Source organism: Sceloporus occidentalis, unplaced genomic scaffold, assembly GCF_023333645.1.
Source record: "Sceloporus occidentalis isolate IW3139 unplaced genomic scaffold, rSceOcc1.0.p SCAF_22, whole genome shotgun sequence".
In the NCBI taxonomy this organism is placed as follows: domain Eukaryota; kingdom Metazoa; phylum Chordata; class Lepidosauria; order Squamata; family Phrynosomatidae; genus Sceloporus; species Sceloporus occidentalis.
In genome coordinates this window covers 7,344,215-7,464,936 of record NW_028317002.1, presented here as the reverse complement: position 1 = coordinate 7,464,936, position 120,722 = coordinate 7,344,215, and the positions used below count along the sequence as shown (strand labels likewise).

The 120,722-nt window shown below is 41.3% G+C and overlaps 2 protein-coding genes across 2 annotated transcripts; both read right to left on the bottom strand.

The window, feature by feature from the left end:
* Positions 1–6,011: 6,011 nt before the first annotated feature.
* Positions 6,012–23,594, bottom strand: LOC149300955 (BTB/POZ domain-containing protein KCTD7-like). Its single transcript, XM_089484680.1, has 4 exons — positions 23,445–23,594; positions 20,604–20,773; positions 9,915–10,093; positions 6,012–6,388 (listed from the first exon to the last, which is right to left on the bottom strand). Exons 1-4 carry the CDS (start codon positions 23,592–23,594, stop codon positions 6,012–6,014), a joined length of 876 nt encoding a protein of 291 aa, XP_089340806.1.
* Positions 23,595–41,172: 17,578 nt separating this feature from the next.
* LOC149300954 (protein-tyrosine sulfotransferase 1) lies at positions 41,173–63,834 on the bottom strand. The gene is made up of 4 exons (XM_089484490.1): positions 62,996–63,834; positions 53,104–53,302; positions 41,821–41,871; positions 41,173–41,223 (listed from the first exon to the last, which is right to left on the bottom strand). Exons 1-4 carry the CDS (start codon positions 63,832–63,834, stop codon positions 41,173–41,175), a joined length of 1,140 nt encoding a protein of 379 aa, XP_089340616.1.
* Positions 63,835–120,722: the final 56,888 nt, after the last annotated feature.

Genomic DNA, 120,722 nt, shown 5'->3' with positions numbered 1-120,722 from the left:
AGGGAAAACAGAGATAACCATAGAACAGATCACGGTTTGACATACATACACTTATGCATCCACCGACGGAATCACTTGTTTTACTTTAAGTAATGTAACCATATTTATATGAAAATCTTTTACGTAATGCAAGTACTCCATATCCTTGGAAATACTTACACAAAATAATGTCTGGTGCTCTCCCTGGTGGCAGAAGTAGAAAATGCAGAAATTTAGAGCGACCTAAAGCATCTGTTACTAAATATAACAAATAACATATGTTTTCAGCTAATAAAGATATGCTTAAATACCTAAAATAGAAACACAGTAAAAGCGACTTCTGTCGCCAAGACTATATCTTAATAGTGGTATGCTTTTATAGTTACTCAAGCTGTTTAGATTTAGTTGAGGTTTTCAGGTTACCTTTATATGATACACATTAAGGTTTGAGGATAGAGACAACCAAGTAATTGAGAAATGCCTATATTCTACGTTTTCTTCAACCCTACACCAGGGAAAAAGGGGTAGAAGCCCAGAGCTCAATGGCCACCAAGAGATCACAAGCAGGTTGGCCAAGTGACTAGTGTTTTATTTTATTTTTTTGTGGTCAACCCAATTGTCAATTGTCAATCTAGTGGCCTTGTGCATTTGTTTTCGTACAAATGTTATTTTTAATGAAACTTGCCTATTTTGTGTGTTTGTACGAATCAACAAAAACAAGGGCCATCTGCAACAAAACTGACGAAAACAAACTCGTTCATCCATTCATCGCCACCTATAACAGCTGTCACTACAAGACATTTTGGCGCCGTTACAAGCCGTTTTGGCACTAAATGAGGTAAAGTGGGAGGGACTGATAGATAGAAGTAGATAAAAAAAGGGGGGGTGACTCATTGATGGTAATGTCTGTGATTGATGGGTCAAACAACCTGTGGAAGCTTTTCCTTAATTTTTGTTCACTCTGGCTAATCAGCAATTACTAGGGGAAGTGTGCTGACACCATTTTAACTTGTCAGTAGCAGCAGTTACAGACGGATGGGACTTGGAGTGTGAGACAGTGAGAATTAGAGATTAATGCTCATTGCGCACCTACCATATTGCAAATTAATAGTTTGTTTTAATGCAGAAAATGTAGTGTTGTGAGGTGTATTGGAAAAGCTGTAGTGACTACTGTAGTGTATTACACGGAGTACAGCAGACATTTTCCCCTATTCCTGAGTAGAGTTGGTTGATTAACACAGTTGGCCATTTATGCTACTAGCCAAACCTTTTTCTTTTATCATCTATTATTCTTCATTGATAAATAAATATTGGTGACAATATAATATGTATAATATATAATATTGAGGAAATCCAGTCCTGCTCCATGGGGCTGCATGTGCCTATCATCTGCCAGCGTCTGCATGCCCAGGCCCAGTGCCGTATTGCTGCTGCACCTCTTTGACCGTCCTTACTCTATGGGAATCTTTTTTTTACATTTCTATAGTAAAAGGTGAGTCCAGAAGGTGTCAGGGACCTCCTACTTTGGGAACGCCCCCCCAATTGTCATTGCCAATAAAAAAGTGCCCCTGAATTTCATTCCGATCAGAACAGCCAGGAAACGAAATTCGTTGGCCGAAAATGAACATGACAAAAACCAATTTTGGACATCCACATGTTTATTATCTAGGCTAAAATCATTGCAACAAATAAAGAAGAATTCCCAAATGTGATGTAATGGAATACATTCTTTAAAGACAAAAAAAACCCCTGCATTTGCTTGATGACAAGCAAATACTGAAAAAATATATGTAGCACGCGGACATACAGTGAATTTGTCAAATGTTCCATCAGCTTTTAAGATAATCCTACCCAAGACAAGGTTCGTAAAATAGATTAAACATTAAACAGCCTGGGCCCTCATCAACATTTTTTGCCATGGAATAAATTATAGTCTGATATTTTTTTCTTATTCTACAACATGGTTTGAGAGGGGGCTTGTTTGGATTGACCGCATCCTGAAATAACCTCAAAAATCCTGTATAAGCATGAGTAGAGGTGAGTATAATCAGGCCATGTTGTCTAATCTGTTTCACAAACTAGTACACTCTGTTCACCCTTTAGGCTGGAGAAGAGGAACGTACATTTTTTTCTGTTAGTAATCCAATCTACAGGACTGCACAGCTAAATCATTTGTGATTACGAGAATAGATTCCAAAACAATTTCAAGGCTTGAGGGACACTGAATGATTATTACTCATTGTTCTCCAGAGTTTACAGGTAATTGCTACCTGAACAACAAGCATCCATTTTCCAGATTGTTAACACAAGCACTGCCTGGCCTTTTGTTCAATTTGATAAATATGTTTTCAATATCAAACACTCAGCAATGTTAAAGCGGGGCATTTAGCATAAGTATATGGCCAACTGAGTTCTTCCAGTGTAACCATGGTTTCTCTGGCAGATAAAGTAGATCCAGGGTTTATACTGCGCTGTGGGTAAAAACAGAATTATTCTACAGCAGGACTTTACAGCAGGACTTTAGTGGCACTTATGTTTCACCTGCTGGACACATAAACCTGTTCTGAACAGAGTCAATTAACGTGTAAAGCAGTCAACACCACACCGATTTCTCGTGTTCATGCCTTTTTGGCATGACAAATCCTGCATGCTGTGTTTTGAGGCTGGCTTCTTCATGTACAGCACATTTGTTGATCTCTGTTCTAGAACTGAATAGATTCCCAGGCTTGGTTTATCATTATTTTATAATAATCTGTTATTTGATACATGGCTATTGGTGGTTATATTTGTTCAGGATAGAAAAAATAAAAGTTTTTGAACAAAATAAGTTAAGTTTTGCTATTCATAAACTATATTATACCTCTCATTTTATGTTGCCTGCATTGTTATCTACTGTTACATGATCAGTTAATTTATCATTAAGATACCATAAATCTACATATATATATATATATATATATATTGTAGGGAACAGTTCACATGTGGGGCGGCAATGACAGTATTCACACAGGCAGCAGGTTTCAAAAGTTCAAGAGGGTGTGATTTAGGCACAGAGCACCTTGCAAACAAAACAAACTCTAAGCCTGTCCGGCTCTAACTAAACATCAGGATACCTCACTATCCCACTACAGGCCTAAGGTCTGGCACCAAGCAAAATAACAAGTTGTCCATAGGAAAAGGTTCATACCTGGTGGGCTACGGCGCTGGCTGTAGCTACTCCTTCACTCAGTCTCTCCTACACCCTACAAACCTAACATCCCTCTCTTTTAAGGCTTCCTCCCCAGTAATAAGCATAGGAAGCCTCACCTGAGGGCCCCTGGGAGTAAGGAAAACCCGTAGTGGACTAGGGGTGTGGACTGGAGCTCTCCCACTTCCAACCTGTCCTCCAGTCCAAGAAATCCAGCCCATGTAACTTTAAACAAAAGAGCCCTAGCCGACTACGCTCTGCTAAAGCAGCATGTATGCTCCTGGATTTCTGCTACCGTGCCTGGCTGAGAAAACCAGGTGAGATATACACCCCATCCACCACTTTCCCATACACTTTACCACAATATATATATATATATATATATATATATATTGTGACAGTGTAAACCCCAGGGAGATGCTTAGTGTGGCATTTGGGTACAGGTGCTATCCAGATCGTAAATTTGGGCCCCTGGGGTGGAGCAATTGGAGAGCACGGTGGGCCAATGCTCAGTTTCCCCATTTTGTGGAAATGCCATGCCGGGCAAGAAGTCCGCAGGATCCGGTCCGGGATTCCTATGGGGCCGGCGTCAGGCACAGGTGCTGGGCATTAAAAACCCCTGGAGCCTGAAACTCAGAGAGACTGTTGGGGGAAGAGGAAGTTCCCTGTGCTCCCAGGGCAAGGAGAGGCCCTGAACAAGACCATCCCTGAGCCAAGTGAGGCAATACCTGCCTGGACATTTGCGTGTTGTCTGGGGGAGGTTTTCCAGACCCTGGCGTAGCTGGGTCTGGCTGGGAGGTTGAGTTAGTGGGTAATTAGGCTGGTCAGTCGGGACCAGCATAGTTCAGTTAGAGAGGGCTCCAATTGGGAGCTAGGTTTTCTTTTTATGATTTGGGTTTTGGGGTTTCAGCAATTAAAAATAAAGATCTGTTTTGTTACAAGCTGGTGTTTCCGAGACTGACTGCCCTAGAGGACTGTGCTTAGGACCCCTAAAAGTGACATGTATGGCCCTCCTGCTACAGGGTTTGTCACAATATATATATTGACAGTAATGAACAAGGTAACACATGTCATCCATAGGAATGCTTTTGGACATCCTGTAGAAATATACAGTTAAGTATAAGTTTTTTATCCAGTTTTTGTTGTGATGGTTCAACACTAATGGTCAGTAACGAGTGCACAGTGACCAGCATACATTGGTGACCTCCCACTGGTAGAAATCCTACTGATTACAGACAAAATGTGAAGAAAAAAATAGTAAGTCTGGATATCACTCCACCGAATGTATCAGTTTGTCTTAGTCTGTCAACTCTTGTCTTGTCATATCCCTTGAATTTATGTATTGTATTAAGCGCTGCGTAAACTGTTGGCGCTATATAAATAAAAGATAATAATAATATAATCTTTCCCATAACAAACAACTATTTTACATTCTTTAGTTGTTCCTTCAAATTCTCACAAAAATAATCAAGTTCTGTAAAAATAAAATAAAGGTTTACATTTATAAAATGTATTAGAGAGACAGACAATGAAAGTAGGACAAATTAACTAAAAAATATACTTATGAAAGTAAAAACATGGTTATAATGTGAGGCTTAATAGTGCTGTATGCTTAGGTATCTATTCTGGTCTCAAGTTGTATAGCAATATCATATTTGTGGGAAATTTTACATTAAAATAGCTTTCCAAAGAAAGTTAATAAAACATATATTTTTTATACAAATTAGAGTACATCATACTGAAATATAATTGTACTTCAACTCAGACCTTTAAAGCAAAAGCCTACTATTGTGTATCTGTGCTAGAATGGACTTTTGTTTTTGCCCAAAATGGATTTAATTGAGAATAAAATCTTGTAATGACCTCAAAATGTATTCAGAATTCCGGTAGTTTATTAGTTGTACAGGAATGAGAATGCAGTCATTTGGGAAGTCAAGGATTTACCATCTGAAAAGCATGTCCAACTTTTTCTATGTTGTATGAAGTCTTCTTCCATCTCATCATTATGTGTCGGTAGACTTCTGCTTCATACTGGAGCTTACAATTATCCACCTACCTCTCCACTGCCTATGATTGGCGTGCTAGACAGCAGACAGTTGGTTCCAATCAATGCAACTTTCAAAATTTCAGTAACAATAAATTGTTAAATTACATGACAATACAATTCATTTGCAAAGCAAAAACATCTAATGAAATTGGCTCTTACTTATCTGTTACAAGCTGTAGGTTTTTGAAGAAAAATGTTCCTCCTGTTAATTGACATAAACTATCCAAATGACAGGTTATCTGGTTCCTTACATATAATTAAATATATTTACATTTTGAACTGACAACCTGTCTTTTAATTCTAACAAAAAAAAATATTTAGTTTTTTATTTACATTTTTTTTACAATACCAACAAAAGATTTTAAATTATTCTATTCAGTTTCACATTCTAGAAGCTAGACAGACACGAGTAAAGATGGATAGCTAGCCAATCCAGAATGTCAAAGAATTCAATTTGTGATGTGTATTATGTATTAATACAACGTGTTAATGACCTTCCATGTATTAAAGCTTTTTCCAGTGATCCAGAAGTACTATTTAGGACCAAGTAATTTAAAAGTGCTTATCAATTGACAAAGGTGCCTTGGTGTCTTACAATTTCACCATTATCTCCACTTGTAAGATTGTGTCAATCTCCACACAGTTTTCGTCATCATTGCCGCCATCGACCATTGTAAGACTTATTTCAAGCATATATCGCATAGCTTCATTCTCTTCTTATGATCTAATTTGACAGGCTGTGCATCTGAAGGGAACTATAAATATTTGACCCATGATAAAGTGATGTGTTCCTAATGTTCACCACCATGTGATCTTAAATTCATAGATGGGGCGTTTGCAATAATAATGATTAACAAGATGCTTGTCACAAACTCCGATGCATTGATGTTCAACGGTGATACCCCTCTCAGACAGATCACTAACTATACAGTGAAGAAGGTCATAGACATCAGCCACAGCTTCCCAAGGTCCAAAAGACACATCTACGTCACAATAGTGCTCAAAATGCTTTGTTTCACTCTCACTCCTCTCGAAACGCAGTGTGTTAAATTGAGGACACTCATATGGGGTGATGGGCATTTCCTCTTTGAATACACAGATCTTCAGTTTTGCAAAGCGGGCCTTCCTCTGGATAGCTCTGAGTTTTCCTATTTCAACAATGCGCTCCAAGTGATCTTAACAGAGGAGAAGACAATTTTAAGAACAGTGTAAAAAATAAATAAAGGGAAAGTTTCATCAACATATATGTATTTCTATATTATGTATGTATATTATGCATATGAACTGTACAGTATCAGAGAAACTGTGAGTAGTTATCTACAGTCCCAAATTCCGATCTCCCCATACAACAGCTGTATTGTTCCCTGCCCTTCTATTATAATGTGTTCATAATACTTTGCTATGCTAACTGTTCCAAAACAACCTCACAATAATTTGTAAGCTTAAAGCAAAACATTCTGGAATCAAAACATTCTGGAATTACTTATTGACACTGGCTTCACTGTATCATTGAATAGTTGTTAAGTGTTTCCCACCCCGACCAGTGGAACTTGTCAGCAATGTTCATAGCTACAGAAATAAAACTTGCTGCTGAGCTCCCACACAATGGTAGCCACCTAAGGTAGAATTAGTATAAGGTCAATCTGTACTCTACTGTGTATGTGTAAGGGTGATGAGGATCCAGCCACAGTCTGTCTGGCATCCAGGAGCACGGTGCAAAACCCCTGTGGTGATTGAAAAAAAAACCAGAATCTAAAGCTAGGGTACAAAACAGACAGGTAAGAGATGAAGTCAAATAATGATCCAGGCAGACAGCTGAGGTTCAGGAACAGGTAAAACTAAGACAAAGGGAGAGTAGTCCAATAGGCACGCAGGTAAAAATGTGCTGAGAATCTCTGAGTAGGAATAACAGCTAAGAACTGTCCGGGAGAGCTCATGTGTTTTATAGGTTTTCCAGGTGACTGATTATTCTTGAGAGGATTGGCTATATTGATTGGATATAACCGGAAGGTGAAACTACAACTACATGCAGAAGAGCTGCCACAGGGGAACCTGATCTTGTCAGCTCCCAGATGTTATGTAAGACTAGACCTGGATGGACCAAGCAGATAAGTAAGCCTAACAATAAGCAACAACAGGAGCCGGTGCGCACCTCACTTCTGAGTTATAAGAAAACAGCTTTGAATTTGTGCTATATGCTAAACATGGAAGCTTTGAAGAGCACTAGTAAATAAATTATTCTGGTTTGGAAAGCCCTTCAATCTCTGGAGTCCTGCATTAAGTAGGGTTTTAAATATTTAAAAACAAAATGATTATTCACTCAGGAAGAAGAGGTCAATTGGAAGCTATGTGTATTATGGAATAGCAAGTTTTAGAAGCACACTAACATACATAGCGTCAAAACACAAATGAAAGGAAATGAGTGCCAAAATTTAAGAAGTGTCCAGCTAAAGCTACATAAAGTGCTGTAAGGAACAGAGTAGAGGGACTTCATTGGGATTGGGGTCTCGCGGGTCCTGTCAAAAAACTTGCGGGTGCGGGCGGTATTCTGTGTGTTGCGGGTGGGTCACACAATATACCTGCGGGTCCCTGTAATCCCGCGAACACACAAAGCTGCCGTCTTTTTTTGTTTTTTTTCATATTGAATTTCAGAGGCAGTCCTAGCCTCACTTTTATATTCAGCCTTGTTTTCATAGAGGCCGGAGAGCACTGAGCTGAGGACAGGTTGATCTTAGACACCCAGCCCGAGTGGAATACACACATTGCGGGAGCTAATGGTCAGAAGTTCAGCGGGATTTAGAAAACAGTCCCGCTCAGGGCTCTAGTACAGAGTATCAAGACAACTAAATGAAATGCTTACTGAAAATGCCAATGAAACATATACACATACTGCATTCTAGTGATTCAGGTAAATCATTTTAATCTATTAATTGCTGTCTGCGCCGGTGATCTGATTGAGGGATGTTTATATGCTAAAATAGACAGCGGAGTGTTATGAAGAAGCACCACATTCGGAATGAAGAGAGGAGGGCGATCGGATACCATCTGCAAGGTGGGACGGACCTGAAGCAACTTTGTTTAATTTGATCATACAAGGTTTTCTCAAACCTGCTTTAACTGCCCGTAGAGCTCATAACATGTGTGATTAAAATAAAAGAGCAACAATAACCAATGGTAAATTCAGTCAGGATTAAGATTTTATGACAACATCAACATCAACAACATGTTAGAATCAGGTTTTATCAATCTGAACTGAAAATCTGCTTCCAACACCATTGTTATTTAGACAGATTCTGCAGGTGTTTGCAATTTGTTATCTAGACAGTGATCATCTTACAGCTAAATTGGGGTTGTGCCTACCCAACTTTCTAGATAGATAAGGAATGTAAGGTGAGTCTAGGTATCTAAGGAGGGCCACATTTTTTAAATGTTCTATTTGTTAAAGTACGTAAATGGTTTGGGAATATTTTTGGTTCAGAGACCTGTTTTTATGAAAGAATAGATTCAGGCACAAGCTTTATTTAAAGCTATCTTTAAAATAAAATATGAAAAGTTACATTCTGACAGTCGGTTATCAGCAGAATTTTATTAAATAACATTTTCTTTTAGTTTAACAGAAAGTTGTGTTGACACCAAGGGCTTGCAGAGCCAAAAGCTACAGGAGGAACACATATTTCAAGCTAGTCAAAGGGGATAGATACAATAGCAGTTTTATCTAGAGAACCAAGAGCCTTTTGGCTGACCCTGCCAAAACCAAATAAACTGGATACATCTGTATAACCTTTCTGGATTACACCTACAGAATATCACGCTTTAGTTGAGAGGTATAGTTAGAAGTGGAACGGGGGCATAGTTAGACGTAGGGCTGGGGCAATCTTATCTTATCTATCCAGCCACCCCACAATATGTTAGCACGCTGCTAAATATGTTAGAAGGTGGTAATGTGGAAGCTGAAAAGCACAAACCTCATTCAATTTTAAAGTTCAGAGAACAGTCGGGGAGATCCTCTGATCTCCCTAACCAGCCCATGATACCCGCTGCCCACAAAAGGACAATGGGGCTACTAGGCATCACAGTGCCTAAATATCAGGAATAATCAACTCAAAAGCAGTTAGGGTATTTTTTTTTTTTCTTTTTACCAATACACCACATACACACTGCTGACACGCACCGGAAGTTCACTTGAGAGCTTGCTGGGCTCCCCCATTGCTCCACCAGCTGGCTGACTGCAATTATTGATAGACATGGAGGAGGTGAGGGAGAAAAAAATGAAGGGGAGGAAAATTAAATATAAATGAAATATACAAAAAATTGAAATAAAAAAAATATATAATATGGGGTATGACTGTAATCAGGAGATGTTAAACATAAATTGGGTCATTGTTTAGCCGTGGCACCTACAGTATAAAATAAACTTTAAGCAAGATTGCAAAAATTTGATTTTTTTTTAATCCCTAATAATTTTTATATTTTATGCATTTCTATTATTTTAAAAGAAAGACCTATTTCTTCTTTATTATGTTGTGTGGGTTCATGGAAAAGAGGAATCATGGTTTAACAAACATATGGTAAAAATGACAAAAAATATCTTGGTCGTTTAGTTATGAAAAAATAAATATATATTGTTACTCAATATTAAAGATTGGTCTTCCTGGCTTGTCTTTGTGATGCTCTATGGTTTTACTGTAATGCAACTCTTACCTTTGTAATATGGCATTAGGTCCAGGAATGCCTGTCTCACTTTTTCCCCCATGAGTGGCTGTAGTTTATCTAGGCTGTCTAGCAGGGGGCCAATGGAATAGTACTGAGCTTCCTTGTACACTAATTTTACACGCTCATGTGGTGGGAGCTCACCACAGCGTAGAAAGTTCAGGATATCTCTAGAAAAAAAGAGAAAAAAAAGTATAACTATGAAAGTTTAACAGCTGGAAATTTATAATAAATGATACAAGAATATTTAGCAAAATAGAGCAGCGAATATATTGTCCTCATTTATTAAGTATTCATTTGTATAACATTTTTGCTTTCTGCAATTTTTGTATTTTTACATGAAGGAAGATATGAGTTGTATTGGTCTGTGACAATTTTTAAGCAGTCACTGCAATAAACCCAATATTCAGATTTCAATACCAGCGTGTGTGTTCTTTGTTGAACCCAACAAAGGTTTGTTGAATCAGACCCCAAGAAAGATATGGAGAATACAGTCATCCCATAAAACTTGAGATACATTAAGTCTGCATTATCTTCCAATTTACTGGGCAGGGATAGGCAGAGTGTCCGTACAAGGACAACAGTGTCCGTGGCAAGGGTTGTGAACATCATTACACTGTCCACCACAGATCCCAATTAATGTCCACCACAACTAATGTTGGTGCCTACCCCCAGTAGGGTACCTAGCGGGGGGTGGGCGGTCCGCTCGTCAGGGGGGTGCCACGGGCTAGGGTGACCACATGTCCCGGATCCCCGGCAGCCTCGTCAATTTTTTTTATTTTTTTTTACACGGAGGAGAGAGGGGCGCTGAGCGGTTGCTATGCGCCCCTCTCTCTCCTCCGTGTAAAAAAAAAAAAAAGTAACGAGGCTGCCAGGGATCCAGCAGTGAAGCAGCGAAGCGGCAGAGCAGAAAGCAGCGGCATAGCAGGAAGACGGAGGCGTCGTGCTCCCACCGCAGGACTTCTGAATGGTAAGTCCAAAACCTTTAACTACAAAGGGGGAGAGGGTAGATAGTGGGGAGGGAGGGAGAGGGGGGTAGATAGTGGGGAGGGAGGGAGGGAGGGAGGGAGGGAGAGGGGGATAGATAGTGGGGAGGGAGGGAGGGAGGGGGTAGATATTGAGGAGGGAGGGGGTAGATAGTGAGGGGGAGGGGATAGATAGTGAGAAGGGAGGGAGAAGGGGGTTAGATAGTGAGAAGGGGTAGAAAAGGGGGAAATGTAGATGGTGAGAATGAGTGAGAGAATGAATGAATGTGTGGATGAATTGTCTGAATGAGGGAGATAATTAATGAGTTTGTGAGAATGCATTAATGAATGTGTAAATTTGTGTGAATGAGAGAGAATAAATGATTGCGTGAATTAATTATGTGAATGAAAGTGTGAATTAGTGAGTGACTGTTAAAGTGTTTGTGTGTATGATAGATGTATAATTGATGTAGAGCATCACACAGGTTGTAGCAATGTATAATTGATGTAGAGCAAGATGTTTTTAGCCTTGGGGACCAAGATGACACAGGCAGGGTGTTTATGGGACAAAGATGGCACAGGCTGGGCTTTTTGGGGACACAGTTGACTCATGCTGGGCTGTTTGGGGACAAAGATGGAAAATACTATGTGTGTAATCTGGGTGCTGGTCAGGTTCTATGTGGGCAGTGTGGACCCCAGAGCTGGCTTTGGGTTGTACAACCTATGATCTATGCCTGTAGTTTTATCTCTTGCTATGTTTCCATACATTATTATTGTATACCTGCAAAGATGGGATTTGTATGTCTGATTCTATGCCTCCAGTGCTGAGTTCACATGTGAACAATAATAATAACAATATTTATATATATATATATATATATATATATATATATTGTAGGGGACAGCTCACGCATGGGGCGGCAATGACAGTTTCACACAGGTTTCCAACGTAAAAGCGTGTTTATTTAGATGTTGTAATCACAGAGCACCTTGTAAACAAAACAAACTATAAGCCTGTCCGGCTCTAACTAAACAGCAGGATACCTCTCTAGCAGCCTAAGGTCTGACGCAAAGCAAAGTAACCAGTTTTGTATGGGGTAAAGCTTCATACCTGGTGGGCTGCAGCGCTGGCTGTAGCTGCTCCTTCATTCAGTGTCTCCCTCCCTCTGAAAACCTAACAGCCCTTTCTTTTAAGGCCTCCTCCCCAGTAACGAGCTTAGGAAGCCTCACCTGAGAGCACCTGGGTTTGCTACCAGGCCTGGCTGAGGTAACCAGGTGAGACATATATCCCATCAACCACTCTCCCATACACTTTACCACATATCCCCCCCGTCGACTCCAGACCAGAGGTCCGGACAGCGTCAGCAACCATACAGTACACCCTGGACAACGCATCCGCATTCCTATGTAACTTCCCTGGTCTATGCTCCACTGTAAATCTAAAATTTTGCAAGGAGAGAAACCATCTGGTCACTCTTGCATTCCTCTCCTTATTCTGTTTCATCCATGCCAGAGGAGCATGGTCAGTCACCAACACGAATTCCCTGCCCAGGAGATAATATCTCAGGGACTCCAACGCCCACTTGATGGCGAGACACTCCCTTTCCACTATGGCATAATTTTCCTCGGCTGGGGTCAGTTTCCTACTCAAGTACAGCACTGGGTGTTCTTCCCCATTAACCACTTGTGACAAAACTGCCCCCAAACCTCTAGCAGATGCGTCCGTCTGAACCAGAAATGGTTTCCTAAAATCAGGGGAAGCGAGCACTGGCTGGTCACACAGGGCAGACTTCAGACACTGAAAAGCCCTTTCTGCCTCGGGGTTCCACTTTACCATCACTGACTTACCACCCTTTGTTAAGTCTGTCAATGGTGTGGCCATGGAGGCAAAATTGGGCACGAACCGACGGTAGTACCCGGTTATGCCAAGGAAAGCCCTCACTTGTTTCTTTGTTACTGGCCTAGGCCAGTTCTGTATCGCCTCAATCTTATTGATCTGGGGTTTAACCAGCCCCCTACCAATGATATAACCCAGGTATCTTGCTTCCTCCAGACCCACTGCACATTTTTCAGGGTTTATGGTTAGGCCTGCATCACTAATGGAGTCTAACACGCCCTGTACCTTCCCGAGGTGACTTTTCCAGTCAGACGAAAAAATTACCACATCGTCCAGGTAAGCAGCGGCATAATCACGATGTGGTCTCAAAATCAGATCCATCAGCCTCTGAAAGGTAGCAGGGGCCCCATGTAACCCAAATGGCATCACAACATACTGGAACAGGCCCTCTGGAGTGGAAAAGGCAGTCTTCTCTTTAGCCTCCTCAGTTAACGGTATCTGCCAATAGCCCTTTGTAAGGTCAAGTGTTGTAATGTACCTTGCCTTCCCAAGCCTCTCAACCAGTTCATCCACTCGGGGCATGGGGTACGCATCAAACTTTGAGACCTCATTTAATCTCCTGAAGTCATTACAGAACCTCCACGTCCCGTTGGGCTTTGGGATTAGCACTATGGGGCTTGACCATTCACTAGTAGATTCCTCAATAACACCTAATTCACGCATGCACCTGACCTCCGTGGATACCGCCTCTCTACGGGCTTCTGGTATCCTGTATGGCTTCAGGTTCACTTTACTGTGAGGCTCAGTTTTGATATGGTGTTTTATGAGGTGGGTACGGCCAGGTTGGTCCGAAAACATGCGTCTGTTTTCCTGCAGGAACTCCCTCACCTCCTGCTTCTGGGGCACTGACAGTGCCTCTGCTATTGTTACTGGGGGAACTGGTTGCCCCACTTCTTTGACCCCTGCCTGGGTCGCCCCCAAAGACTCCCGCTCTTTCCACGGCTTGATCAGGTTTACGTGGTAAACCTGGAAGGGTTTTCTCCTGCCCGGTTGATGGACCTTGTAGTTCACCTCACTCATCTTCTCTACAACCTCATAGGGACCCTGCCACTTGGCTAAAAACTTACTTTCGACGGTGGGCACTAAAACCAGGACCCTGTCCCCAGGATTAAAGGCCCTCAACCTGGCAGATCTGTTATAAATTCTGCTCTGGGCCTCCTGCGCTCTTTGCATATGCGTTTTAACTATAGGCATCACCGTCGCTATTCGCTCCTGCATCTGAGCCACATGTTCAATAACACTCTTATATGGGGTGGCCTCGGTCTCCCAAGTTTCTTTGGCAATATCTAACAAACCCCGTGGATGTCGGCCATAGACTAACTCAAAGGGGGAAAACCCTGTAGACGCTTGGGGCACCTCCCGGATAGAGAACATGAGGTAGGGTAATAGACAGTCCCAATCCCGACCATCCCTTTCTATCACCTTTTTTAGCATATGCTTTAGGGTTTTGTTAAACCTCTCCACTAACCCGTCTGTTTGAGGGTGGTACACTGAGGTACGGAGGTGAGTGATTTTAAACAACTTACACAGGTCTTTCATGACCCGTGACATAAAGGGCGTACCCTGGTCAGTAAGAATTTCTTTAGGGATCCCCGTGCGAGAGAACATGTAAAACAACTCCCTAGCAATATTTTTGGAGGCCATGTTTCTTAAGGGTACCGCCTCTGGGTACCGGGTAGCATAATCCAAGACAACTAATATGTATTGGTGTCCCCTAGCTGATTTGACAATGGGCCCTACCAAATCCATGGCAACTCTCTCAAATGGTACTTCAATGATGGGAAGTGGCACCAAGGGGCTACGGAAGTGTGGTGTTGGGGCACTCTTCTGGCATGTGGGGCATGACTCACAATACCTTTTTACTTCTTCATATACCCCAGGCCAATAAAACCTTTGGAGGACCCTCTCGTGTTTTATTAGTCCCCAAGTGCCCCCCAAACACATGGTTATGGGCTATGTCCAGCACCAGGTGTCGGTATGGTTTTGGCACCAGAAGCTGTTCCACAATTTCCTTGTTAACTTTGGTGATCCGGTACACTAGATCCCCATTCATGGCAAGATGCGGAAATTTCTGGTCAGCTTCGGGTTCCTGTGGTACCCCATTTACTACCGTGACATTTGCCCGTGCAGTTCCCAGAGTGGGGTCTCTCACTTGCTCGGTCCCGAAGTTACCCCGAGACATTTCTAAATCTAAGACCTGTTGGCCGGGTAGGGAAGTTTCTTCTTCTTCCTCCCCAGCTAACACCTGCAAGGGGAAAGAATCTTCACTATACATTTCAGATGGGCCTAGATCCTTTTCATCATGCCCCTTACTGGTATCATTGTTCCCAATGGCCGTCTCACCTGACCCATTACTTACAGGGAGGGGTACAGACTCTGCCGGAGTTTGTTCCCCAGCTGCAGAAACGTTCCCCCTTCTCCACAGCTCCCAGAACAAGGGGAAATCGCGGCCTAATATAACCGCATGCATAAGTCTTTTTACAACTCCGACTTCGTAGGTCACAGTTCCAGATGGGGTCACCAACTTAATGGGGGCCACAGGGTAAGCTACAATATCCCCGTGGATGCATAGCACTCTTATGTGCTTGTTCGGCACGTAGTCCATAGTCACAAGGCCGGCCCGAACCAAAGTCACCAGGCTACCCGAGTCCAAAAGTGCCTTCACGGAGCAGTCACGTATCTTCACCATACAAAAATGCGGCTCAGTCTCTGATTCTGGAATGGCTGCACAAACAGGTTCTGCAAACAGGGACTGACGCCGACTAGCGTCACACACCATGGGCTCTGAGTTAAGAGGGCAATAGGCGGCTATGTGTCCCCACTCATGGCACCTCCAGCACTGGGGGGGTCCCTGGCTTCCTTAGTAGGGAGCCCTTTCTAGGATTGTGGGGTCCCAGGGGTTCAGGATCAGTCTTTTGCCCTTGCCCAAACTCTAGAGCCCTGCTCTCTCTCACATTTTTCCATACACCTCCAGCTGGAACTCTCTTACCCACAGCTGTCGCGGGTCTGACAGTCTTGGAAGGCGTTGGTGCCGCAGGGACCTCACGGAGGAAGTCCTCGGTTGCTATGAACCTTTCCACCATGTTGACCAGCTGCTCGGCAGTTCTGGGGTCTCCATGCCCAACCCACCGTTGTAGCTCCGCCGGGAGGGCGCGGAGGTAGTGGTCCACTACCACCTTTTCCACAATCTGGGCTGGTGTGGTGGATTCTGGTTCCAGCCACTTACGTACAAGATGAATAAGGTCATACATCTGGGACCTGGCAGGCTTGTCCACGGTGTATTTCCAACAGTGGACTCTCTTGGCCCGAACAGCGGGCGTAACACCCAGGCGAGCAAGGATCTCCATTTTTAGTTTTGTAAAGTCCCGGACATCCTGCTCCCCGAGGTCATAGTAGGCCTTTTGCGGTTCACCAGTCAGGAAGGGTGCAATCACTTCTGCCCACTCTGCAACTGGCAGTCTCTCTCTCTCCGCCACTCTCTCAAATACGGTGAGGTAGGCCTCAACGTCGTCGTCGGGTGTCATTTTTTGTAAGCCCCGCTGAACGGCCCTCCTCACGTTAACAGTCTCAAGGGGGCTTGCCTCCACTTGTTGGGGCTGAGCCACAACAGTCTCTCTGAGCGCAGCAATCTGCTCCATTAACAGGCGATTCGTTTCCTGTTGTTGGGCCATAGTCTGCTGTTGCGCATGTTGCTGGGCGTGAAAAGCCTCTGCATGAAACTTCCGTTGCTGTTCCAAGGCCTGCTCATGTCTCAGGTTGGCCTGTATCAGCTGCTTTATCACTTCCTCCATTGTGCCGGATGGGCCTTACAGTGCTGCAGCCTTCACTCAGGACATATGCTTCCGGCCCTTTACATGTCCACAAAATTCAGATGCTGTGTTTTGTCCCGCCGTTGTTCCTAGCACAACTGTGCCTGCATTCTCCACCAATTGTAGGGGACAGCTCACGCATGGGGCGGCAATGACAGTTTCACACAGGTTTCCAACGTAAAAGCGTGTTTATTTAGATGTTGTAATCACAGAGCACCTTGTAAACAAAACAAACTATAAGCCTGTCCGGCTCTAACTAAACAGCAGGATACCTCTCTAGCAGCCTAAGGTCTGACGCAAAGCAAAGTAACCAGTTTTGTATGGGGTAAAGCTTCATACCTGGTGGGCTGCAGCGCTGGCTGTAGCTGCTCCTTCATTCAGTGTCTCCCTCCCTCTGAAAACCTAACAGCCCTTTCTTTTAAGGCCTCCTCCCCAGTAACGAGCTTAGGAAGCCTCACCTGAGAGCACCTGGGTTTGCTACCAGGCCTGGCTGAGGTAACCAGGTGAGACATATATCCCATCAACCACTCTCCCATACACTTTACCACAATATATATATATATATATATATATATATATATATATATATGATTTCTGTTAGCAATCACACTCCTATTATGCCAAGTCAGCTAGTACATGCTGGAATCTGGGTATGACTGGGCATGATAGGAGTGTGATTGCTGTTAACAATTATATATATATATATATTAATATTATTATTGAATTTTTTTGTCCTATTTTGCTTTGTTACTTACTTTAAATAAAAGTGTGAGTTTTTTTATGGTGGGGGTCATATTTGGTTTCGGACAGGTAAATGCTGGATTTTCGGTTTCAGTCCAGAATTTTCGTTTTGGTGCATCCCTAAGCCAGACAATGAAGTGGTAGGCCTACACCACATCAATTTTTGGGTTAGTATATGGTGATAGGAGTTATGCTGTACTATTATCAGTGTCTGGCTCAATGTATAGTGATAGGGATTACGCTGTACCACCGTCAATGTCTGCCTCCGTATATAGTGTTAGGTGTTATGCTGTTCCCCCATCAATGTCGGCCTCAGTATATAGTGATAGGTGTTATGCTGTACCCCCATCAATGTCTGCCTCAGTATATAGTGATAGGTGTAATGCTGTACCACCGTCAATGTCTGCCTCAGTATATAATGATAACAGTAATGCTGTACCACCTTCAATGTCTGCGCCAGTATATAACGATAGAAGCTATGCAGTTTTAAAGTGTTTGTGTGTGTGGGGGGGTGCCACATACCCTTGTTACTGGGTGGCAGCAAGACATGAAAAGTAACCAAATTTAAAGACAAAAAGAACACACTTAATAGCACTTAAAACCTACGAAGGCATACTTTCAAGACATAAGGCTTTAGTACTATATTTTGGCCAAAAGACATCCCGAGAGTCTGGGGAGAGGCTTTATATACCTCACCCATTTACCAAGAAGCTCAGACAAAAAAAGGGAGGAAGGGACGTTTCTCCTCCAGTCTAAGTGTCAGTGCAAGAAAACCATTTGTGACCTTTAAAACGAGGTTGGCAGATGCTTTATTACTATTGATACACTTGGTGTGCTTGGATTTGGTAGACATACCGTATTTGCTCGATTATAAGACGACCCTGATTATAAGACGACCCCCCAAAATCTGAATATTAACTTAGGAAAAAAAGAAAAAGCCTGAATATAAGACGACCCTAAAGGAAAAAAGTTTTACCAGTAAATGTTAATTCATGTAAACTATTTTTTTTAATAAAAGCTATGATTGAGAAAAATATTTTTTTTGTTTTTATTTCTTGTATTTTCCAACCTGTCCCCCAGTTACGCACATCTGCCCCCAGGCTTGCCACTCCAATATGGCACTGTGGCCCATGATATGCCTTTTAACCCTCTATATGCCACTGTGCCCCATGGTATGCCTTTTGACCCCCTATGTGCCACTCTGCCTCCAGAAATGCCTTATACCCCTATATGCCACTCTGCCTCCAGAAATGCCTTATACCCCTATATCCCATTCTGGCATTTAGGGGGTTAAAATGCATATTATGGGGCAGAGTGGCATATAGGGAGGTATAAGGCATTTCAGGAGGCAGAGTGGCATTAAGGGAGTTAAAAGGCATTGTATAGAGCACTCTGCCTCCAGAAATGCCTTATACCCCTATATGCCACTCTGGCATTTAGGGGGTTAAAATGCATATTATGGGGCAGAGTGGCATATAGGTGTATAAGGCATTTCAGGAGGCAGAGTGCTCTATTAAATGCCCCCTTAACGCCACTCCAGAAATGCCCTATGCCCCCATTTAACACACACACACACACACACACACACACCCTATACCCCCATTTAACTAACACACACACTCTCCCCTCCCCTCCCCTCTCAGCCCTCTCTTACCGGTGCTTCCAGCCGGGGCAGCGGGTTGACGTCGCCTTCTGCTGCAGCCGGAAGGAGGTGGAGTTGGCAGCGGGGGTTTGTCTGCGTCCGTCGCGTATACTTTCCCCGGCTGTCAGAGATCAGAGTTCCCCGCACCGGTGCGGGGAACTCTGATCTCTGACAGTCGGGGAAGGTTTGCGCGACGGACGCAGACAACCCCCGCTGCTAGCCACACCTCCTTCCGGCTGCAGCGGACGTTGTCTACGCGAATCGCGTAGACGTCAACCCGCTGCCCCGGCAATACAGCAGGAAGCACCGGTAAGTGTGTGTGTATGATGGATGGGGGGGGGGGGTGAGACAGGAGGATCCAGGAGGATCCAGGTCCCCTGCAGCGGTGCGGGGGATCTGGATCTTAGTCTCCTAATCAGACTCTATTTGAGGTCTGATTAGAAGACGACCCCGATTAGAAGACGAGGGGTATTTTTCAGAGCATTTGCTCTGAAAAAAACCTCGTCTTATAATCGAGCAAATACGGTAATTCCTCTCTAGAAGTATTTAATTCAGTGGATTAATAATACAGAATATTAAAACACCAGTGCACCAAATCTAAAGAGATCTATATACTTTATATGGGAGATCTCAGATACAATCAATAATTCTCTAGTGTCTGGTCTTAGTATGTTGCCTTCAAAGGCCCCTGAGATTGAGGACTGCTTGCTACAAGCACTGGCAGGCCCATTTATTATTGTAAATATGCAGCCATTAATTAAAATACCCAGGGATCTAAGTGACGCGGGGATAATACAATCCACATTTATTTCAATAAAGGAGGGCATTAATTAAACTCGACTTTGGTTTATTTCTAACAGAAAATGGATATAGCCGCATTAGCCCTGGAGAAAATGCAGTGTTTAGTAGAAGCTGGTACCTTTTAGTGGGCCAATGCTGCCCATTTAGTGCATTAAACAAATCACACACAACACCCTAGAAAAAAGAGCAGATATTATTAAGAAAATTAATGCCTGTGTGCCAGATTAACACTACCTGCACATTCACTATACCAAGACATGATTGACACAAGGCTTTATAGATGATCCTATTTTAAACAACACTTCCTAATGTGGGTAGGTTTTAAATCTTAATCCTAACTAAACTCAAAATACAACATTACAGTATGCAACCAGATAAAAATGGGAACATGGAGACTTCAATTAATGCTGTAGGAACTATTAAACAGGTAGCTTTAAGAAAAAACCCCAGTGTCTTAGGGGTAAATACCAGATGTCAAGTCCACTGAAATAAAAATGAATGCTTTATGTCAATCAAAAGCTCTTAGTTAAGCAGGAGGTATTGAGAGGATATGCAATAATAATACATGCCGAGCACCGACATTCATTTCATAGTCACATACCTTTCAGCAACGTGATATATTTTATATTTAGTTGATAATATACTTCCATATACACTATATTGATAACTTTTATATACAGTATAATGAACAGATGCTTTACACAACAAGCAATTAAGTAGTTATATGACCAGATCCCCATGTGACATGTTGCGTTATGCACATCAGCTGTAAGATACAGGGGGAATTATTGACTATTGTCATTACTTATTAATCAGAGTATTTACCCAAAGTATGTTCCATCTCTATCAATGAAGTATCGCCCTTCAGCGTCTGTTGGGATGTAATGGCGTCCACTGAACATGGCAGACAACATGGTCTCCTCATACCTTAGAAGTGTGGAGAGCCTGGTCGTAAAAAACATCCCTCCCACATTAAGTGGTATAACTTCAGGCAACTGAGGAAACAAAAACAATGCATTTATTTCACCTCATCCAATGAGAATTATCTATAGATAGATAGCAGTGTTAGGAGAGGTCAACAGGACATATCTCCCACAAGTCAAGGAGCTGGGGGACAGGGAAACAGAGTACCCCATAATGCATTTGCCAGGGGGACAAAAATGATAATTTAAAGGTGAGACTCAGATATCACATATTCCTTATTTATATAAATATGATGGCTGGAGTGTGCCTTTGAAGGAAGCACCTGACCATACTTGCTGTACCTCTATGGATCATGCATCCTTCTGGAGTCTTTTAGGCCTCTGCATCTATATGGTGTATATAAAAAATGTGTGAAAATCCTAGAAATATCCTTTTCCATACATTGTGAGCAGCAATATTGGGAAACAAACCCACTTTTAGTGTACAGATGCCTTTTCTCTGGTACCAGTCATGTTACACATATGTGTAGGTGATAAAATGTGTAGAAATGACACACCTTTTGTTGAAGACAACAAAACCGTAAGAACGCTAGTTGTATGGCTACTGCATTGATCACATATACCTACAGTGGATATAAAAAGTCTACACACCCCTTTAGTGTGACCTATAACGTGAACAATTCGATTGCAAAACAAACTGAAATCTTCAGGGGGGACTTACAATTACCTCATTGCATAAGTGTGCACATCCACTTATAACTGGGGCAGTGGCTGTGTACAAAATTAACCAATCACATTCAAACTCGTTAAATAGAAGTCATTACACACCTGCCATCATTTAAAGTGATATTTGCTTAGTTGCATTGCAGAGCAAAAGCCATGATCCGCAGAGAGCTTCCAAAGCATCAGCGGGATCTCATTGGTTTTTTTCTTCAGCCGGGGCCTTAGTGAGGGTGGAGGGAATTATGAACAGTTTCAAATACCAGGCACTTTTGGCACAAAACCCTCAGGCATCCGTTAGGAAGATGAAGAGTCCACCTTTCAGCACGACCAAAAGCACACATCCAAATCCACAAAAGCATGGCTTCACCAGAAAAAGATTAACGTTTTGGAATGGCCCAGCCAGAGCCCGGACCTGAATCCAATTGAACATCTGTGGGGTGATCAGAAGAGGGCTGTGCACAGGAGATGTCCTCGCAATCTGACAGATTTGGAGCGCTTTTGCAAAGAAGAGTGGGCATATATTGCCATGTCAAGATGTGCCTTGCTAATAGACTCCTACCCATAAAGACTGATTGCTGTAATACAATTAAAAGGTGCTTCGACAAAGTATTAGTTTAAGGGTGTGCACACTTATGCAACCAGATAATTGAGAGGGTTTTTTCCCCCCACAAAGTATTTCAGCTTGTTTTGCAATTGAATTGTTCACGTTATAGGTCACATTAAAGGATGGAAAAAGTTCTGACATGATTTATCTTTGTCTCATTCTTTAACATCACAAGAACCTGGCATTTTAACAGGGGTGTGTGGACTTTTTATATCCACTGTAAGTGTGAGACATGTAGGATCTGTTTTGCACATTTACAGAAGAGTGTTTAATTGCTCAGCGGGGTACAGCGCCAACAAAAACGTTCTCGCTTCCAGGTCAGGCGCCCAGACAGTGGCCTAAAACATTACAATGTCTATGTGAATGGATTGTCAGCAGAGGTTAGTGGGTCTGCCTGGGATATTGCGTCTGGCTGTTATTCCACAAGCTCAGCTTCCTGGACACCATAAACTTTTCCTGTGGCTATGTTTATGGGTAAAGAGTGGGTGTTCTTTAAAATATTTTTTTAAATAAATAAATATATATACCGGTATGTTTTTCACATAATTTACCACTGAAAATAATTGCACAATAATCAAATCAAAGTATAATTTTACTAAGAAAAAAATGTATGGCAACGATGGCGTCATTACAATGACTAAAAGTGGAGGCATCACTCTGTGAAAGAAGTGAAGAATGATCTATGCATTGTGCCACCCAAACTGTTTGTCAATATGAACAGGGTGAATAGGATATGCTTTATATTAAGGCATTTCATGGAAATACCCTATTATAAATTGTGGCTTTTTAATCATACGGCACACTACTATTTAGATAAGCATGATGGACTTTCGACTGAAACGATAAATCCTAACTGATCTCCATTTGGATCACATGCGAAAGGTAGGCTGAAAGTGACGAGAGTTGTTTCCTACAAACAGAATTGTATAGGACCTGGGGTAAGGTTGTAGCACAATGAAAAAGAAGCCTTTGGAAATTAACTTTGGAAATATGGTGAATAACACCACTGGAAACCATCTAAGCCTCTGGAAATGACTTAAAAAGTTATTTTCAACATTTTCTTTCTAAAGTGTACATTATTTTTATATATTATTATTAATACTAATAATAAATTAAGTACATAATATTGCTTTTCTAATTGCCACTTTGCTAGTAGGCAGGTGTGTGGCAGCTACAAGTGGCACAACAGAGGTGCAGTGAATAAGTGGGTTCACTTATAGGATATATCATGGGCAGAGGAGCAGATGATGGGCAGAGGAGAACACCAATCCCTGTGTGCATCTGCTAACGCCACGGCCAATGTGTGGTGGAAGACACTTGTCATGCGGCTGATCGTTATCCGTTGTGCCCGTGCAGGAGGCATCTGTCCGATGAGTCACCCTGCCGGGCACTTGGTAAGCCTGGCACAGCCCTTACCTGCAGCGGGTGCAGCTTGTCGTGCAGGGTGAAGGAAGCAGTGCCCGAGGTGGGGGTGGCTGGCTCGATCAGCTCATCTTCAGCATCAGAGCTCGACATGGCATCGTATGCGGTCTCTCTGTTCTCAAACTGCCCCGAAACCACCACCATCCCTCTGAGCTTCGCTGCCGGGGGCTGCAAGTGTCAGGCCTAAGGGGTGGAGAGGGGAGGGGGACTGCACGGCGATCCGGTCACTGCTGGGTCACAGCCTCATGATGAGATTGTGTGTGTGTGTGTATTCCAGTGCAAGCAGTTCCAGGAAGAGGAGGGCTGTCTGCCTGCCTGCTTGCCTGCAAAGCAGCTTGTGCTTCTAAATGATATTATATGTAGATGTGGGCAGGCAGGTGACTAGTCTGTGCAGAATGTTATGTGCCACCCCAGAGGTGTCTTTATTCCAAGCCGTACTGATGTCACAGCAGTGACATATTCTATTATGTCCCCCATATATGTCATGTGGTGTCCAGTGTCCATTTATTTATCACATAATTCTTCATGCTGTGGATGTGTAGCCTGGAGCATCATGTCGCTTACAGAATGTCATATATAACCATTATTTTTTATTAGATACATGAATGAATTCTAAAGGCACCGTTTACATACATTTTATGGGTGTTCAGCAAATCTAACCTATTATCATTCATCATATTCATACCTGAGTCAAAGTTTGACCTGGAGTCTCAGAGTTTTTGCCCCAATTGTGAAGGGGCTGAAGATCAGCGTCACACAGTCTGCTTCCTATCCTATTCTACATTGCTGTAATCATGTATGACTCCCAACTGGTGCTATTGCTAACAGTATGTTACGGTTAATATTTCTGCTTGAATGCAGGTGACTCAAGTGTATTCTTAAATAACGGAAGGTCAAGGTTTGTATGAGGAAAATAAGAGACCCATTTGGTTACCACATTTGACGAGTCACTACATAGAATTTTCCAGTAAATATATAATAGTATATATTTCATATATAAAATATATATTAAGAGTCTCTGGGTTAGCTCACATAGAAGGTTAACAGGTATGATTTCATTATGTATGTATATTTTGTATCTGTGTACCCATCATACATAATACAAATATGTTCACACCTCTATAGTAGCTTAAAGAGATGATGTATACACTAGAATCAAGAATTCAGATATGGTTGGTGCCTCCTAACATCATAATATCAGGGCTGAGACAAGCTTCATGTTTCTCTTGATCTGTACATTTGCTTTGCATCCAGTGTTGCTGCCATCTCAGTAAAATAAATATGGATTATTCAAAAGTATGTGAAAATTAAGTTGTGGGTCTTTCCACATGGTATTTTCATCTGCTTACTTGACATGTTTCTCAGAGTAGAGTCCAAATACATTAGAGCTACCCATTTACATTTGCTCTAAATACTAGACTTGTGCATTCGTCTTCGGGCGAACATGAAAACGAACACGAAGAGTGCGTTTTCGTGTTCGTTCCGAAGACATGAAGAAGAGAAGGCAGTGCCGGTAAAACGTAGGCGAAGACGAAGACTCACACACGAAGAATCTTCGCCTTCGTCTACTATTCTCCCCGGTCCCTTCCTCATCTAACTTACCTTATCTTCACAGCATCGCGGGAGTTGAGTGAAGTGGAAATCCGCAGGTTCGTCGTCAGGGGTTACAGGGCAGTGTGAGTGAGCCTATTGGTCACCTGCAGGGTCTTCCTCTGGCATCAACCAATTGGTTGATGCCAGAGGAAGACCCTGCAGGTGACCAATAGGGCTCACTCACACGGCCTTTTTAACTACTGATTTCCGCTCCCGTTAACCCCTGCGATGCTGCGTTGGATAACGGGAGCAGAAATCCGTAGGGTAAAGGGCTGTGCAAGCGACCAATAGGCTCACTCGCACGGCCCCTTACCACTAGTTGCTAGGCAAAAAAAAAAAATCAACCTGGGACCCTGCTGCAACAGTTAAAAGTCCGTGCCAGCGACCAACAAAGTCGCCGGTACGGACATTTAACTTAGCATAAATAACTTACTATAACTTCGGACACAAGTTGGTTTTACATTAAGTAGCATATGCTTGAAATCCAAAGTTATTATGCTACTCAGTGTAAAACCAACAGAGGGCAGCATTCTGTCCGAAGATATATTAGCCATATGTGGCAGTGTGTTCATTTTCATTTATTAATTATTTAAATAAAATATATCCCCATGATCCGCTGGTCTCCCCGCTGCACTCGCGGACATTAATTCTGTCGAACTTGCAAACTCTTTTTTTCTATTTATTTTGGGTTTTTTTTGTATTAAACCATTACACGAAAGGATCATGGGAATATATTTTATTTGAATAAATGCAAATGAGCACACTGCCACATATGGCTAATATATGTTCGGACAGAATGCTGCCCTCTGTTGGTTTTACATTAAGTAGCATAATAACTGGATTTCTTTCAAGCATATGGAACAATGCTACTTAATGTAAAACCAACAGAGGGCAGCATTCTGTCCGAACGTATATTAGCCATATGTCTTCGGACAGAATGCTGCCCTCTGTTGGTTTTACATTAAGTAGCATAATAAATAACTGGATTTCAAGCATATGGAACAATGCTACTTAATGTAAAACCAACAGAGGGCAGCATTCTGTCCGAACATATATTAGCCATATGTGGCAGTGTGCTCATTTGCATTTATTCAAATAAAATATATTCCCATGATCCTTTCGTGTAATGGTTTAATACAAAAAAAACCCCAAAATAAATAGAAAAAAAGAGTTTGCAAGTTCGACAGAATTAATGTCTGCGAGTGCGGACATTTAACTGTTGCAGCGGGGAGACCAGCGGATCATGGGGATATATTTTATTTAAATAATTAATAAATGAAAATGAACACACTGCCACATATGGCTAATATATCTTCGGACAGAATGCTGCCCTCTGTTGGTTTTACACTGAGTAGCATAATATTCTGCCCGAGAATATATAAGCTATATATATGGTAGTGAGCTCATTGGTCCCCAGCAGGGGGCGACCAATAGAGTTGCTGATACGCACATTTAAACTACTGGCGCCAGAGCTGCTGCGGTACGCGTTAACCCCGTATTAACCCCTTAACCGGAAAAAACGAAGAAAAAACGAATATTCGCCCGAAGAGAAGACAGGAACGGGCGAATATTCGCGGAATACGAAGATTTTTTTTTGGACGAAGACGAACACGAAGAGCCCCCTGGTGCCCAAGTCTACTAAATACCACATGGCCAACAGAGCTCTCCCATAATTCATTATTATTGCTGCTGTCTATCATTCATTTGGCTATACAGTTAAGCGGTTGTAGTGTCTATCATGTGGGGTTCTGTGGTGTTGTACATATTGGGACGACTGACCAATTATTACTTGTAAAACAGGCCTACCCCTGTCTTCAGCTCTAGCAGAAGTGATATCAATTATTCATTGTTTTTTTTCCATCAGCAATAAATTGAAATGACACAAGACCTCTCTCCTCCCCTCTTTGTTTTCTACCTTGTATTTCTCATCTACTGAACATTGTATGGTAGCCATGTGGCAGTTGCAATGGAAGTCTGTGATGCAACAGACACGCTCTAACATTAACTTGGACACCCAGGCGTCTGGTAATTGAAGAGCCCAATGGGGTCACGTAACACTTTGCTGTTAGCATGAGTGTCTGTTGACATATGGACAATTAATTTATTTTTCCTGTCCTTTCTGTTCCAACGAAAAATATAGGGCTTTTTTACATTCAGTAACTCACATTCTCTCTCACACTCATTTACTCTCTCTCATGCGCTGTATGAATGTCTACCTACCTACTCCACCTGCTGCTTCTGTGACCCTGCCTCCTTGCTGTGCAGCTTTTCTTCTCTTGCATTTTCTTGTTTTTCTGTCTTCATCCACTGCTCCAAAAAGTCTTCTGGAGAAGTGTGTAAGAGAATGTGAATGAGAGTGTGAAACAACATGAGAGAGTGATTGAGGGTGAGTAAAAAAACATTTTGTTGGTTGTGCCTCTTTGTTTACGAGGAATTGTACAAATTGAAAAATTTGGTATGTTTTATTGAAATTCATATGAATCTAAAAGCACAAATCTACCGTACAGTATGTGCTAGCATGAGTGTGTGCGTCAGCATATGGTGTGTGTGCATGTTCGTATATGCTGTTAGTATGGGTGTGCATGATAGGGTTTTAGTGGTGGTGGGAGGAAGAAAAGGAGCAGGAGAGAGAACATATGTGTGTATGTATGTGCATGATGTTAGAATGAGTGTGTGGGTATTGGTGTTAGAGCAAGTTTGCATGATAGTGTGTGTTGGGTGGGAGGTGCTGAAGAAAGAGTGAACCCAGGCACTTCTAACCATAGGCTCACCCTTGCTTTTTCATGCATCTCACCACACCCCAGGGCACCGCTATAATCCGCAATGATCCGCCTCTTTTAATTGTCCAAAGGCTGCCCTCCATTCTCCCGAATGTACATTCACATGGTAACCGTCTGAACATTTAACAGGACATTAATTCTGGACCCTGAACTTACCTTTTTATTCCAGGACTGTCCAGATGTTGTTATGAAATCATCCCTGTAGTTACAAGAGATATCCAATAAAGTCTACAACTAGATCTCTAGCCATGCTGCTAGATAAAGAAAGAGCGCAGTGCACAAAAAATATTTAACCCCTTAACAACCAATGATGTTATGGAAAGATATTTAACCCCTTAACGACCAAGGATGTTATCGATAACGTGCCTTTGATGACATTAATTAAGCTTAGAAAGCAATTGCTTTCTTCCCTTTAAAAGAGCTTAGGAGGATATCAACGAGGTGTCGCTGAAATGTCTCGATAGCGAGGCATTCAGCATCACCGAAAACCCACCTCTGGATGCACTGTAACCGCTCTGGAGAGTGGACGCAAGCACCATTGTAAGAGATTTTGCCTCTCCCCAGGTGGTGGCGCCCATTAAAAAGTAAAGTTTCCAAGAGGGTCTCTCCAGACCCTCTTGAGAACTCTACGCTGTATATACTGTACTTCATTCAACTATGCAAGTCAATGGCATGGTCATCCTGGCATGGAAAGCATTAAAATAGAAAGTGTAAAAAGTGCTTTTTTCAAATTTTCACCATATTTTATTATTTATAGATTTGATATTATCAAAAGAAAGCCCTTCTTGTTCAGAAAAAACCCCAATATATAACTTGTGACCCTCAGTAACGAAGGGTACAAAAAGAAAAAAAACAGCTCGGTCATTAAGAGGTTAATAAAAATCCACTGTAAAAATTAGGAAAATCATTGTTGGACAAAGATTCCAAAAATGCTATTGTTCACATATTTTGTCCAACAAAAGCAACTTATCAAAAATTGGGATGCGTACTCATCCAGGTGTTAAGCACAGGAAGAAAAGTTTTTGTTTCCCATGATGCACGTATAAGGTTAGCTACATAGATGAATTTGATAAGTGCTGCCACATTTTTGTGGGTTTTTTTCTTAGTGTCTGGTAAATGTATTTTAGTTGAATAAAAAACAAGACAGATATGGGATATATGTCAGGAAGTTCATAATACAGTAAACAGCAAAATAACATTGTAACCCTTAATCGTCATTACTTATTCATTAAAGGGTATTTTTGGCCCATTTCTAGACCAGCAAAGCCCACGTAGGGAATAATACTCACTGGGGTCTCTAATAGCCTCACACTCTTGCTAATCTCTTTCACTTTACACAGTGCGCTTCACAGAGTTGTAGTGGTTCTGTATCCAACATCCAGAAACATTATGTAGCCACAACATATTCTTGAATATTAGCTTAAGTAGACAGAAAGTAAATACAGGTATACCATTATACATGATATATAGATATATATATAAATCCCGATAAAGTATAAGCCCCAGTTGTAAATGTTTCAATCTCTCTCCTTTGTAACTGGACTAGATTTAAATTGTTGTGTACATGATACACTTTATGAAAGATTGCAATCACAGGTATTTTTCTATGAAATGCCACCACTTTCATTTAGAAACGCTTTTTATTTTATTCAAACATTGTGCCAGACAGGATTACTCCATTGGTGCGCATGCGCAGTCACTGTTGCAAATTCAAGGACCTCTGGTGACAGATTATAATTTACTCTTTAGAATATGGGGAACAGGGCCAAAAACTCTCAGTAGTTCTTTGTTGAGATCTTTTTTTCAACCTTGTAGTATTAGTTGGAAGGAGGGAAAACCAAAAAAAGGACAAGCTAAGAAAATGATAATTTGAGGGGGAAAAAAATAAAAAAGCATTTGAAGGATATGACAAAGAGATCATAAAAAGATGTTCATGACGCAAAAGACTATAAGGCAAGAAAACATCCTATATTAGAAAAATGAGGCAGCTAATAGTAGGGGATCCACTTGTCGAATACACCACTAGAGGGTGCTACAGTCTAACATACATATTTTGTTATGTTCATTTCTCAAAAATGTCAGCTCATGTATACTTATGGTATTTGCAAGTATTTCTATTACATGACCATAACAGAAGCAACCAAAAACAATATGATACATGAAATGAGATACAATTACGCTCATTCTTTAGATTTTACTCCAGTCTTAGGACAAAAAACGCAGTTATGCGGTAAAGCCACTTTGGTGCTGTGGAGAAAGTTCTGATGACATATCTAAAATGTTATCACACATGCCATTGTTGGTCTTTTTTTAAAGAGGGTATTTTTAGCACAAAACCATAAATTGGAAAGTTTACATGCTTAATTTTAAGTCACATCTGTTAAATGCCTGAGAGTGCAGGGTCACAATGAGCTACAAAAGGGTTAATATTTTGAAGACCCAAGCATCAACGCATACACAAAGTTGCAAGAATACTGTTTATAAAATCTATTGGCATCATAATACTAAGTTGTGTTCCACTGAGACAAAATGTTAATTGCACCCTTTAGTATGGCAAGCGAATAAACCATGGCAGATCTGTTCTTTTATTTCCTCTAAAGGTTACATTGCACCAAAATAACACAGAAGCCTTTTGAGTCTGTGAATAGTTATAGTGTCTGCTTTTGTGTCACATGGCTTATTTAAAAAATAAATAAATGGGACATCATTTTCCATGACAGATCATGTTTGCTCGATTATAAGACGACCCCCCAAAATCTGAATATTAATTTAGGAAAAAAAGAAAAAGCCTGAATATAAGACGACCCTATAGGAAAAAAGTTTTACCAGTAAATGTTAATTCATCTAAACTATGTGAACAATTGTTTGTTAATAAAAGCTATGATTGAGAAAAATATTTTGTTTTTATTTCCTTTTTTTTTTTTTACAACCTGCCCCCCCAGTTATGCACATCTGCCCCCAGGCTTGCCACTCAGCCCCAGAAATGCCTTATACCCCTATATGCCACTGTGCCCCATGATATGCCTTTTAACCCTCTAAATGCCACTGTGCCCCATGATACACCTTTTAACCCTCTATATGCCACTGTTCCCCATGATATCACTTTTGACCCCCTATGTGCCACTCTGCCTCCAGAAATGCCTTATACCCCTATATGCCACTCTGGCATTTAGGGGGTTAAAAGGCATATTATGGGGCAGAGTGGCATATAGGGAGGTATAGGGCATTTCAGGAGGCAGAGTGGCATTAAGGAGGTTAAAAGGCATTTCACAGAGCACTCTGCCTCCAGAAATGCCTTATGCCCCCCATTTAACACTCCCTCCCCCTCCCTCCTCTAAACTTACCGGTGCTTCTGAGTCCCCCGGTGCTTAGTCTGGGCAGCGTGTAGAGCTCTACGCGAATCGCGTAGAGCTCTACACGCTGCCCGGACTAAGCAACGGGGACTGAGAAGCACTGGTAAGTTGGGGGGGCATAACACAGGAGGATCCAGGTCCTCTGCATCTGAGTCCCCGGTGCTTAGTCTGGGCAGCGTGTAGAGCTCTATGCGAATTGCGTAGAGCTCTACATGCTGCCCGGACTAAGTACCGGGGACTCAGAAGCACCGGTAAGTTGGGGGGGGGCATACACAGGAGGATCCAGGTCCCCTGCATCGCTGCAGGGAATCTGGATCTTAGTCTCATAGACCTATTTGAGGTCTGATTATAAGACGACCCCGATTATAAGACGAGGGGTATTTTTCAGAGCATTTGCTCTGGAAAAAACCTCGTCTTATAATCAAGCAAATACCGTATTTTAAAATGCTGCATCTAGTTATACAAGTGTTAAAAGCAAGTGTTAACGGGTAACTAATGCTTGGCTGTATGCTATTATTTCAAATGAAAAACTGACATGAATAATACATAAAAAATAAATGTGTTATAATGCAGATGTTGTGCTAGAGGGTGGAACGTAACAAATCTACACCCACCCATAACATTATAACCACCTGCCTAATATTGTGTAGGTTACCCTTTTGCCACCAAAACACCCCCCTGGGGGAGGCATGGACTCCACCAGACCTCTGAAGGTGCGCTGTGGTATCTGGCACAAAGACGTTAGCAGCAGGTCCTTTAAGTCACTTGCAGGCTAATATATCCCACCCATTGACAGGTGCCATGATAAGATTATGAGTGTTATTCACTTCACCTGTCAGTGGTCATAATGTTGTGGCTGAGAGGTATATTTATAGCGCCTTGAATGCCTGGAACACCATGTCTGATGTTGGTGGCCTTTGGACATCTTAGTAGATGTCCAGGCTGATCATTCCCAAAGTTTCGTAATTCTCACTGGTAAACACCATTAACAAATGAGAATGTGTATGTTTGTGTATATTTGTCTGTCATTTACTAAATTGTGTTCTAGTTAGAAAAATCCCCTGGTTATTAAGTTTAACCAATTAAGGACAGGGAGTTGTTTTTTTTTTATATATATACCCTTCATGACAACAGCTGTTTTAACTTTTATCATATCAACGAAGTTACTTTAAAAAAAAAAGTTTATAGAAAAGTTAATTAAAAAAAGAAAGTAGATTTTAATAGTTGTCATGAATTTAGAAATACCCAATGTTTTATGCAAGTTACAGGGCAATAAGTACAAGTAGCACATTGCTATTTCAAGACCATTTTTTCAAATCTGGGCATCCTGCCTTGTGTCCTATTTAGGGCATCTTTGAAGGCCACATGACCACATAGTTTTGAAAACTAGACACCACAGGGTATTATCAAATAATGGTATTTTAACTCTTTCCATACACTTTGTCAAAGTATGTGGTGGTTTTTTTTTTTTTTTGCATTCTGGTTCACACACATTGTACTTCAGGTGTGAATTTACAGCCCTCAGTATATGTCACTGTCAAACACCCCAATATGTGTTCAGCAACATCTCCAGAGTACAGAATACCCACCATTCTTAGATTTGTCAGGTTGTTTGGGACCTAAAAGGTCACATTTTTCAATTTGGAATTTTGACATCTGGTAAGTTCAATTTACCCCAATCAAACCAAATATTTTTGAAAAATAGACACCCCAGGGAATTTCAAACGCATATATTTTTACACTATGCCAGGGTTTTTGGAAAGACACAGCACCAAATTTGGGATTTTGGTGACATCAATGGATCATTATTTTTAAAAAGGTAGGTCTGGACAACTCTTACTGGGCACCCCATCTTGTGAGAGGCAGCATCTGACAACCCTGGTTATTAATAGATGGTACAGAAATCTGTAATTAATTTAGCTTCTTTTGACAAAATCTAACACAGTAAGTAAGCAGTTGTGACCTTCAGCAAAAATAACGTTTTTACCCCCAACACGGTGCCACCTTACAGTTTGAACGCTGACGCCTTAGTTATAAGTTTGCATAAAAAGTTCTTATGTTCTTTTGGTAACTCCGTTCAGAGACTCATTAGCAGCTGTACGTAAATTTAAATTTAAACGACTGGATATTCATGAGGGAACCTTAAAAGAATTCCATGATTGTTGCTCTATACATCATTAAAACATTTAACAGTGATGGAATTTAAACATGCATTGGATAGGCATAATACTATCCTAATTCTAAGACAAGACCAAGGACTGATTTAGGTCTGACTCCTGACATCAGGAAAAAGGCGCTGAATGGTTCTTATTTGGTAGCTTCAATGGTGGAAAGAATATATAAAGTGCGAAATCACAGGGAGGCAGAAACCACACTGTATTCTGTAAAGGCATCCAAGGTCTTAAAAATTATGTATTGTGACCACTAAAACATTTATCACAATATGACAGCATTTCCCGACAAAGCATTTGCATAAAACCCAAGGCTGTTGATATAGCAACAGCCACTCATCTCGCTTTCTTATTGCCACATTGATTGCATAGCAGAGACTAAAACGTACATATAAATTCTAATCAAAAATTATCTCGAGCAGATGCCTGCTGCTCTTATTACCCTTGGAGTACTGTTAATATTGCAAGGTCTTGGTAAACATCGCAACTGGATCAGCTTAAAAACACTAAGATGCAGGTGCCGCTATGAAGCATCGAGATGTATTTGGTTTTATAAATGATCCGTTATATTTAGCATGTAGCTCTAGCTTTAGCTTGGAGGCCGTATCTTGGCAGCACACTGCGGTACAAATGCTGCATACACGGTGGATATTGGGAACACTGGGGGGATGCTTCCCGATGCCTCAAGCTAGAGCTGTTTATTTGTAATTCCAGTTTATTTCTGTTGCTGTTGCCGTTATCGGTGTGTGCGTGTTTGTTTTGTTTTTTTTAATAAAAAGAAACTGGCAAAATTTGGATTAGTACATTTTAGGGGACAGTTTGACTTAAACCTATCTCCAGACTGAAAGGTAAATTTTCTTTCAAAAACTTAAATACCGAAGACTTTTTAAATTATGAGCCTACAAGGAGGTATTAATCAAAACAGATTTAGCAGGGAGTAGCGTATGGCTGTTATAAGTCACATTTTGAGAACTGCTGCGTGGTGTTTGTATATGCAAAAACAAACAGATACAAGTGATCTGTGCTGTTTATGGAACACACATTAGTGCCACAAAAGTATAGCTGGTTATATGCGTCAACTTACCAGTTGGTAAAGTACCAGATGGACATTTCTGCCCACCGACTTTACTATGCATTACTGAGCGCCCACCACAGTGAGCTTCTCCTTTAGAAAGGGATGATCCTATGTAATGCATATGCGTAGGCGGTCCCTAAACCCATTGAAAACAATGCATTTTGAGCCCATACATGTATGGTCTTTGTCATTAAGGGGTTAAATGTAACTATGCATTATGCAGGGCCAATGTTGCTGGTCAGGGTTACGTGAACTAGTGATTAGTGTTTAGAACCAAAAGAAGGACAGCCAATGGAAAACACACCAACTCACATTTAAAGCTTTTTATTTTGAAAAATAAAATAGAAAAAAGGTCAATAAAACTGGAAATGTACATTTATTTTTATACCCCATTCCCTTCCCAACATCTTTGGAAGTTTTCATGAAATAATTAAAAACAAAAGTGGTTTAGGTCTACAAGATCAGCTTACAGACACCGACAAATAGCTGAAATGTGTTTGTGGTTGGATTAGCCATTTGTTTTCTGCTTTTGGACACTGTGGGCATCCACCAAATGAACAAAGAAGTACAAAAGAGGGGTTTATCTATAAAGAGCAATTCCAGTGCAATCACCATAGCAACTAGTTGAGTGCGCCATGTTTGCACCAGGACTGGGGAGCAGTGCACTGCACAGTCGTGCATGGAATGTCGTCTGTGGTTATTTCTGTATGAACGGGCACGGTACAGCTGGAAAATTAGAATAATGCCCACTGGCACAAGTTCTGGTAACACTGTTTAATGCAGCGGTTTACATTATGGTTTTTACTGATGGCAAACAACACATAATATGGAAACGTTAATACTTTGGCAAGTGAATCTAGGGTCTAAAAATGACTCAACAACACTAAAAACCCACCAAGTTGTATATATGATGCCATGTGCTGCATCCTGGGTTTCAGAACACACACACAGTATATCACAATTTTACACACACACACACACACACACATTGAAGCACCGCATCAGTGGACACTGGGTCATCTGCAAAACAAATAATGCTTCATAAAAAATAAAAACAAAAGTGCCACTGCCTCAATTTTCCAGTTGGATTTCGGTCATTGAAGCTGCCAAGTAATGCGAGCAAAGTATATTTAGAACAACGGTAGATGAACAGACTCCATGACACGGTTAAAATAACAACATTCACAGGGAAAGTATAACTGGCCAGCTTTTAGATGAAAAATTATATCAGATATAAATCTATTTACATGGTTGCTGGTGGGGGAAAAAAATTCCACCTGTATATACATCTAATATATACTGAACTTTTATATAACACATTCCTCAGACGTTTGCTAATAAAAGTTGAACTGTTACAGCATTGTGTACCAAAGCAATACGTGACAGGCCTCACTGGCACTGATAGTCTTAAAGAGACTGTACAGCATTTTTAACATGGTACAAAGTAATTATTTTTACATTTGTCTTTACTTGGTAAATACAGTACTACACCAATGAGCGAAGACAGATGTCTCCTTCCACGAAGAAAGTGCCTTTTACTTGTGGGTGAATGTGCGCCCACTAGAGGACAGTGGTGTAGAGCAGGACAGAGATGTACATAGGCCAGGACATAGCAGAAAGGTATACACCACGACCATTTGCAGCAAGAAAGATGTCTTTGCAGGTTCATCCCATGGTGACAAGGAACCAGTGCTGATTGAGAGAAGAAAGCCTTTATTACATAGCCGCTTCCTGAAACAAAACAGACAAAATTACTTTGCATAAACCATTTGCAACTACTTAGATTGAAGGGGAACAAAATGTTTCGTATGGCCAACACTAAAGACATCAGTAAACAAAGAGTGCAATTTCCTCACCATCTTATCAATAATACCGTATTTGCTCCATTATAAGACGACCTCCAAAGTTTAGTGTTTATGGATTAGCAAAAGGACGCATTTCTCCCCCAGTTAATGTGTGTTTATACACAGAACAACAATGAGTACAGTCTCTTTCATACATAATCATGTCATAAATGCTACATCTTATGACTTAGTTATACAGTAAAAAAAAAAAAGTTACCTTAACTCAAGGACAAACACATTAGTCTACCGCTTCAGTCTGTAAGAAACAAATGAAACATATTTAGTTGAATAAAGTTGCTGTAGTTGAATATTGTCATTTTAAAGAGTGTAGGAAAAAAAACGTGCATTAGCAAATCAACGCTTAATGCATCTTTAAACAAAAAATAAAGAAATTCAAATGTCTTCACTATCAAGGCTAAGCAGTTATTACACACCCTACAAGGAGCAGCAGACCAGTAGAAAGGTTACAGAACTCAAAGCATTGACGGCTGCCTCACGTACGCAGCGGACTGTGCGGCCAGCATGGAGAGGAGAGAACTACACAACCGGGACATGTATTTTTTCTATTTTTATTTTTTTTTTACCCCTAAACTATTTTTTATGTCCCTCTTAACTTGTCGGTACGTCACTTACTATATTTTGGATCTTGAGTAAGCACTCCAGACAGTTACTTCTGATGAATACAACTTATTTAAAATATAGCAAAGTGCAGGGAGCTGAATAGAGGTTACATTGTATTGTGACATGTTTGTCTTAGACCTCCCAAAGTCTGGAGACTTGGTGACACCTGTACAGGTTAAATCCACCCCCCCCCCAAAAAAAAACTCCTCCACTGCGGTAAATATGAGTACCAAGCATTGTTCTGGCAAAGAAGGGGTTACATATAAAACATGATTTGGGTTCTTACATACAAGATAGATGACAGCTGTAGCAAGCAAGGAACAGCTCCCAAGTTGGTTCATTAAACAATACAACAAAAACCACTAAAAATTGTTAACCCTTTTTGACGTTATAGCCCAAGGCAAAATTTTGTTATTTTATTAGAAGCCACGTTTTAACTTCTGATACTACTACAAACCACATCCATACCAGACCTCTTATAACCTGTATAATAAAAAGGGTGGCGCTAGTATTTCATCAAGATCTTTACTGGAAGCATTCTCTCCCTCCAAACTGAATCCTTGATTACTGAAGATTGGGGGGTTTTGCCATTTGAAGTTTCCCACCTCAATTTCCATAATACCTTACTGATTCCACTTCCTATTGATTAATTCTCCCTACTGAGAAGCCACCAAGACTTCACTAGGGCGGACCAAAATCTTTACAGCCCACTGCTACATACTAGCTCTCTCCCTCCCTAACAATACATGAGGGAAACAAGCTCAAAACTCATCTTTAAAGAAGTCTACAAACTACTCATCTAATGTTCACCCCTTCATCCTCTGATACCACCTGTCTAGCCGACACTTTTTTTCCCCTAGCTATCTGACCTTCTATTCCATAACTTGCATTTCTTCTGTATTCCAATAACTCTAGATCTTACAATTGAGTATGACCCTGTCTACCTTATGTACTTCTTTGTATTTGTCAAGTTCTGGGAGTCATGCACACTAATACTACAACTTTCCATTGGGGCTACAGGTGAAATACTTAATGGCTGAAATCAAGTTTTACTGATCAACCATTTAGTTTAGAAACTTCACAATTGTGAAATTCAACACCTTGACTGTGATTGTATTGTTAATCAGTAAATGTTCAGAAAATGTAAGGTGTTGTAATAGGGTTATGCAGCTTTCCATGTACAATGAGAATGCGAAAAGGTCACCTACTAGATGCAACTAAATTACTGGTTGCTCGTAACAACATATGAAATACAGGAGTACTTCCAAGAAAGATGGACTTATTCTCTGTTAGACCTATAATAAGGGTTTGAACATTATATGTATTTAGAGGTTTAGAATCCAATTCACAGCCTTACTGCCCAAACCGGACATGCAAGCGAAGCTATTGCGGATAGAATGCTTTCATACATTTATTGGAGCACGATTCAGACAATAAGGCATTTAAAAGGTGGAGAGGCATTCATGCAGCTCTTAAAGCAGAAAAGCTGCTAACTACAAATATCATCCACATGGATTCCCAGATATTTAGTGTACAGAAAGCCCAAAGCCAATGAATATAAATAATGCATGCAATGACGATCTTGCCTTCATGAATTGCCTTCTTTTGTCTTCTTTGGCTAGAACAGAAGAAACCAGATCTTGTTTCTATATACAGTTCTGTCAAATACCAACTAAACAGCTGTGCAACACATGCTTTATTTCCAGTTACACTTACAGTAAACAAATTAGCCCCAAATTTAGTGTGAGGCGTTTTAGGGACACGATTATCTCAGGCCGATCAGTCCTGTGTTTTAGGTCTGATGAGGCAGCGAGAGAGTAGCCATTATTTGAGCCCCAGCGCCCTGAAAATAATTATATTCAATGTGAATTTTCCTTTCATGTTTAGTTATTATTTTACAAAGTTTCACTGAATCATATAACAGAACCTGCCTGCTGCATGTTGGTCATTAAGTATAGCTTCAATCTGACTTATCATCCCTCTTCACCTCTGACAAAATATCTGATGTCACTTGTACAGACCGCGCATTATTGTAATATATATATATATATATATATATATATATATATATATATATATATATATATATATATATATATATATATATATATATATATATATATATATATATATATATATATATATATATATATAAAACACTTTCAGAAACTTTATGGAAACTGCTGGTTACTAGCACCGGGCTTGGAACATTTGGAATGGTGTGCAATGGACTCTGTGAGTAAATATATATATATATATATATATATATATATAATCTATAAGTCCAAAATCAACAATTGCACACCAATCACCACTTTTTTAGCCCGGTGCCAAGTAGCTGCAACAGCAAATCATATAACATCCAAAAATAGTTACCGGCACTCCAGGGACTTCTTTTAATAATCACTCCAGAAACTGCAGTTTCCTAATCAACGTTTCAGTCTGTTTATTAGACTTTCATCAGGACATGTCAGAAAAGCAGTGTAAATCATATTTATAGCAAGAAATATCATTAACAAGCGTGTACCATTCCCTGATACGCATGTGCATAATATCAGTCTGAGACCTGGAAGCACTGCTGATATTATGCACATGCGTATCAGGGAATGGTACACGCCGGGTCTGAATACCTCGAGCACTACAGGCGTGGTAGGTCTTGTTAATGATATTTCTTGCTATAAATATGATTTCCTGATGAAAGTCTAATAAACAGACTGAAACGTTGATTAGGAAACTGCAGTTTCTGGAGTGATTATTAAAAGAAGTCCCTGGAGTGCCGGTAACTGTTTTTGGATGTTCTATATATATATACATATACATATATATATAAATATACATACACACACTTTACCAGATCAGCAAGCAAGTTTATTAATTTATATTTTGTATTATTATGCATGTGTTCCTGTATATGTACCAAATATGTATTCTTGGGGACTGTTTTTTTTTTTTTTTTTGACCAAACTATGGTATTTACCTTTTGAAATGTACACGCCTTTCTCCTGATCCCCTCCCACTCGGGCCTCCTACAGCCATATCTCCGCCCCTTTTCACCTAAAACATCTTTCTCCTCTTATAGCATAAGTTGTGTGCTAGCCATCTTCGGAGACCAAGCACTAACCCACTCATTTTAATCGATACATCCTCTTTTGCAGGCTGAAACCACTTAGCCCTAATTACTGCTACAAGAAAGCTACTACTTCCTCTTTTTACCCCCCTTTTTGCTGCAATTCCCTAAACTACTCCCTTAAATTGTAAGTTTTTTTAGCGGGGCCCTCAAAGACCCACCATTCCTGCCAGGAACTTTGTGTAAAAGTAGCATAAGGCTAGATGGCAAGCTTTGCAGCAGGTTCCTCCACTCCTGATGTATCTGTATGTATTAATGTATATTTGTTTTGTATGTGTTAACTGCCACGCTTTAATTGTACAGCACTGCGTAATTTGTTGGCATTTGGTAAATAAAAGATAATACACACTTCAATTGTTGTAGACAGATTTTGAGGCCATTTAGCTTTATTCAGTTAACTCAGTAGAGGTACGACTTCACTTCGAGGGATCAATGTCTCAGTAAGTGGAAAGTTACTCTATGTGGCATACGAGAGCCTTATTGCATGAATGTATTGTGACAGTCGCTTCTATAAAGTATGGCATACATAAAATTACATGGTTAAAAAGCATTTTCTCAAGTTAAACAAAGTGTACAGCCAATAAAACCGGGTTCTACAGGTTTTACCCCAACAAAGAACAACCAATTGACTTGTAAAAGTAGGATCATAAGAATCATGCTACCCAAACTAAAGGCTGATACAGTAATAGTTTTATTGTATCGCAGTAGTCAAAAATTAAACATGGCCCATTTCTGGTAGTTGCCCAACTTCTTAAAATATGAGTAGCCCAGGGGGCAAATGTGACTCATTGACTGCCCCCCATGTAATCTGGCAATGTCAAATTATTGTATAGCTAAAGTCTTGTGGAAATATAAACTTTCAAATTCAGACAATAAAAGCCAATAGTATTGTGTAATTGCAAAACAGCTAACATATGTTCCCATGAAAGTTCTATTTCAGAATAAGTATTATTCTCATACTATAACCGTGAATGTCAGCTCAGTCTCATACCCTGATCCAATTAAACCAACATGTCATTATTATACATACAAGAGATCAGCTAAGTAAGCTTGGATCTTGGATATGGTCATGAAATGCAATTATAAATGCACAACCCCATGCTGATGCATATTAATGTTGTGTAGCATAGTGTTTAGCAAAAATAAATAAACTTTGCATCATACTCTTTCTTGCTTGCGAGTTAACTTATTTAGGCGACTTATTCCTGCCTTAAAACGAACCAAAAAAATTGACTTAATCATATCACTTATTTTCCTAAGGCTTAAGATAGATCAGCGAGTCATCCGGGGACATCTGGGAAGTATTAGCTTAATTCAATGTAGTCGTAAATCCATTGGTTTGCAATCCAAATCCCTGACTAATCACCAAATGATTTGATAAGGTTGGTATGGATGAACACAAATGGCCTGCTGACTTCAACCCCATCGAACACCTTTGGAACGAACGGAAACAGATTTTGCGAGCCAGGCCTTCTCATCCAACGTCAGTGCCTGACCTCACAAATGCTCTTTTGGCTGAATTATCACAAATCCCTACAGAGCCCATGGTTTTCATATAGATGTGATGGTCAGGTGCATCTGTTGTGGGATTACCTAGCATACTGGTAAAAACCTGAAATGGAGGAATCACCGATTGTGATGCTCCCAAAATGCTCTATAAAATATTAAATAAAAAACACAAGTGTCTCATGTACTTCAGAAACTTCTTGGGTAAATGGTCTGCCTGTCCCATAGACTTACAAAGTCGCAACATGAAAGACCAAAACAAATAGGTTCATTTTACACCTATAGAAGGAAGTGTCCTACCTGAGGTACTTCTTTCAGGAAATCAGGCAGTTGAAATTCACCTTTATAGACCTGCCAACAAAATAAAAAAAAATTCCAGGATGAAATACAGCTTTGTCAAGTTCTGAGATTGCATGAAACTTGATATTGCCCAATTGACTTTGGCAAAGGCTGGGCAAATCCCAGACATCAAATAACTGGGCTCTTAAAATAATAATACGGATGGTGAATTTTTGTGCTCTTTGGGGATCCTTCTCTTTCTGGCCCTTAAATAAATAAAAATAAAATTAAACTGCCTTCATAAACTGTCTTTATTTAAACATTTCATACTACATATTTCCATATACCTCCATGTATTCTGCATGCATGGTGATGCCACTAGTCCAATCTACACATATTGACAGGCATGTCTACATGTTTTTTTATTCCTGGAACAACCTGTAGCAGTTACATCATATGTATATGTATTTGTGTAATATATACAACAAGGCCTTATCAAACATGATCATGTTCTATATGACAAATACTACCCCCACATTGGAGCATTTAGTGCTATGTGGTTCAACTTTGAGGACAAAATGTCCACTTGCTGTCTAATATATGCCACCCACTGACAGGTGCCATAACAACAAGATTATCAGTGTCATTCACTTCACCTGTCTTTGGTCATAATGTTATGGCTGATCAGTGTACACTATATGGACAAAAAGGTATAGGGCCACACCAACACAACTGAATTCAGGTGTTTCATTGTCACAGGTGTATAAAATCAAGCACCTTGCCATGCAGCCTGCATTTGCAAACAAAAAATGGGTTCTTCTGAAGAGCTCAGTGAATTTGAGCCTGGTAGTGTGAAAAGAAGCCACCTTTGCAGTAAGTGAGTTTGTGAAATTTCATCCCTGCCAGATATTGTAGTGAAACCGTTTAGGAATAAAATTATGCAGAAGACCACATAAGATCACAGAAGAGGGTCACTGAGTGCTGAGGCGCATAGTGGGGTAAATGTCACCAACGCTCTGCTGATTCCATAGAGTTTCAAACTTTCACTAGCATTAGTATCAGCATCAATTACAAGGGCAAGCATCTGATCGAGTGGTGTAAAGCACTCAGCCACTGGACTCTGGAGCAGAGGAAATGTGTACTGTGGAGTGATGAATCACACTTCTCTGATGGGCCAGTCTGGGCTTGGCGGATGCTAGGAGAACATTACATGCTCAACATGCTGACAATCTAATTTCACTGGATATTCATGAACAATGCTGTTGCTAACCTTACATTTTAAATAAAGTGATCACAAGGAATATTCCCACAACACAATACCCATTCTATACACTTATCTCAGAAATCAGTGACAAATCTACATAGCCTTTCCTTCCAGGCACCATATAGTAAGCTATTTCCTCAACAACTTTACTTGGACATAAACCTCTGGTTTAGATTCCAGTTCAAAGCGTTGTTGTAAGCTTCAAGAAATTGGTGTTTACAGATATATCGGTATCTTCACGTGATAGAACACTTTATTAGCTGAAAACATTGCTTGGACTCCTGTGCATCTTACTGTATGTAAATCATTGAAGGTGTTTAGTTACTGGTGTTCTTCTGTCTCTAACTCCACCTCCAGCTGCCTGTAATGAAAGCAGGAAGCATACAATGGAATGCTTCTCGCACATTCTCAGCCAAACTCCCATTCTAGTCAATGAGAGCTGTGCCTCAACTTAAAGTAGTAAACAGCCAATCACATGAATGCTATCGGAACACCTGGTGCTTCAGTGACTTCAATAAGAGAGAGTCCTTCTGAGCATGTAAAAGAAGTTGACATATAAATGATTCTTAGTTTCAAAAGAGGTTGGAGAGAAAATGAAAACCAGACAGAAGTCTCAGTTGAGCACCGAAAGAATGCATGCTCATATTTGTATGCAATAAAGAGTATTAGAGTTTATACAAAATTGACCACATGAATTAAACACAATTTTGGCGATTAGACTTTGATTAATATTTATTGTATAAGCCAATAAAGTCCATAAAAATGTTTTTTTTGAAAACCATTAATACCATAGGCTCAATAAAAATATTAAATTTTTTAGGACCTGAGACAACATTTTTGAATAGTCTCTTCAATTTAGTTTTCATGAAAAATTAACTCCGGTTACTACTAGCTTATAAAAGGGTTATATAGTAAAAGCAAACACCACTTTGTATGTAGTAAAATTGCTTGCATAAATATAGTTTACAGACATTTTTTTCATTTACCATCCAAAATGGATCTGTATGTAGTATGATTCTAGGCCCTCCATGTGAAGCCTGTAAAAACCCCTTTAATAAATTAGTAGCACTAGACTGGGGAGATGGGCCACTTTAAGAGGAATGTAGCACAACAAAGCTACCAACTGAGGCTATTCATCTTAAGGGCAAAGAGTACCATGATGAGCTCTGCCTCCTGACAATATGTGTGGGAGCATGCAAGGAGAGAACAGGAAATAGATCGGCTTCCTGAGGACCTGGAAAAGCTTTCTCAAAAAAATAAAGCAGACCAAATTAAAAGCTTTTACAGTAACATTCCTGTTGCACGGAAAGACGTCTGTAGTTTATAATATATATAATGTCTGTAAATGCAGAAATTATTATTGGATGTTTTGTGAAAAGAAAAATCTACTTGCCAAGAAAAATAAAGACTACTCACGTAGCCGCAAAATCCATCTTATTTATACCATAAGTGTCAGATTTCTGGCAGTGATGATTAATATCATCATCACCAAAGTTGACTGCAATGTTTTCTTACCACCATGTTTTTGAACATGATCAATACAATTATGCAGAGGTAGTGATACTGTTCTTGATATGGTCCTGAGAATGACATGCCTTGTATACATAGATATATATTTATCAAGCAAAATAAAATACACCTGTCAATACGGACAGGCTCCCTTATTTGCATATGCCGGTTTAAACAGCTTTGAGCAGAACCGAGAACCTAAGCAATCTACCTACATACAGCTGATCTTGTTAGACAGAATCCGTGTAGGACAGGAACAGGTCTGACCCATGTACATACACATTTTTTGGTAATGTGTATATATACATACACACACACACTCATGTGAAAAAAGTACAATGGAATTCTATGGTTTTATATATCAAGACATAACAATCATCTGCTCATTGCAAGATCTAAAAACTAGGTAAATAAAACCTCAGATCAACAATAACACATGACATATTATGGAGCATGCCATGATTTATTCAACAGAAAAAGCCAAAATGGAGAAGCCATGTGTGAAAAACTGCTTCCATAGGAATTAAGATGCTAAGTAGCAGACAGGTGCTGCTTTTTAAATGCCATGGATCAATTGATATCAGTAAGTGCGACCACGTCTATGAAAGCCGAAGTTTTAGCAGTTTGCTGGTCTGGCCATCATTCTACAGTGAAACATGCAAAAGTGGAAAAGTTGCCAATCTTCCCAGGAGTGGACAATCATCTCAGCAAATTCACCCCAAACTCATATTGTGCAAATTCATGACAGTACAAGAAAACGACTAAACAAGTATGGTTTGTTTGAAAGGGTTTCCATGAGAAAGCCTCATCTCTCTAAAAAAACAAAATAAAAATAAAAAACATGGCAGCACGGCTTAGGTTTGCAAAGTTACATCTGAACAATCCACAAGACTGGAATAAGTCCTTTGGATAGACGAGACCAAAGTGGAGATGTCTGGCCATAATGCATAGCACCACATTTGGCAAAAAACAAACACTGCATATAAACTTAAAACACCTCATACCAACCGTCAAGCACGGTGGTGGAAGGGTGATGATTTGGGCTTGTTTTGCAGACCTGAGAACTTTGCAGTCATTTAGCTGACCATGAACTCCAAAGCATTCCAGAGTCAAATGTGAGACTGACAGGTAAAGCTTGGCTGAAATCAGGTCATGCAACAGGACAATGATCCCAAGCAAACCTACAAAAGAAGGGCTGAAAAAGAAAAGAACCAAGTTGTTGCAATGGCCCAGTCAAGGTCCGGACCTCAACCCAATAAAAACTCCTCTACAACAGGATGAGAGAGTGATAGTCATATAGAAAAACGATTACTTCAAGTTATTACTAGACTTGGGCACCAGGGGGCTCTTCGTGTTCGTCTTCAGGAAAAAAAAAAAAAAAATCTTCGTATTCCGCGAATATTCGCCCGTTCCTGTCTTCTCTTCGGGCGAATATTCGTGGACTTTCTTCGTTTTTCCCGGTTAAGGAAAGCTCTGGCGCCAGGAGTTTAAATGTCCGTATGTGCAACTCTATTGGTCGTCAGCAGGGGGCTCGGGGACCTGCTGGGGACCAATAGGCTCGCTCGTACAGACTGTTAAACTCCTGGTGCCGTAACTTGTCCGGCAGATACCATTGGTCTCCCTGTTCTATCAGTTAAATGTCCGTACGAACGACCAATAAAGTCGCTAGTACGGACATTTAACTGATAGAACAGGGAGACCAGTGGGATCTGCAGGGTAAGTTGCAGCATTAGGCTCCTAGTGCACTTCTTGCACCATAAGGGGTTAAGGGGCCGTGCGAGTGAGCCTATTGGTCGCTTGCACGGCCCTTTAACCTACGGATTCCCGCTCCAGTTATCTAACGCAGCATCGAAGGGGTTAACAGGAGCGGAAATCCATAGGTTCGCTGTCAGGGGTTACAACGGCCGTGCGAGTGAGCCTATTGGTCACCTGCAGGGTCTTCCTCTGGCATCAACCAATTGGTTGATGCCAGAGGAGGTCCCTGTAGGCGACCAATAGGCTCATTCGCACTGCCCTGTAACCCGTGACGGCGAACCTGCAAATTTCCACTTCTGTGAACTGCCGTGATGCCAAGGTAAGTTAGAAGGGGGGGAGACTGGTAGACGAAGACGATCACGAAGATCTTCGTGGTGTGTGTCTTCGTCTTCGCCTACGTTTTACCGCCGCTGTCTTCTCTTCGGCGTGTCTTCGGAACGAACACGAAAACGCACAAGTCTAGTTATTACTGCTAAAGGTGGTTCTAAAAGCTACTGAAGCGTAAGGTGTACTTAATTTTTCAGATGGCTTCTCAAATTTGGCTATCATTTGTTTAGGGCTGAAACAACTAATCGATAAAATCGATAATAGATAATTAAAATAGTTGACAACGATTTTCATTATCGATTAGTCAAATCGATTTTTATCGATTATAAAAAGATTTTTTTCAGAGCAAATGCTCTGAAAAACTCCTCTCCTTGTATAATCCGACCTCAAACAGAGATCGGATTTTAACACTAGAATCCAGATCCAGGGACCTGGATTCCCCTCACTGTCGGCCGGCGGGTGTCCGTGCGATACGCACAGACAACTCCAGTTCCATACACCCCTCTGACTCCTCCCCCCTCCCATACACCACTCCACCTTTCTCCCGACTCCCTGGTGTTTTGTGAACCTCCGTTACTGACGTTACTACCCTTCACTTACGCTGAGGCTTCTATGAAGCTGCAGTGAAAGTGCCTGTCAGCAACCGAAGTTCACAAAACACCAGGGAGTCGGGAAAAAGGCAGAGAGGCGTATGGGAGAAGGAGGAGCCACCCTCCCAAACACCACTCTGGCTCCTCCCCCTCCCATACGCCACTCTGCCTCTCTACCCGGCTCCCTGGTGTCTTGTGAACCTCCGTTGCCGACAGGAGGCAGAGTGGAGTATGGGAGGGGGGAGGAGGCAGAGTGGTGTATGGGAGGGGGGAGGAGGCAGAGTGGTGTATGGGAGGGGGGAGGAGGCAGAGTGGTGTATGGGAGGGGGGAGAAGGCAGAGTGGTGTATGGGAGGGGGGAGAAGGCAGAGTGGTGTATGGGAGGGGGGAGAAGGCAGAGTGGAGTATGGGAGGGGGGAGGAGGCAGAGTGGAGTATGGGAGGGGGAGGAGCCAGAGTAGAGTATGGGAGGGGGAGGAGGCAGAGTGGTGTATGGGAGGGGGGAGGAGGCAGAGTGGTGTATGGGGAGGAGGCAGAGTGGTGTATGGGGAGGAGGCAGAGTGGTGTATGGGAGGGGGAGGAGTTATAGTGGTGTATGGGGGGTATAATGAATTTCAGGGTAGCAGAGTGGTGTATGGGGGGTGTAATGAATTTCAGGGAGGCAGAATGGCATATCTGGGGGAGTTAGAGTGATGTATAGGGAGTATAATGAATTTCAGGGTGGTGCAGGGCATTTATGGGGGGGCGGAGTGGCATATCTGGGTGCACAGTGCCATATAGGGAGGTATAAGGCATAAATGGGGGCGAGTGGCATATTGGAAGTTATAAGGCATATAGGGGGTATAAGGGATATCGATATTAGGCATATCAGGGGGGCATAAGACATATCTGGGGGTAAAAGGTATATCAGGGGGCTCAGTTGCATATCACTGGCATATAAGGAGTATAAGGCATATCGGGGCACAGTGGAATCTCTGGCATATAGGAGGTATAAGGCATATATGGGGGAAGAGTGGCAAGCTGGGGGTAAGATGTGCATAACTGGGGGCAGTTTGGTAAATAAAAGAAAATATAAACAAGGCTTTTTTCTCATAGTTTTTATTAAATATGAAAAATAGTTAACATTTGAATTAATATTTACTAATAACTTTGCATTAAAACCTAGTTTGAGAAACACTGTGTTTGGGTTGTGTAGCTTTTATTATGTCAGTAAAATAAGAAGGTGAATAGAGAGGGGCCATTGTGATAATGAGATGAAAGTGTAAATTGTACATTTTTTATTACATTATTTTAAATTTTATTAATGGAAAAAATAATCGGCCAACTAATCGATTATTAAAATAATCGTTAGTTGCAGCCCTACATTTGTTGACTAAATCGCGATGTTGTAATATGTTACGTGCTGTTCATCTGAGGTTATATTTACCTAATTTTTAGACCTACTATGGAACAGATGACTTATGTCCTGAGATCTAAAAACCATAGAATTCAAAGAGGATGTACTTTTTCCACACAACTGTATACACACAAAAATATATACCGTATATCACGCACACCAGATCTGCAGTGCAATATTACGTATTTATATATAATTGTAAAATGTAACACAAATCTGCTGGACTGCTATTAGTAATATTTACCGCAAGCTCACAAATCCAGCCCCTGTGGCTATGAGATGCCGTGCTGGACTGTTGAGCATTAAATGGGTTAAGGAATGTTAATCATCGTGTGTTTGGTATAGTATGTCTTAAAACAAGGTGCCCAATGCCAAACATTTGACTCATGTTGGACAATTTTCCATCTGGCAAACATTAGCACTCTTACAGCACTGATTTTCCATCTTGAACTATGCATGCTTTGTCTTCCACTGCAAAGACCTTTGGACCACTCTTGAATCAGCAGCAAGATGCATATCTCAAGCATTGGTTTCCACACCACATTTTGGTTCCCCTTATTGTAGCGTTGTTTGCATATTTTACAAATGCAGGTATCTATTGTAAAACATGCACATAATGGAGTTAGTGTATAAAGGGTGATTCTGTTACAACATCCAAAGACTGGTGTCACCCCAGCAATTAATTAAATGCTCCTGTTGACTGGTCCACTTTTGAAACCTTTTATAGAAAACCCTACTCATGTCCACTACATTTCATCCGAACCCAGGCGGCACTTTTGAAGCCCTTTTTTTTTTTTATATAAAGTGAAAGAGAGAGAAAGGGGCGCTTACCAAGCTGTCAGTACCCACTCGGCGCCCCTCTCTCTCTCCTCTGCGGCAAGTCTCCCTGTTCGGTCTCGGTGCCGGCTTGTAATGCTGAGTGACGAACAGGGAGACTCGCCGCAGGATTGCTGAAAGCAAGGTAAGTACAAGGGGGGGGTAGATAATGGGAGGGGGGCGGCAATTTAAAATTCGCCCCCAGGCAGCATTTTGCCTTGGGCCGGCCCTGTCCGAACCCCTCGTTTAAGAAAGCCTTTTTAACTTCTACAGTTGGACTGGTGATAAAAAGAACAGATTTCTATTATTGAGAATAAATTCAGCCTTTCAGCAGTATATGGCTAGTCCTTAGATGGTGGTATTAATGAATCTGTATTACTTTGGTTCAGGAGTGGCCTATGGGCCCACGGACACAACCAATAACTGTTTTATGCTCTGGTGTCAATTCACAATTACTATGCTACAAAGCTATTAAATGTATATGCAATGTTGTTCATAAAAAGTACTCTCTCTCAAGCAGCACATTGATATTGATGGAACTAAAAAGGCTTTAATTTCACTTTGTTGATGCTTATGTGTCATGAACATGGGTAAAGATTTAAAGATTATCTCTCTACTGCAGAAAAAAATTAAATCATCAGCCTGAACGTGTTTTGTGACATAATTCTGAATTTATGGATGTGCTGGTATTTCATAGGAAATCAATAAAGGTTGTGATTTTAGGAAAGTTTCAGTTTTTGAAATTGAGAGGAAGATTTCTAACTTATGATGATGCACGGACTGATCTTCTAAGAAGCGATCAGTACAGTCCAATCGCCAAGACTAGTCGACTGCTTATCATGGGCAGTATGATAAGGATTGTGGGTGGTTGACAAGTAGACTGGGGGTAAACTCAAGATAACACACTAAATGGCTAATATGCAGCCAGTTAATGAAATTATATATTATAGATGAAAGATTCCAACATGTATTAGAGGATGTAAACAGAAATTAAATATTAGACACACAGTTGTGCATATGGTTTGTTTGTACACATCTAGCATGTAGGTCTGTCAATACCTAATTGGTATGGGAAAGCCACGTATTGTCTTCAGCAGTTCCAGGACCCAATGTGTTCCCTCACTGCTTGGTTTACAATGCATCATTTTTCTATTTAGCCATAACAAATTAAATAAAAAATTTGACTATGTACAGCTAACCAAATACTAAGGCTGGCCAATAGCCGATGCAGGCTTGTGACAACTGAAACATGGATGTAATATGAACACATCTGCAACAAGAGGCTTTGTTCATTTTACTTGACTGGGAAGAGTCCAGGATAACAAGAAGGTTTAACTAGCCATGAAAACAACAAGCGCACATACAGTTACTGTCCTTGTGCATTAATGTGGAGGCTTGCAGCACCGAACAGCCCTGAAATCATTCAAGTCGTGCCAACAATAAAATCCCCAAGGGAGAATGAAAATGGAAGATTGTATTACAATAGCAGTGGATGAGAGCTTAAGTATTACATTTCCTTTTAATGATTTCTGGCTACGATGGGAATGTCTCTCTGGTTTAATGCAGCAAGGGAATTAAAGAATGCAGACAAGTCTGCCCTAGCCACAAAATGCCAATGAATAATTACAGCCACGATACAGATCCATACATATAAAAGACTTGTCATTGGGGGAATTGTCAGTCGTGCCGGGCAGGGCTTAAGGCAAAGGTCCAATCAGAGTGGAGGTGTGTACGCGAGTATAAACACCCAAACACATATCTTTTTTGTTCTCTTCAACACCACAACAGTAAATAAGGTGGAACGTAACTTCATATATTGAACATAGGCAGTCCTCAACACGATGGATGGTGTTTTTGTTGTTCCACCAAACAACTACCGACAACTAAAGTCATTAGTGCCCACATGGAATTAAAAAAAAAAAAAAAAAAGGAAATGCCGATCTCAAGGCGTTCTGGTACATCCGACTGAGAAGGGTTGCTGAAAGATTAGGGGAGATGATGTAAGGAAAACCTAAATCTATTGGCTCATTTACAGTGGAGATTTGTACCCATGTGCAGCACATCCTGAAGAGACATCACGTCCCAACACACAGATGACATGTAGCTTGAGGTGGGACCTGGGTAGGAGGAGGCAGCAGCTAGTTCAGCTACCCTAGACCAAATAGTACATTAATGCTTACAATAATATAGATCTGAAACAAAAGTTCTCAATGATATTAACAGACACAGGCAGAACAATACCCATGTTTCCTGCATTGTATAAGCAGCACCAGTTACAAAGATCTTTAAACTACATTTGGACAAATTAGATGGAGCAGAATGTTACCTGGCAGCCATTAGTGTCCTGATGCTGTATTCCAGCTTTGATCCAAAAGCCTATTAAGGTTACGCCTGGATGAGTTCTCCCTATTTAGCAGGAATAGTCAGCTTTTGCACAAAACCGATCATTTAATATTGATTTGCCTAAACCTGGGGTTATTTGTATATTTGTATGTGTGTATGCCCTGAAGTTTATCACAAGCAAACTGATAGCATCCAAAAGGTCAGGTAATACTTTACTCAAATGGACATCATCTTAATCAATGGAAAACAAATGGTTCCATGCTTAACACAAACATGCATTAACGTTAATGATGCACTTAAGCTGCCAATCATTTGCGTCTGCATTACCACATTGATAACTCGTTGAGCAAAATCAATTCTTCACAATTCTATTATTTAATAAACCGCTACAGTCTGTTCCATCAGACTAGTGATACACATGTACACGCCTATTAACCACAAGGAGAACGCCATTGAACATAGTTCAAGGTGCATAGAAGGGTGTATTATTAAATTATACATATATGTATAAAATCCATGGAAGCAGAATATAATTAACCCCTAAAAGGCCAAAGCTGTTTTTTTTTTTGGCTTTTGTTTTTTTAACTAAAGCATTTTAAAACTTTTGTCATTTTTTTTCTAAAACCATTATTTCCCTTTCACTTATTTGCTTTATCCACACAAAATCACACACTGTTTTTGAAGACATATGGGGATTGCAATCGATAACATTTCTACATGTATACTTTATCATATTAAACAACAGAAAAATACTAGGGGAAAGCAAGATGGGTTACATTATACTGTTAGATAGATAGAATTTCCACACCCAATATATATATAATTACTATACAGCACGTTTTATTTAAATTCTTTACGCCCAAGTTTACCAAGTAAAAGAGGCAATTTTCAGACTTGAAAGACATTTTTTGTCTGAGATAACCTGAAAACCACCATCGTGCACATGTATTCATTCATCTATGGTGCTCGCTGCCAGCCTCCACCATCTGCCCTTTCATTTTGTATTCTGGCATGTAGTTTAATGGTTTACAAAATGAATGTGAAACATCTGACTACTGACTGAAATGTCTTTTAGCTGAAAAATTCAATATTTCACTTAGTTAATAAAGACGCCTTCTTCATAACAACGTATACTAAGTCTGTCCGTATTCTGCCATATAATGCGTAGATTATAAATGCATAGTATTCTATAAAGCACATGCAAGGAAATAAGGCGTCTATGTACTTGGTGGGAAACATAGGCCATTTAGTAGAAATGGGGGATGAGGCAGGGTCAGGGTAAGGTAATGCTGGTTTAAAGACTCACCCGTCTTGTGTTGTCAATGACCTTCTGATCTGGCTTTCCATAGTTGGGTGGATTGGCATACGGATCATAACCGAGTTTAGCCAACATTGGTGCAATGACAGGCATGTCCCGTAAAACATCTGCTGGGATCTTGCCCACCCATTTAGACAAGGCTTCCACATTTACTGGCTTGATGACCTGGTCAGTAGATCGCTCAACTCTAGGGAGAAGAAGGGGGAAAAAAATGCAAAAGCTTACTATTATTGTATCTATAGAGTAATCACAATTATTATGGTACTGCTTAACCACATGGAAGTCAGCATGGTAAAGACTTAAACAAAATGAGAAAAGGGCAGGTATTTCCACAATCAGACCAAAATCCTAGACCATGTATGCACAAGTATATAATACAAAGCATTTAAAAAAGATAAGTATACTTCTGGAAAACATATGTTCGAGAGGTTATCCAAGGACAGGATTCATTTTTATCTTTCACTATGCAATGTGTCACTGTAAATCTTTCCTTGTTTTTAATTATGTAAAAGGTTTCCAGTCTCACTGATTGCAATGATCTAAAAATGCTGTATAATGTAATCACAGTGAATTTTATACCCTGTAATACATACGCCTTCATCCATATATTACACAATTCATTAAAGTTTAAAACCATAGCAAAATGTTCCAGAGTCTGATGGCCTAACACTGGCATACAGTTTAATTACAAAGCAGTGAGAAAACAAGAAAAACCAAGAATAAAAGCTTCTAGTGCGTAAAATATAGTGCGCTATACAATAATGTGGGTTAGCATTAAGGAAAAGCCAGTTAAAGCTCATTTTGTTTCAATAAGCGTTCTTTATCTGCAGCTAGAAACATAGAAAGTGACGGCAGATAAGAACCAGTAGGCCCATCCAGTCTGCCCAACCTCTGAGTACTTTCCTTTAGTACCTGCCCTTATCCTATATCTAGCTTGGCCTTATGCCTATCCCATGCTTGCTTAAATGCCTTTACTGTATTAACATCTACCACTTCTGCTGGGAGGCTATTCCATGCGTCCACTACCCTTTCCGTAAAGTAATATTTTCTGATGTTACCATTAAACCTTTGCCCCTCTAGCTTATGGCTATGTCCTCTTGTTGTGGTAGTATTTCTCCTTTTAACCCCTTCGTGACAAAGGCTGATTCTATTTTTTGTACCCTTCGTGACAATGGCTGTTTTATCGTTTCTGCGGTGTTTGTGTTTAGCTGTAATTTTCTCTTAACCCATTTACTAAACCCACACAAGTTATATATAGTTTTTTTCAGGACAAGAAGGGCTTTCTTCAGACACCATAATTTTTTATATATGATGTAATTTTCTATAATAAAAATAATAAAATATGACGAAAAATTGAAAAAAAAAAAAAATTCTCACTTTTATTTGAAAAATCTTTTATTCATCATAAAAAACTACTGAAAAAACCTGCTAAATAGATTCTACTATTTGTCCCGAGTTTAGAAATACCCAATGTTTTTATGTTTTTTTGCTTTCTTCTACACGTTATGGGGCAATAAGTACAAGTAGCGTTTTGCTATTTCAAAACCATTTTTCTCTGAATCTGGTAATTCTGTCTCCATGTGGTATTTGGGGCATCTTTGAAGCCAGCAAATTAAATTTACCCCACCAAACCATATATTTTTGAAAACTAGACACCCCAGGGTATTTTAGATGCTGATAGTTTAACCCTTTCCATGCACTAATCCTACCACCAACCCTTGTCAAAGTTTGTGATAGTAATTGTTTTTGCTGTTTTTTAAACATACTTTGTACTTCAGGTGTAAAATTACAGCTCCTGGTACATGTCACTGTCACACAACACGATATGTGTTCAGCAACATCTCCTGAGTACATTGATACCCCACATGCATGGGTTTGTCAGATTGTTTGGGGGCAAAAGGGCCAAATTTGGAACATGCCTCCTCAGCCGTATACCGCTGCATGGCAACAATTGCAGCAAAAATAGTAGGGAAGGAAAGGGTTAATGGCTCTAATAAAAAAAATTAAAAAAACCCTAAAAAAAAGTACAAAAAAAAATAAAAAGTAAAAAAAAATGTAAAAAAAAAGAACCCCAAAAACAATTGCCACTATGCAAGATCACTGTTTATGCAGTGATCAATGGCAATGAAGGGGTTAATATTAAATGGGTGGCTCTTATAAGAGCCTTTGGATCAATAATAATATATATTATTGAGAATACCTAAAAACACACTGATCTGTCTCTCTCCCTCACTAGAAGCAAGTGAAGGAGGGAGGCAGATCCAATACTGATCAAAGGCAATGTTTAGAAAACATTGCCTTTGATTTATCAGATCATGATCACTCTTATGAGTGATCTGACCACTAGGGGTGTTATTCACTGGATGTCCATGACATCCAGCAACACCCCCCCCCCCCGATGATGACAGCAGGCTCCGCCCCCGGCTTGATGGGCGCCGCCATCTTGAAACACCGCATGTGTTTCGAAGACGCCGGCACCGGGAAGGTAAGTTGAGCATTTAGGAAGCGATCGCGAGTCGCTTCCTTTGCTAAACAGGTGTTGCAAAGATGCCTCGATACTGAGGCATCTTAGCAACACCAGCTAAGCAAAGGAAGCGACTCGCGATCGCTTCCTAAACCCGTTTTTCGGCGGCGGGCGCCGCCATGTTTGAAAGACGTGCAGTCTTTCAAACATGTTTTTTTATTTGCTCCTAGGAGCGATCGGGGGGGGCCGGGAATGTTTTTTTTGGTGTTGCTCAATGCCTCGATGTCGAGGCATTAGAGCAACACCGTTTGAGTGAAAAAAAATCGATCACGGATCGATTTTTTCACCCGTTTAAAGACGTGCCGGTCCTGGCACGTCAATTGTCATAATCGTCACGATTTTCGGTGACGTGCCCGGACCGGCAATTGTCATCAAGGGGTTAAATAAACTATCTTCCTTTACCTTGTTGATTCCCTTTAAGTATTTAAATGTTTCTATCATATCCCCCTGTCACTTCTTTCTTCCAGGCTATGTAGGTTAAGATCCTTTAACCTGTTCTGGTAAGGTTTATCTTGTAATCCATAAACCATTTTAGTAGCCCTTCTCTGAACTTTCTCCAACATTTCTATATCCTTCTGGAGATACGGTCTCCAGTACTGTACACAATACTCCAACTGAGGTCTCACCAGTGATCTGTACAACGGCATGAGCACTTCCCTCTTTCTACTGCTAATACCTCTCGCTACCATTGTTGTCGATTATGTGACTTTTGGGTGACTTTCCCCTGCTCAACCACCACACGGCAATGCTAACGAAGTCTGTTCCTTCTTAGACTTAGTCTATGTGTCCGGCCGAGTGATTAACAATGTGCCATTCTTTTGTTTACCACAGCCATTGTAATAACGAGTTAGGGTGCCAGACCCCTAAGATCCTAAGATAACTGCTAGAACACAAAAAAAAAATCCTGAAAACATCACATTATGCAAAAGCTAGAACTGTAATTTATTTTTAATCCGATACCAGTATTAATAACAATATTTAAAAAAAATAGTTCCCCTTTAACCCCTTCGTGACAAAGGCTGATTTTACTTTTTGTACCCTTCGTGACAATGGCCGTTTTAACATTTCTGCGCTGCTCGTGTTTAGTTGTAATTTTCTTCTTTCCCGTTTACTGAACCCACACACATTATATATTGTTATTTTCAGGACAAGAAGGGCTTTCTTTAGATGACATTGTTTTGATTGTATCATATTATTTACTATTAAAAAAAAAGTATAAAATATGGTGAAAAATTTAGAAAAAAATGACTGTTTCTAACTTTTAGTTGAAAAATCTTTTACTCATCTATAAAAGGTAATGAAAAAACCTGCTAAATAGATTGTACTATTTGTCCTGAGTTTAGAAATACCCAATGTTTTTATGTTTTTTTGCTTTTTTCTACACATTATGGAGCATTATCGAGCACCAGAAAAAGAACTGGTGGAATTATTTCCTACATGATTGGTGCAGGTGAAGTACACATCTATGTGGGGTATCTGGCAACTTGAAATTATTTAGTAAAGCAGTGCTGTGGAAATAGCACATCATGAGATCACTGGATTGCATACCCAAGACTTTAGAGCAGACCTGGGCAAAGCACGGCCCGCGGGCCACATCCGGCCCGCTGAATAGCTTGGACCGGCCCGCAAAGAGTGTCCTGGTGACTCACCAATGAGTCCGGTGTCCCCCCCCGCCCCGGTCACTTACCTTAAACTCCTGTGTTGGAAGCGTTTGTCTCGGGTGCCGGCGCTTTACGCTGGGCGCCGGCATATGACGTCAGACGCCGGCGATCAGCAGTGAAGCGCCGGCACCCGAGACAAACGCCTCACGCTTCCAACACAGGAGTTTAAGGTAAGTGACCGGGGCGGGGGGGGAGATCCTGAGAAGGGGGGGTTAGGGAGTTAGAGGGGAGATACTGAGAAGGGGGGTTAGGGAGGGAGGTCTTACTGTGTGTGTGTGTCTTACTGTGTTTGTGTGTGTGTGTCTTACTGTGTGTGTGTATCTTACTGTGTCTGTGTGTGTCTCACTGTGTCTGTGTGTGTCTTACTGTGTCTGTGTGTGTCTCACTGTGTCTGTGTGTGTCTTACTGTGTCTGTGTGTGTCTTACTGTGTCTGTGTGTGTCTCACTGTGTCTGTGTGTGTCTCACTGTGTCTGTGTGTGTCTCACTGTGTCTGTGTGTGTCTCACTGTGTCTGTGTGTGTCTCACTGTGTCTGTGTGTGTCTCACTGTGTCTGTGTGTGTCTCACTGTGTCTGTGTGTGTCTCACTGTGTCTGTGTGTGTCTCACTGTGTCTGTGTGTGTCTCACTGTGTCTGTGTGTGTCTCACTGTGTCTGTGTGTATCTTACTGTGTCTGTGTGTGTCTCACTGTGTCTGTGTGTGTCTTACTGTGTCTGTGTGTGTCTGTGTCTGTGTGTGTGTCTCACTGTGTCTGTGTGTGTCTTACTGTGTCTGTGTGTGTCTTACTGTGTCTGTGTGTGTCTTACTGTGTCTGTGTGTGTCTTACTGTGTCTGTGTGTGTCTTACTGCGTGTGTCTTACTGTGTTCATAGCTTATTCAGTTATTGTAATAAATATTTTAGCCCATTTTTTAGCTCAAAATATTTTTTCCTTTTTTTTCTCCTCTAAAATCTAGGTGCGTCTTATCAGCAGGTGCGTCTTATAGAGCGAAAAATACGGTATGCACTCCGAAGCCTTGTTCATTTTGTTCACTTCTGTGCTGTGCTAATAGTTATTCAGGCCTTACTTATTCAAGCACCTCTACCAATGACGTAGGCTTGAATAACTTTATTAAACAGCACATAAGTTAACAAAATGGACAAGGCTTCGGAGTTTGTAGTTTGTAGAGGTCTGGCCCTCTAAAACCATTCCAATTTCTCATGTGGCCCCATGGGAAAATTAATTGCCCACCCCTGCTTTAGAGTATATCACCCCTGGGCAAAAGTGGCTCAGACTTTGACCCGATTTTGAAACCTAAACATGGCTCCATAAGGCATTAAGAAGACAGCTTGTCTTAAGCTGCGAGCACAGACATCTTTACAGAAAAGGAACTACTGTGCTCTTGGGACATGTTTTAAAGCCCTAGCAATCCACAGCATTATGTGTTTACTTGAAACAGAGACAGACGCATGTTTTGAAGACCACACTAGTGAATAGTTTGCCTACACACGTTTGTATGTTTTCAAGCTGGTCATACAAAATAATGAAAATACAACACAATAATGAAAAAACAGTCAACTAATGGAAGGAGGTTAAGTCCTTCATCCATATATACATAGAGATACTTTGAATTCCCAGAAAATGGAGATCCTCAGCTGTCATTGATGGATTGTCAGGTCCTGGAAACAGATAAGAACATGCTGCCAAAATAATACATTTGTTTAGCTCTCTGGAACATAAGGTGATGTTTGCCTTTATACGGCGATGTCACAACCGTACATAATGCCATGCTTTGAAGACCATCGTAACCTTTCTGACTGATAACCATACCAGGATAACTTTATGGCTCCAGTCACCCCAGAAGAAGCTCCTAGCAAAGGGGGGGGGGGGGGGGGCAAGGCTAAACCAATGCTCACTATTTCAGCAAAGCAGCGTCTGTATGCTTTTATCCAAGCAATGCAGGTACTTCAGAGGGCTTTTCCCAAGCAAAAAACAACTCTTGCAAATCCCCATTAACGTCTAATTCAAAATGAGACCTACAAAGCTACGGCTTTAAAACGTACAGGATGTTCTGCGTTTAAGTATGTTGCAACTTTGCGGGAACCACTAACAACAAGTTCACAAAGATGTGTTAAATACCATTATCAGAGACAGCTTGTCCACTAATCTGTTACCGAGCCGGTTTTGAGAAACTCTTGCAAAACCTTTTAGACTTTCTAGGCGCCGGCAGATGTGAAGTGAAACAAGTACAAAGATTGAATATGTGACACAGTCCAAAACTACACAAAGCAGCTATAAACAAATAACTAATAGTAATACAGCATTTGCTAGATACAACCAACGGGGCCAGGACGAACTGAAGTATCTAGAGAGCTACAGCTCCTGAGATGTTACTGCTGGCACTTGACTTTTTGTGCTACATTACATTTGATCTTTCTGGGGGTATATATATATATATATATATATATATATATATATATATATATATATATATATATATATATATATATATAAATATATATAAACGTGTTTCCAGTGCAAAGCTTGAAAAGTGGTCTTATCACCATAGCAACTAAATAACTAGCAGATTTGACCAAGCTTTCCAGAAACAGCAAGACTACGGTTTACATTTTCAGTTTCTACAGAAAACAGAGGAGTTAAATGATACTTGAATTTAGTTTGTTGGTGAATTTGAGCATCTTGAAACCCACATTGCTTATTATATTACGTCTCACCCGCTTCCACGTTAAATATGACTGCATTATTTATAGAGCAGCAGCAGATTCTGTAGCACAACTATGGCTGGGGAAGAGTGAACGTGAACACAAAACATTGACAATATACAATTTGACAATAAGATTAACGTAGGTTAATACATACTGGTACATGATGAGAAGAGGGTCCTGCTCATGCGAGTTTACAGTCTATTATCTTGATGTCAAACAAAGGATTAGCAGCAAAGTAATGCATTAGCACTAAAGTCTGCGTGAAAAACTCTTTAACGACATTAGACTAAACAAAAGATCTGTGCTAAACAGAATGACAACGTGCTGATGAAGAATCCCTTTCTGCTCAATTAGTAAATGCCCTTGGTTTGAATGGCAGGTAGACTACACAGTGTATCTTTTCTTGATGAATGCCAAACACGTTATTCAAACACATTTTCCCCGCATACAGAATGCGATAGAATGCAAGAGGCTAATTACACAGTCCTCGGCTCCCATAAATCCGCTTCTAGCTCCCTTTGGAAATCCGCAGCACAGAGTGGCTCCAATTAGCTTTACTGAAGAAATGAACAACGGCACAGCAGCACATGTTAAAATAAATAGCTGGAGGCAGAGCAAACTCTTATCTTGGACACAAAATAGATGAGAAAGAACGGCAGTCCAGAAATTGAGTGTCTAAGGCAAACATTTTAGCCTGATCTACAATTCCTTGGAGGAGCTTTATTTTCAGTCAACACCTGTCAGTATACGATTAAGATTTCTTTTTGTCCAAAGAAACTTAACCTGGATTTTATTTGTTAGATGATAAGACACTTGCAATAATCTCACACGGACATAGGGATTTAAATTTTCAACTCAAACAAAACATATTACTGGAAAAAGAATTAAAAATTTACTAAACAAAACAAGCACGTCTGTTTAGTCGTTTATACTAAACATACAACCTATCGTGCAAAACACTCAGCAGAGATCCTATATACTAAATGGTTTTTTTGGGGGGGGGACATGGTAGAGCACTTAGACGGCCAGGAGGTCAGTGGCACAGCTGGGTGATGGAAGTGTTTCTTCGCAATTCACGTCATCATGGGAAAATGTCCTCAGTACTTGAGCATGCAAAAGGCCTGAAGTTTTAGAAGACTACATACAGTTTTAGAAGCCTGATATTTGATTAGCCTGCCTAGTCCAGTCCTTTTGTGAGTGCAACTTACACATCTTATTATACCTACTTTTTTGACAATATTACACTATTGTTTTGTTTTTGTTTTCTTCCCTTATGTGTATGCGCTCCATCATTTTTGGTTGACTGAAGTCGCCTTGGCAAGAAACAAATTGGTATTACTGCCATTTTAATGCCTGGGACAACCCAATTGGTATTCATTCACATTTTCAATTTAAAACATATATGAAGAATGGGAAATACCTTAAAAAGGAGCACTATATTAATAAACCATAACGGAATGGCCATTTATTTTAATCTTAAGGTTTAACTCCAAAGAAAGCCCCAAACCTTTGCAGTTTCCATGACAACAAGCCCGTTAGAATTCATCATTCCTAGAAAAGTATATCAATATGGCACCACTAAAATATGATCATGGGAACTGAGCAGTACTAGAAATAATATTTCTAGTATTGTACCGTATTTGCTCGATTATAAGACGACCCCCCAAAATCTGAATATTAACGTAGGAAAAAAAGAAAAAGCCTGAATATAAGACGACCCCAAAGGAAAAAAGTTTTACCAGTAAATGTTAATTCATGTAAACTATTTTTTTTAATAAAAGCTATGATTGAGAAAAATATTTTTTTTGTTTTTATTTCTTGTATTTTCCAACCTGTCCCCCAGTTACGCACATCTGCCCCCAGGCTTGCCACACCAATATGGCACTGTGGCCCATGATATGCCTTTTAACCCTCTATATGCCACTGTGCCCCATGGTATGCCTTTTGACCCCCTATGTGCCACTCTGCCTCCAGAAATGCCTTATACCCCTATATCCCATTCTGGCATTTAGGGGGTTAAAATGCATATTATGGGGCAGAGTGGCATATAGGGAGGTATAAGGCATTTCAGGAGGCAGAATGGCATTAAGGGAGTTAAAAGGCATTGTATAGAGCACTCTGCCTCCAGAAATGCCTTATACCCCTATATGCCACTCTGGCATTTAGGGGGTTAAAAGGCATATTATGGGGCAGAGTGGCATATAGGGAGGTATAAGGCATTTCAGGAGGCAGAGTGCTCTATTAAATGCCCCCTTAACGCCACTCCAGAAATGCCCTATGCCCCCATTTAACACACACACACACCCTATACCCCCATTTAACTAACACACACACACACACACTCTCTCCCCCCTCTCTCCCCTCAGCCCTCTCTTACCGGTGCTTCCAGCCGGGTCAGCGGGTTGACGTCGCCTTCCGCTGCAGCCGGAAGGAGGTGGAGTTGGCAGCGGGGGTTTTTCTGCGTCCGTCGCGGATACCTTCCCCGGCTGTCAGAGATCAGAGTTCCCTGCACCGGTGTGGCACTGATCTCTGACAGTCGGGGAAGGGCTACGCGACGGACGCAGACAACCCCCGCTGCTAGCCACACCTCCTTCCGGCTGCAGCGGACGTTGTCTACGCGGATCGCGTAGACGTCAACCCGCTGCCCCGGCAATACAGCAGGAAGCACCGGTAAGTGTGTGTGTGTGTGGGGGGGGGGGGGACAGGAGGATCCAGGTCCCCTGCAGCGGTGCGGGGGATCTGGATCTTAGTCTCCTAATCAGACCTCTATTTGAGGTCTGATTAGAAGACGACCCCGATTAGAAGACGAGGGGTATTTTTCAGAGCATTTGCTCTGAAAAAAACCTCGTCTTATAATCGAGCAAATACGGTATTTAGTTCTGCATGTTTCAGGTTTAGTAGGGTAGCTAGAACAGCACCTTCAAGAATAAGCCCTGAAATGAGTCACAATAACCACAAATCTGGAGAAATAAGATATTAGGAAAAATACCTACTTTGACAAGGATACACCTCCTGCTTTTCCGATCATTTCTTCATGATGCAGAACAGCATCGTTCCATGGGATAACGAGGAACTTCAAAAGCATTCTCATCCAACGTTCAGGATGCAAGACAAGCTGCTCATAATGCACTAGCATGCACCTGTCATACCCCACTTCCATACACTGGTTATACATCGTCTCTATGGCACGGTTCCACTTGGTTAAGCAATCTCTGTAGCTGTTCAGGTCAAAGCCAGCAATGGTAACCTTCCTAGAAATCATTGAGTGCACAGATGCCCGTCCATCCCTTACCATTAAAAGAAATTTGGCATTGGGGAATATTTTGGCCAAGTAAGTTAATGATTTTAAAGCAAATGGGTCTTTATTACACAGATAAGGTGCAGGTTCTCCATGTTTAACAATGATTTCCAGTAAGAAAGCCTGCATGGCTGAATCCAACACATCGTCCGTAACACCCGCTTCATCTAAACGGATCTTCTCCTTACTCGATCGTGCCCACATCTGTTTGACGGCCAAAATCCGTGGGATAACTCTGGTTTCTTCTCCACAACGGATTTCAGGGTGTGCGTCCAGCATAGCCCTCATAAGTGTAGTTCCGCTGCGGGGCACCCCTCCAATAAATATTAACGGCATATCCTTGTTATAAGGAAAACTAGTGTTGGCCCGGGCATCAGTCCTTAAAGTTGCCTTTGGACTATCGCTTTTAGCAGGCTGGCTGCGCTCCTCTATTCGGTGGTGGCACTCCATTGCGTGTTGTCCTAAATAGAATACGGTCACTGAACTTATAACAAGGCAGGCCAGTAATAAGTTCTGCTTTAGCTTCCCGATCATTTTGGCTATGGAGGAGAAGACAGACGTACGCTTCAATGTTCTCTTTGCAATGTTATGCCGAGAAGACTCTATTCCAACCAGGTGACTGCCATCTGCCACATCTGCGAGAAACACAAAGAACTTTAGTTACTTAAGGCAAAAAAATAAGAATACGAATGATCTGATTTCCCTATGGTGGCATATTTAACCAAGATGGATCAGAAATGACGGCTGCAAACCACTTCAAGGAAAGCTATTTGCATAATGAAGCATTTGTTTATTTGTGTGGATGGTGAGCAAGAACATAGTTTCTAAGAACAATGAACACTGACATTCAAAATCAAATTCCAGTTTCAGTTTGTTGAGATTAACTCTGACAAGTCAAATTACCCTCATGCAATGCCAAACGTTGGGTAGTTTACATGATTTGCGAGACAGTGCTGGTGGTAAATTTCTATCAACCTTGACATCAAGAGTCTCTTGTTAATTTTAGGCTCTAAACTGCAATTTTGAAGCCTTGATTATATAAAATGAGAAAAAACAAACAAAAAAAAAAAACTGTCCTCACTCTTAATGTTCTGAGCAGGATTAAATATTAATAGATGTGTATGGAATACGTGGCAATACATATCAAGAGCTGCCTTAAGTCTCCTGTCATAGTGAGCGCTAACAGTATCCGACAACAAGAGCCAACGGTGAGTCAGCTATCTGTACGTACGCTGACCAAATAAAGAGTTTAAATACTTATGTGGCAAAGGAAAGACGGAACACAAATTCTATTACATACTGACGCACACGCTCAATATTTATAGACTCTTAGGCTGCAAATTGAAGGTCAGTGATTTAAAGATTATTGTAAAATTATGATCAGAAACGCAAAGAGAACAGGAAACGGATGCTTCCTTTACACACAGGATTCATCCACAATGTAATAATTATTTATAAAAATAACAAAAAAATTTAATTTTTCCAATACATTGCATAGGATTTTGGACCATGAAAGCTTGTACTTTATTTTATTTAAAACATTTGAAAGCAGAACTAATAATTGTGCCACTTTTTGGTAATATGCTATTAAGAAAAATAAAGTGAAATATATTTGTTTAGTCAGTATTCAGCCTCTGTGACCATAACACTCCCATTTAACCATTTAAACATATTAAAGAATTACAAAATGTGGCAAGTTGTGTTCCATTCGTACCCAACTAACATCTAATGTTCCCAACATCATAGATCTGTAGACTTGAGGGTTTTAGCATTTTTTAGATGAGAGAGAGAGGGAAAAAAAGGACAGGATTTGATGAACTGAAGAGTCAGCACATGAAAACTGTGGTTGGGCGCATAACTGCAACCCTTTCATCTTTTTTTATTTCTAAATTTAGTGTCACTATGGACTATACTGGGCTGTCTGGACAGGAAGTATTTTGGGTTTGTTTTTGTTTTTTTAAAGCAGATGGTTTAAATTTCTACTTTGAAACGATCACTCAGCGTACAGCCCTTTCCAACTCTATTTGTGGAGGCATGCAATCAACCACAATTATATTTGATTCTATTATTATTTATTGTTTTATTTAGCACCATCAAATTTCAGAGCACTGAACAGCGAGTCTATTATGTGACCCCCCCATGATGTGGACCCCAAAATGCTTCCTATAAAGTGGAAATGTATTTACAGCTTCCACCGAGGAGAGCAAAAAGGAAGGGTGACTTAAATATGTAACTCCAGGACATGAAATCAAAGTACTTTTCTCCATTGTATATAAAGATTCTGTCTGTGCCACTGGCACCATCACTGCCCAAAAGGCTAGTTCTACCAGATCGCATTGAAACTATCCGCAGAGGCACAGGGAGGCTCCACAAAGTTTTTCAGGCAATGGAATATTCAATATAGAATAGCATTCTATACTATATTACATGCTCACGTATTGCCACTACTTCCAGAAGCTATTGAAAGCTGCCGGCTGATCTCCTTTAATCAGTTTCCACTGAAGGCAAACAATTAAATAAGACAAGGAGGGTGCGCTGATACGGCAGAATAAAAAAATTCATGATTTTTTATATGATTGCGTTGGGTTTGTATTTGCTAGGTGTAAAGCACTACAAAACAATACCATTTCAGTTTCTCCTTCAGAGCAGCCAGCAGCATGAGATTAATACCTTTGTTTACAATGCTGTTTTGACATTAGGTAGTGCATTTTAATTAAATGTCTACTTACATTTTTTCAGCCTTAATTACTATAAATAGTTGTAAAAAAAAAAAAACAAAAAAAAAAAAACAATCAATGAAGAATGCATATTAAAAAGTACTTTAAATATTTAATATGCATTATTTACAGTGAAGGGAAAAATGATTTGATCCCCTGCTGATTTTGTATGTTTGCTCACTGACAAAGACATGATCTAGTCTAATGGTAGGTTTATTTGAATAGTGAGAGACAGAATAACGCATTTCAATAATAAACTGATTCGCATTTTACTCAGTGAAATTTAAGTATTTGACCCCTTTACAAAACATGACTTAGTACTTGAAGGCAAAACCCTTGTTGGCAATCACAGAGGTCAGACGTTTGGCAACTCGAACCTTCAGCTCCCTCCACAGATTTAAGAGATTAAGGGACTAGGGTCTGGAGACTGGCTAGGCCACTCCCGGACCTTAATGTGCTTGTTCTTGAGCCACTCCTTTGTTGCCTTGGCCGTGTGTTTTGGGTCATTGTCATGCTGGAATACCCATCCACGACCCATTTTCAATGCACTGGCTGAGGGAAGGAGGTTCTCACCCAAGAATTGACGGTACATGGCCTCATCCATCGTCCTTTTGATGCGGTGAAGTTGTCCTGTCCCCTTAGCAGAAAAACATCCCAAAAGCAGAATGTTTCCACCTCCATGTGTTACAATGGGGATGATGTATTTGGGGTCATAGGCAGCATTCCTCCTCCTCCAAACACATTGAGTTTAGTTGATACGAAATAGCTCGATTTTGGTTTCTTCTGAACATAACACTTTCACCCAGTTCCCCTCTGAATCACTGGTAAACTTCAGAAGGGCCTGCACATGTGCTTTCTTGAGGAGGGCGACGTTGCGGCCCTTGCAGTATTTCAGTCCTTCACGGCGTAGTTTGTTACCATGACGAAACCGGACACAGTGCCAGACACGCTTAATTTTGATCTCCATCCCTAAGACTCATATGTTGGTGCTTACGATGGTACAAAAGTTTAGCTACTATAAGCAAAAAATAAATGGCGTGCACACAATACGTTGAAGAATAGACGTCAGAGCAGATTGGTTTTTATTTTTTACTTTAATTTTATATTAACCCCTTAATGACAAAGCCCCTACAGGTACAGGCACAAAATGCATTGTTTTCAATGGCTTTAGGGGCCGCCCATTGTCCTTAAGGGGTTAAAAGAATCATGTATTTATTGTGGTCCTAGAACCACTGCCACTATAAATATAGTAGACTGCTGACATCATTCTATAAAAATTCTACAGTTTCTCAAGCAAGGGAAAAAAATATATACAATTATAGGGATCTTTGATCTGCTTAGCAAAGCATGCATCGGGCAGCTAGTGAAGAACACACTCAATCAGGTCATTGCTAATTAATGTTTGAATATAGCAGACGAAGGGCACGGCGCAGCCACGGTGAACATCTGCAGGGATTGTGAGCTGTGCTATTTACAGGCTTTCAGATTTCTGTGTGCATAAGGACAGGTGCACCCGTTACTATGGCATTAAAATATGATGTCAGTCACGACACGGACACCGCGCGAGTATAGCGGAAAGAAGGGCCATTGACGTCTTTTATATGTTACAGCAATCGGGTCAGGATTGCATCCGCTAGGCGGGGGAGGCTTTTACGCTGTGAAAAGGATTAATGATGGGATGACTTTTTTTCAATGCTTTATAGGCTTTTAAATTTTTTTTTCTTCTTATCGTGTTACAAAGACTTTGATGAAGCATGTCCGGCATAATTGACACATGCCACATTCACCCAGTCGGCAGTCATGCATAAAACATACTGCTGACCCTATTTGGCAGCAAATCAGTACTTGTTAAACGAATTTTCAAGAGAGTTTCAATTCTAAAAGCACAAAATTATTCACAATTACGAACATTTTTCCCCCAGATGTGATTCGTAACACTTTTTACACCTCTGTGCATAAAATATATTAAAGGGGCACCCCAGCCATCATATCTACTTTAATGGATATGATTGCTGTATGGTCCATTTACATTTTCATGTGATCTTTTTTGCAAATGTATGGATTCTGCATGCCCCCCATCTAACCTTTCTGCACACAATGTACTCATCTCGACTCTGGTGATCCCTAAATACAGGGTGCATGTGTAAAGTCTCCCCACTGATTTTAATGACAGCACTTTCCTGCTACCGATTGGCTGCTTGAAGACTGGTATTAATTATCGCATTGGATAAAGTTGTCATTTTAAATGATTTTGAAGAGTATGTTGAAAATATCATGTATAGCCAGAACATATACTTCAGAATTTCAACAGAACATAGTAAAATAGCATTAAACTGTCCGATATTGGAGGGGTATATATATATATATATATATACCGTATTTGCTCGATTATAAGACGAGGTTTTTTTCAGAGCAAATGCTCTGAAAAATACCCCTCGTCTTCTAATCGGGGTCGTCTTCTAATCAGACCTCAAATAGAGTCTGATTAGGAGACTAAGATCCAGATCCCCCGCACCGCTGCAGGGGACCTGGATCCTCCTGTCTCACCCCCCCCCCCCCATCATACACACTTACCGGTGCTTCCTGCTGTATTGCCGGGGCAGCGGGTTGACGTCTACGCGATCCGCGTAGACAACGTCCGCTGCAGCCGGAAGGAGGTGTGGCTAGCAGCGGGGGTTGTCTGCGTCCGTCGCGTAGACCTTCCCCGACTGTCAGAGATCTCTGATCTCTGACAGCCGGGGAAAGTATACGCGACGGACGCATACAAACCCCCGCTGCCAACTCCACCTCCTTCCGGCTGCAGCAGAAGGCGACGTCAACCCGCTGCCCCGGCTGGAAGCACCGGTAAGAGAGGGCTGAGAGGGGAGAGAGGGGAGAGAGGAGAGAGGAGAGGGGAGGGGGGGGAGAGAGTGTGTGTGTGTGTGTTAGTTAAATGGGGGCATAGGGCATTTCTGGAGTGGCGTTAAGGGGGCATTTAATAGAGCACTCTGCCTCCTGAAATGCCTTATACCTCCCTATATGCCACTCTGCCCCATAATATGCCTTTTAACCCCCTAAATGCCAGAGTGGCATATAGGGGTATAAGGCATTTCTGGAGGCAGAGTGCTCTATACAATGCCTTTTAACTCCCTTAATGCCACTCTGCCTCCTGAAATGCCTTATACCTCCCTATATGCCACTCTGCCCCATAATATGCATTTTAACCCCCTAAATGCCAGAATGGGATATAGGGGTATAAGGCATTTCTGGAGGCAGAGTGGCATATAGGGGGTCAAAAGGCATACCATGGGGCACAGTGGCATATAGAGGGTTAAAAGGCATATCATGGGCCACAGTGCCATATTGGTGTGGCAAGCCTGGGGGCAGATGTGCGTAACTGGGGGACAGGCTGGAAAATACAAGAAATAAAAACAAAAAAAATATTTTTCTCAATCATAGCTTTTATTAAAAAAAATAGTTTACATGAATTAACATTTACTGGTAAAACTTTTTTCCTTTAGGGTCGTCTTATATTCAGGCTTTTTCTTTTTTCCTAAGTTAATATTCAGATTTTGGGGGGTCGTCTTATAATCAGGGTCGTCTTATAATCGAGCAAATACGGTATATATAATGTGCGCTCAGCAAGAACTTTGTCACACCATAACTTATTTTTTTTTATTTTTTTTTTATCACGTTGCACAAATCATACTGAAATCCTACAAGTTTTTATAAAGGTAGTAATTAGCACCAGTCAGATGTCCAAATGTTCCCTCCGGCAGATTTTAAACGCTGGAAAAGCCTGACTCACACACTGTTGGATTGCACATATGGTCATATGTTTTACAAGTTCTAAAAAACAAACCCCCCCCCCCAAAAAAAAACAACACCTGAAACTATTTTTGGGGGTATGACTCCCCCCATCCCAGCGGAATGCTGCATTCATCAGAAATATTGGGGCCCTGTGAAGGGTTAATGCCTGAATTTCCATGCCCCCCCCCATCACTCAGTCTAAAGATCCTCCTATAACAGGGCTTGACAAATTTGTTGTGAATCTAGGCGCCAGCTAAAAAAGTTATTTTATTTTTTTTAAAGTAACAGTTAGTCAGAAGTGATCTGATCATCATCAGCCCACTTACTAGACTCACAGCATTTGACCTGGAAGCACCCTGGACTTTCAGGTCAGTGATGGTTTTTGTTTATTTTTTATGCTTTCAATGCTGATGTTCCATTGGAGCACAGCATTGACTGATATTTAGTCCCCACAAGCTTGTGGGGACAAATGTTAACCCCTGCAATGCCACGAATGTGTCATACACAATTGTGGAATTGAAGGGGTTAACGCTGCACTGTCGCTCTCATGGAGCGATCAGGCAGCAGGGGAGGGTTGGGGCTGGTCTCCACACTCATGTGGAGACCAAAGAGCCCTCTCCCCCTGTCCCTGAAGCTGCCTCTGGCAGCTGGGACGCAATTGCTGGTCTATAGGCCAGCCATTGCAGGGGAGAGTCTCTGATGACTGCTGTAGACTTCCATGCCTACATGAATCATCAAAGGGCTTGTGGGTGCTCGTTGAGCCCCTTTCAAAACGGGAATTAACCCCTAAAATGCCGTGATCGCGGCATGGAAGGTGTTAACGCTGCACTTTCGCTCTCATGGAGCGATCAGGCAGCAGGGGGGTGTGTGGGGACCCAATCAACACTCAACCCCCCTTTCCTGAAGCTGCCTGTGGCAGCTGAAAACATGATTGCAGGTTTTCCTGCAATCGCGGTTTCAGCCTACAGAATCACTCCGTGGGAGTGATCTCATGCTGACAAACACCTAGGCGCCAGGACAAAATTCTGAGTCGCCATGGAGACCTGGCGCCTGGGATTTGTCGAGCCCTGTCCTATAAGCACACCTTACGAGAACAGAGGTTTGAAGACAAGACCTCCCTCCAAGGTCCCAAAAGCTTTTGTATTTTATCTTTGTATTGTTCCCTTACGAAAAAATGACTGCAGTTTTTCTGAAGTAATACTGCAGTTTTTTGGACATGAAAAAACTGCAATACTGCACTTTTACTGCAGTATTACTGCATTTGTACTTCACTGTACTGCAGTTTTACTGCAGTTATTTTTGTACGGAAGTACAAATGCAATAAAGCTGCGGTACATTGAAGTATAACTGTAGGTTTGCAATATAAAAAAAAAGTGCAGTAAATGTGCAGTAATACTGCAGTAAAAGTGCAGTATTGCAGTTTTTTCATGTCCAAAAAACTGCAGTTTTACTTCAGAAAAACTGCAGTAATTTTTTTGTAAGGGGTTGGCCCACCTGTTGACTTCGACTGAAGTTTTCCATTAAGAAATTGAATTCAATTATTTCTTCATTTTAACGAATTACAGAAATAATGTAAAAAAAATCTAAAAAAATAAAAAGAATTCTGGATTTCCTCTCATGTCTTTAGATTTCCAAAAGAACTGCAATTGGGATTGAAGGGCTGTAGGTAAATATTAGTGATTACAGAGGGTCTATTTTTTTTTTCTTTGTGTGGTGTATGCCCTGACAACATCTGCTTGCAGTGGTCAAAACACACATCAGCAAATATAGCAAGATAAAGGCAGGTCCTGAGAGGGTCTTGTAATAATGAGTAATAAAGCTGCATGGCTGTCCATTTAATCCAATTGATCATGGCAGGTTTGCAGACATGTTTGACAGACTACCTGGATGCCCCCGCAGAAGTAATTGTGTAAGTGACACAGTTCATCATCTAAGCTCTGCTCAATCTGATTTTTTCATGATTTATTCACGTTAGGGTTATTTTCATCTCGGTGGCTACTGTAGTTGCACAATCGCCGCACACAGACACATCAGGTGTGGAAACTAGTGAGGTTCTTAACATTTTTTTCCCAAACCAAGGTTAAACTAATTTTAAATAAAGAAAAAGTAAGCCTGCAAAATTCTTTGGAATAAGCCCCGTGCTATGGTCATTTCTTCACATGATGACAATTAATGAGAACCAGACACTAGTTTTCCCAGAGTATGCTCTTACCACAAAGCTATTTCACCAAATTCTTCCCTGTGCGTCCAGCGATTTGAGTCCTATTTCCCCTTCATTAGTGTCCAATGTTTTTTTTCAAAAAAAATATTATCAATGTATGTATCTTTTGTATGATTTATCATTAGTATACTTTGACTTTGTAGTATCAATAAGCAGGAGGCTTAGTGAGATGTTTCTAGGACTAAGTTCGCTGGTTTCAATCCAGAAAGCAAAACACACGACAGTTCTGTACAAAGAGAGCGAACAGAACACTAACCATTAGTTCTCCACAACAGCAGAGACTTCATCAGTCATCCAACTGTGTCTTTATGTGATGAGGACCACCACAGAATGACACAATTGGATGAGTGATAATAGTCCTTAAAATCCCTCACTGGAAGTTAAAAGTTGTGGGGAAAAACTGTTCATTGTGAGCGGTAACTGCCACACATAATAATTGGAAACGAGGTCACAGATGGTCTTCATAATGGACAACTGTCATACACTGAAAAATGTCACCCCAACCGAGAGCATGGAACAACGAGGATGTAGCTTATTATAAAAAAACAGTACAGATGCGGCGTTTCCTAGCATCAGGAATTATTTTTGGATACTATAGAGGATTTTTAAAAGAAAAGAACAAGATGAACTTTTTGGTGTGTAAATAGTAACACCAACGTGAGTGAATTATGGGTGAGCTGCTTCACCTTCTGCCACTGGCACAGCAGACCTCCTAGAAGGCTGGAGATACGCAAGAAAAGCCTGAATGGGGAGGTTGTTATTCATACTCCACTGAACCTTATTACGTTCCATGTCACAATATAACTTACAAGCACAGGGATTTCACTCTTATATGGCCCTTTTTAAGAAAAACTATTAGTAGTTCTACCTACAATTTATAAAGCCATAACACTTAACAATACAAAAAAAAAACTGGACAATAGCACACAATTAACAATTTTTACTTCTAATCAAATCATAGAACTAAGTCGTAAACAAAGAAGTGCAAACCTTTTTTATATATATATATATATATATATATATATATATATTGTGTCTAAGAAAATGACTTCTAAATAAATAATTGAAAGCTTAGTCTAAAAAGGGAAACTATTGCCATCACAACGTTAGAATAACTACATTTGTAAATTAAAAGAACTATCTGATAAACATCCTGTCCTTAAGTCAACCCTTTCTGCTTCCTCCACCGTTACAAAGGCTGCGTGAGCCCATTAACAGCAATCAGCAACTTAATAGTGTGGCGATTTATTATGATCAAGAGAAAAGAAAGATACATACAACATGGGCCTTAAATACACATGAATTGCTTTTTTTAAGCTGAAGTCACGTCTTCATGGGTTTCTTTATTATATAGAAATGTAAAATGTAGCATTTGGGATGCGTGACAGATCAATCTTTCTGGCTACAGCGGTCTATACAGCGTACATTTCCATACGCGACATTTCATTATAGACATCAGGATTCAAAGTCACATACTTTGAGCTCCAAGGACCAGAAAACGTAACAAAAAAGACAGAATTCTACACTGATCATGTAATTCGATATCACCGCGAGCGTTAACACATTGACTGCAAGGAAGCGCCAATTAAAAGGATAGGATGTTACATATTTTCAAACACTTTGGGTCGCACGATAGGCTCAGTAACATTTACTCTGGAAGCCGACCATCAAAAGTGGTTTAAGATTTAAAGCCTGAGAACGAATCACCAATCTGGGAGCTGCAAGCCATTAATATCCACTTATCGTAATGTATCGGAATTAAAATGGGCTTAAGAAATGATTACGTTTTATGCAGACAACAGCCGTACCCAATGGGTCCTTACGTTGTAGTCAATTGCCACGAAACCCAGACTGCGAAATGGGGTTTTGAGAATATAGTTAGCTGATCTTAGCTCCAAGTTAAAATGTTTTAACCCCTTCAGGGCAACAGGGAACGCAGCCTCACCACCTGACCAGCGTAGGTTTAAGGCCCCCAAAATATTAGAGCTACATATAAGGAGCACATTTACTATGCACGTGCATGCATATAAACACACACATTACATGTTACGGTTATACTTCGTTTGACAGGGAAGGCTTTCCAGCACTGCATTTTTCTTTTCAATCCCCCACATTTCACGATATTACATGACGTGGTTTGGCAGCCTCCTCGGGCTCTGACTATACTCAGATCTCCGTAAACACAGTTAGGGCCGTGAGCTGGTCCGCCGGGAGAACATGCAGTCAATCAACCCAACACCATTATCCCTAAAGCGGGGCTCGTCTATTATTAGCAAATGCCCAATTAATCCTACGAGTGCCCGACAAGAGAGCAATGAATATTAATCTGAACGCGCTGCCCTCAATGGGTTAAAAGGGAATCTATGGAGGTGTAAGCAACAATTTTATCATGGATTTGGATTTCATTTGTGAATGAAAACAGATATAGATACTGCTATACATCTACAGTATCCACGATATAACTAGAAAAACCCCTGAAATTCTAAATCTGACATAAAATTCTAAAATTTATCAACACTGCAGAAATTGTAATAAAAGTTACAAGAAAACATATGTATGAATTAGGTTTTTAAACCGTTTTTGCAGCTGGTGCACTTGCTTCATTCATTTTATAATCAAAGAAAAACAGATGTTCATAATTTCATGGATTTTGTTAATTGTCAATAAGCTGTGTGTTCCTTCAAAAGCAAATATTAAAAAAGGGAATAGTCAGGGTTTTACCAAGACTCTCTTTCTTCGCTTTACTTTCAAGGGAAGAAATTTCAATTAATTAAACACACAAGGCTGGTAAGAAATCTGAGATACAAAATGACTGTACTCACAGCAGGGAGAAAACAAAAAATAAATAAAAAAAAAAAAAGTTAGAAGCATTTATTCAAATCCAGCCCAGACTTCATCAAGCACAGCTGTTATCTTTGCAACGCCTTTAGGTCATTTTCTATCGCTGAAAAAATATAAAGTCAACACGCAATACACAATAATTAGATCCTTTCCACTTACAGTACTTTTCAACAGGGTCACACCAGTTTACTATCCCATTACTTTAAAGGTAGAATCTGAAGGGCACATATAAAAATGACCACTGTTTTTTCAACCAAGCTAGACAGAAACTCAACTGTGCTAGACCACAATGGACCATCAGATCTCTGCTGACAGGGCTCCTCCTGACATTGGGCACCTGGTCCAGTCCCACATTGGCAAGGAACATGTAGATGGCCATTTAACTAAGGGGTACCAAGTTCATCTTTATAAACCACACGCTAATTGTCTACCAGAACAGAACATTCAGCACCAACATCTAGATCCTCCTAAGCACCACACAAAAGTCAAAACATTTTTCTACCACCAACTACAATACTTCAGCAGTCTGCACGTGCTTTGAACTAGTCTGTTTACCTGTGGATCAATGCAAGGATCTCGCTGTATTTCTAGGTCCCATTATGTGTTTGTGCAGGTCTCAATACAATTTTCCTCTCTAAAACAAAATGCTTTGCTAGATTACGCACACAAAAAAAAAAAGTGAGAATAAAAAAAAGAGAAAAAAAAATAAATAAAAATGTCCACCAAGTCAGAACTGAAACATTACAGTTTCTCAATAATTAATATAAGAACTCCTCAAAATATAGCTAGGGCTCATGGATTGATACAAGTGGGGCAAATCCCGACAGTTCAATCTTCTGTGACGGCAGATCCCCTGAACACATTGCCCATAGAATTATTATTGTATTTCTACCTACCCAGACCAACTTCATGCTACGCAAGTACAGCTAGCACAGAGGTAGTTAGATATATATACCCTGCACACAAAAACAAATAAAAGGCGGTAGCTTTCCATAGGCTAAGAAGACAACAGGTTGACAATCCATACGCGTCATAACACGGCAATGTCCCAATGCAATCCTCCCATCAGTGATGTGGCCCAGACCTAGGACAGCAGTTCCAGGGGATCAGCGGTCACCCTGGTACAAGACCGTAGAACAGCACCAAATGTCCCAAAGACCTTTGATCTCCCAAACCGGCCTATTTACACTATGGAGGCTGTGCCAGCTCAGCGCAGCCTCCATAGACTTCATTAAAAGACTTTGGGAGTCTGAGATACAGCGCACCGGTGAAACAATGTCACATCACATTGCTCAGTTTCTTAAAGGCGCACAAGGCCTTTTATTGTACCGGAGACGGTGCCCATAGTATGAAACAGACATTTTCTCTCCATTGTAGAAAGCTCAGTTATCTTTTATTTACATAGCGCCAACAAGTTACGCAGCGAATCTTACAGTCCATACATACTCAGGGTCTGACAAAACTAGAAGTGACAGACTAAGACAAACCGATACATCAGGTAAAGAGGACCTTACTTGCAAACTTACATAAGAATGCGACACTTTGTTTCTATGGCAACAACCCATCAGTGCCTGCTTTTGTGCCATAAGACAAGTGTTCGTGGAAAGTTGACTAATTCATATTATATGTAAAGAATTATTTCTGGGAAGCTCTGGGACGTTGAACAGTACTAACAATGATACTTCTAAAACTACAATTAATTACAATGATTGTTTTTCACATGTCTCACTCTTTATATCCCGACATACGCGTTTGCCTCCGCGCAGGAGATGTTTGATCGCAGTGCGTATGCGCAGCACACGCTGCCACTGATTTCAACGGGAGTGATTTCTGATTGGCTATAGCTACGCCATCAGATGTCTTCTTCCCCCATTCTTTATAGAATGCATATTAAAATACTTTAACATAAATTTATTTTTTACCGAGGCTGTCGGATACATTAAAATGTCTAGAAAAGAGTCTAAATTTTTTTTACGTATATTATAAAATTGGCTCAATTAAAATACCAATAAAATAGTTGTGAGAAAACCAAAGGACAAAACAAGTTAAAACTATAATAATAATAATAAAAAAAAAAAAAAAAAAAAAAGGTACGAGTGAAATATACTCTAATCAGTCCCGGTGGTCATATATAACTTGTGGGGTATATATGGGAAGCATCTGCTTGCGGGTCCAGCCAAGCTCTTTTGGCTCACCAGCCCCACTTCGTGTAATGGGGTGCAATACCCCATACCCTACAGCCCAGCCGCCCCTGGCTTTGATCACAATACCTTGCCGCACGCCAGATAGAGGGGATCAATTTTGTTGACGGCTTTTGAGAAGCATCAGTCACGGGAGAGAGAATGAGAAGAATACTTCGGCACGTAACGGAGGTCATCTAGGGGTTTAACACATACAGAAACACACGCAGCACGGTCACGGGAAGCAGCGTGACTCAATACAACTTGCAGTAATGCGGTCAGAAGCGGAATTTACGGTGTCGCAAACCCACGTTACAGAAAGTCCCCAATCCCATGACATTTTATAGCCTTCCAATAATTATTCTGGCCTGCAAAAAAAATATCAGGACAAGTCCCTTATAAACCCACAGACCATAAATATTTCAGCATCATTTACATTAATGATCCGTCTCATTTCTTTTAGCAAGGGAATAAATTAGATTTAATGGCTCGGAGCCCATGTCCTTTGTTATTTGACATAAAATAATATAAAAAGGTAGAGTTATACGTGACAGAGAATCCTCTGATTCACTATATTATGCTAAAAGCATAATTCTCTCCCGTTTTCAAAGTCTTGGCTTGTGCACGTCTGAATTACACAGCGATATATCTTTGATATTGTATTTCATTTCCTAAATGACCGTGTAAGACTTTAAACCTCTTCTGGGGGGGAAACCGAGGTCTGACTAATGCTTCTCACATTTGGAAAATTGCCCATGTGGTGCTTCACGCCACCTCCAAGGAGCGCAATTAATTCTCTGCCGTCGCACCGTCACCGTGAACCTCTCTGCATCAAAAGGACTAAAAATGGCTAAAGGGAGGCGCGTATACCGGTTAGGCACAGATCTAACAAAACACTGTCGCTAGCAGATGGTACGGGTTAGTTCAATATGCGGACCGTGCAAGTGGCTGCAGTCTGGAAGTAAAAATAAATATTAAAAAAAAAATCGTATTTTATATGTATCCTTAACAGATAATATATTTAGTAAAACAGCAGTCACTCAAAAGAGCTAGTCGGACAACATTTTTTATTTACGTGTCATTTTAATTAAACGTGTCTTTTTCAACCTCAATGAAGAATTCCATTTCCGGTTCCAGTTACCTTGGGATCCCATCCATACCTTAGGATGTATATATACCACTTATAGAGAAACACGGATAAGGAATTAAACGGCCATGTCTAGTGTGCCTGTGTGTGTGTGTGGGGGGGGGGTTTACAGTCATTAAGAGGTTTATAAGAAGATCTCACGATAGTACATTGTAGGGATTTAAGAAGCCCCACTGATTTACATAGGAATAAAGAGATCGTAACTCAGCAACAGATAATTGGAGCATAATAATCCTTAGATAATGCGTTTCAATCCCATTCACAACAAATAGAAGGTACATGGGGCTACTCAAAAGCCGATTTCACAGAAATAGAACCTATTTCACTAAGCATGGAAAACAAGAATATACTTGTTAGACTGACGCCAACAATGCAACAGAGGCACGCCGAATTTACTAGTCCTCTACATGCAGTAATAATGAGATTTCATTAAATGGTGTGAACCAATCCTACTGCAGAAGGGGAAAAAAGCACAGATATAAAAGTATAAATACACAAACACACACATATATCTATATATATAAATAATAGAATATTAGGTAATGCCCATAGGCAACAGAAAGGCAGTCTGCACCTAAGTGAAAAAAAAACCAAATATGTGACAGAGGAAATCCCACCATACTTTTAGATCCTTCTGCTGTCCCCTACGACATATTACATATGCCAATCAAAGAGTATCTCCGAATGGTAAATCCCCAGCAACTCTGACCTCAAGAATAGGACACTACAGATTTGATTACAGCGATTACCTATTTCGGAGGTCAAAGTTGCTGGGGATTTACTATTCAGGGGTACTCTTTGATGGGTCCATTCTATCTACCTTCCTTCAGAGTGGAACCATATAAAAAAAAAAAAAAAATTGTATAACACACTGTACGCTAGGATAGGCTTTTCTTTCTTATTTAAATCCCTAGACAAAGATAGTCTTTTAAATATAAATCGGGTCACTATTTATTAATTGTTATACGAGTGTGTTTTGGAGGAACTGCTCCCCAGTCTTTATCACCGCTGTTACAAATTAATTAAAGCTTCGTAATGTATTTCTTTTCTATTCCATGAGTCCTCCCCGATCCATGATCCTCTAGTATTTTAGAAGCTGGTTCTGACGACATTGAAGCCTCTTGCACAAGGGAACGCGGCGCTGATTACATCACACACACACACACACACAACGCATCATCCCGATGCCGCAAATGGAATCCACCATCCTGGAAGAAGCCATGTATTGTTGCTCTGTGCACAGAGTATCTGACCTGAGCCGACTATCATCCCGAAGCGTTCAAAGTCCAGCTAGGAAAAGCTACACCCAACCTGGGAAACAGTAACCTGCGAAAAGTTAGATGTTCCCGCTCCAAGTAACATAACCCTATTACAGCACATATTGTAGGGTACTATACCGACAACGTAAATATACCACGCAGAAGGAAAATACGGGCGTCCCGCGGACACATCCCTACCAAGTACACCCAAGAAGTTTGCGTAGCGTTCTAATCTTTGCCTAGTATTTGTAACAAAGCGTTTGTTAAAGACAATCCTTGCGTCCGGCGTCCAACTCACTTGACTTAAGGAAAATCAAACACCCACAAGCAGCTTGTCTCCATGGAAGAAAACAAACACTAAATATAATGAATAAATGGCACTGCATATAAGATGCATCAGCGCCGGACAATGCTACAAAAGCCTGAGTGCACCCGTGGCAAGACCTTAAGCGCCTGACGCCGTGACTTTAAAACGTGGGCAACGTCAACAGGGCATTTGGCATCAAAATGTGTTTATAGGAAACAAATCTCATGTACGCTTCGTAGATAACTGGGGGGGGGGGGACGCGATCTAATGATTGGTATATGAGAGAAGACAAGGAGCGATTCACAGCCTGGGGAATATGTCGGGAATCAGGACACATCATTCCATTTCTCTGAAGTGTTGTCGGCTATCAGCGCTGAACTCCAGTATTTACCCATCAGGCAAATCACTGAGATAAGAGCAGACAGGGACCTTCAGAACCTGAACGACCTCTGATCCTTAACCCATTGCAGCCTGTGACGCATTCTACAGTGATATGAAAATCACTGTCCATATGAAAGTACAGTCTATACAGTTTTCCTATGCAAGTGATGTCTACTTATCATACTATAGCCAAAAGGAACTGAAATCGTTAAAAATAAATAACTGCGTCGTTTAAAGTGACACTTTCTGAACGCACTCGTAGGGGTCCGCGATTCTGAAGCAGCCAATCAGTGGCAGGAAACTGCTCCCTTTTATATCAATTGGGGGGCTTTGTACACATGTAAACGGGGGTCTCTGCCGAGTCAGCACCACACCAGACTACTGTTTATTATAATCGCTGAGTGACATCTCCCTGCGCGGAAGATGGCTCGTGGTGCAGAGTGGGGCAAAAGCACAAGATGTGGGGGGGGGGGATTGTGAAGAATTCCCATGCATTTGCAAAAGAGACCCCATTTAAACGGACCACGCAGCTATCATATACATTAAAGTACATATAATGGCTGGAGCCGGACATAGAAGAGCTTCCAGTCTCTGTGTAATATGTCGAAATCCATGCCCTAACTATATTATTATTATTATTATATATTGTTTTATATAGCAACATCTTATTCTGAAACTCCAAGGAGCTTGCAATCTAGATAATATCTACACAGTGCGATAGCCAATAACTATACCACATTTGAGAGCGGAACTGCAGGTTGGCCGAGAGGGAAAAAAATAAAAGTATTTCTCTCGGGTATAACACGTGCGTCGCAACGGCTACAAGGCATTTGTCTGCTGCATGCACATTGGTGAATGCTTTTTTTATTTATTTATTTTAAATCTTGCAGGACATTGGCAGCTACTTTACAAGAGGTGCCACAATATAACCTGCATCAAGGAAGTGGTAAAAAAAATATACATATTAACAAAATGATTGCGCAAGCGTCTATACCATTGTCCATAAGCCGGGTTATGGGTGCGACGAGGAAAATACACAAGAGACTTCTGAGCTAGCATTAATCTATCGATATTAAACAAAACATGCGGGAAGTGGTTTGCATTGGGAAAGGTTAAAGGATCTTAATGTGTACGGCTTGGATGTATTTTAAGGAAGTTCTACTTTACTTAGAGGGTTGTAGATAAATGGAGCAGCCTCTCAGCAGCAGTGGTGGAGGCTAACACAGCAAGGGAAACAGGCATGGGATAGACATAACGCTATCCTGAATCTGAGACAAGACCAAGGACTGATTCTGAGTGTCTTGATCAGGAATACTAGGCAGACTAGATGGACATTAATTCTATGTGGATTATAACGTTAATCTATGCATGTACTTTTTGGAACTGTATCGGTTAACTGAAGAGTATCCACGGGTGAGCGAGATACAGAGTATGTCCCTTTTCATCTGATATTCGCTTATCTATGTTCCATTCCCCTGGGCACTCTTTAACCATTCCTCTGCCAGTTCTAGTTTTGGCAGACCCCGTGAACGTGCGGACTGTAAGAAGCGCTGCGTACACTGTTTGCGCTGTATACATAAAAGATAATAATTTGGAGGACGTGTGCATGGGACTCTCCTGTGTGTTCATCAACCCACCAAGCCCCCCGAGCATACATTGTATTAGGCTCTACGTGCGGCGTTATATACCAAACGAAACCATCACAGAGGGAGAGAAATACACTCAGCGCAGCCAATAGGATTCTCTCTAGGATGCAACGCATGGGGTCACGCTGCTTATTATGATTATTGTTTTATATAGCACCATCATATACCACAGCACTGTACATTCCCCTAAAGCACCCTGATGAACAGCCACTAATTCTCTAAAGCACAACAATAGCCTCTAATTACTCCCCTACTACACAGTAATGGGCAGAGTGCCCAACATGCCCATAGGGATAGTAAATATATACCCTCAAATGCACGGTGCTGGGTATATTAACAGCCATTAGCTGTGCAGCCAGTGCAGTGTTTGATACACTGAGTGGGTACTTTAAGCACATGCTATCCTCTAGACAGTAGCGAACCCAAGCACCATGCGATGATGAGCACCCCCTGGTACACAGCGCTGAACACAGGCTTCGCTGCTCGCTGAATCAATGCTGCCAGCGCACTCCTAAGTCATCTGCTTATAGCCCGGCACGACACATTTAAACTGCCTCCAACTCATAGCGAAGGAGAGACCCCCTGATACACAGCGCTTGATCTACCCCCAGTGAACCCCGATGCACGGCCAATCCAATCCAATCCGATGGACCGCGCATCCAATCACTGTTTCTTCACAATGAGAATATGAGCCCGACCATAGACAGTACTGCGCGCTACTCCTAGTAGATACTTGTGTACGTCCACCGATTACTCGCCGTTGCAGGACAGCTTTCTCGGTAATGGAACTCGCGCCGGCTCACTGGTCACCTGCGATCAGATCCCGAATCATGTCTCTTACCTGTCTCCGTGTCCCAGACGGGCAGCCGCTGTCAGCTCCGGTGTCCCCCGCCCCCCGGCATCCTGTGCTCTCCGCGGCTCACTAACCCCTTCCCCACAGCTCCTACACAGCCCGGCGCTGCCAGACACAGGAAAATGTTACAAAAACGGCAATTGGACAGTAGAACTATAGGGCTGCAGTGTGTCCGAGCGTGTTATTGGCAGAAGCGATAGTGGGCGGGGCCGTGCAGGAGATGCCAGACTTCTATTTCTTCGTACAGGGGGTTAACGTGCGCTGTGCCATGTGGGGTTTGTCAGCGGGGAGTGACGTAGGCGATCTTTTTGTGCGCTGGCATTATGTATTGGCGCGTGTTAACAAATTAGCGCAAAGTGGCGCTACGTTGCCAAGAGCCTCAGCCAAGAGCCATACAGGTGTGACACAATTATTGCGCCACTGTTATTTAGTACTCAATAATTCAGCAATTCCATACATTTACTTTTAAATTATTACTTACGGCCCCTAAAACGAAACCTATTAAACCAACAAGTTATTTGGCAAATGTTAATTACATGGACAGCTTGGTTTTCAGCTTTTATCCAACTATTATTATTATTTATTGTTTTATATAGCGCCATCATCTTCCATAGTCTGCTGTCAGGTTGATAGCAATAATCTCTGAGGTAAAATGTATTATAATAGATATGTCACCAACTTGTATTCCCAGTTACTGTAAGACCTTAGCAATTGGTTATGTCTATATATTCGAGATGCCATTATACCTGTTTATGCACGTTTAGATATCTGCACTGTATTAACCTATACCATTTCTGCTGGAAGGCTAATTCATTCATCTACAACACCTAACAATCAAAGGCTTTCTTACTTCAAGACCAACTTTTAGTTGTTGTATGTCTGAAGATGGGACCTCTGAGGTTCTCGAAAGCTTTTGCAGCGCCACATCTTAGTCTATAAGCGTCGGTCTATTAAAAGGGTTTCCCAAACATCTTTGCAATATTTTCTCCATCTGAAACCCCGGGCGATGCGCTGATGGCGCGTAGAGCCGAAAAATAAACAGGTTTATATATTCTGATTACCAGATGCTCAGAATAATCTATTTTTTTAGGTTGCACGCCCCGCGGTGTACTGCAGGGAAATGCTAAGCATTCTTATCACATGGATATCTTTGCCAGAAGGCAAACGTCTTGCTGTAGGATGGGACAGACACGTATGTGCTTGTATGTGACCTGCTGATCCGAGCGTGTACAAATCTGTCTAACTAACACAAAAGCAACAACGCAAGCTGTAATGTATCTGATCTGTAACGCAAAGTGATTGCTGACAATTTTATTTCTGCTTTCACCATATGTGAATTACAGCAGGCGTCGCCTGCAAGATGCCACGGTGCTGCTAACAAGGGAAATCAAATAGTTTCCATGCCAAACTGATGGCAAGTGTGTACGAGAATTGAAACTATTACTCAACATTATCTTCACACATACAAATACACGATTAATTCGTCTCTGTGCGTTACAGAAAAAGGAGAGGTTATACTGCATTCCGGGGTAATCAGCTACAGACTTTAACAGAGGCAGGGGTTACTTTTTGTAATGGAGGTAGAAAACGGCCATAAATATGGCAACCTTTTTCCACCTGCTTTTGCGGACTACAACTTCTGTCACCTGCGTCAGTGATCTAGCTGAGAATGGTGGTTGTTAAAACACTCTTCGGTCCATTTGTTACCAGCATGCCAGCTAGCTGATGTCACAATATATTATCTGACAGCTCCCCCTCCCCAACACACATCATTTGTTACCGTTGTAGTAAGCAGCCATATTATAAGCCTTTAATGTTATTTATTTTTTATATGCTGATCAGTCTATGACTCTTCTTTGCATCTTCAGCTTCCTCTTAAAACAGAGGGCTTCTATCATGTGCCACTTCCATCTGGAGCAGGGGTACCAGCAGAGATCAGGCCTTTTTTTCACATGGTACTCTTAACCATGTCTGTGGGCGGTCTCGCTGATGTCAGAAACATACATTATACAAAATTTTGAATGCAAGGGGGCATTTTATGAAATAACAATAAGCTACTTGTACTTATTGCCCTATAATGTGCAAAAACATTTCTGAGCTCAGGAGAAATATAAGAATCACTTTAGCAAGTTTTTTATTAGCTTTTGTAGATGAGTGAAATATTTTTTAAATAAAAATCAATTTTCACTTTTTCGCTTTTTTTTTTATAATACATTATATGATCAAAATAATGGTATCTAAAGAAGTCCCTTCTCTTCCTGAAAAAAAAAACAATATATAATTTGTGTGGGTACATTAATGAGAGGAAGAAAGTGACTGCTAAACACAAGCAGCAGAAATGTTAAAACAGCCATTGTCACAAAGGGTATAAAATGTGAAAAACAATCAGATCACGGAGGGGTTAAAATATACAGTTTGGAAGACTAGTTTTCCTTTAAATAAGTATGCTTTGTTACATACTTTGTTACATTATATACATCATTGATCCATTAGGCATTAGACATGTGCAAATGGGCAAAAAAAAGCGATTCAGACATATTTTTTTGGTTCGTTTTTGGGCCATTTATTTTCGGCCAATGAATTATGTTCCCTGTCCATTCAATTCGGCTCAAATTCTCCTTCGCTGTCTCTCACACTTCCGCTTCTTCTTCTTTTATCTTTTCCCTTCTCTTTTCTATCTTCAATGCACTTTCTTCTATCTTCATCCGCATCTTTGCGGACATAACCTGGCCGGAACTTCCTCCAAAATGGTGGTGCTTCCAGTGAAGTCCTCTACCTGTCACCAAAGCTTTCACCAAACTGCCGTCATATTGCCCTAAATTGAACTTGAGATTGAAGATAGAAGAGAAGGGAGAAGATAAAAGATGCAGATGCTTTGGGCAGAAGCGGTCAACAGAGAAGGTAGGGAAAGCTTTAGAGAGCACCAGAGTGAACCAGAATGAGAGTGTGAGAGGGTGAATGTGGGCCCATAACTAAAAATTCTGATCTTTTTGCTTCGCTCTCGTCCGATTCATAGGTGGACTGGCCTCGTTTTCATGGCTTTGTATGAATCGACAAATTTTTCCAAATTTTGTAAATTTGCGCCAATCTGAATGCACAAGTCTATTAAGCAACATTTAGTTATTAACTGTATTTATGACATTGTGAGTTATCGCCTCACATATAGAATGTGGCTCAAAGTCCTTTATAATATGGCACTATGTACAGGGAATACCAGTCTATGGAAATTACACCATATATAGTACAACAACTATGTTTGCCATTTTTTCATCTAAAAAGAAGTTTCTTGAGCTAAAAGGATATTTTCTAGGCAGCTCTCTCAAAACTGTTATCACTGGGATCTTCAACATGACCCAGAACTTTCTTAGCCTTCTTCCTCCCCAACTCAATTGTGTGATGCTCATCCTATTCAAGGAACAATTCTAAGCTTGTGTATAGCTAATTTTACATGAGATTGAATCACCAAAACAGTGACAGCCAATGTTCCTTTCCCTAGCTCTTAATCTCATGTTCTTTTGGCAGTCTTTTTTATATTATGTGATGCACAAAAAGCTCTAATCACTAATTAATAGTGTATTTGAATGATTAAAAGTACAGAACAGGTAAGCCTCAAAACTGTTTTGAATGTGCTGTATCGTATTTAGATATCACATAACTAATCCCAGGAGTAGATGAGTGATTGTTGATCTATTTTTATGCACCAGTTCTGTTTTCTAATCTCCACTTTGTAGTGAAAGTAGGACAGTGGCAGCAAGTAATCTCCTTACCTAGTGTGTATCTTCTAGAAAAAATCAACAGCATATATTATATAAAGATTATTATATATATATATAATTTAATAAAATATGGAAATTAGGGATCGACACACACCATGCTGTAATTATGACATATGTTTGCTAATTATTTTTTGGTTTGTTTTATGCCCTGATGATCTTGAATTGCTTATTTGTGATTATGATTCTAGCATATGTTCTTCATTTTCAGCAAAAATCGAGACACTAGGTTTTTTGGATCAATCTCCCTATCAACAAGGTATCCTCTTTAATATACTGCATCTTAGGGAGCGGTCATCTTTGTGGTAGTAGAATGTTTGTTAACGTTTACTGGATTTACATTGGCAATGGTACTTTCATTTAAGCATGGTATCATTGCAGTGAAAGATGCAATTCTAGGACATAATACTTTTTTATTGGCTAAACCAGTGGTTTAGTGTGGCTCAATGTTTCTGTGCTCATAGAAGGAGTAAGCATTTAGATGAGGATACATGATGAAGGACAAAAAGAATGCCACGGTCATAATACAAGTTGTTCCCGAAGACAGGAGAAGTTGAGAATCCACAGTGAAGTTTTACATAAGTTGAGACGAAAAAACAATAAATAGCAGCCACATCATGACAGATATATTAAAGTAAGGATATGGTATGATCTGTAATGGCTTAATGGTAACCTACCTGGAATTGAACGTGCCATGAAAAGCTGTTAGTTTATTGGCATCCAATTGTGAACCTCACACAATCTCAGATTGGTGAAACTGGCTTTACATGAAGTGAACATTTAAAGTTTGGAGAAATACCTGTGAACTAATGAGGATGACACAGTACTGGTTACAGAAAGAAGAAGGGATGGGAAGAGGCTGAAGTTGCTGTTCCAAGGTACTATAGAAAGAAGGGATTTACAGGAAAATATAAAGGATGAACAGTGTAGTAACGCTGATTGTGCAAGAAAAGTGATGCGCTTAGAAGGAAGATGAAATCATTACTGGGAGAGAGGATTCAGAGATGAGTAACAATAGCAAGCTGAACACAATTTTAGGAGTTTATATGAACTGCTTAGGTAAAGGGTTTTTTTATATGTTTATAGTCGTAGGAGGAGTGGTGAACTGCAAGAAGGTGGATAAGACATATTAAAAGTCATGCAAGAGACATTGATTGCCCTTTTTACTCCCTTTGTCTCAGGAGACTCATTTGTCTTTTTTCCATGTCATCTTCCATTATCTCTTAAACAGGTTGATCTTTAATTCAGAGTAAGTGCTGAGAAATCATCCGCCGGGGGACTCCAAGTATAGGATATCTCAAGTTCTTACAGTGGAGTGAAGTGTAGGAAACATTTTGCCACTTGTCTATTTAATCCAGTGCTGTAGTAATAATTTTAGGTAGATAAACTATTCTTCCTCCTGCAGATGGTTGGTGGGCAAAAAAAAAATCACGAAGAAGGTCGGATAAAATAAGCAGTTGCCCTTTATGAAAATGTTGAGGTTTTTAAGGCGCAGTAGTTTGATTTCTACTGGCATGGACGCATTCTCTTCCCTTTTCTTGTCCCACATGTAAGTGGAAGTTCTGTTCAGAGCCAAAATAGAATGTTTGTGAGCACTATAGTGTCACACAATGGAATGTGATCGGGGAATACTGCCCGCTATGCACTTTTTGAATTATGAGGTTTGCTGTGTCATGCCGCTTTAAGTAAGAAAGGTTATGTCTGGCTGGCAGTCTGACAATCATTTGTTATGGAGTTGTGGTTTTACAAACGTCAGCTGGCTGAAATAAGCCAAAGTAGCAACTAAACCACAATTATGTACCTATTCTACTTGGACGCGGAAACTATTTGGCAAACCACACATTGGATCATTTACTATTATATTGTACACTAGTTTTCACATGTATGGTTACATAATAAATTACATTTTAATTAGTATTAATTAGTAGATAATTAGTTTCTCCTGTCTACGGGCTACCTGATTATATCTATATATATACGCAGTTGTACTTGGAGCATTTCCATAGATTTCTAATCAGGTAAGCTTAATTTGGTTAGTAGTTGTCCCTAGCTTCAAACAGTCATATCCCAAAGCAGAAACCTAAGTAGGTTCTCAGACACCAAAGAAACATAAAAGCAGTTGGGGCACTAAAGACACTGTGCCAAGAGGTGCGTCATATGTTATTCTAGTCAATTTGCCTTTGAACACATTCACTTATACTACCACTCCAGTTTGCAAACAACGAGTTAATAACGGGTTTCTCACCCGTGCACATAAATTAGATTATCGGATCCCTGTATGTCATGCATGTAAATCATAGGATACATGCAAAAGCTAGGATATTCGTCAACTAGCATTCACAATCTTATCGCTGAGTAGTTTTAGGTACTTAGTAAGTTGGAGGTGGGCAACATTTCCTTCCCAAAGGCAAAGTATGACATTTCCTACTTGAATCCCTGGAGGATATATTACTTTCCACTTGTCAATGAGTTTTTTCTGGGTATAAAATAAACATTAGATACCATAGAAAAACAAGCATAAAAATGCTGTTTGCTGAGTAAATAGTGAGCATATTTATTTTCCAAATGCCCTACCTTTGTAAAAAGACCTCTACAAGTTCTGAGAGTCTGGATCAGAATCATGTTAGAGTTAGCCTCATGTGAACAAAAGCAACATTAATCATAATTTATCTCCAGTGACCCAGAGAACTGAAGGTCCAGAAGGACAGGAATGTGTCACAAAACCAGACCGTCCAAGTAGATCCAGGACACTTAAGGGGAACACAAAACAGATTTTCCCTCTATATGTGACAATTTTATATTGGCTTCCAGGTCAGGAGAACTACCTACCACAAATAAAAGAGGATCATGAGTAGACGAGTACTCCCGTGAAATCAATAAATAAATGATATAAAATGTGGGTGAACAACACGACGTGCCGCCTATCTCTAATGAACACACTGTCCTGTCTTTATAAGTGCACCATGTAACATGGCTATAGTGCTTGGGCACAGCAGTGGTGTCAACAAGAAAAAAGGGAAAATGTTCTCTTTTGTTAACGTTCCTTTTTTTTCTGAATTATAAACGTTTAACAGAAGAAACATATCAGATTTAGTCTCTTTTAAGACTGAATGAGTATGTGAATTCCTCTTGTAAAAAAGTCTGCACAACATGAAATACACAGAAAGAACCAAGCAACACGGATGATACGGTCTCCCACTGCTCGTAAAGATAAAAACCATTAATAGAAAATGTAATCCCGCAGCCTTAAAAAATCCCCTAAGGCCAACAATACATGTGTTTTATTTCTCCTGTTGGCTTTCATTGCTACGCAGCACAATTACTTTGAAGTGCATGTTCAGGCCAAGGATCACTGGTTATATAACATTTTTAGTTACATCCACTGTGCTTCATTGTGGCAATCTCCCGTCATCACAACATAAAGCTTTCTGCATGTTTTATATGAAGCAAAGAATACTGTAGTGCATGCTGTTTAAAAGGCACAGAACAATTTAAAGTCACATTTCCAGCTCAATATTCAATGCCATACAACAGGTACTCTCTCCATTTTCATCATTAGCCCCCATAAGACCCCCTGGCCAGCCTTTACACGAGATAGGCTAGATCCTTGTTTAGGGACAGTGTTTGAGATTATGGTTTAAAAGAATAACTATGTAAAGAAAAGATATCTAATAGCTTTCCCTTTCGCATTAAAACTCTCTTCAAGGAGCTTAACCCCTAGCCCTTTTAGTGTGAAAGCTCTTAGTCTGCTTAGGAGCTATACAATATTGCACTGGCCATGATTCTTGTTCCCAGGAATCGGTCTTCCAGCACATACTATGGCTGCCACCATTTCTAGAAAAAAAATAGGGTTATTATTGGCTACAGGATTTGTTTGTCTACTCAACAGAAAAGTAATGGCCCACTGCACGTTAATCAACAGGCCCACTGGAAAAATAACTAAAATATGTAGTAAACACGGCGGTTATATATAAAATGTGAGTTTGGTACAAAGTGGAAAATGTGTATTTTTGTCACGACGTCTACTGAACCATCCAGTTGCTTGCTATGGTGATGAAACCACCTTTCACATTTGCAACTGAATCTCTTTTTATACATATCCCGCAATGACTGATACATATTGTATTACCTGTTTACATTTTTAGATGGAAACGTTATATCCCATTTCGCTAAACTCGTACAATGTAGTTGAAACCTTTATCTTTTTTGACACATTGTACAAGCGTCATCATTTTCCCTGCACGAACTTCACAAGGAACTCTATAAATATAAAGCTGTCGGCCTATTAAAGGGAATTGCCTGTGGTTTGCAGCATGCAGAGGACTGATATATATATTATCACTTCCAGGTTAAAAGAAAAATAACAAAAATGTCTAAATATAGTGTATATAATAGTGTATTATTTTTAAGTGCAAAATACTCTTTCGGGGTCATTGGTGTCAATGCACGCCATTTAACTTTATACCTTTTGCTAAAGAGAAAAATAACATACTGGCAAATTAGAGGCTTGTACTCAAGCTGATTTTTATTGCTTTGCAATATAATCCCAGCGATGACGGTGAATTTAGCATTTTGATATTTATTTAAAGCTATTATGTAGTTTAATATATTTACCCTAGTCCTGACCCAAGGCAGTACCCCAAGCCACCCCATACATGCTCAAAGCAGAGCTCCGGGATATGACAGCATATCCTAAAATCAGGAGTGTCCCGTGCAAAAGGGGACAGTTAGGAGGTATGCAATATGTATCGATCAGGCTACATGTTCTGTCTATTCCTGTCCCAAACACATTTACAGAAAGGCACTGCATAGAAAGCCAATAAAAGGAGCACAGAAACAATCTAATCAATCTAACCATGTTAGTCTGTGCATTATGGTGGGTACATGTATTCTTAAAAAGATGAACAAGGAATCCATATTCATTTTAAGTTTTTACTTATATTACTCACCTCCAACAGTGTGTTATGGACACTGCCAGAGCCTGAACAGTTGAAGAACACATGAGAAGCCGTCTTGGTATAGACTGGTTAGACATCAGACAACATTCTCATCCCCACATCGTAACTTATACATAAATGCTCCCAGTGCTTGGGAGATATCACAATAGTAAGAGTAACATTCAGCAAATAGTGGCTTAGTGTAAGAATTTGTATTTGCTAGATGAAAAGTTATTGTCCTGTATGAGACCAGATCTAGGATGTAGATTTTATTAACTAAATTTACTAAAAGGAGAACGCTGTATAAATAAAGTCATTTTATATCATAAAACACAAAAGAGAAAAGCAATAGATTTATCAATTATTATTCAATATTAAAATGATTAGACTGTGTGGTATGACAGCACCCATTTCTTAGCTAGAAAATCCAAGTAATGTGCACAGGGTTAGGAGACATAAAAGGGTTCTCAGGGAGAACATGTTTTGTTTCTATCATTTTTTTCTATGCAGATATGTTTACCAGTTTAAGAGGCATCTTATTCCTTTTTTTTCAAGGTTGACCTTATTGAAATCCAGCAACACTGCTTGTGTAGTATTTGTGTAGTATATACACAAATGACATCACAGTAGTAATTGTATTATGTGTGGTGATGGAACAATCAGTGTATATGTGGAGCTAAAATGTATCCAAGGCTGCTGGGCTATTTAGACTGTGGTTAGCTGCAGTGTAAAATGACCTATAATACATAAAGCATCCCAAAATATGTTTTATGTTGCATATTAAAGTTCTTGCAAGTAAGTGTTAACGATTAATGTAGTGTTAAGGCTAGGTTTCCACTTGGGTTTTTGTCCTGCGTTATTTTCTTGATGAAAAACGCCAAGAAAACTGCCACTGCATTTACCTGCGTTTTGGTGTTTTTTCTGGAGTTTTTCTGGCGTTTTAGCTTTTCTGTGGAAATTGCTTTTTTTACCTTAGTCAGTTTTTCCAGCCTTTACACGTTGGAATTTTGCAAGTATCTGCCCCCTCCTGATGTAATTTTCTTGGTAGAGTTCTACTTAAACACGCCCCGGTGGACCCTTTTGTCTCTTTTCTGTGGTTTGTAAGGCATGCTTTATTCCGAATGTCTGCTCCTCTAGGAAGATTGGCCCCAAATGATGGTGCAAATTTTTTGCTGTTGCTTTTGGCACGCAGGATCCAGTTGGGTATGTTTGTTTGTAATGGCATGTTTGTTCCAAATGATTTAAAATTCAATAAGAACTTTGTTTTGTGTGAAACTGTCTGTTTCCAGCCTATTTCTCGTAGGACACACAGATACTGGGTCCATCCTCTGCATTGTAACTGTAGAAAAAAACGCCAAGGCAAAACCCACATGTCTTTTTCATGGCGTTTTTTCTCTCCCATAGACTTCTATTGGAGAAAAACGCCAAGATTTCCTTGCAAAAAACGCCAGAGTGTCAACATGCTGCGATTTTGAAAAACTGCCACAGAGCCCCAAAAAGCAGAAAAACGCCAAAGAGGACTGAAAAAACGCCAAACAGAAAAAAGCCAAGTGGATATGGCATTGTGTGATTTCCTATTGAAGAACAGCTAACATCTGGCCGCAGCGTTTTTTCACTAATAAAACACCGTGTGGCTGAATTGGCGTTATTATGGGCGTTTTTGCGAAAAAAAACCCCAAGTGGAAACCTAGCCTAATAGTCTTATTTTAAGGAAGGGAATGGGGCAAGCAACTTAGTCATGAGTTAGTTGGATAACATGGAGTTACAGTTTCTGCTCCCGGCTAAGATAGAGTTACAGTAGTCAAGAGGGGAGATAATCAGGGCATGGACAAGAGCCTTAGTGGTATGCTGCGTTAGGAAGGGACGGATACGGGCAATGTTTTTAAGATGAAGGCAACAGTTTTAAGAGACAGACTGAATATGGGGTGTGAACGAAAGGTCGGAGTCAAGGGTGACACCAAGACAGCGTGCATGAGTAGACGGGGAGATGATGGCACCATTAACATTGAGGGAGATAGATGGGGGAATCTGAGAGTTGGAGGGAGGGAAGATGAGGAGTTCAGTTTTGGAGAGGTTGAGTTTCAAGAAACATTCAGACATCCAGGTAGAGGCAGATGCAAGGCAGTTAGTTACACGATCTAAGACAGAGGGAGAGAGATCAGAGGAGGATAGATAGATCTGGGTGTCATCAGCATACAGGTGGTAGTGAAAGCCAAAGGATGAGATCAGTTTGCCAAGGGAGGAAGTGTAAAGAGAGAACAGAAGGGGTCCTAAAACGGAGCCTTGGGGTACCCCAAATGAGAGAGGGAGGGGAGGGGAAGTGTTACTGGAGACAGAGACACTGAAGGTACGATCAGAGAGGTAGGAAGTGAGCTTCAAGATCATAAAGCTTTTGAAGGAGAAGCAGCAGAAAGGTCCAGTAGGATTAGCATGGAGTAGTGGCCCTTGGATTTAGCAGTGAGTAAGTCATTAGTAACTTTAGTAAGGGCAGTCTCAGAGTGTCGAGGGCGAAAACCAGATTGAAGAGGGTCAAGCAGGAAGTTGGAGTCTAGAAACTTAGTTGTGTATAAACAATTCTTTCAAGAAGCTTGGAGGTGAAAGGAAGCAGAGAGATGGGACGGTAGTTGGAGAGACCAGTCGGGTCGAGGGAGGACTTTTTCAAGATAGGAGTAATGGTAGCATGCTTGAAGGACGATGGGACAGATCCAGTAGTGAGGGAAAGGTTGAAGATACGAGTTAGAGTAGGGACAAGGGTAGATGAAAGAGACTGGGTGAGATGGGAAGGGATGGGGTCAAGGGGGCATGTGGTAGGACAAGAGGAAAGAAGGAGAGCATGTACATCTTCTTCAGTGACAGCAGAGAAATGAGTTAATGTAGTGAGGGAAGAAGAGGTCAGTGGGAAGGGGGGTGCGTAGTCAGAGGGAGGTGACAGTGCAGATATGTCATCTCTGATAGTTTGAATTTTATTATTGAAGAATGTGGCAAAGTCAGATGCATTAAGGTTAGTGGAAGGGGTAGTAGGGATTGGTCGAAGCAGGGAATTGAAAGTATTAAAGAGTCGTTTGGGGTTGTGGGACAGGGAGGAGATGAGGGAGGTGAAGTAGGTTTCTTTAGCAAGGTTGAGAGCAGAGTAGTAGGAACGTAGCATAAATTTATAGTGCAGAAAGTCAGACATGGAATTAGACTTTCGCCAACTACGTTCGGCAGTGCGGGAACAACGTCGAAGGTGTCGGGTTATAGTCGTGTGCCAGGGTTGGAAGTGTGAACGTTGTGAGGAGCTAGTAGTAGCTGGTGCTACATGCTCAAGAGCAGATATGAGAGTGGCGTTATAGACAGAGGTAGCGTTGTTAGGGCATGACATGTTTGAGATTGGAGAGAGGAGAGGGAGTAAATTGATTGAGAAGTCCTGAAGGTTAATAGAGTTGAGGTCTCTGGTTAGGCGGGGTTGGGGTGCACGGAAGAGAGTATGAGGCAAGATTAGAGAGCAGGAAAGGAAGTGGTGGTCAGAGAGGGGGAAAGGGGAATTTAAAAGGTTAGTGGGAGTGCACATGCTAGAAAAAATAAGGTCCAGGGTGTTACCATCATCATGAGTAGGGGAGTTAATATGTTGCTGGAGATCAAAAGAGGAAGTGATAGAAAGAAATTTTGAAGCCATGGGACTCATTGGGGTGTCAACTGGGATGTTGAAATCCCCAAGCACAAGGAGAAGTGATCAAGAAAGATGTTAGCCTGGCCAGGGGGGCGATATAGAACAGCAATGCGTATGGAGATGGGATGAAATAGTCGGATAGCATGGACTTCGAATGAGGGGAAAGAGAGTGAAAAAGGGAATAAGTTGAAAGGTACAAATAGGGGAGAGTAGGAAGCCTACCCCTCCACCCTTCTTGTCATCAGGTCTGGGAGTGTGAGTGAGGTGTAGGCCACCATAGGAGAGGGCAGCAGGAGAAGCAGTGTTAGAAGAGGTTAGCCAGGTTTCAGTTAGAGCAAGAAGGTGTAGGGAACTAGAGACAAAGTGGTCATGTAGGGCTGTTAGTTTGTTACAGACAGAACGTGCATTCCAGAGAGCAAAGGTAAATGGGGGATAGGAAGAGCGGCAGGGTATGTGGACAAGGTTATTTGGGTTTCTGGAATGTTGACTGGGAGAGGATGAGGAAGAGAGCACCAAAGGAGGCCCAGGGTGTGCGGAGATATCCCCAGCAGCTAGAAGAAGTAGAATAGAGAGTGAGAGGAGGTGGGAATAGGACGTGTGTGAGCGGAGGGATTTCTGGGGGTGAGGGGAGGTGGGGGGAAGGTGAAGTTGAGAAGCGCTTGGGATGAGAGAAGGGGAAGAAAGTAATGAAGGTGCAATGCATACATAGTGTGGGGTAACTGGTGGCTGGAGAGAGATGATAATTTTACAAACAATAGAGGAAAGGGAAAGGAGGAACAGGAGGATTCTAAACATGGTAATTGTATGGGAATGGGAATGGAGTGGGGCATGCGCAGCGAGCAGTAGGTAGCACTAAACAGTTCTGTGGGTGCTTGATTGCAGGGTGCCTCCTGGTTCCTCTGTGTCCTTCCTTGTTGTCCTCCTTGGTCAACTCCCAGATAGTGGCACTTAGTGAAAAATTGGCACTTGGATGGAAAGTGGCATACAGATGGAATGTGGCCTGTGCCTCTAAGAGGCTTGTGCATACTTTGTATGTAACTCATTTTGATTATATTAAGCTTCACCTTGTTTAGCAAGTGGTGTTACAGATCACCTCTTCTTTATTTATTGGGATTATTGGGATATATATACAGGGACAGCTGCTTATTGTAAGGACCTGTCCTTACCAGTCCTGGCAAAGTTAGGACTCTTTGCAGATATGAAAATGTCAGATGTTCTTTTACATGGTGGAAAGTGGGCCTGATGGGAATGATAGTGAACAAGGCTATGAAAGAACTCACATGAAACCTTAACAAGTGCGTTTCCATACTTTACATGTTTTACTGTTTAGGTACTGACATTTATATGCCGTGTGATATTATATATATATATATATATATGTGGCAACTATTTCCCTGGCATGAACATTTCCTCTCGAATCAGACATATTAGCTTTAAGTCAAGGTCAATTACCTATATATTTAATTGCTTAAATAGTCTAGAGGTGCTCCTGGGCTCATTGCCAAGAGCAATGGTTTCAAATGCCAGCCATATACAGTTCACTAAAGTACTAAGCCCAAGCAACCCTCTAGAATCAATAGACTCCTATCATGTAAATGTACATCATGCGATAATAGCAGGCCTCTTGCAAACGTATAAATAAGTATCACTAAGTTATGGGGCAATTTTCTAGCTTTAAAAGTTTTTTTTTCTAAACTTCTATAAACAAATCACCAGAATGAAGAGTTCCAAGGTAATAAGGTTAAGAAATTTGCTGACTCCATGATAAAATATTTATTACAGCTAAATAATTAACAAGGAGGAAGTCAACCAGGGAAATAAAATGTTTCAGTAGATTATGTTGTCACCACTGCTACTGCAATGGATAAAATAATGGTTAGGATTGTGCCTAGGGATGATGGGAGTTTTAGTTCAATGTAATTGCAGTTGGGGGGCACACTAATGTGGGAATTCCCGGCAAGGGAGATTGTTAAAGCACATCGTGCAGACGTGCTGGCAGCGGAGGCTGTTTACGCGAGCATTGCTGCAGCCGGTGAACGTCTGCCGGGACTCCCCCCCGTGGAAAGTGCCGGCAGGGGAGGCTGTCTGAGCGTATCAGAGAGTAGGATACGGGTCCCCTGCACCGCTGCGGGGGATCTGTATCCTAACCCTGCTGCCTGCCCGGCGCCCGGAACCACATGTCCGGGCGTCAGACCCCGAATATAGGCCGCACCCCCACTTTAAAGACTTAAAGTGGGGGGGGGGGGAAATGCGGCCTATATCCGGGCCAATACGGTATATGGTTCAATACATTTTGGTGCTAACAACAAATTGACGGCAACTGGCTGCTCACCAACAGCCTGAATTGTTTTATAAAGCCTATATTCTGAATGTGCTAAAAACATTATTATTACACGGGGATATGATCTGATCAAAGTAGAGCACTCTCGATGTACCAGTAACTAAAATATGATAATAAACACTTTCGAACGAGTGGCAGAAGAAAAGTGACTAAATCTCTGGAAAAAGAGTGGAGTGGGTTTGTCGTACATTGGCTTATTGCAGTTGATTCAATTGTTCAAGAAATGGCACTAGAAAGTTGTATTACTTCTAAAATAAATGAAACGTTCACTTTTTTGTAGTACCTCTCAGGATTGTGACATGTCCAAAAAATCTTTAGTGGTGAGATTTCTTTAGGAATTTGAATGTGACCATTATCAAGAGGCCCCAGACCTAGAAATGCCCACAGGTCCATCTAAACCAGGGGTCTCAAGGCTTTCCCGAGGGGGGGGGATTGCTATTAAAGATGTTTATAGAGCCACTTAGGAGACATGTAGAAAAGAAGGAATTTTTGTTATTGTTATTGAACCTCTTTTTTTAAACTTTTTTTCCCTTGAAGTCCAAGGTACCTTCTGCTTCCCCTCCTCAATTGAAGAAAGTGAACAGCTGCTCCAAAGTGATAGGACCACAGTCGATACCAGGTCCCCAATCCTCTTCTTCTAGGGCTGCACTCCCCATCAGGGGATTTGCAGCTCCTTCCCTCCCTGGGGACCCACTTAAGTGTTCAATGGGGTTGGTGGCCAAAAGGCACAGCCCACCCACCATAAACTTCATGGACTCGCTTCCACTTTGGCTTTGTTTTTGCTTACCAAGGGTCTTTAAACGTATGTAAAATGCTTCATGAACATACCTGGAAAGTTCACAGTGTAGGTTACCAGGAGCTCTCTTCCTTATGGAGGAGTTGTTTTGTGAAGGGCAGAGCAAGCCACATATAAGAGTGAGGCTTGCTCAACATAGGAGCGGACACATACGAGTGGAGCTAGTCCCAGGCAGTCTTTAGTTGGTGGAAAGTGGACATGACCAAATGCCTCCTGGGTAAGCTAATGAGTTGTCTTTATCCAGATAACTACTCCCTGTAAGAATCTGTATAACACAGTATAGTATGACTACCATGCTTTAGATCAAATACTACCTGGGCAATGTATTCACAAAGGCCCCATCTAACATGTAGAAAATCTTACAAGGCAGCATATTGAAAAGGAACAGGGATTTTGGAACAAAATTTCAATATACAGTAACCTCAAAAGGTATGAGTCACCTCTTTGTAAATGTCACTTTTGTCAGAGAATAAAGCAATAAAATGACTAATTTATGGCTGGGATTGCATATGATCTTTCATAAAATTCCCTTATAATTAGAGCTTGTTGAAAGATCATACACGACAAGTAATGTTTGCGCTCTTATAAATGAGTGATTATTTAAAACGCAACATTCTAAACGTGTGTTGATCTTTATCCAGTTAAATGGCAAATACGATAATATATTTCATAGGGACACCAAATGCTACTATTAGAGTGTTAGTTAAAGCCACAGTCATAGTCAGTTCAACCAATCCAAACACCCTGTACCTCTTATAATGTTCATTATTATTATTATTATTATCATTATTATTATTAGTAGTAGGAGTAGTAGTAGTAGTAGTAAATCAATAAGCCACTGATTATTTTGTAAACAGGTAGCATGACACCTCAGCCTAAGTTTTAACTCAATGCTTTGCATGTCTACCAATTTATGTGTTATGTAACAAGATGTACTGTAAGTGACATCACTGATTTTCCATGCATGCTGAGGACAGTGTTCATTGAAAGATAGAGATGTCTCTTACCCCTGCAAAATATGTTGATTCAAAAACTTACAGAAGTCATTGAGCCTTTGCAACAAGCCTCAAATGAAGACATACATAGCATTTTGAACTTAATGGTTTCACCAGGAGCCTCCAGGAGAACCTCTGTTTTGCTGGGGACTGGGGATACAGGTCTCCACTACCTTGCAAAGCTAGCTCTGTACCCTATCAAAGCCACCCAAACCTTCATGTATTCTAGAAGGACCATCCCAGGCCTAACACAAGGCAGTGCTCAAGGTGCCCCAGCACTCATCTACACCCAGTCACCCTCTCCTCTGCCTCTTAAAAATGCACTTTGCGGATACTGCATGCCGTGGAGGCTGTACGTCTCAGAAAATATACGTCTTAGTGTTCAGTTAAGGTCTGGATTACAATAATCAATATATGAGAAATTTTCAGACTACATCATCCCCAAACACAGTTCTTATTTATAAAACCTGATACTAAATACAGTAGGGTGTTGTTGTAACTAACTGTGTAAAAAGACCATTGAGACCATTGCTATATGGATAGTGAGAAAGCAAAGGTTGCAAACACTATAGGTTGCACACACCTCTGGCCCAGGGAGAACTCTCTCACACAGGACATAAACTGCCAAGCATCTAGTAAAAGGTCACAAGAAGCAGTGTGACCCTGCTGTGCGTATGCCAAAGGATAGTCTCTGCACAGACCCAGTTAGTGTTTCCAGTAGGTGAAACCCTAGATACCAAGAAACTATTCCTAGTCACTGTTGCAAAGTGGTGCCTGGATCATGCCTTATTGATCCTGACAACTCGATAAAAGGATGGAGCTCACGTCAGCACAAGCAGAATCATAGTGATCCCATGAAGTCATTCTTCTGGGTATTTGCAATATAGAGAACCATTATCATATTTAGTGAAGCTGCTGAAAATTGTGACTTTCAATTTAAAGTTCTGAATAAAAGCACATTTCTCATGAGTGTGCCACGTATGTACTATTTAGTCTTGGCTGCTGAGTCAAAATCACATGATGATTGCTTTGTGAGCTTTGGCAATAGGATTTTTGTAAAGAATGTGAGGTTTCCTCTCTGTGAGAACAAGATATAGGTCTAAGTGAGAGACTCAAGCTGTTTCAGTTCCTTTTTGCGTGCAGACATATGGAATGAGAATATAATCTCTACACAGCCATGTAGGGTCTGAACTGTTACATTTTTAAAGCTTGACAAACATTGAGATAAACACTCAGAAAGCAGTCATAGATGGAGTGATCTGACCCTAAGAAATAACATATACTACTATATGAACTTGGGATGTCCTAACAGTTCCAATACGAATTTATGTTGGCCTGTGGGATGGAAACTTACTAGTTCACCTTTTTTTCTGGATTCTGCAGCTACTATTTTATTTACCTATTGTGGACTACCTAGTGATTATGGTATACTGCCCTTTTCTTCCCTTTTCATCTGTATTTTTCATCAAGCTTTAGTTTTATATACTTTTTGGCTTGCTATTACAGTGATATTCCATTTTCAAAGGTTTGTTAAATACTATAATAAAACCCACAGAGGTAACTTTTGTAGATTATTTCTGTAACTCTTGCGTTATATACAAGATGGCGTTCAGGGCCGGCCGAAGACTTAATGCCGCCTGGGGCGAAGTTTAAAACGCCGCCCCCCCCCGCCGACGCCGGGGGGGGGGGGGGGCGGCATTTTAAACTTCGCCGACGCCATAATCTACGACCCCCCCCCCCCCCGGTACTTACCTTTAAACAGTCCTGCGGCGAGTCTCCCTGCTCTGCCACGGTGCCGGCTTGTAATGCTGAGCGCCGGAAATTGACGTCACTTCCGGCGCTCTGCATTACAAGCCGGCACCGTGGCAGAGCAGGGAGACTCGCCGCAGAGGAGAGAGAGGGGCGCCGAGCGGGTAAGCGAAAACCACTCGGTGCCCCTCTCTCTCTCCTCCGCTTCAAAAAAAAAAAAAAAAAAAAAGCGTTTGGGGCGGCAAAGTGCCGCCCCTTCTAAAGTGCCGCCTGGGGCAATTGCCCCAGTCTGCCCCATTATAGGGCCGGCCCTGATGGCGTTATTGAAAGATTTTGGAGAGCATAGATGTGGTTTGTTTATTGTTGTACCTGCCACTTGGACAGGTGATTAGCATATCTCAGAGCTTCTAGGATATGGCTGCCCAGAACCCTCCTTCTTTTCAGGGAGCGGTTTCACAATGGGTGGGGTTAACCACATGAAGGGGAGGGGCTAGCCACATATGTGGACGAGGACAGCCCCAAATATCTTGTATGGAAAAGGAATAAGGCAACAGTTCCAGGGGTTGGGCAGCCACTTAACCACAAAATAGGGCAGCTCGCTGCCACAGAAGTCAATGTAGGAAGGGAATGCAAATTAGCTTCAATTAGTGTGACCCTAAGAATCTGCCCATTCATTCCAAAACCAGAGCAAGAATTCAGTGCATACCCAGAGAATACCTAATACCTAATGCATAAATATTGCAGATTCCATTACACATTATGGCCATATATTGTTCTTACACCACTATGTCAATGCCAATTTCGGCAAGTCCCATCTAATTTTGCATGACCATATTGCTTACCAAAGAGCCTTTAATGAGGCACCTGAGTGAGAGGTTTGGTCAGAACTGTAAATATGCACAGCAAAAAAGAAATATAAGGCAATGGGAGCTCACAACCTAAAAAGCATAAAAGAAATACGCATACAGATACCCAGGTTGCTGAAAACAATGCCCAGTATGTACAGGGCTATGCTCCTCTCTCTGTATATATTTTTTTTCATTCATTCAAAAACCCAGAAAGATCCCAAGTATATATCTAGAGATATAGATCCCAAGTATATATCTAGAAGATACAGAAAAAAAAACAAATTTGACAACTATATGGTACTAGATACAAACACACTTGATATTCTGTTCTTTAGATATATATTTAGATATTCACAACATTAAACACAGAATATACTACCAGTACAGCAGTACATTTCCCTGTTTAAACATGTTAGCTAGATTAGTAATCTTGGCACTGTCAAGAACTTGGCACTGTCAATAACTGACAGGTTGCAGAGGGTGCAGTGATAGTCAACTATGAATATAATATTACCAAACTAAGAAAAACAAACAAATGTAGTAAATCTTTAAGACATGGATCACTGAGATATGACATCATATATGTTTCTCCTTAGTAAGGACAATGGCAGAAGCTCTAGAAATATTAAACGCCCCAATAAATAGAGACGAAATTAAAAAGGGAATTGAAAACTTATTACGGCAGCTTTTTACTTATCATTTAAAGATATTATCGTTCCATTATTATTTAACTCATTTAAAGAAATAACAGACGGAGTAAATTTTCCATCTGAAATGCTTCTAGCAGCAATATGTCCAATACCAAAACCTAATAAAGATTCGAGTCTTGTTTCCAACTACAGACCAATTTCATTGATAAACATAGACATTAAGATTTACTCAAAAATTCTTGCTGAAAGACTCAAGATATATCTTCCCGAAATTATTCACCCAGACCAAACTGGTTTCATAAAGGACAGATCACTAACAGATAACACACGCAAAATAATTAATCTTATAGATCTGTCAAATAAAAACTCTACACACACTGCCTTTCTGGCACTTGATGCAGAAAAGGCATTTGACTGTGTAGACTGGTTATTTTTAGCAGAAACATTAGAAGCCTTTGGCATTGTGGGACATTTTAAAAATAATATATTAGCATTATATAAAGAAACTTCGGCATTAGTAACTGGTGCTATGTTTACATCGAAAGCCTTTAAAATCAGTAATGGAACGAGACAAGGTTGTCCACTAGCCCCTTTATTGTATGTATTAATGATCGAACCTTTAGCTCAGGCTATAAGAAATTCATCTAATATAGCCGGAATTAAATCAAGACATAAAGAACACAAAATAACGCTTTTTGCAGATGATATAATCCTAACTCTTCCACATCCAGAAAATTCTATAAAATATGTATTAGAAATAATTAATGATTACGGTAGTTACTCAAATTATAAACTAAACATTAATAAAACCCAGATCGCCTCAATCCACCAAACGACTGAACAAGAGAGCATCATGAGATCACACACTCCAATGTGAGTTGGAGAAATAACTCTATAGACTATCTGGGTATACAAATAAAATATAATTTAAAAGAACTAGTTAGAGATAACTATATTATGTTAATCAACAAAATGAGGAAGAAACTACACGACTGGAAAGGTTTAGAAATGTCATGGCTAGGGAGACTTAATGCAATTAACGCATACTATATTCCAAAGATATTATATATGCTTAGATCTATTTCATTAAGAGTCCCCTATCCTATTCTTTCCCAAATACAAAAGCTGATTAAAAAATTCATTTGGCAAGACAAGGTCCCAAGAATTTCACACACACGAATAGTAAGAAGTACACAAATGGGAGGTTTATCTCTACCTAACATCATAGAACTACATGAATCATATATGTTCACTCACTTTCTCTTATGGGATAAACCCATTAATGACAATACAACTTGGTATAACATTGAAACACTAATCTTTCACATCCATTTGATATAGTTTGGACTAGTCGAGATTTAACCAAGACTATTAAAACTGACAACGCAGTAACTAAAGATTTAATCATAACGTTAGATAAATTTAAAAAAAGAACATTGAGAAAGGAATCCTATACTCTGCCCCAATAGAAGTACTAAATAATTGTATAAACGACTTAAATTTAAACAGTTGGAGTCAACTTAACTTAAAACATATATCAGACTTATACCATTTAGATGCCTTTTTACCGTGGGCCACTTTGAAAGAGAAATGGGGATTGTCAAACAATGAACTTTTTAATTACATAAGAATTAAACATTTTCTCCAATCAGTTGATATTATACACTCTACGAAATTTGAAGAATTTCTTAATAAACATCACAAAACGAGTCTAATTCATAACGTAAAACTATTAAGAGAAAATTTTAAAACAGATGAGATATTACCAAAGTTAAGTGGGAAATTGACATCGGACAAACATTTTCAAATGCAGATTGGCTGCAAGCATATAAGGAAATTAAAAAACACTCACATTGTTTAAGCATGCATGAGTAACACTATAAGCAGGCCTGGACTGGCCATCGGGCACACCGGGCATTTGCCCGTCTATAACGCAGGGCAAAAGGGGCACCTGCCCCTTAACCCTGCAGCAGCTGCGACCGGGCCCGCCACTCTAGGGGGCCCGTGCAACCCCCACGATTAATTCCGCGGGGGCCCGCTACTTACTGGCTAGCCGAGGATGCCGGGGACGCAGGAATCCAAAAGAATCACGTGACGTACGTGACGTACGTCACATGACCCTGCTGCGCATCTGCTTCCTCCTGTGCAGAAGAACAGGTTGGTCTGCGAGCGCCGAGCGGCACGTACTCTTTAAATCTTCAGTTGTTCAGGTAAGGGGAGGCTGCATGAAGGAGTGTTTGAGATTGAGTGAGTGAATTAATGAGTATCTGTGAAGGAGTGAGTGAATGAATGTTTGTGAATGAGTATATGTAAATGAGTGTCTGAATGAGGGAATTAATGAGTATCAATGTATGAATATCTGAATGAGTGAATGGATTATCTGTGAATTAGTGAGTAAATATTTGTGAATTAATATGTGTGTGTGTGTGTGTGATAGCATGGATGTGTAAGGGGGGCCAAAGATGCCACAGGCGGGCTGTTATGGGGCCAAAGATGCCACAGGCGGGCTGTTATGGGGCCAAAGATGCCACAGGCGGGCTGTTTTGGGGCCAAAGATGCCACAGGCGGGCTGTTTTGGGGCCAAAGATGCCACAGGCGGGCTGTTATGGGGCCAAAGATGCCACAGGCGGGCTGTTATGGGGCCAAAGATGCCACAGGCGGGCTGTTTTGGGGCCAAAGACGCCACAGGCGGGCTGTTTTGGGGCCAAAGATGCCACAGGCGGGCTGTTTTGGGGCCAAAGACGCCACAGGCGGGCTGTTTTGGGGCCAAAGATGCCACAGGCGGGCTGTTTTGGGGCCAAAGAAGCCACAGGCGGGCTGTTATGGGGCCAAAGATGCCACAGGCGGGCTGTTTTGGGGCCAAAGATGCCACAGGCGGGCTGTTATGGGGCCAAAGACGCCACAGGCGGGCTGTTTTGGGGCCAAAGACGCCACAGGCGGGCTGTTTTGGGGCCAAAGATGCCACAGGCGGGCTGTTATGGGGCCAAAGACGCCACAGGCGGGCTGTTTTGGGGCCAAAGACGCCACAGGCAGGCTGTTTTGGGGCCAAAGATGCCACAGGCGGGCTGTTTTGGGGCCAAAGATGCCACAGGCGGGCTGTTATGGGGCCAAAGATGCCACAGGCGGGCTGTTATGGAGCCAAAGATGCCACAGGCGGGCTGTTTTGGGGCCAAAGATGCCACAGGCGGGCTGTTTTGGGGCCAAAGATGCCACAGGCGGGCTGTTTTGGGGCCAAAGATGGCAAGTCCTATTCTTCCAATCTGGGTCCTAGGCAGGTCTGGGTGCCAGGTCTGATTTGATACTAAGGGGGGTGGCTGGCATAAATACACAATGTAGGGCTGGCTGACGGGGCAATACGCAAGGGTGTGGGGGCATTAATTCACAAGCGAGTGCTGGCTGGGGCATCAGTGCATCACATAAATCAATACTAAAGTGGGGCTGCTCTCTCGAGTGCATAAATACACGTGGGGGCTGGCAGCATCAATACACAAGAGAGCCAGCTGCGGCCATCACCTAAATCAAAGGGAAAGCGTCCGTGGAAACCCTCCGGATGCGGGTGTCAGTGTGGCAGAGCCTGTCCTGGTGTTTGTGTTTAGGTGTTGGTGTGGCAGAGCCTGTCCTTGTGTGTGTGTGTGTGTGTGTGTGACTGACTGGGTGGCAGAGCCTGTCCTGATGTGTATTTAGTCATCTGTTTTCTGGCTCTTTACTTTCTGTAGGATTAAATTGAACTATTTAATTTTTACTTATCCAGAGATAAAACGCCCTCCTGAATTTGTCACTTCAGAGGTCAAAACATTCTAGGCCCAGCAAAAGTAAAGGTATTGTGTTATTTACTCTTATTTCAACCTGCGTATCTTATTAAAAAGGATTTGTGGCACTAGATTGTGGCTTCAGGGGTCCCGTGTATGATGACTTTTTTTAGTCGCATTGCTCAGCCTAGAGGATTGGCTGAGCGCCGCAATTCAGTTGGCGTGGTCTGAGTTTCTTAGTTTGTGACTGGCTGCGAGAGAGGATCCAGGTCCCCTGCAGTGCTGCGGGGAATTTGGATTTTAGTGCGCAACTTCCACTACTTCACTTCCATCTGCCCCAACAGGGGTTAATATATCAACAGAAGAAAAACAGGGCAAATAAGCACCACTGGGTAAGCTTAGCCTGGAGTATTATCTTTATTTTTTTGCTTATTTGCCCCATGTTTCTTCTGTTGATATATTAACCCCTGGTGGGCAGATATAATTTTTTCGGGATCTATTAATTATGTGCATTCTTGAATTTTTTTTTATTTTTTTTTGATTGCTGTAATATTTGATTTATTGCTTGTATTGTCCATATATTTATATATATATATATTGATATTGTATTATGTATTATCTATTTTTTTTGTCTATTTATTAAAGCATATATTTTCATACCTATTTTAGCGCTGTCAGTTTTTCTATCACGGGACAGAGTGTCATATAGGAGGTATAAGGGATATCAGGGGGCACAGTGGCATCTCTGGCATATAAATAAATAAATAAATAAAAATGGGCTGCTCAGTCTCAAATGCCCGGGCCTATTTTTTGTCCCAGTCCGGGCCTGACTATAAGATATTACATAGGTGGTACAGGACCCCAGTTATTATTTCAAAATTTGATAAAGACACTTCCAGAGTTTGTTGGAGATGTGTACAAAAAGAAGGAACCCTATATCACATGTGGTGGGAATGTGAACAATTAGGAGATATTATTAAAACTCTTTTCGGAGCAATTAAGGAGACATTAAACCTTAATATTGCCCCATCACCTCAAATATTTTTATTTCATATCGGATTACATAAATTACAAAAAAAACAAAAAACATTAATAGTTCAATTAGTATTAGCCAGTAAACTGGTTATAGCTAGAAACTGGAAAAAAGCAGGAAAAAAACACACAAATACAATTCCAGAGTGAAATGGAAGAGGGTTACTACATGAGTATAGGGAAAAAGATGAAATACGTAGAGATATGGAATCCATGGATAACCCATGCACAATCAAAAGAAAGACCCATTGAATAAGTTAATAACAAAGCTTAGTAACATAATAAATCTATTGATACCTGTCAATTAAAAATATAGTGGTATAATTCACGAAAGAATGGCTGTATGGCATTTATTTTATTATTTTTTTTCAAATCTCCGTTTAATGACAAAAAGAAATACAACAATGGTATACATCCGAGAACTTCCCATAGGGCGCATAAAAAGTACATAGTACATAGTACATAGTACAGGGGTGCCATACAATGGGAGGCACAATACATAGAAAGAATAACATGTCACTCGTCGGCACAAACAACAATATCGCCGAGGGCAGAAGGCGACACACCCCTTGGAACTAGACAGGCATTCAAGTGTTATACAAAATAAAACTCGTCGATGGGGTGCAGCAACCCGGCAGGAAATGTCAAACATGGGGCAATAGCCGAAGACACCTTGAAAGCAAGTCGCATCAGGAATGCCCAAAGTGCAAGCTCAGGTGAGTACGGACGCTCACGGAGAGGGCGTAAGGCGGAGAGCTAGATAACAAAACAACCTAGAAGATACAAAACAAGAAGACTTCATGGACCAAATTATAGAGTGACGGAAAAGTCAATTAGATGGCTAGAAGAAACCAGGAGGGGCAGGAGAGATGCCACAGATGGGATACTAGGAAGGGCCACGGTAAGTAACCGCAACCATAATGCCGGAACACGTCAGGGCGATCGAAGCAGCTCAGGGAACCTCGGGGAGGAGACGAGCTCCTTCCACCAAAACCAGCGCTTATTATACAGATGGTCCTTACCCCTGGCAGCCCAGACTAGGTCCTCCATATGGGAAATAAAATTAATTCGATTAATCCACGCCTGCAGGGGAGGGGGATCCCGAGACCTCCAAAAGCGGGGGATAACCGCCTTAGCCACGCTCAAAATATGATATGTTACAGAGTTTTTATAGGCGGTTATCGACTGAGGAGTATGGTGTGAAAGAGCCGCCTCAGGTGTCAGAATGTAGTACGGGTCACCTACTTCCCGTAAAACCTTTTCCACAAACTTCCACAAGGAAACTACCAAGGGGCAGGACCACCAAATATGCAAGAGGGTACCAGGGCCGTCGAAACACCTCCAGCAAAGGTCTGGGACATTGGGAAGAAATTTATGCAAAATATGCGGAATGCGGTACCACCTGGTTAGTAGTTTATAGGAAGTTTCCTGAATTTTGCTGGACACAGCACCCTTATGTGTCAATCTAATAATTTTATCCCAGTCCTCGTCTGCAGAGATATGTGGGAAATCGCTTTCCCAGAGAGACAGTGGTTTAGTGGAGGAAGCGTGAGCAAGAAGAATGGAATAAATCGTAGCTACCAGGTGAGATGGCTCTGTCTTAGACGTGCACAGTCGTTCAAAGTTAGTCAGGGGTCCACGGTAGAACGCGTGGCGCGGTAAGGAGGAAATAAAGTGCATCAGCTGTGCGTGGAAAAAGGTATCCTGTGGGCGCGGCCCAGATGAACCAAGCAATGCCCGTAAGGGTTTTACCGAGGCACCATCCAAAACATGGAAAAGGTAAAGGGCACCAGTAGGCACAGGGGAGAACGGCAATGCCCTACCAGTCCTATAACCTGTTACGGTCAGGTAGACGAGGGATCCAACAATGCAGGTAAGCACAGCTAAAGAAAGTCCAGAACACAGTCCGAGGTCGAGGGCAACAGCAGACAGCAAGGTCAAAAAACAATCCGAGGTCAGGGCAGGTAGATCAGGTGCAAAAACGGTAAACAGGTCCGGGTTCGTAGGCAGGCAGAGAAGAATCGTGGTCGTTTAAACAGGCAAGAGGTCGGTACACAAGGCAGAGATCAAGCAGAACGAGAAAATAGCACACCCAACTCTAGATAACGCTTAGAACGGGCAAAGACAAGGCAAACAAATGAGGTTTATATAGAAAAAGGAAACACTCACGTCATCAGCCGCGCCGTAGAGCGTGTCGCGCCCTAAATTGATATCAGGTGCGTTTGCTGGTCCCACCACTAGATGGCGCACTTCCGTCGTGTTCCCGGCGCGTGCGCGCGGCCACGCACCTGGAGCGTGAGCGGGTGCGCGCGCCCGAAGAAGCAGGACTGCAAGCCTCCCGAGTGACCGCGGCAGGACCGGAGGTGGAGACGCCGACGTCGGGGGACCCAGCGTGTGCGGCCGAGGTAAGTGCCGCAGCGGCGCGCGTAACCCGTCGGCAACTCGCGTGTGGGACGGAGGTGGGGTTGCCGGCGCCCGGCTCGCCAGCGTGAGCAGCCGGAGATCGAGCCGTTGCGGCGGCGCAAATGACATAACCAGGGCGAAAAGCCGGGTTATCAGACAGGGGAAGAAGAGGGTTAGGGGAGGACGTCAATTTGCCCGCAGTCATGTACTTCCGCAGAACACGTACGTTCGGGGAGATAGTGGGATGTCTAGGACGCGGCCCTGTCTGGTGGGCAATTGGTAACCATGGGAAGGAGTGTATAGGGTGCGGAAGGGCGGCCTCCTCCAGTGTCACCCATTGTTTATGCGCTCTCAGAGTCCACTCAACCACCCTACGTAAGAGAGCTGCATGGTAATACAGCTCCAGGTGTGGGACCCCCAGGCCTCCTTTAAGTTTATGTCGCACCAGATGTGAGAAAGCTAGGCGATGGGCACCAGAGGACCAGATATATTTCAAAGTAATCATGGGGAGAAAAATCGGCAGGGTATGAAAAAGGTATAGAAAGCGAGGCAAGATATTCATTTTCACCACTGAGACCCTCCCGAACCACGACACATGGGGGAAGGACCACTTACGCAGGTCTTGGGAGACACGCTGGAGGAGGGGCACATAATTTAAGGAGAAAAGAATAGAAAGATCCGCAGGGATATGTAGACCCAGGAATTTAAGAGAGAGGACGCACCATTTTATAGGGAAATTAGCAGCCAGGGACTGCTTCACACAATCCGCTAGGTGAATCCCCAGAATCTCTGACTTACCCAGGTGAATTTTATAATTAGAGAACATTTGAAACGTCCCTAGTTCCTCAAGGAAACATGGGAGAGACGTCGGTGGGTTTGTCAGTATCCCCAGCATATCATCCGCAAAAAGAGCTAATTTATGCTCCACCCCAGAGACAGACATACCAGAGATACCCGGATTGGACCGGAAGGCGCCGGCAAGGGGTTCTATACTGAGGATAAAGAGGAGGGGGGAAAGCGGGCATCCCTGACGCGTGCCATTGGCCAGCATAAATGCGTCCGAAAGATAGCCGTTGACCCTAACTCTAGCCAACAGGTGAAAATACAGCGCAGAGATCCAAGAGCAAAAGGTCGCCCCCAGACCCAAGTGATGGAGTACTTGGAATAAGTAGGGCCAAGACACCCTATCAAACGCCTTTTCAGCGTCGGTGGAAACCAGCGCTAGGGGAATGGTAAGATGCTCAGCACGGGCAAGAACGTCCAACACCCGGATGGTGTTGTCACGTGCCTCCCGCCCCGGGACGAACCCAGTTTGGTCCAGGTGGATAAGGGACGGAATGTGAGGCTTCAGACGGGTTGCCAAAATTTTTGCTAAAAGCTTGACATCCGTATTGAGCAAGGAAATAGGACGGTAACTCTCACAAAGATCCGCCGGCTTACCGGGCTTCAATATGACTGTAATATGGGCGGTGTTGGTGTGGGGGTCAAAGTGATCCCCCTTCGCCAGGCCATTAAAGAAAGTAACTAAATATGGGGCTAAGGTAGAACTAAATTTCTGGTAATACGCTTTTGTGAGCCCATCAGGGCCAGGGCTCTTGCCGTTTGGCAAGGATTTAATGGCTGTTACCACTTTAGCCAGGTCAATCGGGCTCTCCAGGAGAGAGGCAACCGACGGGGAGAGGCGGTGAGGTAAGTGCTTACTCAAATATTGCTGTAGAGTCTCCCGAGAGGAGGGGGTCGAGCCCGGGCAGGAGGCAAGTTGTAAAGAGAGGCATAATAATCACGGAAGCAGGCAGCTATGTCAGGGGTGGAATGCTGTACTTTACCAGAGCGGTCCCTGATCTTTGGGATAAAGGACATAGCCCTCTTAGCCCGTAGGGCTCTAGCAAGAAGTTTCCCAGCCTTGTCTCCCGATTCATAAAAATGACTACGCGTCAGAAGGTAGAGTCTCTTAGTGTGACTATTAACTAGGGAGGCCAGATGTTCCCTCAGAGCCCCCAGTTGATCCAGGAGAGCAGGGTCTAGGGTCAATTTGTGAGAAGTTTCCAATCTAGCTATGTCATTGGTGAGACGCATGATTTCGCCCAAACGAATACGTTGAGGTTCGCCCCCATTCGGATCAAGTGGCCCCGTATCACCGCTTTATGGGCTTCCCAGACAGTGGAGAAGGGCACATGGGCAGATATATTGTCCGTGAAATATTGTCTAAGTTCCCTGTCTAAAATTTGAACGTTGGCCGGAGTGGAAAGCAGGGACTCGTTGAGCCTCCACCACCACGACCGAGGGGGGAGACAAGAAAGGGAAAGAGTAACATGTACAGGGGCATGGTCACCTACGGTGACAGGGCCGACACTGGAGGAGGACAGCATACGTATGTGGTGGTGGGATATGTAAATGGCATCAATTCTGGTGTATCGAGAGTGCAACGGTGAAAAATACGTATAATCCCTCGTAGAGGGGTGCTGAATACGCCAGGCGTCAGCGAGTTGTACAGCGTGAAGGGCTTTTTTAACCTGGGCAATGCGGGAAAAAGGGATATAGGAGCATCCCGAGGAACTGTCCAGTCGCGGGTCTAACGTCACATTAAAATCACCCCCTAGTAGAGAAATACCTTTCTGGAAATCAGCAAATTTATGAAGGGTCGACACCAGAAACTTAGTTTGATCACTATTAGGGGCATATATACAGGCCATCATTTGGGTGGCAACAAAACCTTTTATGAAGAGGCATCTGCCCTCCGAATCTCTCCAGGTGTCTACATGCTGGAACAGCAAGGATTTATGGATTAAGATGGCAACCCCTTTAGTTTTGGAATCAGAGGAACTAGATGTGTAGAGCAAAGGAAAATGTTTAGAATACAGCCGTTCAGGCTTATTAAGGCCCCTAACATTTAGGGTGGTAAATCTCACTTTGTCAGGTTGCATGTGTACGACACCTGGAGGACCAAGAGCTTAATGAACAGAAGACACGCGCCAGCACAATAGGAACCATTCAAAAGAAAACAAAAGAAACAAAAACCATAACAAGTCGTGGAAATACCACAGAGTAGGCACCAAGAGGAAAAGTGCCCAGCAGCAGGAGAGCCTGCTCAGGAGCCATGCAATACTTTTGTTATGCTGCAGGCAAGCCAGGTTTGAGAACCAAATAGCCAAGCCTGGAGTTTGTCTCTGCCCTAGCTGGGCTTGCACCACACCTCTAGCTGGCTCAACTACCTCTAGTAGCAAAGGATCTGACATGGCCTAACACATCTTGGCCCTTGCTGTTTTTCTGGGACACCCACACGGAGGAGCCAGCTCTTGCCTCCTAATGCAGTAGTGTATCTGCAGGGTTTGAGTTCACCTGCAACCAGTCCCACGGTCCCTGTTATACCATTGATGGTGGTTTTGTAGAGAATGGTATGGCACTGTCTTCATTGTTTCTAAAACCTGGAATGCAGAAATGGTCATTGTATCCCACCAACCTCAGTCACTGCTAGAGGGAAAGCATTGAATAAGTATTTTCTCTTTCTCCTGCATCTTCCTATTGATTTTGTTGTAGGAAGCAGGTAAATTAAGGTAATCTGTCTATGATCTTCTATAATGTGTTGCTAGGTCACATTAGCAATAAAACACCAGGGTATGGTCCCTACTGGAATAAAGGTACCATGAGGTAACAGGAAAAGAGGCATACATGTTACCAGAAGACAAAAGTGGATATTTGCTTAGTGTATATATGCAGCCATCTGTGAATCTTGGCTGTGTTTTGTGGCTGAAATCTTGTGATGACATCCAAGTCTCTGAATCCTACAGAAGGCCATGATTGGCATTGGACGCTGCAGGACACAAATTTTCCAAATTTCTAAACAAGCAGGGATTACGGGTTAATAAAAATTTTGGACACGATAAAAAAAAGTTTGGATTGCACCACTGTGAAAAATAAACGTGTGATATGCTGTATTTAGTGTAGTTCAGGGGTGTCCAAGTTTTTTCTGCAGTGGGCCACTTCATCAGAATTGTATACGTGTGTGGGCCGCACTAATAATAAGATATGCAGATTAAAATAAAGTAAATGACACAAAACCTTTTCCTCTCACTGATTTCTGGGCCTAGAAAGTTTTGTGACTACAAATTCAGGATTCTGGATAAGTTAAAATGAAATAGTTCTATTTATTTTAGGGATACACCGAAATGAAAATTCTGGACCAAAACCGAAAATTCAGGGTTCACTTAGCCAAAACTGAAAATGACCCCCAGATACTTTTAATAAAAGTAAGTTGCACACCAAAATTGTACAAAAAAATGATATATTGTGATTGTTAACAGCAATCTCAGGCATACCCAGATTCCAGTATGTACTGGTTGGCTGGGCATTGTACCATTATTTTTTGTCCAATTTTAGTGTGTAACCACACTTTTATTAAAAGTAACACACCACAATTGGACCAAAAAATCAACAATATGACTTGGCATGATAGGAGTGTGATTGCTAACAGCAAACACACTCTTTTCATACCCAGGCAACCAGTAAAGGCTGGAACGTAGGCATGATGGGACTGTGATTGCTGTTAACAGATTGCTGTTAGCAATCACACTCCTATCATGCCAGTAAGCCAGTACATGCTGATACAGGGTGGCTGTAAGTGCAGACCCCATGCTGCTGGCAGCATCAATACACAAGGGGGGCAGCTAGCCAGGTTTCAGCATGTACTGCCTGACTTAGCATGATAGGAGTGTGATTGCTAACAGCAATCACAGTCCCATCATGCCTAGGTTCCAGCACTTACATATCCATGCTATCACACACACATTCATTCATTCATATACTCATTCATTCACACATTCATTCCCTCACAGGCACTCATTCAAACAACCTCCCCCACCCCCTTACCTACTACAGCTCTCGATGCCGCTCACAGACTTCAGCAGGGGGCGCGGCCTCCCTCGTTCTTCTCACAGAGGAAGCAGGACTGGAGCAGAGAATAGACCCTCCCACAAGTAAGCAGCAGAGCTTGTGATCCTGGCTGCCGATCTCACGCGGGCCGCACCTCGAGGTCACGCGGGCCGCATGTTGGACGCCCCTGGTGTAGTTCCTTAATGTACAACATACACTGCTCCATTCTTTGGCAATAGCTAGTCATAATGGTGCTGAATATGTTTAGTGACGTTTTAATGATACATACCCATAGCAGCTTTCCATCCCATTCTACATTCTACTTTATAGAAAATTTCATGGTTTTTACCTGGGGCAGTTTATATTTGAATTGCTTTTATTGAGTATGCTACTAGTATGACATTTGTGTAACAATAACTTCTTCTCATCAAGGTTTTTGAAAGTGATAATTTCAGGCGTTAAAATGAAACCATTCAGTTAGACTATACATATGCCTAGTAATACCATTATTTAGAAAGTCTTTACATTAGGATAGATTTGTATGCATGCCTAAGAACTTTTCGGGTTTTACCTGGAGTCTCCGGGTCACTCTGCTCTTTCTTCAGCACTTGGGAGATTTAAAAATGTAAAATCCAATCATAAAAACAAATGAACAACATGAAAATAACCCTCCAGTTAGCTGTAAACAAATAAAATATATTCCATTCTCTGCTTTGATGGTTTTGTTGTATCTGGAAAGCATCTGGAAATATTTGAATAAAGCATCTGGAATTATTTGAATATCATTACTGGCTTTGATTTAGTAATCTGGCAAACATATTGTTTGTGTATGTATTATTATTATTATTACCATGCATTCATTTCTACCTTTATGGCATGAAAGGGGTTATTCATGTGGACTGCCAATAGAAATGGTGAGCTAATGACAAGGGGGTGATGTCATACTATTCTGTTTAATGTTACACAAACCCCTCTGTGCCTGTCCTCTTCAGGAAAAACTCACCAAATAAGAAAGAGGCAAAACGAGTGATTGTATGTCTATTACAGAATATCTTTATGAGCTGTATTATTTGGAGTAGTTATGGAGCCTTTTTTATGAATGCATAAGATATATTGTTTAATTTTAATTACCTTGAAAAAAATAATATATATATATATATATACCGTATTTGCTCGATTATAAGACGAGGTTTTTTTCAGAGCAAATGCTCTTCTAATCGAGGTCGTCTTCTAATCAGACCTTCGCTGGGGCCAGGCTGCTTACCGGTGCTTTGGTCGCGAGCAGCTTCTCTTCTACCAGCGGCAGGAGAACAGGAAGCTAGAAGAGTATCACATAGTTCTGCCTCCCCCCTCCTTCCTCTGGGGGCGGGGCCAGAGAAGTTGCTCGCACAGCCGGGCCCCTGCAGAAGTCTTAGAGTGAGAGATCTGCAGTTCACGTAAGGGGGTGGGGGAGGGTTTTTGAATGGAATGAATGAGTATTTAAATGTTTGTGAATGAGTGTGTGATAGCATGGATGTGTAAGGGGGGTGGTGGTGGTAGCATGGCATAGGGAGGCTGTACTCACACTCCTATCATCCCCAGGTTCCAGCATGTACTGGCTGCCTTGGCTTGATAGGAGTGTGATTGCTGTTAGCAGATATATATATATATACCTCCAGAAATGCCTTTTAACCCCCTATATGCCACTCTGCCCCATGATATGCCTTTTAACCCCCTATATGCCACTCTGGCATATAGGGGGTTAAAAGGCATATCATGGGGCAGAGTGGCATATAGAAGGGTATAAGACATTTCTGGAGGCAGAGTGGCATATAGAGGGTTAAAAGGCAGATCATGGGGCAGACTGGCAAATAGGGGAGTGGCATATAGAGGGTTAAAAGGCACATCATGGGGCAGACTGGCAAATAGGGGGTATAAGGCATTTCTGGGGGCAGAGTGGCAACCCTGGGGGCAGATGTGCATAACTGGGGGGGCAGGTTGGCAAATAAAAGGAAATAAAAAAATATATATTTTTCTCAAATATGAAAAAATTGTTTACATGAATTAATATTTACTAGTAAAACTTTTTTTCTTATAGGGTAGTCTTATATTCAGGCTTTTTGTTTTTTTCCTAAATTAATATTTAGATTTTGGGGGGTCGTCTTATAATCGAGCAAATACGGTATATATATATACTGTTCTGCCATAACATTATGACCACCTGCCTAATATTGTGTAGGTCCCCCTTTTGCCACCAAAACAGCCCTGATCCATTGAGGCAAGGACTCCTCTAGATCTGGCACCAAAACGTTAACAGCAGATCATTTAAGTCTTGTAATTTGCAACATGGAGCCTCCATGGATGCATCCTGGTGCCATGTATTCTCCAGGTAAGTGATGCACACCCACCCGGCCATCTACGTGATGTAAAAGAAAACGTTATTCATCAGACCAGTCCACCTTTTTTCCATTGCTCCGTAGTCCAGTTCTTATGCTCACGTGCCCATTGTAGGCTCTTTCGGCATTGGACAGGGGTTAGCAACAGTGCCCCATATGCAACAAACTGCAATGCACTAAATGTTCTGACACCTTTCAGAAGCAGCATTAACTTTTTCAGCAATTTGAGCTACAGTAGCTTATCTCCCTCGCCCCCCATGTTCATCAATGAGCCTTGGCCAACCATGACCCTGTTGCTGGTTCACTGACTTTTCTTCCTTGGATGACTTTTGATAGGTACTGACCTCTGCAGACTGGGAACTCCCCACAAGAGCTGCAGTTTTGGAGAAGCTTTGACCCAGTAGTCTAGCCATCACAATCTGGCCCTTGTCAAAGTTGCTCAGATGCTTACGCCTTCCATTTTTCATGCCTCTAACACATCAACTTTGAGATGAAATATTCACTTGACAAGTGCCATGGTAAGATTATCAGTGTTATTCACTTCACTGATCAGTGCATATTGTAATGTGCTGGTCCACTGAGTTCTCTGGTATGTTATTTAAGTAAACCGTAGCAGATTTGTCATTTCTTCTTTCTTCTTTGCCACATAGAAACAACATGTGGGGCAACAACCTATTAGTGTCTGCGCTTATGTCATAAGGCAAGTGTTCCTAAAAAATGATGAACAAGGGAAAGCTTTACATGGTTAACACATTATTTCTGGGAAAATTTTGGATATTCACCTGGTCCAGGAATGTTTTTTTAAGCACTTACTTAAAATAGTGTTAAATTCAGCAGAGTAGCTGGAGCAGTACTGTTAAAATCATAATCTGGGCTGGTACTAGACCAAATGGCACCACAAGGAAGAATTCTCTCCGGTGTCACAATGTTTTTCCATTTTTAGATAGCATTGTGTAATTTAAAATCACTGTTCTCATTTGCCTTGCTGTTTTACCTAAATATAATTGGGACATTTAGCGCTGTAGAACAGTGTGATGAATTCATATGAACCAAAGATTCCAAGTGCTTAGAAAGCACTAGAAGCATTAATCTAACATGTGCTTGAGTTTCTACACAAAGTACGTGATTCCATGAGAAAACTCATTGAAAAATATCAATATCTGTTATGTCATTTAAACAATTTTGAAATCTTTTAAAACGGGCATCCACTGCCATACAGTGTATGGTCGGTTTTGATGCCCCATGGAGGGGCCAGACATGGCCCCTGATGCCGATCTTGGTGTTGCTGAATGCCTCATCATCGAGGGATTACTGTAACACCGTTTAAGCAAAGAAAGTGATCATAGATCACTTTCTGCACTTGTTTAATGCCATGACGTGCCGAGCATATCATTGGTCGTTAACTGGCCATCTTTGCGTGACGTGCCAGACCTGTCATAGATCATTAAGGGGTTAATTATTCTGGTATTGTTTTATGCACCCATAGGTGGTCACAGCACAATTCACCATGGGATCGGAAAGCTTGGGACAGCATCCCCTGACTGCCATAAACACAGATCCAAGCTCTTACATCATGGTATCTCTTCTCCTGCCGCTTCCTGGCTGGGGGATCCTTGCCTTTTTCCTGCAAGCAGAGAGCTATGCATCTATGACGCTTATTGACTGCAACATGTAGCTACAAAAAGAGCTTTTTACCGGCAGATCCTGTCACAGGAAGTAGGATGCTCACACTGCCATCACTGATACCCATAATTAAGTGTGTGTGTGTCTCTCTGAAAATGCCCCTGCTGTGGGAGAGAGACCCCCTGCAGCAAGTAGGCCCCCATCAGACCTCCCACCAGCACAACAGCTACTTTGGAAGTGTCTCACTAGGAAGAATACCCCACTGTCCATGCTCCCCATGATTTAGGAACCCCAGACAGTTGCCTGGAATGTCTGCTACTAAGACCAGCTCTGGTCATAATTAATCCACAGTCACAATTAATACAACTGTTTATGGATTTGTTTCTCACAGTAGTCAAAATCCCTTTTGTATTTTGTTGCACTTTATAGAAAGTTCTGCATAGCAAACATAATCAGCTTCTTTATAACATAATTTCAACTTAAAAGCATAGTGTTACCGAAAGACTTTAAGAAGAAACTTTGACTACTTTGTCTAGCTAACAATAATATTTATTGGAACACCGGTCAGTTTATTCCAGAAAAATCACACTGCACAGGTTCTCTCATATTTGAGCTGAAAAACATATTTTACTTTGATCTCAGCAGGATCCCAGTTGCTGAGATATGCCGAGCAGTTGAGTGAAGAGTGGATTCACAAGTCTGGATATTCAGAAGCATTAATCTAACTTGTGGATGAGTCTCCACACAACGTACCCCATTCCATGAGAAAACCTTCACTCATTTAGTAATATCTATCTGCTGCATTATTAACACAACTTTGCCCTCTCACTCATAATCATATGAGCAGGTCCCTCAACTATCCTCAGCAACATGGGAATACTTATCTTCCTGTTACCCACAACAAGGGAGGTCGGGTTGTACAATTAATCATACCATGAAGCACCACACTCATGTCTTTTCAGAGAATAATTATTGGGATTGAGACTTGGTACGTTTTTTAGAATGGCTCTAGAGTTCCTAAATTGTTTGCTCGGGGATTTAGGCACAGTTCTAAGGTACTTTAGCATACCGGAAAATGTTGGCATCTGCACTCTGTTTGGCACCAACTTTAACTGTGTTTTACATGCCAGGATAAATACAAGGAGATTATGTAAAAAATAAACCCCTGTGGATAGTTTAAGTAAGTAAGTGGATAAAGTCACTTAGCCCATCAATCAATAGATCTATGTACAAATATATGTGTATACACTGCAAATAATTCTCAAAGCAAAGAGTTTAGCATGCGGGTTACTTAGGCCATTGTTATCTCATCATAATATTACATATAATGGCCAAGAGGCTATGTAATTATAAAGCAGTGACTTACATTAAAGAACATCAGCGGTACATAACACTACATATACAAAATGTCCCAAGAATGTCAAAACAACCCCCACTCAAGATTACTAACCCAGTCCCACTTGTATCAGTACAACTTTTATAAACAACTCTAAAATGGTACCTTACAATGTTTGGGAGAGGTAGCCCATCCGTGAACAACTACTCTGGGCTCTACTCCAGATAATGCAAGTTCCCTCAATGCCTTGTTCTTTACAAATAAAGCCACCTGTTGCCCAGCTGCACCGGAGCCTAGCTACCACAATCTCATTATACATCTACACCTACACCTCGTTATACATCTATACCTTACACATAGACATCTACCCCTTGGGGTACTGTTGAAGGCTTTAGGAGTGATGCCAGAACATTTTGTTATTAGAGGGAAGTCCCCAAGAGTAAATGCTTATATTGAGAGTAATTGATTGACATCAGTTACTGGTAGAAAAAATTGTATTCTTGTGCTTACTATGAAAAATTCCAAGTCTGCTGGGACTGATGCAGAGAGCAAAATGGTTACAGTTCTATACCTAACTATATCATCGGGTAGAAAGCCAATGTTCTTAAGGCAAAACAGTCAGCACAGACGCAGGCATGGTACAAATCTTTTACATATTAATGTACGTAAGGAAAATGGATAAAGCCTTATTGGTCTAAGAGAAGATGTAATCATTAGTCAAAAGTGGTATGTTTTATTAGGCCAACATAGAAAAAAAGATGTAGTCCCATAGGCTTTTGAGACATTGGGGGTCATTTGCTCCGATTTAATGAAGCATCTTTTCCTTTGCTTTCCCAATAACATCACCTTCAACTACAGACTACATATATTCTGTAGTTGAAGGTGATCCACAGACACTGATTTTACCATTTAATATCTTAATATTCTAGATATACCCTTATAAACGTTATGATTCC

Excerpts from the sequence above, each read along its gene's own strand:
- LOC149300955 (XM_089484680.1), bottom strand. The coding sequence starts at position 23,594 with ATGGTGGTGGTTTCGGGGCAGTTTGAGAACAGAGAGACCGCATACGAT. Across the intron at positions 20,774-23,444 it reads ACAAGCTGCACCCGCTGCAG|TTGCCTGAAGTTATACCACT; the intron begins GTAAGGGCTGTG and ends TTGTTTCCTCAG. Across the intron at positions 10,094-20,603 it reads AGAGATGGAACATACTTTGG|AGATATCCTGAACTTTCTAC; the intron begins GTAAATACTCTG and ends CTTTTTTTCTAG.
- LOC149300954 (XM_089484490.1), bottom strand. The coding sequence starts at position 63,834 with ATGATCGGGAAGCTAAAGCAGAACTTATTACTGGCCTGCCTTGTTATA. Across the intron at positions 41,872-53,103 it reads TCATTGACAACACAAGACGG|GTCTATAAAGGTGAATTTCA; the intron begins GTGAGTCTTTAA and ends TTTTGTTGGCAG. Across the intron at positions 41,224-41,820 it reads TCCTGAAAGAAGTACCTCAG|GCAGGAATAAGTCGCCTAAA; the intron begins GTAGGACACTTC and ends GTTCGTTTTAAG.